Source organism: Muscardinus avellanarius (assembly GCF_963383645.1).
Source record: "Muscardinus avellanarius genome assembly, chromosome: 2".
NCBI classification, from domain to species: Eukaryota; Metazoa; Chordata; class Mammalia; order Rodentia; family Gliridae; genus Muscardinus; species Muscardinus avellanarius.
Window position 1 is genome coordinate 20,881,231 of NC_137787.1, and position 124,892 is coordinate 21,006,122.

The 124,892-nt window shown below is 51.8% G+C and overlaps 5 protein-coding genes across 9 annotated transcripts; 2 read left to right on the plus strand and 3 right to left on the minus strand.

The window, feature by feature from the left end:
* Positions 1 to 3,924: 3,924 nt before the first annotated feature.
* CATIP (ciliogenesis associated TTC17 interacting protein) lies at positions 3,925 to 19,000 on the minus strand (the record flags this gene model as incomplete). The annotated part of the gene is made up of 10 exons (XM_080689324.1): positions 3,925 to 4,170; positions 4,320 to 4,408; positions 4,681 to 4,757; positions 6,925 to 7,049; positions 9,894 to 10,061; positions 10,237 to 10,323; positions 11,686 to 11,741; positions 12,049 to 12,249; positions 12,503 to 12,595; positions 18,919 to 19,000. 10 exons carry the CDS (start codon positions 18,998 to 19,000, stop codon positions 3,925 to 3,927), a joined length of 1,224 nt encoding a protein of 407 aa, XP_080545450.1.
* Positions 19,001 to 25,984: 6,984 nt separating this feature from the next.
* Positions 25,985 to 107,880, minus strand: PNKD (PNKD metallo-beta-lactamase domain containing; the record flags this gene model as incomplete). 2 transcript variants are annotated; one of them, XM_080689674.1, is made up of 10 exons in its annotated part: positions 25,985 to 26,158; positions 26,369 to 26,484; positions 27,629 to 27,715; positions 28,322 to 28,485; positions 28,821 to 28,913; positions 29,542 to 29,600; positions 30,084 to 30,196; positions 30,318 to 30,433; positions 106,887 to 107,055; positions 107,814 to 107,880. In XM_080689674.1, the coding sequence occupies 10 exons, from the start codon at positions 107,878 to 107,880 to the stop codon at positions 25,985 to 25,987; spliced, it is 1,158 nt and encodes a 385-aa protein (XP_080545800.1). The 2 variants fall into 2 exon arrangements, with proteins under 2 accessions (XP_080545800.1, XP_080545801.1); XM_080689675.1 differs by lacking the exons at positions 106,887 to 107,055; positions 107,814 to 107,880 and adding an exon at positions 52,882 to 53,042.
* On the plus strand, positions 96,296 to 103,435 carry TMBIM1 (transmembrane BAX inhibitor motif containing 1; the record flags this gene model as incomplete). Of its 3 annotated transcripts, none has more annotated exons than XM_080688928.1 (11): positions 96,296 to 96,512; positions 97,877 to 97,971; positions 98,633 to 98,697; positions 98,781 to 98,834; positions 99,271 to 99,321; positions 99,976 to 100,015; positions 100,325 to 100,362; positions 100,529 to 100,616; positions 100,912 to 101,007; positions 102,810 to 102,863; positions 103,237 to 103,435. In XM_080688928.1, the coding sequence occupies 11 exons, from the start codon at positions 96,296 to 96,298 to the stop codon at positions 103,381 to 103,383; spliced, it is 945 nt and encodes a 314-aa protein (XP_080545054.1). In that variant the 3' UTR covers positions 103,384 to 103,435. The 3 variants fall into 3 exon arrangements, with proteins under 3 accessions (XP_080545054.1, XP_080545053.1, XP_080545055.1); XM_080688927.1 differs by having other exon boundaries at positions 96,296 to 96,497; positions 97,856 to 97,971; XM_080688929.1 differs by having other exon boundaries at positions 96,296 to 96,497.
* A 447-nt stretch (positions 107,881 to 108,327) lies between the features above and the next one.
* Positions 108,328 to 112,554, plus strand: AAMP (angio associated migratory cell protein; the record flags this gene model as incomplete). Of its 2 annotated transcripts, none has more annotated exons than XM_080689535.1 (11): positions 108,328 to 108,448; positions 108,909 to 109,067; positions 109,801 to 109,920; positions 110,432 to 110,571; positions 110,658 to 110,802; positions 111,074 to 111,157; positions 111,243 to 111,358; positions 111,495 to 111,598; positions 111,740 to 111,830; positions 111,944 to 112,098; positions 112,479 to 112,554. In XM_080689535.1, the coding sequence occupies 11 exons, from the start codon at positions 108,328 to 108,330 to the stop codon at positions 112,552 to 112,554; spliced, it is 1,311 nt and encodes a 436-aa protein (XP_080545661.1). The 2 variants fall into 2 exon arrangements, with proteins under 2 accessions (XP_080545661.1, XP_080545662.1); XM_080689536.1 differs by having other exon boundaries at positions 108,912 to 109,067.
* An 894-nt stretch (positions 112,555 to 113,448) lies between these two features.
* On the minus strand, positions 113,449 to 114,441 carry GPBAR1 (G protein-coupled bile acid receptor 1; the record flags this gene model as incomplete). The annotated part of the gene is made up of 1 exon (XM_080689325.1): positions 113,449 to 114,441. One exon carries the CDS (start codon positions 114,439 to 114,441, stop codon positions 113,449 to 113,451), a length of 993 nt encoding a protein of 330 aa, XP_080545451.1.
* Positions 114,442 to 124,892: the final 10,451 nt, after the last annotated feature.

Sequence of the window (124,892 nt, forward strand, 5' to 3'; positions counted from 1 at the left end):
CCCCTGGAGAAACCGGGCCCAGAACAGAAAAAGATAAAGAAAAATATCAGAGAGGAGGTAAGAAAGCCGTTATGGATGCCAGGACACTGGAGATGCAGACAAAACTTATCTAAATGCACTGGAACTTATGGAAAAATTCGCTGTGAAAGAGGACTGCTATTTCTCTATATTGTTAAGAATCTCAGACATCACCTGTAAGGAGAGAGTTTAGCGGAGACCAAGGAGAAATGCGGTGTTGAAAGAGTTCTCCGCGATGGTGGTGGAGACTTGTATTCAGGAGAAGCAGAAACCGGATCTTACCAACTTTATTTTTTTGGAGAAATTACACCAAATGTCGAATGCTACCATCACGCATGCTTAGGAACACTGGACAACATTCAGAGTGGAAAAAGAGCCTGGGAAGGATTTGAAACGGTGGAGGCAGTGGCAATGCCAGTGGCCAATACTCAGGGGAGGCAGAGATCTGATACATTACACCTGGAACCTTTGAAATAATAACCACAGAGACAGTGATCGGAACCTGCTGAGGGGTTAGGTGGGCGCCGGGGCCAGTGAGGCCGGCATCGGAGCCTGCCATGAGACAAGGCCGGTACTGGGGCCAGTGAGGCCGGCATCGGAGCCTGCCATGAGACAAGGCCGGTACTGGGACCTCCGAGGCCGGGATAAGAGCCTGCCGAGGGGTTAGGCCGGTGCTGGGGCCAGCGTGGCCGGCATCGGAGCCTGCCATGAGGCAAGGCCGGTGCTGGGGCCTCCGAGGCCGGGATAAGAGCCTGCCGAGGGGTTAGGCCGGTGCTGGGGCCAGCGTGGCCGGCATCGGAGCCTGCCATGAGGCAAGGCCGGTGCTGGGGCCTCCGAGGCCGGGATAAGAGCCTGCCGAGGGGTTAGGCCGGTGCTGGGGCCAGCGAGACTGGCATTGGAGCCTGCCGTGAGGCAAGGCCGGTACTGGGGCCTCCTAGGCCGGGATTGGAGCCTGCCTTGAGGCAAGGCCGGTACTGGGGCCTCCGAGGCCGGGATAAGAGCCTGCCGAGGGGTTAGGCCGGTGCTGGGGCCAGCGAGGCTGGCATCGGAGCCTGCCGTAAGGCAAGGTCGGTGCTGGGGCCTCCGAGGCCGGCATCAGCCTGCCTTGAGGCAAGGCCGGTACTGGGGCATCCGAGGCCGGGATAAGAGCCTGCCGAGGGGTTAGGCCGGTGCTGGGGCCAGTGAGGCCGGCATCGGAGCCTGCCGTAAGGCAAGGTCGGTGCTGGGGCCTCCGAGGCCGGCATCAGCCTGCCTTGAGGCAAGGCCGGTACTGGGGCATCCGAGGCCGGGATAAGAGCCTGCCGAGGGGTTAGGCCGGTGCTGGGGCCAGCAAGGCCGGCATCGGAGCCTGCTGTGAGGCATGGCCGGTGCGGGGGCCTCCGAGGCCGGGATAAGAGCCTGCCGAGGGGTTAGGCCGGTGCTGGGGCCAGCGAGGCCAGCATCGGAGCCTGCCGTGAGGCATGACCAGTGCTGGGGCCTCCAAGGCCAGGATCGGAGCCTGCCGAGGGGTTAGGCCGGTGCTGGGGCCAGTGAGGCCGGCATTGGAGCCTGCCATGAGGCGAGGCCAGCATCGGAGCCTGCTGTGAGACATGGCCAGTGCTGGGACCTCCTAACCCGGGAACGGAACCTGCCGAGGGGTTAGGCCGGTGCTGGGGCCAACGAGGCCGGCATTGGAGCCTGCCGTGAGGCTAGGCCGGTGCTGGGGCCTCCGAGGCCGGAATTGGAATCCTGCCAAGGGGTTAGGCCGGTGCAGGGGCCAATGGCCAGCATCGGAGCCTGGCGCGAGGCAAGTTCACTCCTGCGGCCTCCAAGGCCGGGACCAAAGCCAGCTTAGGGGTTAGACCGGTGCAGGGGCCAGCGAGACCAGAACTGGGGCCTCCCATGAGGCAAGGCCGCTGCTTGAGCCAGCGAGGTCTGGATCAGTCCACTGAGTAGCCAGGCCACTACTGGGACCATCAAGAGTGGGATCGGTACTTGCAACGCAGCATGCACAGAGAAATATCGCAGAAAATATAAATCAGATGCTTCTCTTAATCAGCAATAACTAGGAGGAAAAGGGCAACAGGAAGAGGTTGAGCTATAGAAAGGGCCCTATAGTGAAGCAACTCATGTGACCAATCAGAGGGTATGTAATACTGGAGGACGGAGCCTCTTTAAAATGCAGGAGGTACATAAACAAATGTATCAAAGTAAATCACCAAAGAAGCGGGTGTGTGTGTGTGTGTGTGTGTGTGTGTGTGTGGAGGGAGGGGGAGGGAATGGGATGGGGACTGGATGAGGGCTAATTGGATGATGTGTGCTTGTATATCCTCTCAAGTCTTGTACTCCAATGTGATTGATATATGACTACAATGCACCAATTTAAAAATAAATTAATGAAAAAAACAAAAATAAAAACAAAAATAAAAAGGACTAAAAACACAGGGCTGGGAGTGTAGCTTGGAGGTACAGTATTCCTGGGTTCCATCTCCAGTACCGCAAAAAGGACCGGAGTGTAACTTGGAGGTAGAATGCCCCTGGGTTAAATCCCCAGTACCACAAAATATAAAAATAAATATAATAAAAAGAGTTCTGCAAGGCTCAACTCAAGTGGTAGTTCCCCATGAAGTCTTCCTCCCTCAGTCCTGGGTCCTGAACACCCTCCTCCCCCAGCCTTGCTCCTGTGGTCTACACTAGGTCTCTGGAGTCCCTCACTTCAGGGCAGCAGGTCCTAGGGATGCAGGATGGAGCCACATCCCCATCACCGGAGGCTGCGGGACTTGCCTAACATTGACTGCTGAGCCCATAGCCAGTCTTGGGCAGGTACAAGTCCTGGGACAGGAGCCTAAGGAAGGTGGTGACCGCCTTTTCTGGGAGCCAGTGACCCGCCCCAACGGTTTGTGCAGGTTGGAAAGTGGAGAATGCGGGGCACCAGGGCGCGGAGCAAGGCCAGGGGGCACCATGTCTCTCTCCTCCCTGCTCATTATTTTTCTTGAGCCGGGTGTGGTGGCCCGTGTTTGTAATCCCAGTATTTGGGAGGCTGAGACAGGAGGATTACGGTTTGCAGACAGCCTCAGCTACTACTTAGTGAGGCCCTTTGCGACTCAGTGAGACCCTGTTTCGAAATAAATAAAAAATCAGGCTGGGTGTATAGCTTGTAGGTAGAATGCCCCTCGGTTCCATCTCCAGTACTGAAGAGAGGGGGGGGGATCCCTAATGATTCTGAGTGCAAAGGAGCCAAGTCCCTCCATATGGCCCCACTACCTAGGGGCTCTGCTTGTGGTCTTGCAGGTCCAAAGTCCAGGTTGGTTGGGTCAGGTGTGGTGGCATGCATGTAATCCCAGTACTTGGAAGGCTGAGACAGGAGGGTCGCAGGTTCACCTCCAGCCTCAGCTACTTAGTGAGGCCCTGTGTAACTTGGTGAGACTTTGTTTCAAAATAAAGAATAAAGCCTGGTGTGGTGGCTTTATTGTAATCCCAGCATTTGGGAGGCTGAGACAGGAGGATCGTGGTTCCTGGACAGCCTCAGCTACTTAGTGAGGGCCTCTGTAATTCAGTGAGATCCTATTTCAAAATAAAGAATAAAAAATAGGACTCGGAGTGTAGCTCGGAGGTAGAATGCCCATGGGTTCTATTCCTAGTACTGCAACAAACAAAAAACAAAGTCCGGGTTGGACTCCTGCTTCCCACGTGCCAATTCTGAGTTCCTAACCTCTCTTTTCTCACTTGTAAAATAGGAATGAGGGGGAAACTAGCACTGGGGAAGAAAGGCTGAAACTCGCCGGATAAATGCAGTCAACAGTTCCTCTTTGTGACTCGCGGCGGAGGGGGCAGGCGGGGAGCCCCCCCAACCGCGCAGAGTCCCCTTTATTCCCCCAAAGCCGCAGACGGCAGACTGCGCCCGCCCCGCCGCTCCTGCTGGGGGCCCTAGCCCGGCCCCGGGCCGTCGTCCAGCTCCTCGGGGGGCAGCGTGCGGAAGGGGCTCGGCCGGTGGGAGGAGCGCAGGGCCGGGGACGGCGGGCGGGCGGCCGCGAAGGCGCCGAAGTGCTCGGCCGCGAAGGTGACCACGTCCTCCGGCCGGCGCAGCAGCAGGAACAGCAGGAAGTCGGCCAGCAGCGCCTGCGCCTCGGGGTGCTGCCGCAGGTAGCTCGCGTGGCCGAGCCGCAGCTCCTCCTGGCGGGGCGCCGCGCAGCTGGAGCCCGGGCTGACCCCGCGCCCGCCGCACCCCGCCTCCCCAGGACAGCGCCCCGCAGTGCCGGGCCCGGCGTTTCCATCCCAGGGGCGCACCGGGACCCCCCAGGCTGGCGGCCGCCACTCCTCACCTTCCGGCTCAGGAACTTGGAGTGGAGCTGCAAGTCCTCCTCCCACACTAGGGCCTTCTTCTGGAACACAGGCGGAGGCTCTATCTCATCTGGGTGTGGAGGGAGGAAGGCTGCTCTTGCCCACCCCAGACCCCTCCTCGGCTCCACCGAGGGGTCCCAGAACACCGCTGCAGCTCCTGCCAGTTGTTCGCATAAGAGGCTCGCTCACCTCTAACTGCCTCGGGCCGGGGGCTGGAGGGCAGTTTTTACCAAGGGCTTCCAGGTCTCGAGCCCTGCACCCTGTGCCACCCCTCTCTGAAGGCCCCAGGCTTCCCCCGCCTCCCGAGGCTCTCTGCACCGCTTGGGCCTGGGCTGCACTCACCCTCCTTCCTCAGGATGGGCATCTTGGTGATGATGCAGCAGACAGGCGAGCCCACCTGGACTCTCTTAGCCAGGTGCCTGGAGCAACACAGGAGGCGGGCAGTGAGGCCCAGAGCCGCACTGGGACCAGGGGTGCTGGGCAGGAGGTACGGTACCCCCACCCCTTCACCCTCTGTGTGAAGGTTTAGACAAAAGGCTTTCAGGGAAGTAATTAAGGTTAAGTGAGGTCACAGGAGGAGGCTAAACAGATAGGATTGGCATCCTTATAGGAAGAAGAGACGCAGGATAGCTCTGTGCACCTGTACTGAGACCAGCCAAAAGGAAGGCCACCTAAGAGACGCTGGATAGCTCTGTCCACCTGTACTGAGACCAGCCAAAAGGAAGGCCACCTAAGGACACAGCTAGAGGGCAGCCGTCAGCAGGCCAAGGAGCCCCAGAAAGCAGCTCTTCAGCCACCTTGACCCTGGGCTTCCAGCCTCCACAACCACAAGGAAATACATTCTGCTAGCCGGTGCGTGGTGGCGCACGCTTGTAATCCCAGCGTTTGGGAGGCTGAGACAGGAGGATCACACAGGTTCGAAGCCAGCCTCAGCTACTGAGTGAGGCTCTCAGCAGCTTAGTGAGACCCTGTTTCCAAATAAAGTATAAAATAGGCCTGGGGGTATAGCCTGGAGGCCAAACAGCTCCTGGGTTCCACCCCCAGTACCACAAAAGTAAATAAATAAAAATTAAAAAGAAATTAAAAATAAAATAGAAATTAAAAATGCCAGTCAAGCCGGGTGTGGTGGCACACACTTGTTAAAAAAAGAAAAAAAGAAAAAAAGAAATACATCTGCTTTGTAAATTGGCCAGCCTGGAATATTTTGTTATTGCAGCTTGGGCTGCCTAAGATACCACAGTGCCCCCCCCCCCCCCCCGAACTGTCCTGGGGCCTTGGTTTAATCTGACCTCCTCTCTGTCTTTTGAATTCTTGACATGTTCCAGATAATGGCACAGGGCTTGGCAATTATCAGACTCCTGCCTTAAAACAACAACAACAACAACAACAACAACAACAACAACAACAAGACAACAACAACAACAAAAAAAAAACAAATAAGGCCAGGCGTGGAGCATGCCTATAATCCCAGCAGAGGGAGGCTGAAGCAGGAGAATCACATGTTTGAGGACAGCCTTCACAACTTAGCAAGACCCCGTCTCAAAAAGAAAACATTTAAAAAGGGTTGGGAGGGGGCGTGCTCCGTGTTGGAGTTTCTGTGGGTGTGATCACCAGTATCCAAAAAAACCCCAAGTAAATAAAAAAGTACTGAGACTTCGAGATATAAGCACACAAAACCTTCTACCACCAAAACAAAACAAAAACACAGTGTCTCCTCCTATGTATGTGATACTCAAATAGAAAACATACTAAATTAGAGGCCGGGTGTGGTGGCGCATGCTTGTAATCCCAGCATTCCGGAGGCTGAGATCGGAGGATCGCGGTTTGCAGACAGCCTCAGCTACTTAGTGAGGCCCTCCGCAACTTAGTGAGACCCTGTTTCAAAATAAATAATAAAAAGTAGGGCAGGGGGGTGTAGCTTGGAGGTAGAATGCCCCTGGGTTCCATCCCTAGTACCGCAAAAATAAATAAAGAAAGAAAGAAAGAAAGAAAGAAAGAAAGAAAGAAAGAAAGAATAAAGAATAGGGCTGAGGGTGTAGCTTGGAGGTAGAATGCCCTTGGGTTCCATCCCCAGTGCCGCAAAAAAAAAAAAAAAAAAAAAAAAGAAAAAGACTAAATTAGGCAGTGAGGAAAGCCAACAACGCCTCTTTCCCCCAGTGAAGTGTCTGGGTCATTGCCTCTCCTGAAGTTTCAAGAAACAAATCCCCCCTCGCCCTGCATCTTCTCATGGTCTGTGCTGTGCTTTGGTGGTGACAGCTTGCCCTGTGCCTTGGCGCTCGCGCCTTGGTTTTCAGTTCCCCCTAGCACTGCAGCTGCGGGGCTCCGCCCAGGGCCCTGTCGAGCTGCCAGCTGGGGTCCCGCCGACCAGGTACTGGGACTATAGGCATGCGCCCGTGCCCAGCAGCGGGGAAGGTTTCGGGCATCTTGAGCAGTAAGAGAAGGAGCCAGTGAACCACCGAAGAGCGAGTGGCGTGGACAGAGCAGGGCGTGCCTGGATCTAACAGTAACGTAACTGCCTGGGCGTCCACACTGCGCTTGCTCCTGACCCTCTGCCCCTGGTCCCTCACCACCATAACTGTGGCTCACCCATCTGAGAGCAGGTAGAACTGCCAGGACATGGGGACGCCCTGCACAGAGTGGATGGTCTGCTCCACGATGAAGACTTCGGCCTGCTGGCGGCCCATCTGGATGGTCTGGAAGCCCAGGGCTTGCTACGGCGGCCAGAGCAAAGGGAGGGTGGTGAGGGACAGCTCTCCCTCTCAGCCTGGCCTCTTCCTGCTCCTCAGGGCTTCACTCATCGGTGGTGAGCAACCCTGGGCTCTTCAGACCCTCAGCAACCCGAGATTTGAGCTGCACGCCCTCCCGAGCTAAGTTGGGCCCCCACCTTCTGCTGTGTGTGCGTGTGTGTGGGGGTGTTGGGAATTGAACCCAGGGGCATTCCACCTCTCAGCTACTCCCTTAGCCCCTTTTTATTTCTTAATTTCAAGACGGGGTCTTACTAAATTGCTGCAGGTCTTCCTAAATTGAGGCTGGCCTCAAATCTGCAATCCTCTTGTCTCAGCTTCCCAAATACTGGGGTTACAGGCATGCCCTACCATTCCTGGCCGTGTGTGTGTGTGTGTGTGTGTGTGTGTGTGTGTGTGTGTGTGTGTGTGTGTTGGTTACTGGGGATTGATTGAACCTAGGAACACTGTATCTCTAAGCTACACTCCAGTCCTGTTTTTATTTTTTAATGTCAACACAGAGTCTTACTAAGTTGCAGAGGGCCTCACTAAATTGCTGAGGCTGGCTGCGAACCTGTGATTCTTCTGTCTCAGCCTCCTAAGTACTGAGATTACAGGCATGCACCACCACACCTGCCTTCCCTAAGCTTTTTTTTTTTTTTTTTGTAGTAGTATTAGGGATTGAATCCAGGGCCATTCTATCTCCAAGCTACACTCCCAGCAATATTTTCATTTTTATTTTGAAACAGAGTGACGCTAGGTTGATGAGTCTCATTACTTGCCAAGGCTGTCCTGGAACCTGTGATTTTCGGCCTCAGCCTCCCACATTCTGGGATTACAGGTGTGTGACACTACACCTGGCTTCCCCATGCCATCTCTCTCTCCTCTCTCTGTTTGTTTGTTTATTTATTTATTTATTTATTTATTGAGTACTGAGGATGGAACCCAGGGGCATTCTACCTCTGAGTTATACCTCCAGCCCTATTTTTTATTCCTTTTTTTTTTTTTTTTGGTGTGTATGTGTGTGTGTGTGTGTGTGTGGTACTGGGGGTGGAACCCAGGGGCTTTTCTACGTCCGGGCTACACTCCCAGACCTATTTTTTATTTTATTTGGAAACAGGGTCTCACTAAGTTGCTGAGAGCCTCACTCAGTAGCTGAGGCTGGCTTCGAACCTGCGCGATCCTCCTGTCTCAGCCTCCCAAGCGCTGGGATTACAAGCGTGCGCCACCACGCCTGGCTCGTTCTTTATTTTGAAACAGGGTCTCACTGAGTTGCTAAGCGCCCCTCTAAGTAGCTGAGGCTGAAGGTGAACCTGTGATCCTCTGGTCTCAGCCTCCCCATGCCATCTTAATGACCACTTAGAGCTGGCAGATGGGGACCTGTGGAGGGGAGAGGGGCTGCTGGGGCTGGCTGGGGAGGTAGCAAGGCCGTGAGGAGTGAGACTGAGAGGAGCTTGTGAGAGCCGCAGGACCCTGTTCCTGCTGGAAGGCTGTCCTGTTGGAATGAAAATTTAAACTCCATTATGACCGCTGCCATGGGGGGAAAGGAGCTACTCTGAAACGTGTTTCCAAGAAAATAGGGGGACGTGGCACGTATCAGACACGCTGCCTTTAGTTGTGTTTATGATAAGACTAGAATGTAGCCAGGCATGGTGGCACATGCTTGTAATCCTAGTACCTGGGAAGCTGAGACAGAGGATTGCAGGTTCAAGACCTCCGCAATAACTGAGACCCTGTTTCAAAATAAAAGATAAACCAGGTGTGGTGGCACGTGCTTGCGCTTGTAATCCCAGTACTTGGGAGACTGAGACAGGAGGACAGGTTAGTGGATAGCATCAGCAAGTACTGAGACTCTCATCAACTGAGGGAGACCCTGTTTTAAAATAAAAATAAAGCCAGGCGTGGTGGCGCACGCTTGTAATCCCCGCACTTGGGGGGCGGAGACAGGAGGATCGCACAGGTTCCAAGCCAGCCTTGCTGGCTTAAGAGACCCTGTTTCCAAATGAAAAAGTATAAAATGGGTCTGGGAGTGTAGCCCGGAGGTAGAAGGGTTTCCAGGAACCCCAGGACCACCAAAATAAATAAATAATTTAATTAATTAAAACTAAAATAAAATAGGGCTGGGGATGTATAGATCAGAGGTAGGTTGCCCCTGGGTTCAATCCCCAGTATCACCAGCAATGAAAAAAGACGAACATATTATCTATCAAGTTGGTCAAAGAAAGACAAATTGGGCCCCAAATGTCTTACTTGAAATGGTGTTTTTAGAGCACAGCTATAAAGCATATGATGTACGTATGAAATTTTAGCAGAAATAAAAAGAGGGGCTAGGGATGTAGCCCGGCATCACACGCACAAAACGAATAATTCTTCGGGACCGGGAAATAGAATATCTAAGTACTGTTGGAGATTATATATTTTCTGGGCGTGGCAGTGCACACCTGTCATCTCAACACCTGGGAGGCTGAGACAGGAGAAGTGCAACTTCGAAACCAGCCTCTGCAACCTAGTGAGATCCTGTTTCAAAACAAAAAAATAAAATAGGGCTGGGGGTGTAGCTCGGGGGTAGAATGCCCCTGGGTTCCATCCCCAGTACTGCAAAAAAAAAAAAAAAAAAGGGTTGCTCCCTCAATTTCCCCACCTTTGGATCCTTCTCCCTCATTCCACCTTCCCCACTTCTCTCTACAGATCCAGTGCTTTTCCCCGGCCCCTGGAGGTCTCAACCACCCCCAACTTCCTCTTCCACTTTGCAGTCGTCTTCTCTCCCAGCTCAGTGACCACCATGTCCTTCTAGATTGCCCCAGGCCTCCCCTGCTCAGGGAGACCCCTCACGTAGGAGGAATGGCAGAGTTTGCCCTCCGTGTCCAATGCCAGGAAGCGGGCATTTCTGGGCACTGTCTGCCGCCACGCCATGACCCTCAGCAGCACCAGGTTGGCAGCCTCGGAGATGAAGCCAGCGACTGAGTTCCAGGGGAAAAAAGCCACAGCTGTCTTCATTTCCTGTTTGGGACGGATGTGGGTCAGAGGTTTGGAGCCGGGAAGGGGCCGGGAAGGAGGGCGGGCAAGCAGGAGGTGCGTGTGGTCCTTAGGGAGCCTCGGTCTACCCTCCTGGCTCACAGCCTCGTCCGCTCAGGGAGGATGCGGAGGGCAGATGCCACCTGGCCCTCCACCTTACCTGACCCTCCTTTACACTTCTGGTCAAGGCCAGCTGGTCGTCTTGCTTCTGCAGACTCATCTTGCGCTCCATGGGGAGGACACGGAACTAAGGGCCAGAGTACACAGGGCAGAGAGAATCAGGGACTCCTCGGCCCCCAGGGGTCACCTGGCTATTCTCCTTTATGAATGAGAAAACTGGCCAGGCGTGGTGATGCATGCCTGTAATCCCAGTCCTTGGGAGCTTGAGACAGGAGGAGCACAGATTCGAGGACTGAATCAGCAAGTAGTGGGACTCTCTGCAACCTAGCAAGATTCTGTCTCAAAATATAAAATAAAGCCAGGCGTGGTGGCGCGCGCTTGTAATCCCCATGCTTGGGAGGCAGAGACAGGAGGATCACGCAGGTTCAAAGCCAGCCTTGCTGGCTTAAGAGACCCTGTTTCCAAATAAAATTATAAAATAGGTCTGTGAGTGTAACCCGGAGGTAGAAGGGTTCCATCCCCAGTACCACAAAAAAAAAAAAAAAATTATATATATACATGAGCTAGGCATGGTGGCACATCCTTGTAATCCCAGCATTCGGGAGGCTGAGACAGGAGGATCACAGTTTGAAGACAGCCTCAGCTACTTAGTGAAGCCTTTTGCAACTCAGTGAGACCCTGTTTCAAAATAAAGAATAAAGAATAGGGCTGGGGGTGTTGCTCAGAGGTAGAATGACCCTGGGTTCCATCCCCAATACTGAGAAAAAAAAATAGGGCTGAGGTTGCAGCTCAGAGATAGAATATCCCTGGATTCAATCCCTGGTACCACAAAAATAAATAAATTAATTAAAAATAAAATAAATGAGAAAACTGAGGTTGAAAGGAAATATGACTAACCAAAAAGGCCTTTCATACACAGTGAAGCTCAGAGATAGCAGTCATTTTATGGTGTGATATAAAGCTAAGGAGCAATGCACCTGAGGACATGGGTTTCAAAAATAGGACTGGGAGCCGGGCGTGGTGGCGCACGCTTGTAATCCCAGCTTTCGGGAGGCTGAGACCGGAGGATCGCAGTTCGCGGACAGCCTCAGCTACTTAGTGAGGCCCTCTGCAACTTAGTGAGACCCTGTTTCAAATTAAAGAATAAAAATTAGGGCAGGGGGTGAGCTCGGAGGTCAAATGCTCCTGGGTTCCATCCCCAAGCCCCCAAAAAATAAAAAATAAAAAAATAAAAATAAAAAGGAGTGGACCCTTTTTATTGCATGCAGAGACAAGTCTCAGACACGTTCTAGAAGTCAGTGAAGGGTGGGGAGCAGAGGCCCAGGGTCTGGAGGTCCAGTGGTGACAAGTGCTAGGGAATGGCCGGGCTCTGGGAAGGGCCTGCCCCGGCCCCCAGGAGCAGCCGGCCCTCAGCTGGAGGAGCCCGGGGCTGGGTTCAGTTGGTGCCTCGGACAACTTTCCCCACAGCAGCATCTGCCTTGGGAAGTACCTTGATGAAGTCATGGCTGTGTTGTTCTAAGGCCTCCAGTTTCCAGGAGAGGTAGCCTGCGGTACAGGAAGGCAAGTGCTGGTGTCACAGGAGACAGGGGTCCAAGATGAAAGGAAGGGAGGGCGGTGGCCCCGCCAGAGGACTAGGTGTGCCGTGGCCGCCAAAACACTCTGGGCTGGGTGGGCGCCCCTACTGTCCTAGGTCTGTGTCTGCGAATACCCTTCCTCCTCCCCTCCCCCCCCCTGCCTCGGTCTCATCCTGGTCCCAAGGCAAGCGGGTGTGTGTGTGTGTGTGTGTGTGTGTGTGTCCTGAACAGAGACCCTGGCAGGGGGGACACAGTGGCTACAGCAGCAGGTGCTCTACCCAGCAAGGAGTTTCCACAGATGGCTTTGTCCAGGAGGCTGCGGCTGAAGGCATGCACCAGGACACAGTGGGACAAGATGCTCAGCTCATCCCGGTACTGCCCTCTCTGCACCTCGATGGTCATCTCTCCCTGAGGCTCCCCAGTGTCGGAGACCATGTCCAGAGTCTCGGAGAAGAACAGCATTTCCAGCTCCTCCAGCTCTGGGGTGGGGCCAAGGGGCAGATGAGCCCCTGCTCCCCGAGCCTGGCGCCTGCGTCCCCTGCCCTTCTCCATGGCCTGGGTCCCCAGCTGGCCAGCCGCCCTCCCTGGCATCAGCAGGAGCTGATGGCCCCGCTCCCCCAGGCGTTTTCTGAGTCCCCAAGGGCGGAGCTGAGGGATGGGGGCCAGATGGGCCTCCTCTCTTCCCTCCTCCCAAGACTCTGCCCCCCTCCCCCGCCGGCTGTTTGGCCTCACTGAGGGAGCTGAGGAAGTTGAGGGCTTCAGCATTGGCCTCTGGGAGTGGCTGGCGCGCTGGGGCCGGAGCCTGGTTGTCCTTGGCTTTGGGGCCTACAGAGGGAGAGGTTACGGTGGCTGGCCTTGGTGGGACAGAGGAGACCCAGTCCAGGCCCCTGGCCCCAAGAGCTGAATCCACTAAGACCACCCTGGAGGGGGTTTGAGGGAGAAAACCCCCCACCCCTTCCACCTCAGAAGTTCTCTTTCTACCTGTGGAGTAAAGTTTGGAAGACATGCTATCTGTTGCAGGTCAGTCTGCATCAAACTCTCTCCATGGCAACCGGAAGCTAGCTACCTCCTCTTAAAGGGCCATCAGCCCACTTCAGTATACTGGATCTTGGAGGAAAAGTCTTAACACAGCAGGTTCAGATGCTCAGCCAAGCCTGAGCTGCTGTCCAGCAGGGGGAGCATTTGATATTCTTAAGACACAGGGAAGAATGGGTCATTAGAATGACCTTAGAAGTAACAAGAAGACAGCCATAGCAAACTCTTAAAGCATGCTTATTCTTGGGCAGACACTATTCAAAAGAGATTTATCTCAGCCAGGCATGGTGGCGCACGCTTGTAATCCCAGCATTTGGGAGGCTGAAACAGGAGGATTGCAGTTTGTGGAGAGCCTCAGCTACTTAGTGAGGCCCTTTGCAACTCAGTGAGACCTTGTTTCAAAATACAGAATAAAAAATAGGGCTGGAGTGTAGCTTGGAGGTAGAATGACCCTGGGTTCCATCCCCAGTACCTCAAAAAGACAGAGAGAGAGAGAGAGAGAGAGAGAGAGAGAGAGAGAGAGAGAGAGAGAGAGATTGATTTATCTCATTCAGTAGACTAGCCCAGTCTGAAGTTCAGTGGTGTGTGTGTGTGTGTGTGTGTGTGTTACAGGGGATTAGACTCAAGGGTGATCTGCCTATGAGCTACACCCCAGCCCTTTCTACTTTTTATTTTGAAACAGGTCTTGTGAAATTACTGTGCGCCGGCCTCAGACCTGCTATCCTCTTGCCTCATTACTTCCATTTCATTATTTATTTATTTATTTTTATTTTCTGTGTGGTGCTGTGGATTGAACCCAGGGGCATTCTACCTCCAAGCTATGCCCCCAGGCTTTTTTTTTTTTTTTTTTTTTTTGGAAACAGGATCTCACTAAGTTGATGAGAGTCTCACTACTTGCTGAGGCTGTCCTCAAACCCGTGGTCCTCCCCCTGCACCAGGTACTGGGATCACAAGCGTGCGTCACCACGCCTGGCTTCCATGACTTCTACTTTATGGATAAATAAACGGAGGCACAGAGAAGTGACGTGGCTCCCCAAGTGACGTGGCTCCCCAAGTGACGTGGCTCCCCAAGTGACGTGGCTCCCCAAGTTCACACAGCTAATAACTGGCAGAGCCAGGGCCGGGGCTCAGTCCAAGCGGTCAGGCTCCAGGGTCTGTGCGGATCCAGAGAGCAGGGAAGCAGTAGTGAAGAGAGAGTCCACTGGGCTCGAGCCGCACGGGGCACGGACACGGGTTAGTGAGGAGAGTCACGGACTTGAGTGGAGCACGACATGACCACCCAGGCGGTGGCTCCGTGGCGCCTATCTTGTGTTAGAGTCAACCTCGTAGTGTCATGGGAGAAGAGAGAGCTCCGGAGAGGGTCCCGAGGAGTTCCCAGATGGAGGGAGCCGTCGTCTCAGGACCAGCGTGTGAGATGGACACATACACGACGTACGCAGCAGGTGTCAGAAGAGGTACAGAGATGTATTTCAGGCAAGGAATGAACATTCAAGAGAGAACGCCGCCATCGCCAGAAAAAGACGTGCTTTGGGGGTTCCTTTCTCTTTCTCTGGTACTGGTGATCGAACCCAAGAACATTCTACCTCTGGACTACACCCCAAGCCCCCCTTTTCTTGGTACTGGGGATTGAACCCAGTGGCATTCTACCTCTGAGCTATACAACCCCAGCCCTATTTTATTCTTTATTTTGAAACAGGGTCTCACTCAGTTGCAGAGGGCCTCACAAGTTGCTGAGGCTGGCTGCCACCCTGCTGTCCTCCTGTCTCAGACTCCCAAGTACTGGGATTATGAGTGTGGGTCACCATGCCTAGCCACCCCAAGACCTTTTTATTTTGAAACAGGGTCTCACTGAGTTGCGGAAGCTGTCCTTGAACCTGTGATCCTCCTGTCTCAGCCTTCCAAGGGCTGAGATTACAGGCACGTTCTACCACGTCCAGCTCTGGCTTCTCTTTTATTTTCATTATTATTTTTTGGTCCTGGGGATTGAACCCAAAGGCATTCTACCTTCAAGTTATACGTCGAGCCCAATTTTATTTCTTACTTGTAAACAGGGTCTCACTAAGTTGCGGAGGACCTCACTGGCTTCAAACATGCAATCCTCCTGTCTCAGACTCCCAAGAACTGGGATTAGAAGCGTGTGCCACCGTGCCCAGCTACAAGCCAGTTTATGGTGATCTAGCCATCTTCCAGATCCTTAACATGGTCTCCAGTGTCTGATCAACAGGTAGTGCTGGAAAGTCCCCCTAAATTATAGGTTTTTCAAGATATTATATCTGTCTTGCTTCAACTACTAATCAGGAGGGTGAACTGTGCACAAGGTAATTACAGCTTTTGATTAACTTTAAGATTTACAGATTTCTTGGAAAATTGGGGGCGATAGGCCTGGAAGAGAGACTGGCTTTGGGAGTGACAGGCCTGAGGGGTTAGGCTGGTGTCGGGGCCAGCGAGACCAGAATCGGGGCCTTCCATGAGGCAAGGCCACTGCTTGAGCCAGTGAGGTCTGGATCAGTCTACTGGGTAGCCAGGCCACTACTGGGGTCGTCAAGAGTGGGATCGGTACTTGCAACGCGGCATGCACAGAGAAATATCGCAGAAAATATAAAATCAGATGCTTCCTCTAATCAGCAATAAGTAGGAGGAAAGGGGCAACAGGAAGAGGTTGAGCTATAGGAAGGGCCCTATAGTAAAGCAACTAAGGTGACCAATCAGAGGGCATGGAATAGGGGAGGATGGAGCCTCTTTAAAATGCAGGAGGTACATAAACAAATATATCAAAGTTAATCACCAAACAAGCATGGGATAGAGGGAGGGGGAGGGAATGGGATGGGGGCTGGATGAGGGCTAATTGGATGATGTGTGCTTGTATATCCTCTCAAGTCTTGTACTCCAATGTGATTGATATATGACTACAATGCACCAATTAAAAATAAAAAAATAAATAATCTGGCATATTAGAGTGCTTAAAATAAGCCTTGAGATTCTAATTTAAATTGGGCAGTTAAAGCCGGGTGTGGTGGTGCACGCTTGTAATCCCAGTATTTGGGAGGCTGAGACCAGACAGTCTCAGCTAGTTAGTGAGGCCCTCTGCAACTTAGTGAGACCCTGTTTCAAAATAAAGAATAAGATGGGCGTGGTGGCGCACGCTTGTAATCCCTGCGCTTGGAAGGCAGAGACAGTTGGATCGGGCAGGTTCAAAGTCAGCCTCACTGGCTTAAGAGACCCTGTTTCCAAATAAAAATATTAAATAGGTCTGGGAGTGTAGCCCAGAGGTAGAAGAGTTCTATCCCCAGTACCACCAAAAAAATTAAAATTAAAATTAAAATTAAAAAAATATATATAAAGAATAAAAAATAGGCCTGGGAGTATCACTCAGAGGTAGAATGCCCCTGGGTTCCATCCTCAGGATCACAATAAATAAATAAATTAATTAATTAATAAAATAATAAAATAAACTGGGCAGTTGATTAAGTGACTTAGAATTGTACTTTTTTTGTGTGTGTGGTACTAGGGTTGAAACCCAGAGGCTTTCTACTTCTGGGCTATACTTCCAGACCCATTTTATATTTTATTTGGAAACAGGGTCTCACTAAGTTGCTGAGAGCCTAAGTAGCTGAGGCTGGCTTCGAATCTGCGTGATCCTTCTGTCTCCACCTCCCAAGCGCAGGGATTAGAATTGTACTTTTAGATGCCAGGGATGGTGGCGCTCACTTGTAATCCCCGTGCTTGGGAGGCGGAGACAGGAGGATTGCGCAGGTTCGAAGCCAGCCTTGCTGGCTTAAGAGACCCTGTTTCCAAATAAAAATATAAAATAGGTCTGGAAATATAGCCTGGAGGTAGAAGGGTTTCCAGGAATCCCAGTACCAAAAATTAAAAAAAAAAGTCTTATGAGATGGTAAGTAGAACCAAACATTAGAAGATTTTTAGATGAGCCAGGCATGGTGGTGCAAACTTGTAATCCCAGTACCTGGAAGGCTGATCAGGAGGATCACAGGTTCACAGCCAGCCTCAGCAACCCAATGAGGCCTGTGGCACTTAGTGAGACCCTGTTTCAAAATAACAAACAAAATAAAATGAAGTTGGGGGTGTAGTTCAGAGGTAGAAAACCCCTGGGTTCGATCCCTAGTACCAAAAGAAAGAAAGGAAATATTTGGAAGGGATAAATGCAGTATAAATTGCTTAAGACTGTGTTAGCTTTGGGAAAATAATAATTTTTTTTTTTTTTTTTGCAGTGCTAGAGATGGAACCCAGGGCCATTCTACCTCCGAGCTACACCCCCAGCCCTATTTTTTATTCTTTATTTATTTATTTAATTTATTTATTTATTTTTTGGTGGTACTGGGGTTCCTGGAAGCCCTTCTACCTCCGGACTACACTCCCAGACCTATTTTTACATTTTTATTTGGAAACAGGGTCTCCTAAACCAGCGCGCGCGCGACTGGCTTCGAACCTGCATGATCCTCCTGTCTCTGCCTCCCAAGCGCGGGGATTACAAGCGTGCACCACCACGCCCGGCTTATTCTTTATTTTGAAACAGGGTCTCACTGAGTTGCAAAGGGCCTCACTAAGTAGCTGAGGCTGTCCGTGAACCCAGATCCTCCTGTCTCAGCCGCCCAAATGCTGGGATTACAAGCATGCACCACCATGCCTGGCATGAAAAAAGAATCAATGTTTTTTTTTTTTTAAATGTATTTCAGTTTATTTTTTAATGATTTTTATTGGTGCATTGTAGTCATACATCTTAATGGAGTACAAGATGGTGGAGGCATACATGCATTCATCACCCAAGTAGCCGGTACCCAATTCCTGCCCTCTTCCTTCCCCCTCCCTCCTGCTCATGTTTGGGTTAATGATTGATATTTGCTAATGTACATCATGAACATTAGGGAATTTTCCTCTTCCCCCTCCCATCGCCTCAGTTAGGTCGCCTTATTTGCTCATCTAAGTATCTCCTTCTTCATCTAGAGTTCCTCCTATGACCCATTTTCTCCCTAGCTTCCACATATTAGGGAAAGCATCCAATTTCTTTCTTTCTTTCTTTCTTTCTTTCTTTCTTTCTTTCTTTCTTTCTTTCTTTTTTCTTTCTTTCTTTCTTTCTTTCTTTCTTTCTTTCTTTCTTTCTCTCTCTCTTTCTTTCTTTCTTTCTTTCTTTCTTTCTTTCTTTCTTTCTTTCTTTCTTTCTTTCTTTTTTGTGGTACTTAGGGTGGAATCCAGGGCCTTTTCTACCTCCGGGCTATACTCCCAGGCCTATTTTATACTTTATTTGGAAACAGGGTCTCACTAAGTTGCTGACAGCCTCACCAAGTAGCTGAGGCTGGCTTTGAACCTGTGCGATCCTCCTGTCTCTGCCTCCCAAGCGCTGGGATTACAAGCGTGCGCCACCACGCCTGGCTCCCGATTTCTTGTTTTGTTGTTAATCGAAGTCTCCTTAAAAATTTAATCCCCAAGCCAGGTGTAGTGGCACACTCTTGTATTCCTAGTACTTGGGAGGCTAAGACCGGAGCGTTATCAGTTCCAGGACAGCCTCAGCAATTTAGTGAGGCCCTCCACAACTTAGTGAGATCTTGTTTTAAAATAAAGAATAAAATAGGGCTGAGGGTGTAGCCACTGGGTTCAATCCCCAGTACCACACACATATATACAAAAAAGTACTAACTTGGGATATAGACACTCTTTTTGTGTGTGTGGTATTGGGGTTTGCACTCAGGGATGCCCTACCTCTGAGCTATACCCCCAGCCCTGTTTTATTTTTATTTCGAAACAAGGGCTTGCTAGGTTTATGAGAGTCTATTTTCTGAGGCCATCCTCAAATCTGCAATCCTCCTGTCTCAGCCTCCCAGGTACTGAGATTACAAGGATGCACCACCACACTCTGTGGCTTCTTTATTTTTATTTTGAAGCAGGATCTCTCTAAGGTGTCCAGGCTGAGCTGGAATTTGCAATCCTCCTGCCTCAGCCTCCCGAGTCACTGGATTATAGGTGTGGGCCACCATGCCCAGTGTGATCTAGCCACATGAGGTGCCACATCACCTCTTCCTGGGCCCTTCCCCCCACTGCTGATTTGGCTCCTGGTCTGAGTGACACTGGCTTCCCTGCCTTCTAGAGCACTTACCCACGTGCACTGGCTCGTTGGGCCCCTTTAGCCACACGGGCTCCTGCCTGTCTGTTCCCACAGCTTGCCACCTTCTGGGAGCCCATGCTCCCCTCTCTCATCCTGCCTGCATATTCCCTTCTCGGTGCGGACTCTGCTAGACAGTGGTCCGTTATGGGTTTGTTGCCGTTTGTTTTGTGGTACTGGGGATTGAACGTAAGGGCTTATTTTTTGTTTTTGAAACAGAGTCTTGCTTGGTCGTTGAGTCTTTCTACTTGCTGAGGCTGTCCTCGAACCTGCAATCTTGCCCTCTCATCCTGTCAAATACGGGGATTATAGGTGTGCACCACCACACCTGGCTAGTTTGCTGTCTTGAACTCTCTGTAAGAGATCTACTAAGCAACGTGGTGGTGATGCGCTCAGGCCACCGCAAGCGCGTGCGGGAACAGGTGGACGGGGAGCTGTGTGGTGCCGGGTGGGGCAGCTTCTCAGCCTGAGCCCAGACATTCTCGGCTGCTCAGGTCGGCACTTAGTAAGCAACCACCTCCAACCCGAGGGGCCTGCCACAGGCGTTCACTCGTTTAATTCTCTACGTTTCTCAAGTCAGTTCCATTTCCATCTCCACTGGATGAATGAGAAATCAGGCATAGAAAGGTGAAGGAATTTCCCTGAGGTCACCCAGCCCACAAATGGTAAATGTGGACCCCAACCCACATGGGGGGGCTCCAGAGTCCTTGTCCTTGTCCCCTTTCCCCAACGGGGTTTGAACCCAGGGCCTAGCACATGCAAGCGCCCTTCAACTAAGCTACATCCCCAGCACTTTTCTTTCCTTCTCCCTCCCTCCCTTCTTTCCTTTCTTTCTTTCTTCAGTGTCTTACTAAGTTGCCCACCTGGCCTTGCATTTGTGATCCTCCTGCTGAGAGCCTCCTGTCTCTGCCTCCTGACTGATTGAAATTATAGGTGCCCACGACCATGCCTGGCCCCACACCTTGTTCTTAAACAGCTTCTCCTATTTCTCCAACGAAGTAGCCTGACATTTTATTAATGACCGAGGGCTGAGACGCTGCCCTCTTGAACACAACTGTACGTCCCGTTTAGTTCCGACCACTCAAGATTGGGCTAACACTGAATCCAGGACCACACATGGCCAGAGGCAGAACCTACTGCTCTATCTAGGTCAGCACAGCCTCAAGTTCTCTCTCTACCAGGGTCCACGTATGGCCCGAGACTAGGGTTTATGAACCATCAGGATCAGGTTCTCCCCTGCTTTCAAAGGCTCCATCTGTGAACAGGGTTCTTTCTTTCTTTTTTTTTTCTTTTGGTGGTACTGGGGTTCCTGGAAGCCCTTCTACCTCCGGGCTACACTCCCAGACCTATTTTTACATTTTTATTCGGAAACAGGGTCTCCTAAGCCAGCGCGTGCGGCTGGCTTCGAACCCGCGCGATCCTCCTGTCTCTGCCTCCCAAGCGCGGGGATGACAAGCCTGCGCCACCACGCCCGGCTGTGAACAGGGTTCAGGAGGCCCAAGACCACCCCCAACACGCATGCTCACAAGCACATGCGCTTTTCTGTTCAACAATCTCCCTGCTCTCTAGAGTGCCCAAGGCTGCCTACTTAACCACCCCACTCTCTCCTTTTCTGTCCCCAAAAGACAAACAGCCTGTGATGCAGGGATAAAAAAGGGGAAAAAATGAAGCGCTGGCTGATTATTTTAAAAACTAGGTATTAGTCGCATGCCTTTGGGGCCACACGCTCACCTCCATCTCCTCTCTGTAATTAATCACAGTCCCACAAACCTGATGTAGCATTTTTCAAAATGCCTTCACATGCCTCTTCCCACCTGACCCTCCTGAGAGCCGTGGATAGGCGGGGATTGTTGGCGAAGGCTTATGGTTTTGCTGTCGTGCATCATTTCTGGTACCAGGCGCCCCATTCCTTCCTTCCCCCAGCTCATGTGGTTTAGTTGGGACTGATAGAGTCCTGGGCGTGGGCATCAAACCCGACCTGGCCAGTGCGAGAAGCTCGTTCTTGGCTCAGCACTGGGCACCAGCAAGACCAAGGAACATCCCTAGAACTACTGGAGGTCCTGCTGGGCTTGATGGACTAGTGACCTGGAAGGCTGGAACTTTTAGAGAACAATCTTTCCGCTGCAGCGTAAAAGGTTGACAGAGAAGGACCTGCCCGAGCGGAAGGCAGAGCTGAGCAGAGACACCCTTTGAACCCCCGGGTCCACCCATGCTCAACGCCGTTCTCAGGCTCACGGTTGTCTGCTGAGAGTGGGAAGACGGCCCATATCAAGGTCTTCCTTTTGGCTTAAGCTACTTTGTTTACTTTTTCTTTTCTTTTTTCTTTTTTGTGTGGTGATGGGTATTGAACACAGGGGCATTCTACCTCCAAGCTATACCCTCAGCCCAATTTTTTATTATATATTTATTTATGATGGTACTGGGGGTGGAACCCAGAGGCTTTCTACCTCTGGACTACACTCCCAGACCTATTTTCTATTTTATTTGGAAACAGGGTCTCACTAAGTTTCTGAGAGCCTCACTAAGTAGCTGAGGCTGGCTCAAACCTGTGTGATCCTCCCGTCTCAGGCTCCCAAGCGCTGGGATTACAAGCGTGTGCCACCACGCCCGACTTTTTATTTTGAGACAAGGTCTCACTAAGTTGCGAAAGGCCTAAGTAGCTGAGGCTGGCTGTGAACCTGCGATCCTCCTGTCTCAGCCTCCCAAGTACTGGAATTACAAGCGTGCGCCACCACGCCTGGCCGCTTTGTGATGAGTGTTTTTCACTAGTTCCTGAAAGGGTTCTGACTCACTGCTGTCCTCTCCACTGGAAAGTGAAGAAACAGGACAGGAAAGTGACTTGCCCATGGGTGCTGGGGTAAAACTGGGACCCAGGCTACCTGCTGTTGTGTAAGCAAAGCGCGTGGCCTATAGCCAGACGTGGTGGCACAACCCTGTAATCACAGTAGTTGGGAGGCTGAGATAGGAGGATTGCAGCCTCAGCAGCTTAGTGAGGATGTCAGCAACTGGGCGAGACCCTGTTTCTAAATAAAATAGAAAATAGGGCTGGAGGTACAGCTTGGAGGTAGAATGCCCCTGGGTTCATTCTCCTGCACCAAAAAAACCCAAACCCAAACCACGTGTTGTGGGTGTTACCGAGCAGCGCCAGCACCAGGAGACACGTGCACCCATCAGTCTCTCAGGACAGATGGTTTGTGGAGGATCACCCAGGCCCTGAGAAAATTCTTCAGCAGCCCAGAGACCAGCCCCCCAGGGCTCCTTGAACCTGCATGCCTAGAGGAGTCCAGAGCCCGGCCCTGAGGTTCACCTGCCAAGACAGCAGTGGCCCCGACTCTCCACAGCCCACGCAGAGCCACTCCTCTTCAGGGAGGTGGAGACTGTGCCTCCCCGCGGCCTTCCAGCCCAGTGCAGACCTGGTCCAGGACAGCTGGGCTGGGGCCAATGCCAAGGTCTCTTCTGGCTTGGGGTGAGACACCTCAGAGAGAAGCTGAACTGGGGCCGGGGGAGTGGGGGCGCTGTGACCTAGGCTGGCTGCAGGCAAGTGTGGTCTAAACCAGCTCTTTCCTAGTCTCCAAACATATTTGAGAGTTTTGCTACAGCCAAGTGTCACCTTCACTTTGTAGTTTGCATTTCAATAAATACCTTTAAATGGGGTATGGTGGCACCTGTAATCCCAGTATTTGGGAGGCTGAGACAGGAGGCTCACAGGTTCAAGGACAGCCTCAGCAAGTAGTGTGACTTTCATCAACCTAGTGAGATCCTGTTTCAAAATAAAAATAAAATAGAGCTGGGGGTGTAGCTCAGAGGTAGACTTTTCCTGGGTTCAATCCCCAGTACCACAAAATAAATATCTTTAATCATTTTTATGAACTAAAAAACAGTGCCACTTGCCAAAAATAAATACTGACCCAAAGACAAATTCAAATGATGTTGAAGTTTAACCAGAGATGGGTGTTCCCCTAAGATGTGGACTGGAATCTGGCCCTTTCTTTTCCCTTCTGTTCTTTTTTCTTTTCCTTTCCATTTCCCTTCCTTCTTTCTTTTTTGGTACTGGGGATTGTACACAGGGGCATTCTAGGTCTGAGCTATGGCCCCAGCTTTTGTTCATTTTTTGTTTTAACACAGGGTCTAAGTTGTTACAAGTCTACATTGCTAAGGCTGTCCTTGAACCTGTGATCCTCCTGTCTCAGCCTCCCATGTATTGGGATTAGAGCATGGGCCATTAGGCCTAGCTGGCCCGTGCCTAGCGTGTGCCCTTCTCTCTCTCTCTCTCTCTCTCTCTCTCCCTCTCTCTCGGGGATTGAACCCAGGGACATTCTACCTCTGAGCTACACCCTCAGCCCTATTTTATTCTTTATTTATTTTGAAATAGAGTGTCACTAAGTTGCTGAGAGCCTCACTAGGTGAGGCTGGCTGTGAACCTGAGATCGTTCTGTCTCAGCCTCTAAATCCTCTAGGAGATTACAAGCTGGGCCATCACACCTGGCTTGGCTCTTTCTTTTTACAGATGTTAAAGACAGGCTGATGCCAAAGTTGCACCCTTGAAGTGGTATTCGTTGTCACGTGGTGACTTGTATAGCCACCCCCCTTCCTGTGACCAGTGGCATACCTGTGCATCTCAGCACTGGAGAACCCTGAGGTAAGCAAATTGTAAACCCTGAATAGATGCACACGGGTTATGGAAAGAATACATGGAGAGTCTTATTTCTTTTTCTTTTGTGGTACTAGAGATTGAACCCAGGGACATTCTACTTCTGAGCTACACCTCAGCCCTTTTAATTTTTAACTTTTTTTTTAGTACTGGGGATGAAACCCAGGGGTATTCTACCTCCAAGCTACACCCCCAGTCCTCTTTTTTCTTCTTTTTTTGTGTGTGGTACTGGGGTTCCTGGAAACCCTTCTACCTCTGGGCTACACTCCCAGACGACCTGTTTTATATTTTGAAACAGGGTCTCTTAAGCCAGCGAGGCTGGCTTCGAACCTGCGCGATCCTCCTGTCTCCACCTCTCAAGCGCGGGGATTACAAGCGTGCGCCACCACGCCCGGCTTTTTTATTCTTTATTTTGAAACAGGGTCTCACTGAGTTGCAAAGGGCCTCAACTAAGTAGCTGAGGCTGTCAGCAAACCGTGATCCTCCTGTCTCAGCCTCCCAAATGCTGGAATTATAAGTGTGAGTCACCATGCTTGGCTTAAAAAATATTTTGGAAACAAGGTTTCCCTAAGTTGCTGAGGCTGGTCTTGAAACTGTGATCCTCCTGTTTCAGCCTCCCGAGTACTAGGATTACAGGCATGTGCCACAGTGCCCAGATCTAGGCTGCCATTTCTGACCACAGGTCTTAAAAGTGCAGTGACCCCAAGTTATGGGAGCTGGGGCTGAGTCAGGAGAACGGAGAGAAGGTTCTCTGCTGTTTTCATGCATGCAGCTATAAAGACAATCCACTGAGTGATCAGACCTTGTTTAAATCATTCATTCATTCAACATTTATTGAGCGCCTACTGTGTGCCAGGCACCGTGCTAGGCGCAGAAATACAGAGATGCATAAGATACAGTCCATGCCCTTAAGGATTCACAGTCTAGAAGGGGAGACAATGTGTAAACAAGTAAAACAGGTGTGCTGAGTGCCGAGAGAAAGAAGCGTTTACACAGTGCAGAGGTGGCCGGAGGGAGGGGTGCCGTCTTCCTGGGCGGGGGTCGTGAGAGATGACAGGTGTGTGCCAGGCAGGAGGAGCAGGGGAAGGCATTCCGGCCTGAAGAACAGCGTGAGCGAAGGCACAGAGGCATGAAACTGCGCGTCTTGAGGAGCAGAGAACGCTAACTCGTCTGTGGTATTGCTAAAGTGGGCTCCAGGGGCTTTGGCTCGAGGGGGCGGCAGAGGCCAGATGAGGAGGGGAAACAGGGCAGGGGGCATCTGGGAGGGTCACCAGAGGCTGAGAAGGAAGAGAAGGCTCCTGGCTGACACAGAGTATGCCTGTTTGAGGACCAGAAGTTGCTTCACTGTGGCCCCGAAGGGACCTAGACCCGGGAGCAGAGGCCGGGCAGAGCTGGAGGAGGGCTGAGCGGAGGAAGGGTCCAGGCCTGGGCCCTGGACACGCTGCCCACTCGAGCTCTGCTCCCGACATCTGCACTCTGCTGCACAGCCAGGTGGATGTCGGGAGAAAGAGCAGACGGCTACTGACTCAAGAGGAGAGGGGCTGAGGATACAGCGAGAGAGCAGCTTGTAGAGGAAGGCAGGCAGACATTCCTAAGAACAGGGTCAGCACGAGAAACTGCACCGGCCGAGGCAGCCGCTGCTCTCTCTCCCCTGGGGAGGAGGGGCTCCGTGGTCCACGGCAGGGGCAGAGGCCAGCAGGCAGGCCCAGGCCGGATGTGGCGTGCGGCTGCAAGGCTGTGGGTCTGGTGCCTCCTCAGCCTGAGGCAGGGGTCTCCTTGGCAGCCAGGACTCTCCCCCTTCTAGGCTTCAGGGGTCTATGGGGAGCCAGAGGTCAGATCCAGCCTTCCAGGCCACTGGGGTCTTGGGAATGGCCTTGGTGGTCATGGAGGGGGTCAGGGAGGAGGGCAGAGGCTCAGCGATCCAGGGTCCCACAGCCTCTGCTGGTGGCCACTTGCTCAAGCCACTCTGTGGGGCTGAGTCTCCCCAACCCTGTGGGGGAAGTCGGAAGATGGACTGGACCTGGCCTTGGCTCCTGCTACCTTGGGTATCCGGGGGCTGCCATGGGGGTGAGGCTCCCCGAGGGAGGAGCTGACAGTGGCCTCCACATCCTCCCTGCCGACCAGGGTGTGGCAGGATCTCCCAGCTGGCAGGGTCTGGAGATGTCCAAGGAGACAGCTCCTTCCCTCTCACCCTGGAAGACCAGCCCCACTCTGTGCGCCTCCCAGCCTTTGACCACCACTTCCCCTGATCTCATGGCCTTGTCCCTCCCCTCCCCTTGGGCGGTGTGGGGGAATGATGTCCCGTGTGGGCGCCGATGGAGATGGAGGTGGTAGCAATGGGGGGACGGCGAGCTGCAGGCTATGGGCAGCCTCCCCATGGCAGGCAGGCTGGGCTGGGAGTGGGTTGGGGGTGTCACTTGCTCTTGTGCGTGTCCTTTAGTCTGCGGAGCTCCTCCAGGAGCTGGGCCCGGGAGCAGCCATCGTCCCCGGTGGGGCCTGGGCCTGGCCCCAGAGCCTCCTGCAGTGCCAGGCAGTGGGTCCTCAGGAACGGGTTGTAGGAGCGCTCCTCTCCCAGGGTGGATGGGCACTGTGGGACGAGAGGCAGCAGGTTGGGTGGACAGAAGCTGGAAAGGGGCCCATGAGGAAAGCCTGGCCCGGCCCCCACCCCCCTGCGGTCCAGGGGTCCAGGAGCTCTGACTTGGATGGGCAGAACTCGGTGGAGGAGCCCGCAGGATGGGCTCAGCAGAGTGGAGCTTGGCTGAGTGCCCGTGTGTTCCCAGCCCCCCAGGCCCCGCACCGTGCTCCTGCGCTCCATCCTCTGCCTCTGCACCCACTGCATCTTCCTCTCCCGGGCAAGGTTCTCGGGCTCCACCACACCCGCGAAGCCCAGGTTCTCTTCTGCGTACTCGTGACCTAGCCGCAGAGACAGAGCAGAGAGGAGGGTGGAGAGATCAGAAAAAGGCATCCCCAGCCCCAGCCACAAGCCCACAACAACCACAGAGAAGGGCGGGCCTCCAGGAGCCCCAGAGCTGCTCTCCGGCCTTGGGCACGGGCACGAGCCAGCCAGGAGTGAAGACAGAGGCCTTCGGGAAACCACGGAGCTGAGGCCTGGAGGACCTCGCCCCTGCCTGTCGCTGCCCAGCACCGAGCCAGTTTTTAAATTTGGCAAATGGAGAAAATAAGAACTCCACTGGGCACGGATGCCACTGTTGTGGTTCCAGTGTCTGTAACAGTACTGTTAAGTGCGTATAAAATAGCTGCCAAATGAATAAATATAGGCTCTGAGGATTAACTGAGGTATTTGTAATTTTTTTGGGGGGTGGTACCAGGGATTGAAACCAGGAGCATTCTAACTCTGAGCTACATCCCCAGCCCTTAAAAAAAAATTTTTTTTTGAGACAGTGTCTCACTAGTTACCATGTGCTGGCCTTGAACTTGCAATCCTGTCTCAGCCTCCCAAGTATTGGGATAATAGGCGCATGCCACCACCACCAGCTTGTGAACATTTTTATAAAATACAAGCCAGGTTCACAAATGGACTCAGCAAGTAGTGAGACTCTCATCGACCTAGGTAGACTCTGTTTAAAAAAAAAAATAAGGCTGATAGGGTTGGGAGTATAGCTTAGAGGTAGAATATCCTTGGGTTTAACCCCCAGTACCACAAAAACAAACAACTACCAAAAAAAAAAAAAAAACAAAACACACACACACACACAAGACTGTGGATACATGCAGAATGGGTTTACTGACTTTTTTAGATATGCAAAAGTTATTTTCTGTTTTGGGCTCTGGCTATGAACAGTTAGACACCTCTCTGGAATGCTCTGGATCCTGCAGAACTCCCAAGAGGCTGAATGCCCTGGCAGGGACGGTGGCAGGAGGGGCAGGAGCGTTGCAGAACCAGGACTGTGCCTGAGGAAGGGAGGCCAGAAAGCCAGCCCCACCCCAGAGGTGAGACTGCATCACCCTGGGCCAGGACCTGGCTGGATCTGTCTCCAGGGAAGTGAGGGGCGGGGAGAGCCCTGTGCCAGGAGGAGCATGGGGCTGGGGCCCTCACCAGGCCACAGCAGTGTGTCATCCCCCAAACCCAGCACAGTGTCCAGCGAGCTCAGCATGGTCTCTGCAGTGCCCTCAAAGGTCCGACCTGGGTGGGAGTCAGAGACACAATGAGAGTACGGTGTAAGGTACAGACAGAGGAGAGGGGACCAGTTTGGGCAGTTCTGGCTGGCCACCAGCCCTTCAACTGAGCCCCTGCCCACCCCAGGGGTCTTCTTCCTCCTTGCTACTGGGAGCTGGGCCCAGTCAATCACCCACCCCTGACTCTCCACACGCCAAGAGGTGTCTGAAGGAGAGGAGTGCAGGGCTCCGGCTGAGCTCCAGCCGCACCCCAGGGAGGTAGGGGGCTGCTTTCCTCCACGGAGTGCTTCTTAGCATGGCTGCCCTCTGAGACTCTGTGCAGCCTGGGACTTGGGACCCTCACCCACCCACAGGATCTCTCTCTCTCTCTCACTTTCCACAACCTAGTCCCTCCAGTCACTGTATGGAAGAAGCAGGCCCCACCCAGTGGCAACAGGTGCCCCTCAAATCTTTGCTCAGGTATAGACTTTGCAGGAAGTCTTGAGGCTATGCAAAAACAACCCGGTGACCATGGAGCGATATCTGTGCTGAAACCAAGGCATTCCTGTGTGACTCAGGACTGCAGCTTGCCCTGGCTGCTGTCCCACTCTCCCCTCTTTTAGGGGCAACTCACCACAGCCAGAGAGGAAGAGCAGGTCCCCTGAGAAGAGGCAGGAGGGGCCTTTGTAGGGCTCCCCATCCAGCAGGTAGACCAGATGGCCTTGTGTGTGGCCAGGCGTGGCCAGGGCCCGGATCTGGAGCCGTCCCACACTGACCACGTCTTGATGACACAGGGGGCTGGGGCAAAGCAACAGGGGAGGAGGGGCCTAGAGCTTATGCTGTGCTGATCCCTGCTCCCACCTGGGCCCAAGGGCAATCTACAGGAGGGTAGAGAGGCACCAGTGTCCAGCGTCTCAGATCTGAACCTCCCCCTTCTTCTTTTGGGAACCGTGGCTGGTACCACGATTGGGACAGGCAATGCCAATCTTAACATAGGCTTGGATCTACCCTCTAAGAGCCAAGAAGGGTGTTAGCCAAGGTCCAGCTGCTGCTGCCCCGAAACACTCAACTGCAGGCTGGGGTGAGGGAAAGGGCTATGGAAGGGCCATCCTGACCCTGGGTTGGGGACTCACTGGGTGAGGTGGGGAATGCCGTCCTGAGGGCTCCCATACACCCGACAGTCCCGGTGCCGCCGGCTGAGGTCACGGTTCCCTCCACTGTGGTCCCTGCAGGATGGCAGAGATGGGAAGGACACTTTGAGGGGCAACTGGGTCTTCCTCTTATCCACAGCATCTCTGGTCCTTTGTCCAGAACACCACCCCCAACCCCAACAACAACCTCACCCTGGCCAATGACCGGAGCTGACTGATCCTTCTGGACTCTCTCAGCTTCAGTTGCCTCTGACTTCCCTGAGTGAATCCAGTCATACCCTGCCTGGTCCCTGCACCTCCTGTGCCCTGTGCCACCCGCCACCCGAATGCTTGTAATTATTAGATCCTTTTATGCAGGGGTCTCTCCCCTACTTGACGTGGGGTTTCCTTGGTGGAAGAGATCACAGGTTTACCCATGCCTGGCACACGGGGTATCTACTACATGCCCATGAAATGGAGAATCAGTGACCCCTGCCTTCCCCAGGGGCTTCAGAAGCCCAGTAGGTGTGTGTTGGGACACGTGCCCTCCCCTCCATCTCTGCTGTGCCCAGTGAGTTCCTGAGGGGGTTGAGTCCCCGCCCATGCTGACTTCCTGACATCCAGCCCGGGCAGTCCTCTCTGGGCCCAGTCCTAGCATGCCAATCTGCTGGGGTAGGGCGAGCCAGGGAAGATGGTCTCCCCCCAGTTCCCCCCAGTCCCTTACCAGTGTTTGTGGGTGCAGAGAATGGCAACCAAGGTCACGCCCTCCTTTTCGATAGAAGCCTGGGGAGAGAGGAGGCGCTGAGAGGGAGCAGGAGAGAGACAGGCCGTGGGTGCTGGGTGGGGAGGGGAGAGAGAGTGGAGCTGAGAGAGGAGGAGGGGAGGAGCAGGGCACCAACATGGGGCACCCGGAGGTTGGGGATTGGCACAGAGACACGCTGAGAAATAGAGAGGGAAGCCAGAGAGACCCAGGCACTGGCAGAGGTCAGGGAAGAACGAGGGTCAGTGGGAGAGATACAGAGGGTGAGGACAGCCTGAACACCAGGCAAACCCACAGTCCTGGGCCAGCACCCCCTCTTACTCTGCTCCCCAGTCCTGCCTCTCCTTCCAGCCGTTCCCAAGGCCCTCACCCTTCCCCCATGCTGTGTCTGGGGACGTAGAGGGACCAGGGTCAGCAGAGGGACTGGGGTCAGCCCCTCTGTAGCAAGGAAGCGGCCAGTCCCGGAGGGTGACCCCAGGTCTCCCCTGCTCCCTCCTGTCCCTCACCTGCACAGCCCGAGGGTCTGAAGGGTCCACAGCCACAGCCAGCCCGGCCTGGGTGTCGATGATGAGGTAGCTGTAGTTGTCTGAGAGGACGGGGATGGGAAGCACCTTCACTCCTGGGGAACAGAGGCAGACAGTGAGCAGGGGCCCAGCGGTCAGAGGCAGGCGAAGGGGGGCGGGCAGGGAGGGCAGGGGCCCAGCTGGAGAGGCTGCCGGCCAGGGGCAGCCTGGGCTCACCGTTGAAGAGGCGGGGCTGGGTTTTGGAGTGGCCTTTGGGGTAGCGATTCCGAGCCCTGCGCAGCTGCTGTCGGTAGAAGAGGTACCCAAGCCAGGTGCGGGTGTACAGGCTGTACCTGCAAGGTAGAAGGTCTGGGGTGAGCAGCTCCCCGGGATCCTTTGTAAGGCCTGCGGGCCCTGCCTTCCCAGCGCCCCAAGTGAACGCAATTCCACCATCATGTACGGCCTGCGTACTGTTTACCTGGCTCAGCATTCAGGACAGGCAGGAGGAGAAGGCAGACGTACCCAGAGCCTGAGGACTGAGCACCCAGGACAGACCTGGGGGGAGGAGGAGAAGGCAGACATACCCAGAGCCTGAGGACTGAGCACCCAGGACAGACCTGGGGGGAGGAGGAGAAGGCAGACGTACCCAGAGCCTGAGGACTGAGCACCCAGGACAGACCTGGGGCAGGAGGAGAAGGCAGACGTACCCAGAGCCTGAGGACTGAGCACCCAGGACAGACCTGGGGGGAGGAGGAGAAGGCAGACGTACCCAGAGCCTGAGGACTGAGCACCCAGGACAGACCTGGGGGAGGAGGGTTAATCCAGAGCTGAGCGCCTGGGGAGATGTTCACCGCGAGGGCAGATACACTGCAGACAGGGCAGTGGTGGTGGAGGTCCAGCAGACGTGGCCTCCTCCAGGAGCAGCCCTGGGCCCCAGCCCCAGAGTTTCCAGTTCAGTCTGTCTGGGCTGGGGCCGGGGGATTTGCATTTCCTATTACCCTCCAGATGCTGCCGCTACTGCTGGTCCGGCAAACACAACTTAGAGAACTAACCAGGCAGAGGAAACATCAGACAGGCGCAGAGGCAGCACACAGCAGGGCTTATTCGGGGAAGACAGAAAATTCTATTTGGCTGCTTGGTAGTAGAAGGAGCCAGAGGTGACTTGCTCCTTGGATGGGCTGACATACCCCCCCCCCCCGCCCCAGGCTACTCGGTGAAAGGCAGCACAGGGGGCAGGGGGGCCACCATGACACAGAGTCCCCAGGGCTCCTTCTCAGAAGGATCCTGGTTCCACTTAACGGTCTGCTGCTCCCATCTTGAAACCCTCAATGATTTTATCTTTGAACTTGTGTCCTGTGAGTAGTCTGAGACAAAGGATCCTGCAAGTGGGCAGCAGAGACACTCAGGGGCCACGCACGCTCCGCTCCTTTGCCGCCTACACACACGCAGTGTTCAGGCTACCCACAGGCTCAGGGCTTGGGGATCTGCTCTGCGTGGGAATTCAACAAGACCCAGAGTGAACACAAGGTAGGTGTGTGTTTAAGACGGAACAAAGGTGGGGCCAAGCTCTCAGGCAAACTAAAATGTCCTTTAATATGTAATACTTGGGTCTCTCTCTCTCTCTCTCTCTCTCTCTCTCTCTCTCTCTCTCTCTCTCTCTCTCATCATGTGGTTCAGGAGTAAGATTACCCTTTCACCCTACCCCCCTAAACAAATCCTCTATGGTTGGACACTCAGGCTGGCCTTCCTTCCTTCTTTCCTTCCTTCCTTTGTAGTAGAGATTGAACTTAGAGACATTCTACCTCTAAGCCACACTCCCAGCCCACCCTTCCTTTCTTTTCTTTTCTTTTCTTTCTTTCTTTCTTTCTTTCTTTCTTTCTTTCTTTCTTTCTTTCTTTCTTTCTTTCTTCTTTCTTTCTTTTATTGCGGTACTGGGGATGGAACCCTGGGGCATTCTACCTCCGAGCTACACCCCAGTCTATTTTTTATGCTTTATTTTGAAACAGGGTCTCACTGAGTTGCAGAAAACCTCACTAAGTAATAGCTGAGGCTGTCTGTGAACCAGGATCCTCCTGTCCCAGCCTTCCAAATTTTGGGATTACAAGTGTGTACCACCATGCCCACTTTTTATTTTGAAACAAGGTCTCACTAAGTTGCTGAGACTGGCTGAAAGCCTGCGATTCTCCTGTCTCAACTTCCCAAGTACTGGGATTACAAGTGTGCCATCATGCCTGGTCTTTTTCTTTTAAAAAATGAATCAGCACAAAAATTACTTGGAAATGCAAAAGCAGCTGGGCGTGTTGGCACACACTTGTAATCCCAGTACTGGGGAGACTAAGACAGAAAGATCGCAGGTTCGAGGATGGCCTCAGCAAGTAGTAAGACTCACCAACCTTGCAAGACCCTGTTTCAAAATCAAAGTAAAAAATAGGGCTGAGGGTATAGCTCAGAGGTGGAATACTCCTGAGTTCATTCTCTAGTACCACAAAAGAAAAGAGCCAGGTGTGGTAGTGCATGTTTGTAATCCCAGTACTCGGGAGGCTGAGACAGGAGGATCTTGGGTTCATGGCCAGCCTCAGCTACTTGTGAGGCCCTCTGCAACTTAGTGGAGACCATGTTTTATTTTATTATTTATTTTTTTCTTTGGTGGGACTGGGGGTGGAACCCAGAGGCTTTCTACCTCTGGGCTATACTCCCAGACCTATTTTTTAAAATATTTTATTTGGAAACAGGGTCTCGCTAAGTTGCTGAGAGCCTCACTAAGTAGCCGAGGCTGGCTTCGAACCTGTGCAATCCTCCTGTCTCAGCCTCTCAAGTGTGGTGATTACAAGCGTGTGCCACCATGCCTGGCTGAGACTGTGTTTTAAAATAAAGAATACAAGATAGAGCTGGGAGTGTAGCTCGGAGGTAGAATGTCCCTGGGTTTCATCCCTTGTACTGAAAAAAAAAATGCAAATGCAAAATGCAAAACTTGGAAGATACAGATTTTTTTTCTTCTCTGGTCTGGGGATGGAACCCAGGGGCATTTGAACTATGAGTTACAACCCCTGTCTTCCTTCCTTCCTTCCTTCCTTCCTTCCTTCCTTCCTTCCTTCCTTCCTCTCTCTCTCTCTTTCTTTCTTTCTTTCTTTCTTTCTTTCTTTCTTTCTTTCTTTCTTTCTTTCTTTTCCTTCTGCGATACTGGGGTTCCTGGAAACCCTTCTACTTCCGGGCTACACTCCCAGACCTATTTCTTAATATTTTCTTTTTCTTTTTTTTTTTTAATTTTATTTTATTGGTGCACTGTATTCATACATCATAGTGGGATACAAACTTTTGTAGACATACATGCACACATCGCCCAGTCAGCCCCCACCCGATCCCCACCCCATTCTCTCCCCATCCCTCCTTCCCATGCTTGGCTTAGTGGTTGACATCTAGTATTATAGCAATTTATCCAAAATTAAAAATGATAATCTCACATAACAGTTTCATTTGTCTGATACCAAGCGTTTGATGATTTAAAGATAGCATTTCAATATTTCTTTTTGCTTTCTTTCTTACTAGAGCATATTTTTTTCTGTTTTTTTAGGTGAAACTATCATATATTTATATATTTATTTTTCAGAAAAAAATCTATCCTAATATGGAATATGAATTCTAGATACCCAAAACGATCTTGAAAAAGAACAAAGCTAGCAGATATATATTTTCTGATTTCAAACCATATAAAGCTACAATAATTGAAACAGTGTAGTACATTTCTAAAGGCAGATAGACCACTGGAGTTAAATACAAGCCTAGAGCTAAATTCTTCCCTATATTGTCAAGTTATTTTTGACAAGGTTTCCACGAACATTTGGTGGTGGAAATAATAATCTTTTAACTAAATATTGTTGAAAAATAATAATTACATGGAAAAGAATAAAATTGGACCTTTACCTAATCCCATATACAAGTATTAACTCAAAATAGATAAAAGACATAAATATAAATCTTAAGACTATAAACTTTTAGGAGAAAATCTGGGTCATAAAACCTCACAACATTGAAATTGGCAGTGATTTCTTGGATATGATTTCAATGGCACAGGCAACAGAAGAATATACAAACTCCCTAAAAAATAAAAGAAAATATTGTATATCCAAAGACAATGTAAACAGAGTTAAAAGTTACTAATAGAATTGGATAAAATATTTCCAAATGCTATATCTGAAGGTATATTAATATTCCAACTAGAAATCCTAAAAATTAACAACAATAAAGGCAAACAATACAACTTAGAGATAGGTAAAAGACTAACATAAATAATGAATCTCCACAGATAACCAATCTTAGTTGTCTGTTGGATGGAAAGTCTTGTTTCTCTGGTTCTGGTGAGTGTTACCTATTTCTTCTTTGTAGTTAATCTCTTTGAGTATTTTCTCTAGCGCTGGTTTTGAAGACATAAATTCCTTCAGTTTCTGTTTGTCATGGAAGCTTCTTATTTCTCCATCTAATTTGATAGAAAGTTTTGCTGGATAGGAAATTTTTGGCTGGAAGTTGTTTTCTTTCAGAGTTTGGAATATGTTACTCCAAGCCCTTCTGGCTCTCATGACTTGGTTTGGGAAGTCTGGAGTGATTCTAATTGGTTTGCCTCTGAATGTCAGTTGGCCCTTTGTTTTTGTTGCCTTTAAGATTCTCTGCTTGGCTTCCACATTGGTCATTTTGACAATTATATGGCGTGGGGATCCTCTTCTCCGATCCTGTCTAAAGGGAGTTCTATAAGTTTCCTGGATCTGTGTATCAACCTCTTGCTCTATATTTGGAAAATTTTCTGCTATTACTTCCTTGAAGAGATTGTTGATCCCTTTGGTATCACTTTCTTTTCCCTCCTCTATTCCAATTATTCTTAGGTTAGCTCTCTTAAGATGGGCCCATATTTCTTCAATGTCAGATTCCTGCTGTTGGATATTTGTTTCTAGATTAGAAACTATGCATTCATTTTTGGATTGCTCATCTTCTAAGAGCGAGATTCTGTTCCCCATGTGGTCTAATCGGTTGTTTGTGCTTTGAATTGAGGCCTTTACTTCATTAATTGCATCCTTTATCTCTTTTTGGCTCTCTCTGAGTTCTTTTCGAAGCACCTCTATTATTTCTACAGTTATTTTCCTGATTTGATCTTCTAGAAATCTCTGATTTTCTGTTTTATCAGGTTCTGATGTTGTGGGGTTGTGCACATTCCTTACTCCAGTGTTATTCCTCTTTCCCATGATTTCGGAGGTTTGTGCCTTCTCTGGGTTCTTCCCTTGGGTCACTATGGCTTCACTTAAGGTGCTCTGGATCTCGAGTCTGTATTATCTCAGACCCCACTACTCCTTTACTGGGTTGTATCACAGAGTCTCCGACCCAGGGAGTCAATAGAGGTTGCTTTAAACTATGGGGGGTGCCAGGTTGCACGTTCTCCTATGGTGTGATATCTCTGCCACCGCCACTCCCTCACTGGGTCAAGTCCCAGGAGGCCCAATACTGCGATTTCTCCTCTGTGGCCCGCAATTTGACTCACTGTTCTTGAGTACGCAGATGTAGCTGTACTGGACTCGGTGAATTCACTACTGCTGCCGCCGCCAGTGGCAATATGGCGCATCTGCCACGCCCTCGGCCATGAGGCTGGCGTATTTTTTCTTCTCTGGTTTTGATTTCCATTCTGAATCCCTGCAGCGTGTGCTGAGCTCAGCCACTGGGAGCTTTAAATGCTGTCTGCGCTGAAAGATCCCGCCTGGCTGTTCCGCAGCGGCTCACCTGGCTTGCTGTAGCCGTCCGTTGAGTTCGCCGCTGCCGCCGGCAGTACAGCGCTGCTGCCGCGTCCTCGGGCGCGTGTGTCTCCTCTGTGGCCCTGAGCTCTGTTCTCAGTCCGCTTTCTTTCTGGAGCCTGGTGGGTTTTTTTGTTTTTCTGGTGATGGTGTTTTCTGGCTATGAAAGGCGCTCTTTTTGTGGTAATGGAGTTTGGTTGTTAGCGGGACTCTTAAGCCCCGCTTTTCTCGGTCGCCATCTTCCCGGAAGTCCTTAATATTTTCTTTAATTTGGAAACAGGGTCTCTTAAGCCAGCACAGCCGGCTTCGAGCCTGCGCGATCTTCTTGTCTCCACCTCCCAAATGCGGGGATTACAAGCGTGCACCACCACGCCCAGCATTTTATTCTTTATTTTGAAACTGGGTCTCACTGAGTTGTAGAGGGCCTCACTAAGTAGCTGAGGCTGTCCGCGAACCGCGATCCTCCGGTCTCAGCCTCCTGAATGCTGGGATTACAAGCGTGTGCCACCACGCCTGGCTAAGACACAGATTTTTTTAAGTAAATGTAAAATAAAGTCAGGCAAGGTGATGCATTCTTGTAATCCCCGTACTAAGGAGGTAGGAGGATTGCAAATTACAGGCCATTCTGGGCAATACAGTGAGACCCTAACTAAAAAAAATTAAATTAAATAAATGAAAAAGAGACATAAGTTTAAAGACCTATTAAGGTTGCAAAACTGCTCCAATGTGTACCCAAAGTTTATATATATATATATATATATATATATTTTAGTACTAGGGATAGAACCTAGGAGTGTTTTACCTCTAAGCTATACTCCCAGCCCTTTTGTTTTTTATTTTGAAAGTGTCTAAGTTGTTGAGGGTCTCAGTAAGTTACTGAGGCTGGTCTTGAACCTTTGATCTTCCTGTCTCAGACTCCCAAGTACTGGGATAACAGGCATGTGTCACCAGGACCAGCTCCATTTGGTCAAATGAAATAGTCTTAGAGAGGGCAGACTACAGCCCCTGAGGTGGAGGAGAGGCTGATGTCTGACAGACAGACATTTCTACCACCTTGAGGAGAGGGTCGCTTTCTTCCCTGTTCGTTCCCTCAGTCCCTGTTTACTGAGGCTTGGCAGGGCGCTGGCTTAGGACAGGGGGAGACTGAAACAGACCAGGTCGCTGACCGGAGTGGGCAGCTGAGGAGGCGGTGCGTCGCCCCTGAGGGGCTCTCAGCAAACGCCCGTCTGAGCTGGAGACAGCGCTGGGTGTGGGTGCACCACGTGTCAGCTGCAGGTCCCTGGTTTCTGCGGCTGAGCTGGTGAGAGCCCCTAACGTGGGCCCCCAGCGGATCTGCTTAATGGTGGGAGGGCACCAGAGCCCTGGCAGCCCTGCCTGCTTCTCCTGGGCAAGTCCCTTGCCTGGGATGCCCCTCCCTCTGCTGCCCTGGCTCTTCCCAGGTCCAAACCCCCTCCCCAAAAGCTGCCTTTCCCAACCATCACAGCTTCTCACCTCTCAGCCTTGTCGGAACACACAACACTGATGGTCGCGAACACACAGGCGTACAATCTAACACCTGGACACCGGGCAAGTCACTCAAGCACCACGGGAAAAAGAACATTTGCATAGTGTGAGAGTATCTCCTTCACAAGATACTAATTAGTCAGCCATGGAGAAACCTGGCCGGCGGGCTCCACCTAAATAACGATTAAAGTTAATGGCGGAGCTGGGAGTTCAGCTCAGCGCCTTCGACGCTCTGCGATCCATCCCTACCACCACCACCAAAAAAAAAAAAAAGAGTGAATCTAACATTATAGAAACATCATTTATCTCATTTATCTCGTGATGGGATGCACTGAGGGTACAACTTCACTTCTGCCTAAAATGCAGAGCCATAATTTATTCATGAGAAAACCTCAGACAAACCCAAGTAGGGACATTCCATAAGATATCAGGCCATCACCCCACACGTGTCAACACCTCGAAAGACAGACAAAAGCAGTGTCCCGTGTGGGAGGAGACCAGGAGACTCTGCAGGACCCTGGACTGGGTTCTAGACCAGAAAAACGACATTAGGGAGAAAGTTGGCAGAGTCTGAATAAGGCCCGAGAGTGGTTAATAGTCTCGAGTTGATGTGTCGGTTTTGATAACTGGACTACGATTATGAAAGATGTTGACATTCAGGGGAGCTAGCCAAGGAGTCCATACAAGTTCTCTGTGCTCTTTTGGCAAGCCTGAAAAGCTACCAAAATAAAAAGCTGGGTGTGGGAGGTATGCCTGTAATCCCCGCATTTGGGAGGCTGAGACAGGAAGATCCCAGTTCACGGACAGCCTCAGCTACTTAGTGAGGCCCTTTGCAACTCAGTGAGAGAGACCCTGTTTCAAAATAAAGTATAAAAGCCAGGTATGGTGGCACATGATTGTAATCCCAGCATTCAGGAGGCTTAGACAGAAGGATCCAGGTTCAAGGACAGCCTCAGCTATTTAGTGAAGCTTTCTGCAACTCAGTGAGACCCTGTTTCAAAATAAAGAATAAAAAATGGGGCTGGGGGCATAGCTCAGAGGAAGAATGCCCCTGGGTTCCATCCCTAGTACCACACACACACACACACACACACACACACACAAAAGAAGAATAAAAATAGGGCTGGAGTGTAGCTTGGAGATAGAATGCCCCTGGGTTCCATCCCCAGTACCGAAAAAAAAGAAAAAAAAAAAAAAGATAAACATAAACTAAGCTGAGTATGGCGGCTCATGCTTGTAATCCCAGTAATTGGGAGGCTGAGATAGGAGGAGTTCAGCTTCTCAGTCAGCCTCAGCTACTTAGTGAGGCCCTCCACAAATTAGTGAGACCCTATTTCAAAATAAAGAATAAACTGGGCGTGGTGGCGCACGCTTGTAATCCCAGCGCTTGGGAGGCTGAGACAGGAGGATCACACAGGTTCGAAGCCAGCCTCAGCTACTTAGTGAGGCTCTCAGCAACTTAGTGAGACCCTGTTTCCAAATAAAGTATAAAATATGTCTGGGAGTATAACCCGGAGGTAGAAAAGCCCCTGAATTTCACCCCCAGTGCCCCCCCACACACACAAAAGAATAAAACAATAGGGCTGGGGGAGTATCTTAGAGGCAGAATGCCCCTGGGTTCAATTTCCAGTAGCCCGATAAACAAACAAACAAACAAACCAAAATAAGATGGCCCCCTCCTCTGTAACCAACGCACCCATGGCGAGCCCTGTCATTTCTTCCTGCACCAACTTCTGGAGAACACAGCGCTCTCAGAAGGCAGTTCTGGACGCCCGCCACAGCCTGGCTGTGCTCTGTGCCCTGACCAGCCGCGGGTCTCACAGATAAGGCTCCCCATCCACAGCATGGCGATGCCGTACCCTCGGACCGCGTGAAGATGGCGTGACACAGAGCCAGACGACGCGTGGAAGTGCCCCGTCGGGGCCAGGAGGCTGGAAGGGGTTCCGCAACTGTTGTTTCCTTCCCGAATTCAGCGGGGGCTGCACAGCTGCTCCGGCTGGCCGCCGGCGTCTGGGAGGGACGGAGGGGCGGCTCAGTCTCTCCTCCTGGAGGCTCAAATTTGTGCTTCCGCTTTGTTGCCTAACAAGCACTCGCAGCCCGAGCCCTGGCACCAAGAGGCTGTGGAAGAGGCTCTCTTTTTGTTCTCTTTTCTTAGTGGTTCTGAGAAATGAATCCAGGGCCGTTCTACCTTTGAGCTACAGCCCCAGCCCTACTTTATTGTTGATTTTCAAAAGGGTCTCACTAAATTGCTGAGGGCCTTGCTAAGTTGCTGAAGCTGGCCTTGAACCTACAATCCTCCTTTTTCAGCCTCCCAAGTATTTGATTTATGGGGGGTGTGCACTGCCATACCCAGATTTGTTTGCTTTATTCTGCAAATATTTACTGCACTTGTGGGACACTGTGGAGACAGCAGAGAACAGGGTGGATGGCTCTCTGCTTTGGAGAGCTTGTGCCATAGTGAAAGGGAGAACCAACAGACACGAAAGCAGAAACCAGATGCCAGCAAACCACCAGTTAACTCAAGCTGGGGGTGGAAGAGGCCCCCACTGTGGACAGGGTGGTCAGGGAAGCCCTCTTCTCTCCCAGGTAACTCTGGAGCTGGATATAGAGATGGAGCCTGCAGGGCGCACAGTACTGGTACCAAGGCCTGGTATGTCCTGGGGTTGCTGGGGGGGCCTTGGGGCCTCCTGGCAGGGCTGGAGGGGCAGATCGTGCTGGAGCTGGGGTCTGTGAGTTGGGCAGAGGCCTGGCCCTGATGGAGGGGGGTGGGGCACTGCTGGCGGGTCTAAGCAGGAAAGCACATGGCCTGACTTCCCTTGCTGAGTGCTTGCTGGGCTTTTGTGTACAGGATGCATGGCGGGCAGCAGCAGTGGAAGGTGCCTGGAGGCGCCAGTCTTTGGGGTCGGGGAGATGGCGGGGTCTGGACCGGGGTGGTGCTGGAGGAGAAGATGGCTGCTGGCCCCGAGATCTGTGCCAGCTTGGGGTGGTGAGGGGCAGTGTGGCCCTTGCTGGCCCCAGGTCTTGCTCCTTGGGCAGAGCAGGGGACGGCAGGACCGAGCGGGGGCATGAGCGCAGGGCCCGAGGACCTAGATGTGCTGGGACACCCTCCCAGGCCCGTGGGCTTCCTGACAGTGACTGCCTCCCTCCTCCACAGGCCCGCACAGTAACCTGGGCATCGCCCCCACACAGGGTCGCTTCTTTGCTTGCCCCCTTCTTTCTGGGAATCTGCCGTCCTCCCAGTTACACAGCTGGGAGCCCCCATTTGACCCTCTCCCTGGTTCATGCGACCAAAACACGATCCCTCTCAGCTCTGCGTCCTGCCCTGCCTCTTTCTCTCTCTGCCTCCATCCCAGGCTGCAAACCACCAGCAAAAAATTAAAGTTCCCAAAGCATCACATCTGACCCAGCCCTGCTCCTGCTCAAAAGCCTTCAGTGGCTCCCAGTGCTTATTATGAGAATCCAACTCTTGGTCAGGCCCGTGAACTGAGACCAAAGCCAGTTTCTGTCTTCTCCTCTCCTATTTGGTCCAGTGAGAACCCCGTACTCCCAGAGCCAAGGGGTGGAACCCCTGAAATGCCCATCCACAGCGAAATGTATCAATGAGCTTTGCCATAGCCAGGATGTGGGAGGCTATACCGCCAGCAAAACAAATGATCTATGCAACGAGTCTCTCCACACACAGGCTCAAACACAAACCTGGAAGCTAAAAGACATAGTTGAGAAAACAATCTAAATAATCTTTATTTACTAAAAATACCAGCTCTCAGCTAGGTGAATTACAGTTCACACCTATAATTCTAGGACTTGGGAGGCTGAGTCAGGAGGATCACAGGTTTGAGGATAGCCTCAGCAAGTAGCGAGACTCTCATTCATCACTATAGAGAGACCCTGTTTTTTTTTTTTTTTTTTTGCAGGTTTGGGGATGGAACCCAGAGGTATTTGACTTCTGAGCTACATCCGCTGCCCAATTTTTTTTTATTCTTTATTTTGAAACTGGGTCTCACTGAGTTGCGGAGGGCCTCACTAAGTAGCTGAGGCTGCCCACGATCCTCCGGTCTCAGCCTCCTGAGTGCTGGGATTACAAGCGTGCACCACCACACCTGGCTTGAGACCCTGTTTTGTAATAAAAATAAAATAGGATTGGGGTGGTGTAACTCAGAGGAAGAATCCTCTGGGTTTAATCCCCAGTACCAAAACAGAAAAGAAAGAAAGAAAGAAGGAAAGCCATTTTAGCTCCTTTTTCTTTCTTCTTTCTGTGGTCCAGGGGCACTCTATCCGTGAGCTATATGCTTCCAGGCCTATTTTATTTTTTAATTTGAAACAGGGTCTTACTAAGTTGCCAAGTTCCTTATTAAGTTGCCGAGGCTGATCTTGAACCTGAGATCTTCCTGCCTCAGCCTCCCAAGCACTGGGATTATAGGGGTGCACCGCCACACCTGGCCGGCTACCTACTATTTTAAGATAAGTAGAAGCAAAGAATTAGGGCAACTGAGGCTGTCCAAAGTCCAATGGCGTGCTCCTTAAGGCAGGTGGGTGGTGGGCTTGGGTGGGTGGGGTCAGCCTTCTACTCTAACTGTGATGTTTTATTTTTGAAGCTGGGGCGTGGGACACGGGATTGCTATATGATCTAGCCTTTTTTTTTTTTTGGAATGCCTTAACTCATTAAAATTTCAAAACCAAACCTTGTTCCCTGTCTCTGCCCTGGCAGGCTTCCGTGCCTGTCTGCAATGCCCTTCTGCCTGGCCTCCGGGCCTTCTCTACTTACTGAAATCCTAAGCACCTTTCAGGGCTCAGCTCACTTCTCGGGGATGCAGCCCTTGATGATGTCAGCTCTTCCTCTGCTCTATCAGAGCTTGTGCCTCCAACCCCGGGGAGCTGGGGCCCTGTGCCTGTCGGCTTCCATTGCGGGCAGCCTGGTCAGCCCCTGCCCTGCCGCTGCAGACTCCCACCTGCTCCTCCTGTGCCTTCACACGGCTCCTCCCCCGTCTCCTGGAGTGCCCAGCCCTGACACAGATAGCAGGTGGCACGCACGAAAGGCTGGCTAGGGACTAGGAAGGCCAGGAAGGGGACCAGGCATGTAGGTGGTACAGCGATGCTCCCAGACAGTAGATCCCCGGCAAGGCCAGGCAGATCCTGGGAAGCCCAGAGGAGCGCCTTGCCCAATTTCTGCCGCTCCACCCCTGAGCTTCCCTCCCCTCCACACCCACCTGCTTCCCATGTCCCTCCCCTCTCCCTGGCCCCTGCAGACCCGGGCAAGCAGGGTGCTCTGCCAAGCAGGTCACCCAGACCCAAAGGCATGGGTGGGGCTGCGTCACTGGGGCACAGCTTCCCAAGTTCCCCTGCCCTGCGTCTGCAGCTGGGTGGAAGGAGCAGGGGCCTGGGCGTCTGCAGCCGGATCCCCAGTCCTTGCTTGCCCCCCTTGAGTCACAGAACCCATCTGGAGCTTCGTGGCTTCTCGGAGGAACGATTGCGGAGCCTTAGCTTTTTTCCCTTCACTCTGAGTTGAGCATCTCCTGTCCATCACCTCAGGTCATCCTCAAAACAAGTCGAGGTGGCCACGATAACCCCCTTTGAACAGGTGAGGAGACCCAGAGAGGAGGGAAGGGCTTTGCTGGAGACCATACCGCGAGTGGGCAACAGGGCGAGGTCAGAACCCCTGCAGGCAGCCCCAGCTGAGGTCTACTCGGCCACCACAAAACTAGCTAGTAGGGCGAGGCCGGAGAGTCTGAACAATTGGGGGACACCCAGTTCATCTGAGGGCCCTCGCTGTCTACGTGGTGACAGGGACCAGGACACACGGCGCAATGCTATGGCCTCTTGGACCTCCAGAGTCTGGGAAGAACTCGGAACCCTCCCCCTGGACCAACGTTTCCAAACGCAGCATTCTGCAGAGAACCGCAGAGGGGCGGGGACCCCAGGGGTCTCTGGATAAGACCCCCCAAGGACTCTTAGAGGCCCCTTTCAAACCTCAGCTCTGAGATTCCTGATCCTAGCTGGTCTGAGGGTTCCACAGGTACCCTGGGGAGTCAGGCGGAGGGGAGAGTTTAGGCAAAAGAAAGTGAGCCTAGTTGGGAAAATACGTCCTAAAGGAGACCGGTAGAAAGCTGTGTCCTACCGCCAACCGCTGGCCAAAACACCACTGACCCACGTAAAGGCCCTGCTTTTTTTGTTTTGTTTTGCAGTACTGGGGGTTAAACCATGGGCATCTACCCTTGTTCTTTTAGTTTGCAGTGCTGGGGATGGAACCCAGGGGCTCACACGCACTAGGCAGGTGCCTCACCCCTGAGCTACGCCCCAGCCTTTGGCCCCCTGGTTTCTTGAGCCATTACCAGATACACAGCTTCTTTTCTTTTGTAGCTAGATGCAAGAATTTATTCCCCAAGCCTCAGTTTCCCTTTCTGTTAAACCAAGTGTTTCTCCTGTTCTTAAAAGTTCACATGAGCCTCAGCAACTTAGTGAGACCCTGTTTCCAAATAAAATATAAAATAGGTCTGGGAGTATAGCCCAGAGGTAGAAGGCCTCTGGGTTCCACCCCCAGTACCACCAAAAAAAAAAAAAAGTTCACATAATTTACTGGTCCCCCAAGCCAGATGTGGTTTCACCATGCCGCGGGTTTCCCCTGGCTTTACCAATAAGCTGGGGCCTAACTTCTCAGAGGTGGGCTCTAACCACCTGCAACAGAATGATCTGAGGATGCCTCTTAAACAAGAAGATCCTCCGCTGTGGAGGCTGAGGCAGGAGGATCACAAGTTTGAGGCCAGCCTGAGCCACTTAGCAAGACCCTGACTCAAAATAAAATAAAGGGTTGGCAGCCAGCCACGTGTGGTGGCACATGCCTAAAGTCCCAATACTTTGGAGGCCGAGACAGAAGGATCACATGTTCAAGGCCAGTCTTAGCAACTTAGTGAGGCCCTCAGCAACTTAGAAAGACCCTGTTTCAAAATAAATAAAATAGTTAAAATAGGGCTGGGGTTGTAGCTCAGAGGCAGAATACCTCTGGATCTAATCTTCAGTACCACAAGATAGACAGATGAAGGAGAGAGAGAGAGAGAGAGAGAGAGAGAGAGAGAGAGGGCGGGCGGGCTGGGGGTGTAGCTCAGAGGTAGAACTCTCCTGGGTTCAAGTCTCAGTACTTTAAAAAAAAAAAAAAGCTTTGACTTTCTCTTTTCTTTTCCTCTTTTCTTGGACTCTGATTCAGTAGTTCTGGGTCCCGGAACTACCCACCATCACCTCACAAAAAAGAAAATAGTTTCCTAATTGGTCCTCTGGGACCCAGTTGGGAGACAGAAAAACCACCCTGCAGAGTGGGGCTGGGAGTGGGGCGGGGGAGCGGCCTGGCTGGGCTGCAGCTGACCCTCCCTGGTCAGGGCTGTGGGCGAGGCCGGCCCCCAGCGCCGGCTCCCAGAGCCCTGTTCGCTCCTTGCCTCAGAGCCAAGAATGGCTTCGCTGGTATCTGAGGCGGCCTCTAGCCACAGGAGGCTGTGTGGGCAGTGAAGCACCCCCCCACCCCCCCACCCCCAGAAAACACAATGGAGCTCTTCTTCTTCCCCCGGGGAGCCTTTACCATCTGGGCAGTCCTGAGAGAAGCCGAGGGCGTTCAAGTGTCTGTCCCAGCTGGGCCCAGGGCCCAACCTCAGGCCAGAGAGGAAGGCGCAAAGGGCTCTGCGTGCAACAGACTGGCCCGAAGGCTCCTAATGCCAGGTGCTCCTCCCTCACCTCGCTGCTCTCCAAGAGGCCCGACTTTAGGGGCCCCAGATCCAGGAAGCAAAAGGCGAGCCCCGCTGGCGAGGCCTCTGCTCCTGGGCTAGGACAGCTTACCCAGGCTTTGCATCTGACCAGCAACAGGACATCTTCTTTTTTGGGGGGTGGGGTGAAGGGGGATTCTAGGGATTGAACCCAGGGGCGTCCTACCCTCTAGGGTACACGATTGGCCTTCTTTACTTTTATATTTTTAATTTTGAAATAGGCTCCCACTAAGTTGCTGAGACTGGCCTTGAACTTGTGATCCTTCTGTCTTAGCCTCCCAAGTATTGGGATTACAGGCATTTGCCACTACACCTAGCTTACAGGACAATATTATTATTATTATTATTATATTATTATTATTATTATTATTGGTGGTACTGGGGTTCCTGGAAGCCCTTCAATCTCTGGGCTACACTCCCAGACCTATTTTATATTTTTATTTGGAAACAGGGTCTCCTAAGCCAGTGTGCACGGCTGGCTTTGAACCTCCTGTCTCTGCCTCCCAAGCACGGGGATTACAAGCGTGCACCACCATGCCCGGCTTACAGGACAATCTTAATGTCACCAACTTGGAATGGCTGAGGGCAGAAGGACCTGGTGGGCCACGAGGACCTGGGTCTACCAGAGCCTGGGTCTGCGTGGGGCTCCCACAGCACATGGCAGCTCCCGGGTTTGTGCTTCCTCAGAACTGAGCAAAGAACAATGCAAGACAGCTGATCAGGCCCTGGGGGCGTTTCCTGAAGTATGTATGGGAGGGGGGCGCTGCCCCTGTCCAGAGTGTGCGCAGAGTCAAAGCACAGGCCGCTCTCCCAGCCTGTGGGCCCAGGAGAGCTCTTCCCAGACTCCACAGCCCTCTCCAGAGGACAGCCATCCTTCACACAGGGAGGAGAGGCAGCCCCTGGGGGCTTGTGAGCAGGACCAGAGGCCTGTCCTGGCCAGACGGGCTGGCTGGGTTCGCTGTCTCCTGTACCTAGGCCACAGGCCCAGCCCAGGCTCTGGGTTTGGGTCTGTCTTGGTTTCTCCTCTTCTGCATCCAGATCCCAGGTTTCTTGATTCAACCCTGGGCCAGGGCTGTGGGAGTTCAGCCCGGGGACCAGAGCTGAGACTCCGCGGCCCCAGAACAGGCGAGAAGATGCCCTGAGCTCTGAGGGAGATGGTGGCAGGGCCCAGTATGGAGGTGGAGATGGACCGAGGAGGCCAGGCCGGCTTCAGGAGGACATGGCACCTGTGCCAAGCCATTCATTCATCCACTCACTCAAAAACATCTAACAAGGGCCACCGACATGCCAGGCACTGTTATAGGAGCTGGGATGCGGTGGTGAACAAAGTTTATTCCCACCTGTAGCCATGTTCTGGTTGGAGGAGAGAACCAATAAACAAGTATGTTTATTAACAATAAACAAGCCATTCCATAGTATGCCCCGTGGAGAAGAGAGAATGGGGAGTGCAGGGGCGGGACACCATTGGCTTGTGGGCTGGGCGGGGCAGGCCTGTCTGAGGAGGTGAAGGCAGCAAGGGAAGCCATGTCAGAAGGGCCTTCCAGGCCAAGGCAGGGGCAGGGTGCAGAGGGGCTCCCATCCATTCCTGGAGGGACTCTGGCTTCCTAAGCCCCTTTAACAGAAGTGACACATTTCAACTCCCATCTGAGAGAACACAGCCCCTGTAGGCGGTACGGCTCGGGACACCTACTCAGAGCCAGGTTTTGGAAAGCAGCAGCCGCAGAGGGCAGGAGGGCCAGTGGGGAGGGCAGGGAGGCTGAGAGGATGCTGTGGATGCTGGACCACTGCTTCCCAAGGGCCCACAGGCTTACAGAAAAGAAAAGGGCCCTGCTCCCTCCTGCCAGGCTGCATCGCAAGTATGCCACCTCACCACCTGTGCCTGGCTCTCATTCAGGCCATGAACTGGAGGATCCCTAAGCTCAGGACATCAAGCCAGTGGCCTCAAGGTTTCCTCTAGCCGGGCATGGTGTTGCACACCTGTTATCCCAGTACTTAGGAGGCGGAGACAGGAAGATCTCAGGTTCAAGGACAGGTTCAGCAAGTAGTGAGACTCTTATCAACCTAGAGAGACGCTGTTTCCAAAATAAAAATAAAATAGGGCTAGGGGTGTAACTCGGAGGTAGAATACCCCAGGGCCAATGCTCAGTACCCGCCCCCTAGACCAAAGTTTCCTTTTGTATAAGTGGTGGAAGCAAGGTCCATACCTCAGTAGTCCTGCTACTTGGGAGACTGAGATAGGAGAACTGCAGTTTGGAGGATCTCCTTAGCAAGGAGTGAGACCTTGCTTCAGAACCAAAAAATAAAAAAGGACTGGGGTTATAGCTTGGAGGTAGATTACCCCTGGATTCAATCCCCAGCACAATAACAACAACAACAGCAACAACAACAAGAAGGAATCCCTAGGTACAAATATGAAGGGGGCTTGGAAAGCTGGGATTGTCTATCCCCAAAGGCTGGCTGCTACTGACCGTCTTAGGTCTGTAAAACAATCTCAGCCCTGGACAAATCCAGCCTCAGGCCCCACTCACCCTCTCTTCTGGAGACAGAAGCTCTCCTTGGGGCTCTGTTCTACAAATTTCTCTAAACCATCACTGAAGCTAGGTGTGGTCGAGCGCACCTGTAATTCCAGTACTTGGGAGGCTGAGACAGGAAGATCACAGGTTCAAAGTCAACCTCAGCAATTTAGCAAGACCCTCTTAGCAAGACCATTTCAAAATGAAAAAGGGCTGGGCTGTAGCTCAGAGGTGGAATGCCCATGGGTTCAATCCCTAGTACCATCCTCTCCTAAACAACAATCACTGAGAAGGCAGGGGAAAGGGAAACTGAGGCACGAGGCCGGAGAGACATTGGGGAGCTCCCTGGTGCATCCTGCCACCGCAGGGAGCTCGCTGCGTCCCACCCCTGCCAAAGTTTGGGCCCTTTTCCCCCTGTTCCTCTGCACCTTTCCCCTACCCCTGGAGAGCAGACCAGATTCGATCCCAGTCTCTGCCCAGGCCAGTGAGGTGTTCCTAAAAGAATAAAAGGATAGGGACTTCCAGATGGGAGGTGAGTGGAGAGCCAGGAGGCAAGCAAGGACATTCCGGAAGCCTCTGGCCACACCTCGTACCCTCCCTCTGGCCCACCCCAGGCTACAGCACCAGCAATTGCCAACGTTTCCTGAGCACTTTCTCTAATCGAGCCCGGTGCACTTACATTTCCAATTTCGTTCCTTCCTGGTGGGAGTCCTACAGGGAGCATTAGCCTCATTCCCATTTTATAGATGCAAAGCGGGCAGATGGGGTATCTGTCCCAGCTCACAAGGCCACTGTGCAGCGAAGCCAGGGTTCAGAAGCTCACCTGTCCAGTGCCCTTGCATGCTGTGTGCTTAGCTAATGCACACCCTCTCCTGGACCCACAGAGCCCCCAGCACTTGTGTCTGACCTCAGCTAAGCCCGGATCCGCCCTGGGTTGTCCCTGGTTATTCCCATCCCCGAACAATACTGGTTAGGATAGAACCCAGAAGCATTCTACCCTCAAGTTACACCCTCCAGCCCCATTATTATTATTATTATTATTATTATTATTATATCATTTTTTTTTTTTTTACTTTGAATCGGTCTCCCTCAGTTGCTGAGAATCTCACTAAGTTGCTGAATCTGGCCTCAAACCAGAGATCTTCCTGTCTCAGCCTCTCAAGTACTGTACACCACCATGGCTTGGCGGAGCAAAGCTTTCACAAAATCATCAGACACAACTTTTATAAAATTAACTCATTATTAATGATAATATATACAGCACCTCTCTGAGCTCTTGCTTAGGATTTCCATTATCTGCTTTTGGGCTCCAAAGGGAATCCCATTTGCGGTCCTCCCAGCCACACCTTTATGTTGAGAGTGCCCTGTGCTTCCCCCTCCCTCCCCACCTTCTTCCTGCAGGCCTGGAGGCGCCTGCACCAACGCCAACACGCACCCCCACACACACTTCCTGCTAGTATGCCTCCTCCCCCCACCCCAAAGTCCAGCGGCCTCACCCCAGGGGACTGGACCAATTGTTTCTCCACTGCTGGCAGTCTGGAATTCTGATTCCAGGCACACTCTCTGCTCTTATAATTTGGGAAGTTGATTCCAAAGCAACCTTGAAATTCAGACAAAGGAAAGTCTATAATAATACTGAATTCTGAAGCTCTCTGAGAATCCCAACTCCAGAGATGTGGAAACTCTTAAATCCCAACTTCTAGGCATACACACACCCTCACAATTCTGATAGAACTGGACATTCTTTTCCTTTTTTTCTTTCATTTTTTGGTTGGTACTTACTGGACATTGAACCCAGGGTCATTCTACCTCTAAGCCATACCCTCAGCCCTTTTATTATTTTTGTTTTGTTTTGTTTTGAAACAGGGTCTCATTAGGTTGCTGAGAGCCTCACTAAGCTGCTGAGGCTATTTTCAAACCTGCAATCCCCCTGTCTCAGCCTCCCAGGTGCTGGGGTTACAAGCATGGGCCACCAGGCTGAGCTGATCCTGGACATTGTGATCTCAGGAATTCTGATTCCAGTCCCTCATGGATACGCCTATTTTCCACTTCCTCAGACTATTTGTATGACTTCATACTTGCCAATTTTGGAAGCTAAAAGTAGATTTAAAACACCCTCCCCAACAGAACTATAAAATTTCCAGAACTTTTGTGAGGAAAAATGTTTTGGGTTTTGGGTAACAGGGTTTGAACCCAGGATATTGTACATCTGAGCTATACTCCCACCCCCTTTTACTTTTTATGTTGAAGCAGAGTCTCATTTTCTGAGGCCGGTCTTGAATCGAATACTAGGATTATAGGCGTGTGCCACCTTGCCCAACTTTGCTTGTTTGCAGTACTGGTGGTGGAACCCAGGGGCATTCTACCTCTGAGCTATACCCTCAGCTCTACTTTTCATTATTTATTTTGAAACAGGGTCTAATTAAGTTGCAGAGGGCCTCACTAAGTAGCTGAGGCTGTTGGAGAACCCATGATCCTCCAGTCTCAGCCTCCCAAGGACTGAGATAACAAGCATGTGCCACAGCGCCTTGGCTTGCTTTTTATGTTTGTTTGTTTTGTGGTACTGGGGGGTGGAACCCAGGGGCTTTTCTACCTCCAGGCTATACTCCCAGATCTATTTTATACTTTATTTGGAAACAGGGTCTCACTAAGTTGCTGAGAGCCTCACTAAGTAGGTGAGGCTGACTTTGAACCTGTGTGATCCTCTTGTCTCAGCCTCCCAAACGTGGGAATTACAAGCGTGCACCACCATACCCAGCCCAACCATTTTTTTGAAACTCCAAATCTGGGGGGCTCAAGATGTAGCTCAGTGGTAAAGTGCTTGTCTAGTATGCGTTCAATCTCCAGTAACACCATACCACTAAAAAAAAAAAAAAAAAAAAAAAAAGCAGATCCAGGGCATAGATCAGTGGTAGAATACATGGTTAAGGACCTGGGTTCATAATCCCTAGCATTGCTGGGCATGGTGGCACACGCTTGTAATCCCTGCGCTTGGGAGGCAGAGACAGGAGGATCCCACAGGTTCAAAGTCAGCCTTGCTGGCTAAAGAGACCCTGTTTCCAAATTTAAAAAAAGTATAAAAATAGATCTGGGAGTATAGCCCGGAGGTAGAAGGGTTTCCAGGAACCTCAGTACCACCAAAAACAAAAACAAAACAAAACAAAACAAAACAATCCTAGCATCACCACCACCACCAAAACCCAAAATGTGGAAATATTAATACTTAAAATCTGGGTGTATTCATTTCGAGTCACCCCTCCATGTCACTCGGGCATGGGGCTGTATTTCTACTTTCTGTATTTCTATCTTTTAATAAACTTCTTTAAATCTTCAAAAAAAATACTTAAAATCTCATTTTAATGCTATTTGCAAAGCAATGGAAACTTGGTTTGAGTTTTATCTACAATGTCCAATGTTTGGAGTGTTGGAAACATTAATGCCCTAAAGGTCAGCACAAGATTCACCCCACCCCTAATATTCTTTTTTTTCTGTCCACTAGGCCTTTATATCTCTATTTCTTTTTATTTTTCTTTCTTTTTTCTTTTTCTTTCTTTCTTTTTTTTGTGGCACTGATGTAGGATAGAAGGAATAAGTAGGTAGAAAGGAGACAGACAGGAAGGAAAAGTAAAAATATAACTTTGATATAAGAACCTGGAGCTGAAGTGCTTCTGCCTCTAGTCCACAAACCAGTTCTCTTTCCCAGACCTGACTCTACCATACATTCTTGGGAAACCTGTAGATCCTAGAGTTAACAATATTTCCAAGAAAACCTATAATTTAGGATATCCCAGCTTATCCGTCAATCAACTAATGAGGACCCCAATCAACCCAAGATCATCCACCCTGAGGCTGACCAGACCACAGACCATCAGGAAGCGCCTCGGGACTACTGGACTGAGCTCACCCACCCTAAGGCTGCCAGACCACCTGCCCACCATAAACCGCCTAGGGACTACCGAACTGAGCTCATCCTCACACACCTTCTCTAGCCCACCCCTCACGAACGTCCCCTATAAGAAGAGAACGCTGAACTCCCCAAAATGCCTTCCTCATCTTGAGGGGCCCGCATTCTCTCTTGAATGTTTCCTCCCCTTTTCCCCAATAAACCTCTGTCCATGTCTCTGACTGGCGCGCGCTGAAGTTCTTTTCCCTCACGTTAGCCAAGGACCCTGCAGACCCCGAGTTCCTGAGCAGAGAACTCACCCCAACATCTTTGGCACCCCAACAGCACTGGGGGTTGACGTTGACCCAGGGGCATTCTACCTCTGAGCTACCCCCCAATCCTATTTTTTGTTTTGAAACAGGGTCTAAGTTGTGGAGACTTCACTAAGTTGAGGGGCTGGTCTGGAACCTGCAATCCTCCGGTCTCAGCCTCCCAAGTGCTGTGATCCCAAGGACGCACCAGCACACCCCCACACCCCACTACATCTCTGTTTCTTAGATGAAGAGTGAATGGACTCCTAGCCTGAGGCCTTAGGCAGCTTCTGGGGTGCTCTGGGATGGGGGAGGGGTGAACTGCACAATGGCTTCTCTGAAGCTCAGGAAATTCCCAGGCTTAAGCCAGGCTTATGGCCAGGGCTCCCACAATCCCCAACCCCAACATCACGATCCCTACGCTGGGGATGAGGTCCTGTCCCATGATCCTCCTAGAAGTAGGGGAGGGACAGGGACTCTTAGAAACCTGGCTTCTTCCTCCTAGCCTCTCCTGTCTGGGTGGCAGAACAGAACTGGCCACCCCTGGTGTCTGGGCCAGGGGAGGAAGGTACAAAGGGGGGATGGATGGAAGAGTCACTAGTCGGTCTGTGAGCTCCCACCAGCCAGTCCAGCTGGATTTCACAGTCGGGGGCTTTGCCCGGGCCAGGATGGGAGGTAGAAGGAGAGGGACAGATGGACCTACAGGGCTGCTCGGGACAGAAGAGTCTCCCGGGAGCCGGGGAGCCGGGCATGGGAGGGGGAGGGGTTGGCAGGGGGCAAGCTCCGGTGCCAGTCGCTGGTCCGAGGCATCCTCCCTCCTGCACCTGCCGACCTCAGCCCCGACGGCTCCGGCGCGACCCCGCGTGGCCAGCTGCTCCCTGGCTTCCCCGGCCCGCCTCCCCAGCCCTCTTTTTTCCTATCCCGATTCTCCATCTTTCCAACTCCTTCCCTCCCCAGCCCCGCTGAGACCCCTCTGGCTGGCCCGGCCCCCCGAGCCCAGGCCGGCGGGAGTCCGATCCCCCACCCCGCCCGCCCCCCGCGCCTTCCCCGCCCGCGGGCCGGAGCCCGCACTGACCCGATTCGGAAGAGCAGCCGCCGGCTGCGCGTCATGAGCAGGCAGCCCAGGCCCCGCCGCGCCCGGCCGCCGCGGGGGCTCAGGAGCAGCGCGAGGGCGAGCAGCAGCAGCCCGCAGCCGCCGACCCAGAGCCCGGGCGCCGGCCAGCCCAGCCAGGCCATGCCCGGCCTGCGGCCGCCCGGGGCGGGGCCGGTTGCCAGGCGACCGCCGGGCCCTCCCCCGCCGGCTGGGGGGCGTGCGGGGCGGGCTCGCGCCTGCCCGCCGGGTGCCCGCGGGAGGCTGGGCCTGGCAGCTGCGGGCTGCGCCGGTCCCGGCTCACAGTTGCCCAAATCCTGAGCGGGGAGCGCAGCCCGCAGCCGGCCAGCCTCCTCCCCACCCCCGGGGACTCCGGGAGAAGCCCCGCAGTGGTCTTCCTGGCAAGAAACCCTAGACTCGAAACTTCTTTTTTGGGGGCTGGAAAAAACCCTGGGAGTTTGTCTGGGTCAGACGCCTTTCACTAAAATGACTTGTCTCACTCCTCCCGGGTGGCAGGCACTGTGCCAGCCAGGCTGTGGGATTCAAAGGTCACAGACACAAATCTCAGTGCCCTGGAGCCTGCAGTCCACATTCTACTGGGGCAACCAACCAAGTGCGCAAACAACAGAAGTTTATGTGTGTAATTAACTAATGTATCACATGCGCGAGGCTGCAGAGAGCAAACCCGGGCTATGATACGGAGCGCAGAGGACCCGCTTAGAGGGGAGGGCTCCTGAGCACGTGACATTTAACCCAGGTGCTGAAGGCTAAGAAGGGGCCACAGAGGCGCAGGGAGAGCGACTGACCAGGGCTGTGCAGCCACGGGTGCCCAGCGAGGTCCAGGACCAAAGGCCCTCACTCCTGTGCTGCGCTGTGCTTTCCCACCCCTGCCCCAGCCCCTCACTGCTGGCTGCCTGATGGGCCCCTGAAGGGCAGCCAAGGCCGGGGTGGGGTGGGCATGTGGGCAAGTGATGAAGTCTACACACTTGGGCCAGGGGAGCCAGGGCTGGGCTCCTCTGGATCCGGCCTTGTCCTGGCCGGGCTCAGGAAGGGAAGGAAACGCTCGGGGTCTGGCCTGGCTCCCAGAGGGAGGGGGAGGGAAGCAGGTGAGGCCATGGTCTGTTCTCCTCCCACTTCCTGTGCTCTGGTCTGAGAGGAGGAGATAAGTCAACCCCACATCACACATTTTCTCTCTCCCTCAGAGGCACAAGGATTAGACATGTAAAGGCAAAATGCCTACTCTACGGAGTGTGTACCTGTAGTATTATGCACAATGTAATAAGCCTTCCTCCCCAAAAGCCAAGGGATGGCAGGGCGCTGGTGCCTGCCCAGAATCCCAGCTGCTGGGGACGCTGAGGCCGAAGATGGCAAGTTCCAGACCAGCCTGGGCAATTTAGCAAGACCCTGTCTCAAATAAATAAACAAAAAAGGCTCTGGAGATACAGCGCAGTGGTAGAGTGCCTCTGAGGTCAGTCCCCAGTACACAAAAAAGAAAAAAGCCACAAGATGGATGAAATTGTCCCCAAACTCAACTGTAATTCATCTAGCTTTGGGTTCAATCCCAAAAACCCACCGTTGCTGGGAGTGATGGTGCACACACCTGTAGTTCCAGTACTTGGGAGGCTAAGGCAGGAGGTTTGAGGCCGGCCTCAGCAAATTTAATGAGACCTTTAGCAACTTAGTGAGAATTTCCTTCTTTCTTTCTTTCTTTCTTTCTTTCTTTCTTTCTTTCTTTCTTTCTTTCTTTCCTGTATTGGGGATGGAACCCAGGGGCATTCTACTTCTGAGCTTCACCCCCAGCATATTTTTTATTCTTTATTTTGAAACAGGGTCTCACTGAGTTGCAAAGGACCTCACTAAGTAGCTGAGGCTGTCGGCGAACCGAGATCCTCCTGTCTCAGCCTTCCAAGTGCTGGAATTACAAGCATGTGACACCACACCTGGCTGAGACTGTTTCCAAATTTAAAAATAACTAAATAAAATAGGGCTAGGGTGCATCTTGGAGGTAGATTGCCACTGGGTTCAATCCTAGTACCACACATAGAGAGGGAAGAGGAGGAGGAGGAGGAGGAGGAGGAGGAGGAGGAGGAGGAGGAGGAGGAGGAGGAGGAGGAGGAGGAGGAGGAGGAACAGGAGGAGGAAGAGGACGAGGACGAGGACAAGGACGAGGAGGAAAACCAGTGTATGCCTGCCTGCAATCACAGAGAGGAAGAAGAAGGCCAGTGTGTGCATACCCACAGCCATGGAGTCTCTTTTATGTGGTCCGTCTTGGGAGACGATGCCTGGGGCCTGCTCCCTCCCTGTCCCTTGCCTGTAGCTCAGCTTCTCAGTGCCTGGCACAGAAAGGGCAGGCGCTGCAGAGGAAGACTGATAACCGATTCACAGAAGGCTCTTCCAGGACAGGGACGTTGTGTCTCTAAGTCTGTGTCTGTACATGCAAAGGGCAGAATTGTGGAGTATTGTAAGCACAACTGCTACAGGTAAGACTGTTCCAGGCAGGCATTATATTGAGAAATTAAAACACAAGTCATTGGCATCTGAAACAAGAAATGCAGGCTCAGACATGATCCTGTGGAAAACATACAAACAGCTGAATCCCAAAGCTCATGCCATATGCACGCGTTAATAAGATTATACATAATAAATCCAAGATGCATTTTATGAGATGCTGGGAGGCCAGGCAGGGCTGGGGATAAGGTGTGAGGGCGAGTGCTTTAGGAGGCTCATACAAGCTCAGGGATCCGTCCTCTTCTACCCTGGACTGTTCTGGAAGATTTCCCATGTCTGCTCCAAATCTGCTTTATTTGTTTTTATTATTTATTTTTTGCGGGTCTGGGGATGGAACCCAGAGGCATTTGACCTCCGAGCTACACCGCCTGCCCAATTTTTTTTTAATTCTTTATTTTGAAACAGGGTCTCACTGAGTTGCGAAGGGCCTAAGTAGCTGAGGCTGTTTGCTAACTGCGATTCTCCAGTCTCAGCCTCCGGAATGCTGGGATTACAAGCATGCGCCACCACGCCCGGCTCCAAATCTGCTTTAATTGCACCTCATCTCCCATAATAATCTTTTGTCCCACTCAGGCTGATGCTCATTATTCACCCTTTCCTGTAATATATATATATATATATATATATATATATATATATATATATATATACACACACACACACACACACACACACATATATATACATATATACACATATATACATATATACATATATCTTCTTTTTTTTGGGGTGGTACTGGGGGTGGAACCCAGAGGCTTTCTACCTCCAGGCTATACTCTCCCAGACCTTTTTTTATATTTTATTTGGAAACAGGGTCTCACTAAGTTGCTGAGAGCCTCACTAAGTAGCTGAGGCTGGCTTCGAACCCGTGCAATCCTCCTGTCTCAGCCTCCCAAGCGAGGGGATTACAAGCGTGTGCCACCACGCCCGGCATATATATCTCTTTTTTTTTTTTTTTGTGGTGCTAGGGAAGGAACCCAGAGGCATTCTACCTCTGAGCAACATCCCCAGCCCTATTTTTTATTTTGAAACAAGGTCTCACTGAGTTGCAAAGGGCCTCACTAAGTTGCTGAGGCTGGCTGTGAACCTGCGATCCTCCTGCTCAGCCTCCTAAATGCTGGGATTACAAGTGTGCGCCACCACACCCGGCTAAGCAACAGCTTTTTAATAAATACATTTTGCTCAGGGAAATTTAGGTCATTTCTGAATAGGAAATCAAAGTAGTTACACCCATTAATACAATTCACAGTGAGCCAGCAGGCCCGGCTGCACTTTGTATTTTATAATACCTAAGGCTTTCCAGTTTCTGGAACCTATGGTGTTGTTTCACACCCCCGTGCCTTTGCACAGGCTGTGCTTTCTGACTGGGTGCCATTCATTTCTTGTTTCCAAAGATCCAGACCCAGTGTGCTCTCTTCAAGAAAGCTGTGAATCCTCCCACCCCCAGCGTGGGCAGAAGCATGTCCTTGCCTGACTCTAGGTCTTGTACATAATCTGCTAGTCAATGTAATGCCCACGCCATACTTTTTGCTAACATGCCTATCTTAGAGTTTCTACTCCTGAAGACATTACTATCTTCCCTAAGAGTGGAGACTAAGCCCGGTATGGTGCCACCACACATGTAATCTCAGTAATTGGGAGGCCGAGACAGGAGGATCACAGGTTCAAAATCAGCCTCAGCAATTTATTTATTTATTTATTTATTTATTTATTTACTTATTTATTTTTGCGGGTCTGGGGATGGAATCCAGGGGCATTCAACCTCCAAGCTACACACCCTGCCCTATTTTTTATTCTTTATTTTGAAACAGGGTCTCACTGAGTTGCAGAGGGCTTCACTAAGTAGCTGAGGCTGTCCGCGAACCGCAATCCTCTGGTCTCAGCCTCCCGAATGCTGGGATTACAAGCGTGTGCCACCACGCCTGGCAGCCTCAGCAATTTAGTGATGCACTCAGCAATTTAGCAAGACTCTGATTCCAAATTAAAAAATAAAAGGGCTGAGGGTGTAGCTTGGAGGTGGAATGTCCCTAGGTTCCATCCCCAGTACCAAAGAGAGGGGTGGGGAGGGAGGTGGGAGGGGGAGGGAGAGGGAGAGGGAAAGGGAGAGGGAGAGGGAGAGGGAATGCGCAAGAGAGAGAGCACTATAAACTGGGTGTGGTGTGGAGGTACACACCTGTAATCCCAGTACTTGGGAGGCTGAGACAAGAAGATCGCAGATTGAAAAGCAGCCTCAGCAATTTAGCAATACTCAGCAACCTAGCAATACTTCTCTCTCTCTCTCTCTCTCTCTCTCTCTCCTTCCTTTCTCTCTCTCTTTCTTCTTTTTTTCTTTCACTTATTTATTTTTGGGGTACTGGGGATTCAACCCAGGGGCATTCTACTTCTGAGCTACTCCCCCAGCTCAATTTTAATTTTTGGAAACAGGGTCTCCCTAAGTCATGGAAGGCCTCACTAAGTTGCCGAGGCTGTCCTCAAACCTAGGATCCTCTTGTTTCTGCCACCCAGGTACCAGGACTACAAGCATAAGCCACGCCCAGGTACGAGACCTATTTTCAAAATAAAAACTACAAAAGGCTGGGGGTGTAGCTTGTAGGTAGAATGCTCTTGGGTTCAATCCCTTGTACCACAAATAAATACACAAATAAATAAATAATAGAGACTAGAGCTGAGTGTGGGTGCACGCTTGTAATCCCAGCTCTTGGGAGGCTGAGACAGGAGGATTGCACAAGTTTGAAGCCAGCCTCGGCTACTTAGTGAGGCTCTCAGCAACTTAGTAAGACCTTGTTTCCAAATAAAATATAAACTTGGTCTGGGAGTATAGCCCAGAGGTAGAAAACCTCTGGGTTTCATCCCCAGTACCAGTACCACAAAGAAAAAGAAAAAAGAGTAGAGACTAGAATTTAGTTTATTGGCCTTCAACTCTGCAGTGTGGGCATGACACCAGATAAATATTAGATACAATGTTCTTTGAAATGTGAAACTCCTTTTCAGGGCCCACAAAGGCCCTGCTTCACAGAGCCTGTCCTCAGCCTCCTCTGGCCATTCTCCCCTGGTCACTGTGGAGCCGCCACGTGGTGTGGTGGCTCCTGTGCCAGCTCGCCTCACCTCAGCCCTGTGCTCCCGCTCCTTCCCCTTGGAACACCGCACCCGCAGTTATTTTTCTATTTTTCTGTTTTGGTACTGGGGATAGAATCCAGGGTTACTCTACCTCTAAGCTACACTCCCAGCCTCCCTGCCTGTCTATCTATTTATCTATTTACCTGGCTGTCTAATTATTTAGAAACATCTTGCTAGGTTGCTGAGAGTATCACTTAGTTGCTGAGGCTGGTCTCAAACCTGCAATCCTCCTTTGTTTCTGACTCTAGGTACTGAGATTAAAGGCGTGAGAGACACCAGTTTTTTCTTTTTTCTTTTTTTTTTTTTTCTGTAGGGGGGATTGAACCCAGGGGCATTCTATCTCTGAGCTACATCCCTAGCCCTATTTTTATTCTTTATTTTGAAGCAGTGTTTCACTAAGTTGTGGAGGGTCTCACTTAATACCTGAGGCTGGCTGTGAACCTCTTGTCTCAGCCTCCCAAGTACTGGGATTACAAGTGTGTGCCACCATACCCAGTGACCCAGTTCTTTAAACAACAGATAAGAAAGAACGTGTGTGTGTGTGTGTGTGTGTGTGTGTGTGTGTGTGTGTGTGTTAGTGTTACTGGGGACTAAACCCAGGGGCATTCTGCCTCTTAGCTATACTCCCAACCCTATTTTAAATTTTTATTTTTATTTTTATTTTTTGTGGTACTGGGAATGGAACCCAGGGGCATTCTACCTCTGAGCTACACCCCCAGCCCTATTTTTTTTATTCTTTATTTTGAAACAGGGTCTCACTGAGTTGCAAAGGGCATCACTAAGTAGTAGCTGAGGCTGTCCACAAACCACAATCCTCTACTCTCAGCCTCCCAAATGCTGGGATTACAAGTGTGTGCCATCATGCCCAGCTCCTTAGCCCTATTTTAAAAAAAATTATTTATTTGTTTTTGGCAATGCTGGGGCATTCTACCTTTGAGCTACACCCCAGCCCTATTTTATTTTTTATTTTTATTTGAAAATGGAGCCTTGCTAAGTTGCCAAGAGCCTCACTAAGTTGCTGAGACCTGCCTCAAACCTGTGATCCTCCTGTCTCAGCGTCCCGAGTGCTGGGATTCCATGTGTGTGCCACCACGCCCGGCTCAGTTAAGTATTTGATGTCTGAATGGGATCGTGATAGGAGCGAAGCGGGTGAGTGACATATGTTGCTGCTGAGCACTGTGACTTTTGGAGACTGTAGCCCTCTTGCTCTGAGCAGTGGTGAACCGTATGGAAGCCAAACTCCACCAAGAGATCTGATCTTGAACGGAGAGTCAGAATAAGGAACACCCAGAAAACTGTGCTGGCGCCCAGGCCTAGGCTCCCACTCACTCCAGGTCTTTGGCCATGACTTCCTCCCGGAGCAGGGGACCAGGCCAAGGCTAAGGTTTGCCATTCTGTTAGGAGAGACCTGTTAATAACCCGAGGCAGGCAGAGGATGGGAAGTCCTGCAGGCCTGGCCTGGGATGTGGTGGTTTTAGCACTTAATTCACAAAGGGCAAACTCCCTTCCAGGTAGAGTGGGGATGGGGTTTTCCTATCTGCTTTTTGTTCCACCTGCCAGCCCAGACTGTGCCCTCAAAAGGGACAACCTGAGCAGGCACGGTGGCGCCTGCCTGGAATCCAGTACTCGGGAAGCTGAGTCAGGAAGAGTGCAGGTTTGACGCCAGCCCCAACAACTTATGATTATAATTAATAACTTATAATTAATTAACTAAATGAATTAGTTAATTAATTAATTGAGATGGGGATGTATCTTCAAAGTAGAATGCCCCAGATTCAACCCGCAGTACCATCACACACACACACACACACACACACACACACACACGCACACGCACACACGCACACGCACACTGGACAGCCCATGTTCACATCGTGGCTCGCACCAATGCTGGGTGTTGGTTGGCCTACGGGAAACCACTGGTGATGAAGATGATGGAGATGATACAATCATGGCGAAGCTCGGTTGGCTGGAGCTATTTGAATGTTAGAAAAAAGAGACATCTCGTCGGACCAGGGTGGTGAAGTCGGTTCAGGTTAGAGAAGTTAACCCCATGCAGAGATGGGGACTGGGATGTTCTGGCCTCTGCCCAGCCCCTCCTCTCAGCTGTTGTCACCAAACCCACCATACTGTTGCTGTAGACTCCCCCCGAGCCACAGTGCTGTGCACGCTGGAAGCCTGGTTTTTGGAAGCAAATCCTCCTACATCTGCTGCCTTCTCACAGAACTCCCACCCGCCCTGCCTGGACTGAATCTGATCCTGTTCCCTGTCCCCTTCCTCCCTCCACTGCCTTCTGCAGGGGAAACCTCCAGCCTCCTGCCCCATCACGGCTCCTGGTTGGAAAGGGATGCACTATTTCTATTGCAGGTCGAGACCACAGCTCTCCCTGCCCCATGTAAAAACTTCTCTCCCAGCCGGGCGTGGTGGCGCACGCTTGTAATCTCAGCAATTGGAGGCTGAGACAGGACAATCACGGTTCTTGGACAGCCACAGCTACTTAGTGAGGCCCTTTGCAACTTAGTGAGACCCTGTTTCAAAATAAAATAGGGCTGGGGGTATAGCTCGGAGGTAGAATGCCCCTGGGTTCCATCCCCAATAACGCAAAAAACAAAAACAAAAACAAAAAAAACCCTTCTCTCCCCTCTTCCCTTCAGTCCACCCGCTGGCTCGACTGAGGTTAGGCACCTGTTCCTCTCTTCATGCCTGATTCCTGCCAAACACACTTGACTCTGGCGTATCGTAGCTCAGGCAGTTCTCAAGCTTTGGGCAAGCTCAGATCCACTGAGGGACACTGTCTTTCCCCCTGAGATTCAGACTCAGTAGGACTGCATTTGTATAGGGGATTTTTTGTTTGTTTGCTTGCTTGCTTGCTTGTTTTGTTTTTGGCGGTGCTGGGCATGGAAGCCAGGTCCTCGGACATGCTAGGCAAGTGCTGTACCACTGAGCTACACCCTCAGCTCCTTGGAGAGGTGATTCTGAACCCAGCCCTGGCCTCAGTTCCTGACCTCAATTCCAAGATCTTCAGTATAATTCAGCAGCCTCCTCACTGATCACATCCTGCATTCACCTGAACCTCTGTGCCTCTGAAAGTACAAACTCCGATGCCCTTTTCCCTGGTCCCTCACCCCCCTAGACAGGACCCTCCGGCTCCTCAAACCATTTGTTTCCTCCTGGCCCTCCAGCCACTCCTGCATATATTTCTTCCCTCCACTCAGGGACTTGGGTCTAACCCTTGAACCGCTCATCCGCTGGCTGCATCCTCGCCTTCATCCCTCCAGCCTCAGCTTACCAACCACCAGCCCTGCCCGTACCAGCCTGACCACCCTGTTTTTTCTTCAACTCACGGATGGGGGGGCTGGGAAAACACACTGCTGTGCCATGCGGATCAGAGCTGCTGTGGTTCAGGCCTCCCTGGGCTGAGGCTTGGCAGTACCTGACTTTGCTGAGGGCTTCTCTCTCTTTTAATTAATTAATTAATTAATAGCTGGGTGTGGTGGTGCACGCTTGTAATCCCAGCATTTGGAAGGCTGAGACCAGGGGATCGCGGTTCGCGGACAGCCTCAGCTACTTAGTGAGGCCCTCTGCAACTCAATGAGACCCGGTTTCAAAATAAAGAATAAAAAATAGGGCAGGGGGTGTAGCCCAGAGGTTGAATGCCCCTAGGTTCCATCCCCAGACCTGCAAAAAAAAAAAAAAAAAATCCACTAATTAATTAATTGATTAATGCAGTACCGGGGATGAAACCTAGGGGGCATTCTACCTCTGAGCTACACCCCCAGCCTATTTTGTATTCTTTATTTTGAAATAGGGTCTCACTGAGTTGCAAAGGGCCTCGCTAAATAGCTGAGTCTGCCCACAAACCGTGATGCTTCCGCCTATCTCAGCCTCCTGAGTGCTGGGATGACAAGCATGCACCACCTTGCCCGGCTTTGCTGAGGACTTCTCTTACCTCACCATCATTCTTCCAACCTCGGGTCCCAACTTCATTTCCTTTCCTTCCAGAAAACACCCCTCTTAGAGAACACAGTTCTGTGCTTGTGCACCCTGCCCATAATTCCAGCTCCTCAGGAAGCTGAAGCAGAAGATTGCAAATTCAAGGCCAACCTCAGCAACTTGGAGAGACCATGTCTCAAAATAAAATATAAACTGGATATGGTGGTGCACGCTTGTAATCCCAGTTCTTGGGAGGCAGAGACAGGAGGATCGTGGTTTGTGGCCAGCCTCAGCTACTTAGTGAGGCCCTCCACAACTTAGTGAGACCCTGTTTGAAAATAAAGAACAAAAAATAGGGCTGGGGGTATAGCTTGGAGGTAGAATGTCCCTGGGTTCAATCCCCAGTACTGCAGTTAATAAATAAGTAGATAGCCGGGTGTGGTGGCGCATGCTTGTAATCCCCGCGCTTGGGAGGCAGAGACAGGAGGATCGTGCAGGTTTGAAGCCAGCCGCGTGCGCTGGCTTAGGAGATCCTGTTTCCAAATAAAAACGTAAAAATAGGTCTGAGAGTGTAAACCAGAGGTAGAAGGGCTTCCAGAAACCCCAATACCACCCAAATAAATAAATAAATAAATAAATAAAAATAAATAATTAGACAGGCGTGGTGCACACCTCTAATCCCAATACTTGGGAGTCTGAGACAGGAGGATCACAGGTTTGAGGACTGCCTCAGCAAGTAGTGAGACTCTCATCAACCTAATAAGACCTTGTTTCAATATAAAAATTAAAAAAGGTTTTGAAGTATAGCTCAGAGGTAGAATGCCTCCCCCCTGGGTTCAATATCAATACCACAATAAAATAAAATAATAAAATAAAATAAAATAAAATAAAGGGCTATGGGTATAGTATGGAGGGCTCCTGGGTTCCATCCTTAGTATCATTTAAAAAAAAAGGAGAGGGATTTTTTTTTTTTTTTTTTTTTTTTTTTTTTTTTTTTTGCGGGTCTGGGGATGGAGCCCAGGGGCATTTGGCCAAAGGAGAGACTTAGAGAAAGAAGTTTCCGTCTCCCTTGCTCCCTTGACCTCTTTGTAGCCTCTGATCTACCTTTACCTCAGCTCGGCCTCAGTCCCTGGACTGCTGTCTCTGTGGGTGCGGCAGGCTGCGTTTCGCCTCTCAGTTCTCCCTCCGTATCATGCCCGTCACCATGCACTTTGCCATATTCGCATTCCCTGCAGTACTGGTATGGAACCCAGGGTTTCCCACATACTAGGAAGTGCTCTACCACTGAGCTACACTGCCAGCCCTGGGCTTCACCGTGCAAGTAAGCACTAGTTCAAAGGAGGTAAAATATATTTCCCCACACCACTGATGTTGGGTTTGGTCTTGGGATGTGCCTCGGACACTAAAACTTTAGCAGATATGACACAGAGGCCTGAGTGCGCTACTGAGCTTGCACTTGATGTGTGTTCATGCTTGTTGCCATGAAAACACCCTCAGGTAGTTGGTGGTCTAAGGAAGATGCAAGACGCAGGGAGTGGACCTGGATCCTGCTCATAGCTTAAAGCCAGGCAGGCTTGGTGGAGCTCGGGCTAGACCAGCTGAAACAGCCCGCCCATAGATACACCGGTGATTATCCCTGCATGTCTTCCAGTGTGGGGTTGGTTTGTTATGCAGCAGCATTGTAACTATAGCTGACAGACACAATAGGAAACAGATTCGTTAATAATGGTGTTGGAAAGACGCAGTATGTTGAAAACTGACAAGAGGCGCTGTCCCTTAGGGAGTCTGCTGAAATAAATTCCAGGTGAATTGAAGTGCTAAGAATATAAAACTGGGGGAGGGGTAAAAAGAATATAAAATTAAGTTGGAGGAGCCGGGTGTGGTGGTGCACAACTTGAAGATGCAAAGCCATCTTCCGCAATTTAGCAAGGCTCTCAGAAACCTAGGGAGACCCTCTTTCCAAATTAAAAATAACATAGGGCTTGGGTGTAGCTCAGAGGCAGAATGTCCCTGGGACCGATCCTCAGCACCACAACAATACATAAATAAATAAAAAGAAAGTTAAATTAGATGTGCTGGTTCACACCTGTGTACAGCTACTTGGGAGGCTGAGGCAGGATTTTAAGTTCATGCCCAGCCTAGGAAGCATCATAGGATCCTGTCTCAAAAAAAAAAAAAAATAAAGGATTGGGGAGGTAGGTTAGTGGTAGAACACTTACTTAGCACGTTTGAAGCCCATCCCCACTATACCACTAAATAAAGAAAGAAAAACAAAAACCTTTATATGTTAGTGAGATGTGATGGCGCATGCTTATAATCTCAGCATCTGGAAGGTTGAGACAGAAGGATTGTGCTTCATGGATAGCCTCAGCTACTTAAGTGAAGCCATTTGCAAGTCAGTGAGACTCTGTTTCAAAAAATATAGAGTCAGGAGTGGTGGCTCACTCTTGTAATCCTTATGCTTGGGAGGCTGAGACAGGAGGATCGCACAGGTTTAAAGCCAGCCTCAGCTACTTAGTGAGGCTCTCAGCAACTTAGTGAGACCCTGTTTCCAAATAAAATATAAAATAGACACCGGGTATAGTGGCACACATTGTAATCCCAGCATTTGGGAAGCTGAGACTGGAGGATCACAGTTCGCGGACAGCCTCAGCTACTTAGTGAGGCCCTCCACAACTTAGTGAGACCCTGTTTCAAAATAAAGAATAAAAAATAGGGCAGGGGGTGTAGCTCGGAGGTCAAATGCCCCTGGGTTCCATCCCCAGACCTAGACTGGAGGTAGAATGCCCCTGGGTTCCATCCCCAGTACTGCAAAAAAATAAAAATTAAAAAATAGGGCTGGGGTGTAGCTCAGAGTTAGAATGCCTCTGAGTTCCATCCCCAGTACCGGGAAAAAACAAACAAACAACCAAACTTTTATAAGTTAAAACCCAACATGAACAAGGACCCGGGGTGTAACTCAGTCGCAGAGCACCTGCATAGCACGCACAAGGTCATGGTTTGATCCAGAGCACCGCACAAGATAATAATAATAAAGCAGCTCGGAGTGGTGGCACACACCTATAATCCCAGTACGAGGAGGCAGAGACAGGAGGATCACAGGCTTAAGGACCACCTTAGCAAATTGCAAGACTCTCAATTTAGTGAAACTCTGTTGCAAAATAAAAATAAAATAGGTTGGGAGTATGGGTATAGCTCTGAGGTAGAATGTCCCTGGGTTCAATTCCTAGAACCAATAAGTAAGTAAGTAAACAAATAAACAAACAAACAAATAAATAGGGCTAGAGTGTAGTTCAGAAGTAGAATGCCCCTGGGTTCAATCCCCCGTACTGCCTACCGGATGTCGTGGTACAGGCCTGTAATCCCAGTACTTGGGAGGCAGAGACAGGAAGATTGCAGGTTCAGAGCCAGCCTTAGCTACTTAGTGAGGTTCTCAGCAACTTAGTGAGACCTTGATTCAAAATAAAAAAGTAAAAATAGGTCAGGGGGGATATAGCTCGGAGGTAGAAGGCCCCTGGGTTCTATCCCTAGTACGAAAAAGAAAAAACTCAAATTTATCAAATAGTCCATAGAATATAATATATAAAGACAAGAAAATACAGGTTAGGCTGAGGGGTAGCTCAGTAGTCGGGCTCATGCTTAACATTTCCAAAGCCCTGGGTTCAATCATCAGCACCAAAAAAAAAAAAAAAAAAAAAAAAAAAAATTGCATTTCTGTCTGAGGGATCTGCCCAAAAGATATAATATGCAGTGTACATAAAAGTTTTATTTAAGCTGAGCATGGTGGTGCACCTTGTAATCCTAGTCCTTGGGAGGCTGAGATAGTAGGATCACAACTTCATGGCCAGCCTCAGCAATTTAGTGAGACCCTTTGCAACTTAGTGAGACCCTGTTTCCAAATAAAAACAAAATAAAATAGGGATATGGGTACAAATCAGAGGTAGAATGCTCCTAAGTTCTAACCTCCGTAGTGAAAAAAGTTTTATTTTTGTTTATTTTTTTGTGTGGTACTGGGGGTGGAACCCAGGGGCATTCTTCTGAGTTCTACCCTCATCCCTACTTGGAGTGAAGGCCGCAGATGTGTAGCCCGGCACTGGTGACTGGTGGTGGCGAGACACTATAAACAACCTAAAGATCCTCTAGCATGCGCTGGGTTCTGTGGGCTCCATGGCTCTGCAAGGTGTTTAGAATCTGTGCAACGAGCGGCCCTGGATTGGGTCCTGGTTCAGCAAAAGGACGCTGTAGAAACAACTGTCCAAACTGCATAAAGCTTCAAGGCAGGCTGTTAGAACTGTATCAGTGTTAGTGGCCTGGGTTTCATACGAATATGGTGGTTAACTAAGGTATAAACATCCGGGGAAACAGGGTGGCAGGTGTGGGATCTCCTGTATGTTTTACAACTTTTTTGTAAATCTGAAATAACTTCAAAATAAAGTTAAAAAAATTTTTTTTTTGCGGATCTGGGGATGGAACCCAGGGGCATTTGACCTCCGAGCTACACCCCCTGCCCTATTTTTATTCTTTATTTTGAAACTGGGTCTCACTGAGTTGCAGAGGGTCTCACTAAGTAGCTGAGGCTGTCCGCGAACCACGATCCTCCAGGTCTCAGCCTCCCGAATGCTGGGATTACAAGCATGCGCCACCACGCCCGGCTCAAAATAAAGTTTAAAAATAGAACATGCACAAATAAAATTGTGCTCATATATTAAAGTTTGCTTTTCTCCTCCCTCCCCCCCCTCTCTGCAGTACTGGGGATGGAAACTACAGGCGTTCTACCTCTGAAGTACCCCCAGGCCTATTTTTTATTTTGAAACAGGGTCTCACTAAGTTGCAGAGAGTCTCACTAAGTAGCTGAGGCTGGCCATAAACCCAGATCCTCCTGTCTCAGTCTCACAATGCTGGGATTATAAGTGTGTGTCACCATACCCAGCTTGTTTTTCTCTTAACGACATGGAAATGGCAGGTCCATGATAGGCATATTACCATACATTCTCTAGCCTCACACTTTTTTCCGTATTTAACTCTATTCTGGACACTCTTCTCTGAACAGCTGTAGTCTCCAAGTCCTTCCCCAGCCCTGGCAGGTGGATCTTGATGGTCCAAGCCAATTGGTGCAGTCAATGATGGGCTGACTATTGGTTGGACCCAGGGATGTGAAGCAACTCTTGCCATCAAATAATAATAGCAAATATTTATATAGCGTGCACCCAGTGCCAGGTGCTGTTCTAAGTGTTTGGCACAGATGAACCCTCAGCTCTCACAACAACCTATGAATCAAGTAAGGAGAGAGCAAGTCAGTTGCTACATGTCATATAGCTGGCTGAGATGGGGAGGGAAGTAGGCTGGAGGCTTTCCAGAAAGGCTTTCCTTGTTCTTAAGAGATATAAGACCAGGCGTGATGGCATGCGCTTGTAATCCCAGTACTTGGGGGGTTGAGACAGGAAGGTGACAGGCTCATGGCCAGCCTCAGCAACTTAGTGAGACTTTCTGAAACTTAGTGAGACACTCTAAAACTTAGGGCTGGGGGGTGTAGCTCAGAGGCAGAATGCTCCTGGGTTTAACGCCCAGTACCACCAAAAAAAAAAAAAAAAAAAAAGTAGGTGGTGGTATAATAGCCAGGTGTGGTGGCACACACCTGTAATCCCAGTGTTTGGAAGGTTTATTTATTTTATTTTTATTTTATTTTTGGTGGTACTGGGGGTGGAACCTAGAGGCTTTCTACCTCCAGGCTATACTCCCAGCCCTATTTTATATTTTATTTGGAAACAGGGTCTCACTAAGTTGCTGAGAGCCTCACTAAGTAGCTGAGGTTGGCTTCGAACCTGTGCGATCCTCCTGTTTCAGCCTCACAAGCGCAGGGATTACAAGCATGCGCCACCACGCCTGGCTGGAAGGTTTAAATAGAAGAATCACAGGTTCAAAACTGGCCTCAGCAACTTAGTAAGACCCTGTCTCAAACTAAAAAATAAAATAGGAGTCAGGTGTGGTGGCGCATGCTTGTAATCCCAGCATTTGGGAGGCTGAGACAGGAGGTTTGGGGTTCGCAACTAGTCTCAGCTACTTAGTGAGGCCCTTTGCAACTCAGTGAGACCCTGTTTCAAAATAAAGAATAAAAAATAGAGCTTGGGGGTGTAGCTCAGAGGTAGAATGCCCCTGGCTTCCATTGCCAGTACTGCAAAAAATAATAATAATAATAATAAATAAAATAGGGTTGGGAGTGCATCTCAGAGATAGAATGTGCCTGGTTTCAAGCCCTGGTACATTGTGTGTGTGTGTGTGTGTGTGTGTGTGTGTGTGTGTGTGTGTGTATTCTGTTAAAAAATGTGTGTATATATACATATATAATATATATAAAAGTGTATATATATATATGTGTATATATACATATATATATACTTTTGAATATATATATATTGAACCCAGGAGCATTCTGCCTCTGAGCTACACTCCCAGTCCTATTTTATTTTAAAACAGGTTCTCACCAAGTTTTAGAGGGTCTAAGTTTCAGATATATATTTATAATCTGAGGATTGAACCCATGGCATTCTGGCATTCTACATTCTAAGCAAATGTTCTACTGCTCCGGTCATGGGTAGATGATTTCATATCATACCCTGTCCCAAAGAAGAGAGGGCAGTTAAAAGGTTAAAACAGGCAGCTTCTTACAAAATCCAGTCTGTCCCAAACTGTGCAAAGCAGGCTGTCAGCATGGCAACAAGATAAGATAAATTGACATTAAAACCTAAAAGTTACAGACTCCACAGAAAGGTTAAAGAATTAAAGAAACACCGTGCATCCCCTCACATGATGATATCAGAACAAAGAACAGATCAAAAAACAAGACTGGCCTATTAATTAATTTGGTAACAAAAATAAAAATGTTAAAACTCAGAAGGCCACGGGTTTGGAAAAAGCTGAAAGAAACATTATCCTTTCACATAGATGCTGACAAAGCTGGGTATTGGCCTGTTGGCATAGCAACCTGGATAAAGAAGACCAGATAGGTAAACTCTATTTAAGACACAGGACCCAGAAGATATCAGTGTCTCACTTGAACCCTCTACTGCATTCTCCTTCCACGTGGCACTGTTTCTCTTCTATTTCTAATAAATCCGACTTTATCTTTGAATCTGAGTTTTCTGGCTCATTATTTCTATATCGGCTGAGGAAAAGAACCCACCACAGCAGCACTAAAACTGTAACATCCCACTAAGCTACACCCAGCTTAGTTGCAGTTTTCTTTTTCTTTTTTTAGTACTAGGGATTAAACCAAGGGGCAATCTGCCTCTGAGATACACCCCCAGCCATTTTTATTTTTTATTTTGAAATAGGGTCTTAATAAGCTGCTGAGGGGCTCACTGACTTGCTAAGGATTGCCTTCAGCAATTTAGGGAGACTCTTGTTTCAAAATAAACAAATAAACAAAAAGGGAGGAATAGCTTGGAGTTTAATCTCTGGGTTTAATCCTCAATACCATCAATCAATCAATCAATCAATCGATTCATTAAATGCCTAAACTGGCCAAGGTCTTGAAATCCTCCTGCCTCAGTCTCCTGTGTTATGGGATCAGACGTGTGCACCACGCGCCTGTCCTGAGAACCTCCCCTCATGAGATGCAGTCTGAATGCCTGGCCTCTCGTAGGTCACCTCTGCTTGGACGGCCCAGGGGCTCTTTTACTCGCTTTGCGCAAAGCTGACCTCACCGTCCTCATGTCGCTCCAACCTGCTCCTTCTCCGGTCTCTCACCTTGGCAGATGATGCCACCACCCCCATTTGCTCCATAAATGGGACTTATAAAAGTACACATTTTAGAGTTCTTATTCCAAAACCCAGCTCTGCCACTCACTCGCCTGGATAACCCTGGGCAAGTTCCATCACCTCCCTGAGCCCTAGGCTTTTCATCTGTGGGTGAAGATGAGGAGCAGGTGCAGTGATGTAGGCCTGGAACCCTGGCAATCAGCACCCTCTACGCGACACCGGCATGGAGATGCCCAGGAACTGTTGTTGTCTGCAGTGCTGGGGTTGGACCCACAGCCTCACGATGCTAGGAGAGCATTCCACCACGGAGCGGCACCCCCAGCCCCGGCGTTGTTTTTATAGCTGGCTCTCGACCTCCCTCACCTGAGCCACGATAGCCTTCCTTACACCAGCAGGCCTCCAACCCACCCTCCTCTCCGGCTTTCAAGGAGGATTTTCCTTTTTTGTTTTTGTAGTACTAGGAATTAAGCCCAGGGGTATTCTATCACTGAGCTATACCCCAGCCCTATTTATTTTATTTTCTATAATTTTATTATTTTTATTTTTTTGGTGGTACTGGGGTTCCTGGAAGCCCTTCTACCTCCGGGCTACACTCCCAGACCTATTTTTACATTTTTATTTGGAAACAGGGTCTCCTAAGCCAGCACGCGCGGCTGGCTTCGAACCCGCGCGATCCTCCTGTCTCTGCCTCCCAAGCGCGGGGATTACAAGCGTGCGCCACCACGCCCGGCTTTATTTTTTATTTTAAAACAGGTTTTCTCTAGGTTGGTGAGATCCTTGCTAAGTTGCTAAGGTGGGCCTCAAACTTTTGATCCTCCTGTCTCAGCCTCCCAAGTACCGGGATTACAGGTGTGTGCCACCATGCCTATCTTTGAGGAGGACTTTTCTGAATTCTAACCTGAGCCCATGTCTCCTGTTTAAGATGCTACAGTAGCTGTGTCTGACCGCTAGTCCTGAGTCTCAGCCTCTGCCCAGCTGGCCCATGCCTACTCTATCTCCTCCCCTGAACTTGCAATCCTCTTGTCTTAGCTTCCCAAGCATCTGGGTTTACAGGTGTGTTCCACCCTGCTCAGTTTAAGGCAGATTTATTCAGGTGCCAGGTACCTCTGGCTCCAACACACCCAAAGGAATATAATATACTCCCAGGAGTAACTATACCTAATTAAGGCCTGAATTTTCAAACTGGGGAATCCAGCAGGCTGTGGTGGAGGGGAGGAAGGGAGTTTAATCCTCTGGAAGGCTGCTCTGAGCTTTGAGTATAGTTCCTTTAGAGCTAAAAATAAATCCAGCCCACTGTGCCTGTGGCTCAGTGGTAGAAGGCTTGCCTAGCGTGTGACAGGCTCTGGGTTTGATTCCCAGCACCACAAAACAAATACACATTTGCACTGACTGGTCACTCTTCTATCTCCAGACCTAGGGGAAATGCCAAATTATAATCAAACAGAAACGAAGGGTTTGAAAAGCTGCTTTCCCACTTTTGGCTACAGGGGACCTTCCCCCACCCAAGGGGAGCCATTGCATCTCCTTACAAGCCCGTGACCTCCCATAGGCAGAAAGGGGGCTTACATGTCCTGCCCCCAACTTGCTCCAGCACCTAGAGACTTGCTTGACACTTGGAGTGAACCTGATGTTCTGTGGTGGAAAGGGAGAATGGAACAAAAGAAGTAATGACACAGATCGCTAAGCACGGGGCTGTGTGAAGCCCCCCCCCCTTCTTTTTGTGGTGATACTGGGGATTGAGCCCAAGGGCATTTTACCTCTGAGCTACACCCTCATCCTTATTTTTTAATTTTTTTATTTAGAAACAGGGTCTCACTAAGTTGCTGAGAGCCTTACCTTAAGTAGCTGAGGCTGACCACAGGCCTGCGATCCTCCTGACTCAGCCCCCCAAGTGCTGAAATTACCAGTGTATGCCACCATGCCCGGCTCCTGTGCGGCCCTCCGACATGTTACTTAACCGTCCTGACAATTCTATGAGGAAGGTAACGGTGTTTTCCTGGTAGAGATGAGCAAGCCGAGGCCCATACAAGCAACACAACTTACCCCGGCACAGAGTGGACCAGGGGAAGAGCCCAAACTCGGTTCTCTTTTTGGTCCGGAGCCTGTGCTCCCCTTTGATAACTATGCTCCTGGCCTGGGAGGAGGCAGGCCAGCCAAGTGCGCCCCAGGAACACGGCACACTTGGACTGACAACCTGAGGACAGCTGCTCCCAGCCCCAGGGACGCCCTCCAAGAACCCCAGTGGGTGCCTGAAGTGCAGATACTGCCCAACTCTGTAATACTGCATACAGACCTATGATAAAGCTGGATCTATAAATTAGGCACTGCAGGAGGTTAAGAACAATAATAAAATAGAACAGCTGTAACAATATACGCTCGTAAAAGTTATTTAAATGGCTGGGGTGAGCTGGGCATGATGCTTATAATCCCAGCATTCGGGAGGCTGAGACTGGACAATTGTGGTTCACGGCCAGCCTCAGCTACTTAGTGAGGCCCGTTGCAACTCAGTGAGACCCTGATTCAAAATAAAGAATAAAAAAATAGGGCTGGGGGTGTAGCTTAGAGGTAGAATGCCCCTGGGTTCCATCCCTAATATTGGAAAAAAAAAAATGGCTGGGATGTAGCCCAGTGACAGAGAGCGTGTCTAGCATGCCTGAGGCCTTGGGGTCCATCCTCAATACCATAAAATAAATACATACATACATAAATAAATAAAGTTAATTAAAAGTTATGAATTTGGGGCTGGGGGTGTAGAGCTGGGAGGTAGAGCACGTGCGTAGCGTGAGCAAGGCTGGCCACCACAAAAACAACACAAACCTCTTCTGAATTGTTTGTTTCTGGAATTTTCCATTTAATATTTTTGGACCATAGCTGATTGCGGGTCACTGAAGCCGAGGGTAGAAAGGGGCTGCTGTCCTCTGCAGGTCTGTGGGGCTATGGCAAGGTGTGGGCCATATGAGACGGTGTGGCTCCCCAGGGACAGTGACAGTGGTCTCTGTCATCACCCCAGGCCTGAAGGGTATGTAGGGGAGAGCTGTGTGTGTGTGTGTGTGTGTGTGTGTGTGTGTGTGTGTTGCAGAGGATTGAAACCAGAGGCATTCTACCTCTGAGATATACCCCCAGCATTATTTTATTTTCCACTTTGAAACAGGGTCTCATTAAGTTGCTGAAGGCCTCACTAAATGGCTGAGGCTGGACTCAAACCTGTGATCCTCTGGTCTCAGCCTCCCGAGTACTGAGATTATAGGTACGTGCCACCATGCCCAGCTTAATATAGAGAATTTAAAATATCTAAAAACAGGGAGGAAATTAGATAGGCAAGTCTCATGTATCCATTATGTGTGTGTGTATGTGTGTGTGCGTGGTGCTGGAGAGTGAACCCAGAGACATTCTACACCCCCAGACCTATTTTATTTTTACTTTTGAAACAGGGTCTTTCTAGGTTGATGAGAGTCTCAGACTGCCGAGGCTGTCCTTGAATCTGTGATCCTCCTATTTCCTCAGCTCCCAAGTACTGGGATTACAAACCCAAACCCAGCTTAGCTTCAACATTTTATCTGCAGGTAAGAGAGATCAGAGTGCATTTTCTTCTTTCTTTCCTTTTTTTTTTTTTTTTTAAGGTACTGAGCGCTGAACCCAGGGGCAGTCTGCCTCCAAACAATAGCCCCAGCCCTATTTGTTTATTTATCTACTTATTTACTTATTTAGTGCAGGAGATTGAACCCAGAGTCATTCTACCTCCAAGCGACACTTTTTAGTTTTTGTTTGGAAACACTCTCTTGCTCAGTTACTGAGAGCCCAAGTTGTTGAGGTTGACTTCAAACCTGCAATCCTCCTATCTCAGTCCCCAAATACTGGGATTACAAGCGTGTGCCACCACTCCTGGCTCTTTAATTTTATTTTGAAACAGGCTCTCACATGGTTGATGAGAATCTCACTACTTGCCGAGGCTGTCCTCGACCTGTGATCTTCATGTCTCAGCCTCCCAAGTACTAGAATTATAGGATGTACCACCCCTTGGCTTGCTTGCTTACTTGATTTATTTATTTATTTATTTATTTATTTATTTAGTGGTGCTGGGGATTGAACATTCTATCTCTGAGCTACATCCCCAGTCCGATTTTTTATTCTTTATTTTGAAATAGGGTCTCACTAAGTTGAGGAGGGCCTCATTAAGTAGCTTAGACTGGCCACGAACCCGGATCTTCTCAAGTACTGGGATTACATATTTACTTTTTGTGTGTGTGTGTGGTACTGGGGGTGGAACCCAGAGGCTTTCTACCTCCGGGATATACTCCCAGACCTATTTTATTTGGAAACAGGGTCTCAATATGTTGCTGAGAGCCTCACTAAGTAGCTGGGGCTGGCTTTGATCCTCCTGTCTCAGCTTCCCAAGCGCGGGGATTACAAGTGTGCGCTACCACGCCCGGATTATTTACTTATTTTTAAATGCTGGTTATGAACCACTAATTGATTTCAGCCACAGGATGGAAAACACTGAGCCAACTGGTCTTCAGCTGAGTCCGTCCAGGTAGTGCTTGCGGGTCCGTTTCTAGCTAAGCAATGACAGCCAGATTCTGCCACCTTGTGGTCATGTTTGGGAACTGATACGTTTTACTTTTTTTAGGTTGGTGGTGGTGCTGGGGATTGAACCCAGGGATGCTCTACCTTGGAGCTACACCCCTGGCCCTTTTTATTCATTTTGAGATAGGGTCTCACTAAATTTCTCAGGCTGGCTTCAAACTTTCAGTCTTCCTGTCTCGTGCCTCTGCGTTCTGGGCTTACAGGTGTTTGCCTCTGCATCTGGCTTGATTTGCTTTACTCTTACCCCCTTGGGGCAGGGGTGGTGTGCTGGGGATTGAACCAAGGGGCATTCTACCTTTGAGTTACACTCCAAGACCTTTTTATTCCTGGTTTTAAATGGAGCTCGCTAGGTTTCCGAGGTTGGTTTTGAGCCTGTCATCCTCCCATCTCAGCTCCCTAAGTACCGCGATCACAAGTGTGCACCACCGTGCCCGTCTGGGCACGTCTTAGCGTATGGCCATGGACCAGCTGCATCACCCGGAGCTCGTTAGAAATGCAGGATCTCAGGCCCCATCTCACCTGCCTGAGCAGAGTCTACATTTCAACAAGAGCAGCAGGACCTGTTCACACATTAAGTTTGAGAAGCGGTTGCCTGCTAGATATCTAAGTGGAGATGCAGCTGGCGGTTCTCTGATTGCTTCTTTGCCAAATGACATAGGAACACAGTCAAGGCTGAAAGCCAGGCTGCAGAGAAGGTACTGGGGTTTTGAAGAAACTGGCAAAGCTGGAGTAAGTACCGGGATGGATAGGTCAGCATGAATAGACAAGGAAAACCAATCAGGGCTATGGCACTTTTTTTCCCCTTTTCTTTTTTCATACACTGGGAGCTGAACTCAAGGGCACTCTACCCCTTAGCTACACACCCCCAGACTGATTTTATTTTTTTATTTTGAAATAGGGTCTTACTAAGTTGTCGAGGCTGGCCTCGAACCCATGATCATTTGTCTCAGCCTCCCAAGTATTGGGGCATATTTTTCTCCCCGCTTTTGGCTGCGCGGGTGCAGAGCTGAGGTTTGTCTGTTGAGAACCATAAGACAGAGTGGAGGGTGTTCGCAGAGTAGTGATTTCATACTGGATTATACACTAGCCGAGGAGAAAGGTGAGGTTGTGGGGGGTGAGACGGGGTCAGGGCTGAGGGTAGCTCAGGCGTGGAGTGCTCGCCCACGGGGGAGAAACCCTGGCTTCCACTCCCCACACTGCAAAAAGGAAGAAGAAAGGAAAATGAGGCAGTTAAGATTAATGGATGATCGTGATGTGGCCACAGAATTGTCAGAGGTAGAAAGGTGGGAGGCGGTGGTCGGAGCGTGGGCTAGTAGAAACTGCTGCTTACGAAGGGGCGCAGCATGGGGAGAGTTGTGGGACAGCTATGCTCTTGGGCCAGGGATGAGATAAAAGCAAATAGCTGCTGGCTTTTCTTGGGGAGCAGAGTGTTTAAAAAAGCAAGAGAAGTGTGACAAAGGGGAGGGAGCTGGGATGGAGGAAGAGGCTTTGAAGGCTGAGAACTCTTCTTAACAGGCCTGGCTGGCCTGAAAGGCAAGGTCCAGGTGGCAGTAGCAGGTGTGAGAGCCCTCCAAGAAGCCAGGCTTCTGAAAATTCATCCCACCAGGTTCTCTGTATTTTTCCAAACCAGAGATTGTGTACATTACTGAAGCACTGGGTTTCTATCTCCACAACAGTAACAACCAGCAACAATAAAAATGGAGTTTTAACTCTGCCCCAAGCAACAAAACCATGGTATTACCTCCCTTTTTTATAGAAAAAAGAAGCACTACTGCACAAAGCAGTTAAGTAATATCCCCAAGGCTGCACAGCCACTAAAGGGATTTGAAATTATATTTAAACCCAGCTGGCTGGTGGTTTACCTGGAGCACTTGTTTACATCTCCCTGAAGAGGTGTAAACTGGAGAGTGGTATCCCCACAGGGATCTGAGCACTTTCACAAACACCTCAGTGATTCTGATGATCAGGGGAGACAGAAAGGTGGCCCGGCCCAGCCCGGCCCTGGCTGGACCTGAGCGGATGCCGGGCGGTTCCACTGCGCCCAGCCTTCCCCACGTGGGGCCCACGGCCCACTCTAGTTTCAGCTTTACCACTGTGCTTTCTATGCCCCTTGCACAGATGATTTCCCAAGAGGCTTCACAAGTCACAGAGGGTAGAGGAAAGCAGTGTGGTTAGACCCACTTGTAAGTGAAGAGATGGGCCCCGGGCCTCCTGGCCCTGCAGTGAAGAGATGGGCCCTGGCCTCAAAGCCCTGCAGTGAAGAGATAGGCCCCGGGCCTCCTGGCCCTGCAGTAAAGAGATGGGCCCCGGGCCTCCTGGCCCTGCAGTAAAGAGATGGGCCCCGGCCTCATAGCCTTGCAGTGCCAGAGCTACGTACAAAGCCCTTACTCTCAGGACACCCACACTCCACACTCTTTCTGCTTTCTGTTTCTTTAGGAAAGTGATAAGCAATATTTATCAAAGCTAATTTGAAGGGGAAAGAGCCCCAACATTCCCACACGCCCTTCTCCCCCCTCTGCCATCATGCCTGGTAGCCCCCAGCCCACCTGACGGTATTAGAGATCCTTGAATTCTACAGGTGATGGGGCCAGCAGCGCGAGGCCTAGGGATGAGGGGACTCTGTCCCTGCCCCTCACTGGGGAAAAAGTAGCATATTTACTCCAGGCTGGGTTAACTGCCTCAATTCAGTAAATATCAAGTCTTCCAATAAAAGCAAACTTCTTTGAGAATGTAGTGAGAAATTGCCCGTTTCATCAGGCAGCTATGAGAAGTTTGTAGAGCCCCTGGGCTGGAGGGGGCAGAGCATCAGAGATAGTTCTTTGGCACCCCTCCGCTAAGTCTGCCCTACTCACTCCCTCCAGGTTCCATCAGGGCTCACTTTCCAGCTTCCCATCTGCCTATCCTTACCCTCAGCTCCTCCATGCCCAAAATAAACAGGGCCCAGCCCTTTTTCTCCCTGCCCCTTCCTGCTGCCACAGACTAGACTTGACTTGACTTTTGCTCCAGGGATAAGGCTGCCAGAGAAATACCAAACACCTGCAGCGAATCTGCAGTGAATACCAAACACCAGGTGAATCTGAATTTCAGATAAACAATGAATACTTTCTTTTTAAATTTTTAGTGGAAGTATTTCCAAAAGTTGCTTTGATAAAAAGTAACTTCTTTGAGACTGTAGTGATATAAGTAGCCCATTCAAGTTTAGGTAATCAAGCAGCTATGGGAGGAATTTGTGGGACATATGCATATAAAATCATTATTTGTTTGTTGTTGACCTGAAGTTCCAATGTAACTGGGCATCCTGCATCTTTTAAAGATGGTGGCCTTGAATAGGCCATTTCCTGCCTAGTCATTTCTGTTCCAGTCTCTGGTAGTTTGGACTCAGAAAGTACCCTGTGATGTTTATCCAAATGTCTGAGAAAGACATATCCTGAGGCCAGCCTGTTCTCCATCTTGATTTTTTTCCCTTTTCAGTACTGGGGATGGTACCCAAGGGCATTCTACCTTTGAGCTACACCCCCAGCCCTATTTTTTTCACTCTTTATTTTGAAACAGGGTCTCATTGAGTTGCAAAGGGCCTCAGTAAGTAGCTGAGGCTGGCCGTGAACCGTGATCCTCCTGTCTCAGCCTTCCAAATGCTGGGATTACAAGTGTGTGCCACCACGCCCGGCTTCCATCTTGTTATGACAGGTTAGCTTCTTCTCACAACCCATTCCCATAAGATAAAGAAGCTTAAATCCATATATAGGACTCTGGGGTCCAGGAGAAGAGAATGTCTCCCTTGAGCACTCCGTCCCATTCTTCTCTGTGTGTGAGGTGCCTTCCTGCCACCTTAATAAATCCTACTTTAGCAGTGCATTCAGGTTTCTCTGGTTCTTTACTTCTATATTAGGCTGAGAAAAAGGACTCATAGTGAATCCACAACAGTAACGATTTCCCTTTTGTTTTGAGATAGTGTGAGGGTAGCTTAAACTGAAAATGTTCCCTTCCTTTTTTGGGCAGAGCGGGGATTGCACTCAGGGCTTTGTGCATGCTAGGCCAGGGGAGTACTACTGAGCTCTACTCCCAGACCCCAGACAGCAAGTTTTTAGAGCTGCAGCTGGGTACTTCAACTTAGTTATCTCCAGAGCCAGGAAATTGCTGTCTGCCTGGTAGGTAGTTGAGGCTTAATTAACAGTCCGCTAAGGGGCTTCCAGATAAGAGGACATGATTTATTTTTTGTTTTTTGCTGTGCTGGGGATGAAACCTGGGGCTTCATGCATGTTAGGCAAACCTGCCCCTCTCCTCCCAGGAAAGGATATCATTATTAAATGTCTGTTATGCAGGGCATGGTGGCGCATGCTTATAATTCTAGTACTTGGGAGGCCGAAATAGGAGGATTGTGCTGGTTTGAAGCCAGCCACAGCTACTTAGTGAGGCTCTCAGCAACTGAGACTCTCTTTCTAAATAAAATATAAAATAGGTCTGGGAGTATAGCCCAGAGATAGAAAGTCCTTGGGTTCCATCCTCAGCACCACAAAAATAACTAATTAATTAATTAAATGTCTGTTATGACCCAAGTGTGGTGGCATACGCCTGAAATCCCAGTACTTGGGAGGCTGAGACAGGAAGATTGCAGGTTTGAGGACAACCTCAGCAAGTAGTGAGACTCTACTAACCTAGCAAGACCCTGCTTCAAAAATAAAAATAAAATAGGGCTGAGTGTGTAACTGGGAGGTAGAATGCGTCTGAGTTCAGCCCTTAGTACCCCCTTCAAAAAATTATAAACGCCTGCTGTGAGCCAAGAACTTTGCTCCAGGTCAGGTACAGCAGGTGTTATTTTTTATCCCATGGTCAGAAAACAGGCTCAGGTAAAGGAGCAAGGCTCATGTGGGACTTGTCTATGTGTCCTTTCGTGGAAAACGAATCTCCCTGGAGACCATCCTGGCTGGTCTAGAAAGGGGCGTGTGCTTTCTGGAGAAGTGGCCTGCTGTGTTCTGAATGTTGGTGTCCCCTCAGGATGCACAGGTTGGCATGTAAATCTGAATGTAATGATTTCTAGAGGGAGGCCTTTCAGAGGTGATCAGGCCATGGGGAGATGTGCCTTTATTAAAGAGGCTTGGCCCAGCTTCTCAGGAGGCTGAGGCAGGAGGATCACAAGTTCAAGGCCAACCTGTGCAACTTAGTAAGGCTCCTTCTCAAATGCAAACATGAATGGTGTAGCCCAGTGGTAGAACACTTGCCAGGATGTGTGAGGTTCTGGGTTCAATCCCCAGTGCTGAGAAAAGAAGGAAGGAAGGAAGGAAGGAGGGAAGGAAGGAAGGAAGGAAGGAGGCTTATAGGAGCCTGGCTGCCTCTTTCTTCTGCCATGTGAGGATGCTGCCTAAAGGCGCCATCTATGAAGCAGAGGATCACCCACATGCTAGCAATTTGATCTTAGATTTCTCAACCTCCAGAACTATGAGAAACAAATTTATATTGCTTATATATTCCCCAGTGCAAGTTTTCTTTGTGGTTCTTAAAATTGAACCCAGTGCCTTGTGCATGCCAAGCACATGCTCTACTACTGGGCCTCATCTCCATCTCTGACAGTGTTTTTGTCGTGGCAGCAGGAACAGACTGAGAGGGTCCAAGCAGAAAGAGCATGAAGGGGCAGCCCAGGGGCGCCTGGGCTCGGGGGGGCTGTGCAGTTCCCAGGGGCTCCATTCCTCCAGCGAGCAGGAGACCGAAATCGAGCATGTGCGTGCTCTGGTGAGCCAATATGGGGAGGCAAGGTCTACAGCCTGTGGAACTGGAAGTACAGTGTAGGGTTGGGTGGTTGGGGAGCGAGCCCACTATTGTGTCCACCACTTCCTCTATGAAACTCCAGCTTAAAGTATACTGATCTATACAATAAACGTATATGATATGTGTGTGTGACCCTCCTCCTCCTCCTCCTCCTCCTCCTCCTCCTCCTCCTCCTCCTCCTCCTCCTCCTCTTCTTCTTCTTCTTCTTCTTCTTCTTCTTCTTCTTCTTCTTCTTCTTCTTCTTCTTTGCAGTGCTGGGGATGGAACCGAGGCATTCTACCTCTGAGCTACACTCCAGCCCTATTTTTTTTATTCTTTCTTTTGAAACTGAGTTGCAAAGGGCCTTATGAAATAGCTGAGGCTGTCCTTGAACCAGGATCCTCCTGTCTCAGCCTCCCAAATGCTGGGATTACAAGCATGTGCCACCACGCCCAGCTTTTTTTTTTTTTTTTTTTTTTTTGGTAGTACTAGGGGTTGAACTCAAGGGCAGTCTACCTTCAGGCTATTCACCCAGCCCTATTTATTTTTGGAACAAGATCTTGCTAAATTGCTGAGGCTGGTTTCGAATTTATAATTCTCCTGAATCAGCCTCCCAAGTACTGGGATTACAGGTCCCCAGCCCTCTCAAAAGTTTTATTTATTTATTTATTTATTTATTTATTTATTTATTTATTTATTTATTTATTTGTGGGATTGTACTGGGGATTGAACCCAGGAACACTCTACCTCTGAACTACATCCCTAGCATTCTTTTTATTTTGAAACAGGGTATAAGTTGCACAGGGCCTTACTAAATTGCTGAGGCTGGCTGTGAACCTGAGATCCACCCGTCTTTGTCTCCCAAGTACTGGGATTACGGTCTGCACCATCTCCACCTCGAGTTTGTTATTTTAGGCCGGGCGTGGTGGTGCACACTTATAATCCCCATGCTTGGGAGGCAGAGACAGGAGGATCAGGCTGGTTCGAAGCCAGCCTTGCTGGCTTAAGAGACCCTGTTTTCAAATAAAAATATAAAATGGGTCTGGGAGTGTAGTCCGGAGGTAGAAGTGTAGAAGTGTTTCCAGGAACCCCAGTATCACCAAAAAATAAAAATAAAAAAGTTTGTTATTTTAAGCAGGGTTTGCTAAATCACTGTGTATTGGCCTTGAACCTGCAATCTTTCTTTCTCAGCCTCCCAGGTACTGGGATTATAAGTGTGTGGGGTCACTTTAAAAATAAATCTCTATCTTGGCCGGGCGTGGTGGCGCACGCTTGTAATCCCCGCGCTTGGGGGGTAGAGACAGGAGGATCGCCCTGGTTCGAAGCCAGGCGCGTGTGCTGGCTTAAGAGACCCTGTTTCCAAATAAAAAATGTAAAAACAGGTCTGGGAGTGTAGCCCGGAGGTAGAAGGGCTTCCAGGAACCCCAGTACAACCAAAAAAAAAAAAAATTAAAAAAAAATAAATCTCTATCTTAATTGGTATGAAACGTATAATCTGTTAATTTTTTTACTTATTTATTTATTTTTTGGTGGTGCTGGGATTGAATCCATGAGCATTTTACTTCTGAGTTATACTCTCAGCCCTTTCTTTTTCTTTTGTGCTTCTTCCTTTTTTTTTTTTTTGTACTAGGAATCAAACCTAGAGACATTCTACCTCCAAGCTATACCCCACAGCCCTTTTTACTTTTCATTTCACAACAGTCTCCCAGTTGCTGAAGCTGGCGTTGAACCTGCCTTCTTCCCATCTAATCCCTCACTACTGGGATTACAGGTGTGTGCTGCCACGCCGGCTCCCAGCCCTTTTCATCTTCCATTTGAAACTGGGTCTCCCAAGTTACTACTGGCCTGAACCTTCGATCCTGTTGTCCCAGCCTCCCGAGTACTGGGATTACAGGTGTGGCCAGCACACTGGGCTATAATCTGTCAATCTTGCTTACTAGTTAGCACATGGCTTTCATTTATGCTTACTATGCAAACAAGCTTCCAGATAAATCCATAGGTCCCTCCCTAAATCTTGCTCTACAAAAACTCTGGGCTGGCCACCGGGGATAATGCACATAGAACTGCCTGAGGATTAGGTGGCCGGAGGTGCTGGGTAGTTTTAGCTGTCTTCATTTCTTTTTTTTTTTTTTTTTTTTTTTGTGGTACTGGGGATGGAATCCAGGGGCCTTCTACTTCCGGGCTACACTCTCAGACCTATTTTATATTTTTTATTTGGAAACAGGGTCTCTTAAGCCAGCACGGCTGGCTTCGAACCTGTGCGATCCTCCTGTCTCCGCCTCCCGAGCGCGGGGATGACAAGCGTGCCCACCGCGCCCGGCGCTCGCTCTTAATTTCTAGCTGAGCTTTGTCCAATCAATCCCTGTCCATTCAAAAAGGGAAATGTCAACAGGCTGCGAGAGACATTTGGGGTGCCGATCTGTAGCGTTTAGCTGGAGATAAGCGCTTTGAGCACAGGGGCCACCACCCAGCAGCTTCCGGCGAAAAGGAAGGCACGTGGGCTCTGTGACCTCCCCACCCCGGCGCCCTCCCAAGCTCTGGTGACATTTCACCTCTCCACACCTGTTCCCTCAGGTGTGTCCTGCCCCTGCTGCTGCATTTCTCAGCAGTGAGACCCGAGACACGGGTGGGAAGTGCCCAGCCCAGCATTGTGCACTAAAAGTAGGAATGCACACTTCAGTGTAGGGTTTAAGACTAATACCCGCTTTCCAGGTTGAAGTACAGTGGTGTGCCACATGACAAGGTCAAAGAGTGACCTCACAGAGGAGGATGGTCCCATAAAAGCACATCGTCCAGTGATGGCGGTCCCTGAGATTATATGGTCCAGTCAGTGATGAGGTACATTTGATGCGATTACACAACCTAACTGAACGTGTTACCCACCCTTAAGTCATGCACAGTAATTCCAAGCAGAGAGCCCAAGTCCCACCTCTATGTTTGCATATATGAGGTTTTAAATTTCAAAAGTGCATTAAGCTGGGTGTAGTGACACACACTTGTAATCGCAGTACTTGGGAGGTTGAGACAGGAGAATCACACATTTGAGGACAGCTTCAGCAAGTAGGGAGAATCTCAGCAACTGAGTAAGACTCTTTCAAAAAAGGGGGAGCTGGGGCATAGCCCAGAGATAGAATGCTCCTGAGTTCAATTCCTCAGTGCACACACGCAGAAAAAGAAAAAGGAAAAAAGGAAGAAAGGAAAAAATGCAGCCGGGTGCGGTGGGCACGCTTGTCATCCCAGCATTCGGGAGGGTGAGACCCGAGGATCGCGGTTCACAGACAGCCTCAGCTACTTAGTGAGGCCCTCTGCAACTTAGTGAGACCCTGTTTCAAAATAAAGAATAAAGCCGGGCATGGTGGCGCACACTTGTAATCCCAGCATTTGGGAGGCTGAGACCAGAGGATCGCGGTTCGCGGACAGCCTCAGCTACTCAGTGAGGCCCTCTGCAACTCAGTGAGACCCGGCTTCAAAAAAAAAAAAGAATAAAAAATTGGGCAGGGGGTGTAGCTTGAAGGTCAAATGCCTCTGTGTTCCAGCCACAAAAAAAAAGTGCATTTAGTTTAAAAGCATGGACTTGTCAAAGATGTTCATCCTAGACTGGCTTACAACAATATAAAAATGGGAAACCAATGATCTCTAGTAGGAAATTAATTTTTTTCTTTGGAATTGGGGATTGAACCCAGGGTGTTCTACCACTGAGCTACAGCCCCAGCCCTCTCTCCTTTTGTCCTTCCCACCCTTCCTTCCTTCCTTCCTTCCTTCCTTCCTTCCTTCCTGTGGGCAGCACTATTTCATTTCTATTTTGAGACAGGTTCTCACTAAATTGCTGAAGTTGGCCTCAAACCTGTGATCCTCCAGTCTCAGCCTCCCAAGTACTGGGATTACAGATGTGTGCCAGCACACCTAGCTTTTATTTTTCATTTTAAGACAGGGTCTCACTAAGTTGTGGAGGCTGGCCTCACACTTGCAATCCTCCTGCCTGTTTCCTAAAAGCTGGGGATTACAGGTGTGCACCACCATGCCTGGCTAAAATTGTGTTTTTGAAGGTAAGTGAAAAGAAAGATGTTCATGGTCATTTTTCATTTTCTTTTCTTTTCTTTTTTCTTTTTTTTTTTTTTTTAGTGGTGCTGGGAATTAAACCAAGGAACATTCTACCTTTGAGCTAGACCCTGGGTCCTATTTTTTTTTTTTTTTTTTAATTTGGAAACAGTTCTTGGTAGGTTGCTGAACGCTTCAATAAATTGCTGAGGCAGGCTGCGAACCTTTGATCTTCCTGTCTCGGCCTAAGTACTGAGATTACAGGTGTGCGCGATAAAATACATAAAACAAAAAGCAGTGAGCCAGGCATGGAGGCTCAGGCTAATAGTGCCAGCTGCACAGGTGGCCAGGAGGGAAATGTTCTCAGTTCTGAGAACAGCCAGGAGAACCCTGCGGAAACGAAAGAAGACGACTTTGTGGCGCATGCCTGTTATCCCAACCACGGGGAGGCGGAGGCAGGAGAATTGCAAGTTCGAGGCCAGCCTGGGCAATTTAGCGAGACCCTATTAAAAAAGAAAAAGAAGAAGAAAAGAAACGAAAGGAGGGAGGGGAGAAAGACGGGGACGTAGCTCAGCGGCGGGGCGCTTGCCTGAGTTTGATCCCTAATACCGCAAACAAAAGAAACAAACCACAAAAGCAGTAATAAAAACTACTTCACAATATGAGCCATTCTGGAAAAACAAGTAAGATATATAGACAGGCAGAGAAGGCGTCGAAGCCGGCGCTTCTTTCTCCCTGGGAGGTGGGAGGGGTGGAAAGTTTCTCTCTGAACTCGAGGTGCCTCCGGACCGTCCCTCCCCAGGGCGGGCTCGCCTGGGAGCTGCGCCGCCGCCCGGATCTCGGGGCCCCGGCCCAGCGCCCCCTGGCGGCGCCCCGACGCCCCTCCCCGGGGCGGCCCGCGGGCGGGGCGGGAGCCGGAGCCCAGCCCAGCCGCCCGCCGGGCTCCAGCGCCGAGACCCGCGACGCACGCCCGGATCGGCGCAGGCAAGCGGGGCCGGGCGGCCGGGGCTGGGCCGGGGCGGCCGAGGTGGGGCCGGGGCGGCCGAGGCGGGGCCGGGGCCGCGCTGTCCCGGGCCCCAAAGTTTCTCGGGGTGCGAGCAGCCTGGCGGCTCTGGAGCCAGCCGGGGGCCGCGCCGCGGAGCGGATCTTCCTCCGGCGCCTGGAGGTCAGCCTCCCCGTGCGCCTCGGAAGGCGCGGGCGCCTGGTCAGCCCGCGCGGCGTGGGAGCCGCCGAGCCGGCCACGACGGGGCGGCCGTCGCAGGGCGCGCCCACCACGCCCGCCCGAGCGCCCCCGTAGTGCCTCGGGGCTGTCGCGGCCTCCGCGGGTGGGAAGAGCGAGGCAGCCAGCCCAGGCGGCCCCTCCTTGCCCTGGCGCCGCCAGGCCCCGTGTAGACAGGTGAGCGTTTCGTGGTGGGGGCAGGCGAGGTCCCGGTTCAGAGCTGCGGTGGAAGCCGATGGGCAGTGTCCTTGGCCCTTGCCGGGGAAGTAGCCACCCACCACCATAACTGACGCCTGCGCTGCTTTCAGCCACTGCCCCCTGGGCTGGGTTCAGGAATTACCATCCTCCTCCGGGCCTCTTTGGATGAGAGTAAAAACAAAACAGTGAGTGGGGAAAGGGAAAGCAGAAGCAAAATAGCAAGCGGGGAAGAAGCCAGCGGAGGGGGAGGGGCTGCTGGTCTTGTGGCTCCCCAGGTCTCGTCCCCCGGCCTCCATCCTGGGCCTGGGTAAGTAAGTGGCAGAGCCAGATGCCATGGAAGGGCCGTCGGGTGTCCAGTTCTCTGGGGCTCTGAAATATTCATCTCGCTGGTGAGCTTTGGTTTCAGAGCTGGTGCCCACGGCCTGGCCAGTGGTGGCGGCAGAACTAGGTGCTTCCAGGGGCTGCTGTCTGGGGCAAAAGGGGAGCCATACTTGCTCCTTCCCTGCCTGCACTCCCTGTCTCTCCTCCAGTCATGAGGACCCCGAGTCACGGTTTACAGCTTATTACTATTGTTATTACTATTATTAATATTTTGGTACTGGAAGTTGAACTCAGAGGCATTCTATCTCCAAGCTACACCCCTAGCCCGATTCTTAAAATTTACTTGGAAACAGGGTCTCAGTAGGTTGCTGAGAGCCTCACTAAGTTGCCAAGGCTGGCTTTGAACCTGTGATCCTCCTGTCTCAGTCTCCCAAGTACTGGGATTACAAGCGTGCACCACCTCGCGGGCCTTAGTTTACAGCTTAGAATGAAGCGGTGAGGCGACTGCGTCCGGGCCCTGACTTCCTCTGTCTTCTTGTGCCATGACCTCAGGGCCTCTCTAGTAAAAAACGGGCACGTCAGAGGTAATGATGGGTTATACCATAGGCGCTGGGAGAACCTCACGTCGGGAGCTGGGGTAATAGCCACCTCGCCGCAGCCTCCTCCTGGGAATGGCGTTTGTGGGGGCAGAGACAGAAGTTGTCCAGCTCAGAGTACCTCCAACCCCCAAACTTCTTCAGAAAGAGCAGCCCCAGCCCAGAAGCCCCAGAGAAGGGACACACAAGAGCGCCAAGCTGGGAGGACTACAGGGCAAAGGCTCATACAGGTCTCTGGAGAGAAATTATGCTAAGAACATGGCTAACCCTGCGATGGGCCTTCCACAGGATTCTGTGAGGGAACTGTGGAAGGGCTGACCTTCCCAGAATCTTCCAGTCTGTCTCTCTCTCCTTTTTTCTTTGTGGTACTGGGAGTTGAACCCAGGGGCATTCAACCTCCAACCTACACCCCCCAGTCCAATTATTTATTTATTTATTTTAAGATTTAAAGAAGTTTATTAAAAGATAGAAATACAAGAGGATAGGTACAGCTCCATACCAGACTGGCATGGAGGGGTGACTCGAATGAATACACCCTTTATTTATTTTGTTTTGAAATAGGGTCTCACTATGTTGCTGAGAGTCTTACTACTTGCTGAGGCTGTCCTCGAACCTGCAATCCTCCTGTACCAGCCTCCCAAGTACTAGGGTTACAGGTATATGCCACCACACCTGACATGTTCCAGTCTTAAGATTCTGGGTCAAAACCTAGGTCTTGTTTTGAAATAGAAATGATATCCAGAAGCCCACCAGCCATAGCAGCCAGTACCTAAAGGGCATCCAGTATACTGTCAGAGAAGAAGATAATAATAGTCCTCACTTCTTTAATCATCTATCTGTACTTTCCCATTACACAGTGGGATGTCAGGAGACACCAGTTTCCTGGTTGTCTGCTGGCTGGAGATTTTCTCCACACCATGGAGGTAAACCCCTATCATGGAGGCTACTGTAACAGCTGCCTGGATCTGGGGTTGGAGGGAAGGCCCTCCAGAGGATCCTGGTGCTAAGCTGAGAGTGAGGGCACATGCCTGGTCTTCTTTTCCTCCCTCCCTTCCTTCCTTCCTTTCTTATTTTCGATGGCACTAGGGGTTGAACTCAGGGGCATGCTACCTCTGAGCTGTACTCCTAGCCGTGTGTGTGTGTGTGTGTGTGTGTGTGTGTGTGTGTGTGTGTGTGTGTGATGGGAATTGAACTCAGGCATTCTGCCTCCAAGCTGTATCCCCAACTCCTCATTTTACTATTTGGAGCCAGGCTCTCACTAAATTGCTGAGGCTGGCTTTGAACCTGCAATCCTCCTGTTCAACCTCCTAAGTACTGAGATTATAAGTGTGTACCACCATGTATGGCTTATTTTTTATTTTATTTTATATTTTTTGTGGTACTGGGGATTGAACCCAGGGGCATTCTACCTCTGAGCCACACCCCCAGCCCTATTTTTTTATATATATATATATTTTTTTGCGGGTCTGGGGATGGAACCCAGGGGCATTCGACCTCTGAGCTACAGTCCCTGCCCTATTTTTTATTCATTATTTTGAAACCAGGTCTCACTGAGTTGCAGAGGGCCTCACTAAGTAGCTGAGGCTGTTCGCGAACCATGATCCTCCGGTCTCAGCCTCCCGAATGCTGGGATTACAAGCATGCGCCACCACGCCCGGCTCCCAGCCCTATTTTTTATTCTTTATTTTGAAACAGGGTCTCACTGAGTTGCAGAGGGCCTCACTAAGTAGCTAAGGCTGTCTGTGAACTGTGATCCTCCTGTCTCAGCCTCCCAAATGCTGGGATTACAAGCATGTGCCACCACGCCCAGCTGGTTTATTATTTTTAAAACAGGGTCTCACTAAGTTGCAGAGGGCCTCACTAAGTTGATGAGGCTGGCCACGAACCTGCGATTCTCCTGTCTCTCACTCCCAAATACCGGGATTACAAGCGTGAGCCACCACGCTCAGCTATGCCTGGTTGTAAATGTGATTACTCTGAGGGGCAGGCTGGGCAGAAGTCCAGGGGTTTTGAAGTATGAGGAGTCAGGGCATGGGTGGGCTGTCTGTAAAGTACTATGGCCTGGATCCGCATCCCACAGAATATTAGGTGTGCCTGGAACGAAGAGTTTCAGGCTCAAGGGAGTTTGGAGGAGTGCCCAGTTAAACAAAGTCGAATAGGGTTGCTTAGTAAAGGGCTTCGCAGGGGCTTAATGTGCCATTGTGCCCTGTGAATTTCCAAGAAGGAGATAAGGGCTATTTCTGTTTCTGCACTCATACAGTAATGTCTTCCGGGAGATGCCTGGTAGGTGATTGCACATCTGTACTCTCTGGTTCTGGTAAACCAGTCTCTGCCTCTGTCCCATATGCGGGCTGAGTTGGGGTACAGGAAGCCAGGGAGGTCCTGTGCCTGGATCCTCATAGCTAGAGAAGTTAGGCCTCTTGATGCCCACCATGAACTTTCTTTCTTACAGTGCTAAAGGGTTTCTCCGCAGGTAATTGAGCCCCCAGGCTGAGGGTCCAGAGGGCACTGGTTTGATGAATTATGGCCATCGTCATGCCCAGAACATGCCACATGCCTCTGCCCCTGGATGTCCTCCGCACGTAGGTGGTGCCCCAGTGCGGATTCCCTGGCGCACAGCATTCGGCCCTGAAGCCTTCTCTCAGGCTGTTTATTCAGAATCAGAAACTGGTAGTGTTGGAGTGCACTTTGATCTTTCAGTCCAGGATACTCATCTTACAGACGTAAAGGCCGAGTCTGGCAGCAGGGCGTGGTCTCCTCTGACTCACCAGTGGAGTCAGTCCAGGAGAGGCCTGGGAGCCGCCTTCTGACCAAGGGCTCGGGCATGATACTTCTCAGTGGGGAAATGAGTGGGTATCAACGGCACACTTTCCTAGCTCCCTCCTGTCATTTTCATTTTCTTTTGGTACTGAGGATTAAACCTAGGGGCATTCTATCCCTGAGCTACACCCTCAGCCCTTTTTATTTATTTATTTATTTATTTATTTTATTTTATTTATTTATTTATTTTTTTGGTGGTACTGGGGTTCCTGGAAGCCCTTCTACCTCCGGGCTACACTCCCAGACCTATTTTATATTTTTATTTAGAAACAGGGTCTCCTAAGCCAGCGCGCACGGCTGGCTTCGAACCTGCGCGATCCTCCTGTCTCCGCCTCCCAAGCGCGGGGATTACAAGCGTGTGCCACCACGCCCGGCTGCCCTTTTTATTTTTTGAAGTAAGGTCTCGCTAAGTTGCTGAAGGTTTCACTGAGTTGAGGCTGGCCTCCATCCCGTGAGCCTCCTGCCTCAGTCTCTCAAGTACTGGGATTGCAGGTGTGCACCGTCAGTCATGCTCGGCCTCATTTCCAGTCTTTACCACCTTGCCCACAGGTGCGGGCCTGTTTCCCAGGTGCCTCAGGGACTTGTGCTTCAGCTGGTGAACGAAAGGCGCAAGGTGTGAAGTTCATCAGACGTCCACTCTGTCCACTCGGGTTCAGACCTTGGTTCGTGCTTTGGCACCTCGGATCTGTTTTCTCTGGATTCCCATTCCGTCCTGGCAGAGTCGGGCCACAGGGCTCCGCGACACCGTGGTTGCTTACTAGGAGCCGACTGTGCTTACGCTCTAAGTGGTCTGTATCTCCCTGCCACCTGCAGCTCTCCACTGTGGGCTGCTGATTAGCTATCAGGCTTCCTCAGAAGACCGGGCTGTGGAAACACAAAGGGAGGTGGGCTGTGTCCTAGGAGTGGCCGCATCCTGCAGGGCATCCCACTTTTCTTATCTGCACTCTGATGTGGGGGTGGGGGGCCTCTGAGATGACCGCGCACGCTGCCTCCCGAGACAAGGGTCATGGGGAGTTTCTATGCCTGGGTCCTCCCAGGGTCCTCCCTTGGGTCCTCCACCCAGGGCAGCCTCCCTCAGGGAGATCCTAGAGATGGGGGCTGGGTGGGCTGGCTTGGAGCCTGAGACGGGGAGCTCTAGGTTGGCAGTCTCAGCCAACTGCGGGGCTCAGGAAATGGGTGGCCTGTGACTCCTCCTCAGGGGCGTGTGTGCCGGCGTCAGTCCTTGCGTTCACAGACAGTGGGCGGGGCTGGGAAGGGAAGTTCCTAACCCATGACTGAGAGGGCTGGAGCAGGAACTTTCTTGGCTTCGAGGTTTCCTGGTCTGTCAAGTGACAAGATGATTTCTTAAGTCCATTGTAGTCCCCATGCCAGTAGAATTCATTCTCAAGTCAGCTATTTAATTCTTAGCTAACACTGGGGGTGGGGGCAGGCCAGTTGGGGCATGGTGTTGATTCTGGGCTTTCTTGGTCACTTGCCCGAGCACTCCTGGGTATCTTCCACGCCTCTGCCTTGGTTGTGTTGGGAGAACAGTGCTTTCCTGGGAGAGGCACAGGCAAAGGGAAGGAAGGAGCTGGGCGGGCGGGCCAGGCCCACTGTGGTGCCTGCTGGGTGGGGCTTCCTGAGATGCACACTCTGAGCTATTCTTTCCATTCTGCTCTGGGCGTCCATTCCTGGCAAGGAGGCCGGGCTGCCTGCACCAGTCAGCTGCTCCTCTGCCCCTCCCTCCAGCACACACCCCCTCTCACTCTGTAACCCCAGTAGCTGAGCCTCCTCTGCAGATTCCAGAACCTTAACCCCTCACATGCCACGGGAGAGCTGGGGGGGTGGGGCTGACCTCAGCAGGGGGCACAGGGTCACCCCACTGGGATGGCGGAGGGGGGGATATGCTTCCCTAACTGCCTGTGAAAACCAGGGCCACCAGCAAGTCCTGCTGTGTGGGCCCAGAGCCCACACCTTCTGCCACCGCCATGGCCATGACTGGGTCGGGAGGGGCTCTGGTTTCACTCAGAGAGGAGCAAGCTGGGACATAAGTGCCAGGATCTGGCAGAGCCCGCCTTGACCACAGGTGTGGGGTGAAGAACGCTTGATGATTCAAGCTGCCGCAGACGCGACGGGCGAGCCGCGCTTTCATGGCCTCCCATATTTGAGGGACATTCAGCTTCCAGTGGGAACAGTCCAGGTCCTTTTCAGCCTACAGAGACTGTGAGGCCCTCCAGCAGCTTCTAGCAGAACCCAGACCCGGCTTCTGACTTCAGGCCTCATCCCCATCGTGTCTGCGCCTCTGCTGCTCTTCTCCAGCTGCCAAGCCTAGGCATGGCTAGGAAAGGAGGCCCTGGCTGTCCCTCCTCAGCCCTGGCCGAGGCCTTGATGATGGGAGGTGGCCGGCAGACACTGGGGTAGGCACAGAAGCTGCCAGGCTCCTGAGGCCTGACATTGTCCTCCTCGGCATGACACACGGGGCTTCCTCTCCCGCGCCCAGGGCTGCACACCAGGTAGCTGGATTGCGTCTTGGCCCCGTGACCAGCTCTGTGACAAGGACAGGCCACTGCCTCCCACGCTGTGGGTGACTAGCTGGAAGGCGAGGGGCAGGCGTGTCTCTCAGCTCAGGCCTTGGGCTCTCTGTTTCTGGACCAGCCTCTCCCTCGTGCCACTGAGGGGGCAGGAGCTCATTGCGAAGAACTGACCAGTGGGGCAGCCACGGTCACACAAGCCTTCTGCTGTCCCGAGAGGGTCTTGGGCTGGAGGCCGTGGGAGCAGGGGTGAGAGGTTCCAGTAGACACGCTGAGCAGGACTCAGTTTGATCCCTTGCCTGGTGGGTGACTTCATTTTCCTAAGCTTCAGTGTTTTCACTTGTAAATGGAGAATAACAATATTCACCCTGCTGGGCTACTGAAAGGAGTCAATGAATAACTGAAAAACAGCCAATATGTATCTGTGGATCCTGGTCAGGCATCCTTGTAAGTGCTCTGTGTGTGTGCTCGCTCTCTTTTTCTGCTGTACTGGGGACTGAACCCAGGGCCTCCCACATGCTAGGTGAGCGCTCTTCCACTGACCTGCATCCCCAGCCCTTTGTATTTTATTTTGAGACAGGGTCTTGCTAAGTTGCCCGGGTTGGCCTTGAACTTGGAATCCTCCTGAGTTGTTGGAATTATGAGCATGAGCTACCTCACCTGGCTGTGTGCGTTTCTTTTAATCTTTACAGCTGGGGCAGGTGCTGTACTAGGTAAAGACCTTGCAGCATGGTGAGGTGAGGTGCTCAGTGGCCTTCTTTGGTGCAGATGACTGAGGCCCCAGGACCTACTGTGTTCCCATCAGGCAGGTCTCCTGGCAAATTCCTCTGAAACCAGAAGCGTGGCAGGACGATGAGGGAGTGCGGGGCTCCGTGAGTCAGCAGCCTGCTGAGCTGGACCAGATATCCTGGCTGACCCTCCTCTCTGTGAATCACCCTTCACCCGGGTCTGGGCAGAGGGAGGGGCAGCTGTTGCCCAGCAAAGGGCAGGTCTGGTAGCCCTGTTCCCAGGATCACAGTGTGCTGTTAGAGCTGGCAGTGAGCTCAGAGGTCCTCTGGCCTCCTCCGTTCACAGAGGCGCAGCAAATGCTGACATCATGGTTTGGTGGCACAGCTTCTGACCACAGGACTTCCTGCTAGTGCCTCATGGGCCTTTTTAGCCACTCATAAGTACCGCCACTCCGATGGTGGGTGCCAGGTGGACACACGGTGCTGGGGTCATGCGGACAGACACACCCACTCCAAAGGTGACTGCCTGCACACCCTCTCCAAATGGGGCACCATCCGCTTAATGGAGCCAGAAGAGTGCAGGTGGAGGAGGGCGGAGGGAGAAGCCTCCTGCTTCAGGAGAGGGGAGAGGGCTAGTTTCTCTTTTATCCTATTAAAGGGATTCATATATTACAACTACTTAAGGCTCTTTCCTTCCCTTGCATCGCCAAGTACTCTGTGTGTGTGTGTGTGTGTGTGTGTGTGTGTGTGTGTGTGTTACTGGGGATTGAACCCAGGGGCTTTCTACCTCTGAGCTGTATTCCCAGCACTGTTTTTATTATTAATTTGTTTATTTTATGGAACTAAGGATTGAACCCAAGGGCATTCTATCTCCAAGCTATATCCCCAGCCCCCCTTTTTTTTTTAATTGTTTTTGGTGGCCCTAGGGGTAGAACCCAGGGGCTTTTCTACCTCCGGGCTATACTCCCAGACTAACTTTATACTCTGTTTGGAAACAGGGTCTCACTAAGTAGCTGAGACTGGCTTTGAACCTGTGCAATCCTCCTGTCTCAGCCTCCTAAGCGCTGGGATTACAAGTGTGCGCCACCACGCCCCATGGTCGCCCTTTTTATTTTTAAATAGGGTCTCGCTAGGTTGATGAGAGTCTCACTACTTGCTTGCTGAGGCCATCCTCAGACAGGTCCTCCTGTCTCAGCCTCCCAAGTCCTAGGATTACAAGTGTGTGCCAACATGGCCTGTGTTTTTTTAAATTTTGAAACAGTGTCTCACTAAGTTGTTAAGGACCTCACTAAGTTGCTGAGGCTGGTTTTGAACCTGTAATTCTCCTGTCTCAGCCTCCCAAGTACTGGGATTACAGGCATGCACCTCCATGCCTGACTTTAGCCCCAAATCCTCAAACCAGTTCCTAGGGCCATGTCTTCGCCCACAGCACTCTGCCCTGCATGCTGTGACACCAGTTTCTCTAGTGCTCTGACCCACTGCAGGGCTCCGCGCAGCCCTCTGGCCACCCTGGCTTGTCCGTTGTGCCTCACCATCAAGAGGGTATTCTTGAGATGGGTGTGGTGGCGCAGGCTTGTAATCCCAGCATTCGGGAGGCAGAGACAGAGAATCGCGGTTCGTGGACAGCCTCAGCTACTTAGTGAGGCCCTTTGCGACTCAGTGAGACCCTGTTTCAAAAAATAAAAAAGACTAAAAAATAAGAGTGGGGGTATATCTTGGAGTTACAATGCTCCTGGGTTTCATTCCCAGTACTGAAGAAGAAAAAAAAAAAGCGGGTGTTCTTGCTGTTTCTATCCCGTCTACTCTGGAGAGATAGAGAAAACTTTCCTCAGAGACCTGCCCTGCCATTTGATCCCAGCCACTTTCCCTTCTCTGACTTGCCCCTGTTGTCCTAAGAAAGAGGACACAGACAGCCCTTTATCTGATCCCTGGACCGTGCGGGTGCCTTACACAGAGGAGCCAAGGCTCTCCTACTTCCCGCAGGGGCTCTGGGGGTGGCTGCTGACCTGGATCTGGGGTGTCCTCCCTGTGGGGTTCTCAAGGCTGTCCTGGTGACACCCCAGGCAGGGATGGCACTGCCGGGGGACTCAGACTCTGTTGGGGTTCCTACCAGGGACACAGGGAACCCCTCCTTAGCCCTCCCCACCTCTGCCCCCTCCGAGGGGACCACCAGGGTCCAGACACGTTTGTTTGGTAGAGGAGGCACAGAGAGAACAGCATGACATACAGGACTGTACCGGGCTCTACCCTGACAGTGCCGCTAACCTGCTGGTTCTGAGGTTCTGGGAATCTTCACTGGTCTGGGACTTGATTCCACCTGGAATTAAGCACTGGGGCTGTCCCACCCAGAGGGCCCTTCCACCTCCTTTCTGGGGTCCCAGCTGTGGCTCTCGGCCACTGAAGGCAATCCTTTGCTCTTGTGGCCGACACCTTGCTGACCCCTCTCCCTGCCTGTGCTGCCCTGGGGGAGACAGCGGAATCACGGAGGCTCCAGGGACCCTGGGGCCGGATACGTGTCTTTCCTTCCAAGGGGCTCTGGGGCCCTGGCAGTATAGTAGAGGAGTCCCACGCAGGCGGCCATATGGCAGCCTGCCATGCCATGGCTGATATTTGAGGGAGCCAGAAAGTCCTGACTCGTGCCTGGTCTTCTATGGGGCTCCCCCGGCCCTCACTGGCTCAGGCCTCCCAGGCTCGGCTGACTTGGCCTGCACCAGCGTGTGCTTCCCCTGGGGCCTGGCAGCTCTGGCACCAGGGCCCTTGTTTTCCTCCTCCTCCCCTTCTCCACTTAGAGCCTGGGCTCCAGCCCAGCTCCGGTCCTGGGGCCTGGCTCGGCCAGCTGCATGGGGGCTGGGCCGCCTCCTCCAAGAGAGAGGGTCCCAGCTGGCACTGTGACTCACCAGGAGGCTCTGCCAGGGCCAGCTTCTTCTGTCGAGCCACTGACACTGGAAGGTTTTCTTAAAAAAGAACAGGGAGTTCCTAGGCTGCCCTGTTTCTCATCTGCTGCACCGCTGATGCTTGGCAGTGAGTCTGGACACCTAACTGACCCCCTCTTCCTGCTTTTCTGTGGCCAGGAAGCCGCACAAGGAGAGGACCATGGATGAAAAGCTGCCTGAGGGCAGGAGGGCCGGGGCTGGCAGGTGGAGAGTGGCTGTGGGCAGTGAGTGCCACTCGTGACACGAGGGAAACCAGGAGGGTCTCGCCCAGAGAGCGAGGCAGCCTGGTGGAGGCAGGGTGGAGTGAGGCGGACGGGAAGTTCACAGTTGCTCTGCTTGTCTCCTGTTGCAGGTCCCAGCAGCTGGGGTTTCCCTCAGCCCTTGAGTGGCCATGTCCAATCCCACTGCTCCACCTCCGTATGAGGACCGCAACCCCCTGTACCCAGGCTCGCCACCTGCCGGGGGCTATGGACAGCCGTCGGTCCTGCCAGGCGGGTACCCTGCCTACCCTGCCTACCCACAGCCCGGCTATGGCCATCCTGCTGGCTACCCTCAGCCTATGCCCCCCATCCACCCGATGCCCATGAACTACGGTGAGTCTGGAAACGGTGGCGCAGGGTGGGCCGGGGAAGCTCCTTGGCGCGGAGAAGGCCACGTCTTCTTGCTCCTTTTCCTAGCCTCTTTTCTTTTTTGTTGGAAAGAGGTGCTGGGGATTGAACCCAGGTGCATTCTATCTCTGAGTTACACCCTCAGCCCTTTTATTTTTATTATTTCGAAACAGGGTCTCACTAAGTGGCCAAGTTTGGTCTTGTACCTGTGACCTTCCTAGCTCAGCCTCCCAAGCTGGCATTACAGGTGTGCGCCACCACGCCGGGCTTGCTTTTCCCTTCAGCCCCTTTAGCTTCTTCCCTCTTGGCTGAGATCTCACCTTCCACTTTCTGTTTCCTTACCGCCCTTCTTTTCCCTCAGCTCCTGGACACCCCACCACTGTGCGCCCTGATTCAGCCAAGGGAGGAGGTAGCTGGGTGAAGCAATGGCATCCAGGCAGCTCCCTGAGGAGCTGTTTGTGTTCTCCAACAAAGCTGTGGCCATCCACTCAGGCTTCCTTAGGAGCTGCCTCTGGAATCCAAAGCACTTGATTTTTTTTTTTTTTTTTTAATTTCCTTGGGCTGACAAGTCCTCATTCTTTAGGTACAGTCTGATTTTTTTTTTGCAGACATCCAAATGTCATTGGGAACCAACTTTGTAAGCATCTGGGTAGGTCAGAAACAGGTGAGGCTAGAATGCAGCGAGCCCTTTCCCTTGGGGGAATTGTTAAATTTTGTATTTTGTGGAGCTGGGGATAGAACACAGGGCTCTTACAAGGTAAGTATGTGCTGTGCCTCAGCTACGCCCAGTCCCTCCTGGGTGGAATTTGACAGCGTTTCCCAAAGGCGTTCATAGCATATTTGGAGGCCTGCAGCAGCTCCAGAGTCCTAGGCAAGTGTAGGGCTGGCTCCTGCCGGGACATGACCGCCCAGGGACAAGACCCCGGTGCAGCTCTCGATGCAGCGGTGGTGTAGTCGTGCATGCCCTCCACAGGTCTGTCCTCTCTGCCTCGTGCCGCAGACCATGGCCCTGACCGTTTCCCCTGCATACACACATGTGCACCGAGCAGTTCTACCTCCTCTCCTCTGGCCCTCATCCCCGAGGCTGCCGCTCTGCCACCTAGCCCTGTTCCTGCCTGGCGTCTTCCCTAGCTGGCCTGCGATGGCATGGGCTGGGCACGCAGAGCCCTCCGGAGACGCATGTGGATGGAATGGGCTCACCTAAGCCTCCCGATGCCATGCCTGCCCGGGTCACTTGGGGCATCCAGAGGACCCTGGCAGGGGAAAGGAGGTTTTGTGTTATAACACTTTGAGACCGTGCTGGGAGGCTTTGGGATGGAAGCCATGTTCTAGGTCTCAGTCAGTCCCGTGTGATCTGTCCCTAGGCCCTGGCTATGATGGAGAGGAGAGAGCAGTGAGCGACAGCTTTGGGCCGGGAGAGTGGGATGACCGAAAAGTCCGACACACCTTCATCCGAAAGGTGAGACGGCTGGGAGGCGGGGACACCTGGGGCCCTTCTGCGGGAACGGGAGGGCCAGGCCATAGCAGCCCCGGGCAGGGGCACACGGTCCCCACGCAAACATCCGGCTGGCTGCCTGCCCTCCCCACGGTCCTACACTCTCCTCAAGGCGGTCTTCAGCTTCTCACCCCAGTGCCCCTTCCTTTTGTGCCTCTCTTCTGGACTTTGGGAAGGTGAGTCTGGGAAAATCTCCTACCCGGGCAGAGCTCAAGTGTCCTGCCTCAAGACTAAGCCACTGGGAGCCAGGAAGGATCATAATCAGTCCTGACCTGCACGCCCCCCATCACATCTGCACAGGACCCTGCTCAGGGCAGACAGACGCGCAACCTGTGCTGTAACCGTGGAGCAGGGGCACCAGCAGGGCAGGGCCGCAGTACACTGAGCAGCTGGGGGGACAGAGGAAGAAGTGCAGCATCACTGAGTCAGGCTGCACTGGTGCCTGGCTGGTGCTGCAGCAGGGAGGGCTCTTTGAGGGCTAAAGGAACAGCAGAGCCTTCACAGTGACAAGGAGGCCCCTCCTACCACTGGAAGGGCGGTGGGCGGGGTCCTGCGCTCCCTCGGGCTTCTTGGTGTGGGGGCTGAGTGTCTAGATGGTGTCCAACACTCTGGGCCTATGTTCCAGGTTTACACCATTATCTCCGTCCAGCTGCTCATCACGGTGGCCATCATTGCTGTCTTCACCTTTGTGTGAGTTCTCGGCCCCGCTGAGCTGCCGGGAGGGGCTGGGCAGGGCGGCAGACAAGCCAGCTGACTCTCCTTCCCCTCCACAGGGAGCCAGTCAGCGCGTTTGTGAGGAGAAACGTGGCTGTGTACTACGTGTCCTAGTGAGTGTGTGTGCTCTCTCGGGGATACACAGAAGAGAGGGGCTGGCGGTTTCAGTTTCCAGTTGACCAGCTTTGCCCAGGGTGGGATCAGAATGCTTTCTGAAGGGGGCCTTCCCAGTCTCCCGTGCTGGGAGTGTGGCTGTGTGCGCTCCGATGAGGACAGGACTGCCTAACACGTGGCCGGGAGGGGACCTCGGTGGGCCTTGGGCAGCCTGCACCCTGCGTGGCACACAGATTCTCCCAGTGATCTCTGTGGCCTCCCTAAACCTCCTTCCTGGCCCAGACCCCTGTGTTACAGAGCTTCTCAGTGCCGGCTAGGACACTCCTGTTCCTCCATCCTCCTGAGCAGCTCGCCTCACTTTGCGAGCCCCAGGCTGGGGGGAGGGCTGGGAGCAGCTCTGGGTCTGCAGACTCCACCCCTTCGCTTCCTCCCCAGTGCCGTCTTCATCATCACCTACCTGATGCTCGCCTGCTGCCAGGGACCCCGGTGAGTTCCAATGCCTAGACACGGAGGAGGGCAGCAGTATGTGTGTGTGTTTGGGGGAGAGGTGGCAACAATGACAGGAACCAAGTATTGGGGGAAGAGAAGAGATTCCTTATGACAGTTGAGCGAAACTTACAAGAAATGCTGGTGGTGGTGGTGGTGGTGGTGGTGGTGGTGGTGGTGGTGGTGGTGATGGTGATGGTGGTGGTGGTGGTGGTGATGTCGTCGTCGGTGGCTACTGTTCAGGTGTGTACAAAGTACTGCATGTGGGGTCTATTTAGCTAGCACTTACACAGCAACCCTGCAAGATACGTAGCATTTGATCCATTTAACAAACAGTAAAGAAAAAAGAGTAAGGAGAAAACAATGGGGGGGGGGACAAAAAACCAAATAGGAAGAACTCAAGGCTCAGAGAGGATGCACAACGTTCCCACAGTCCCGGAAGGGGTCAGCATAAGAGCTGCAAATAAGCCCAGGTCTTTCTGGCCCCATGTTGCCGCTGTGTAAACACCTGAGCAGGTACCAGAAGCCATGCCAGCCTCCCCTCCCAGGGCAGTCCAGGTCCTGCAGGCTCAGGAGCCAGGCATTTCCTCTGCTAAAGGAGCCACCGAGGCCTGAGTCCCAAGTCACGTAACCAGGGCTTCTCTTTCCTCTCAGACGCCGGTTCCCATGGAACATCATCCTGCTGACCCTCTTTGTAAGTCGAGGGGGGGCTGTCCAGGGCTGGGCTGGAGACACCACAGGGGAAGGATGTCTCTGGGTGTCTCCTCCCTTTGTCCTGACTATCTGCTTTTGTTCTCCTGCCTCTTTGCAGTTCAGTCACATCTACCCTCAGCTCTGGCAGTCCACCATGGTCATGTCCAAGGGCCCTTTCTTTTCTGTGGGGGTGGCATTGGGGATTGAACCTAGGGCCTTTGCATATACCAGGCAAACAACCTATCCCCAAGCTGCACACCCCAGTCCCTGCTGTTATGAAACGTTTCTCTTATTTCTCTCCTTTCCTCAGACTTTTGCCATGGGCTTTATGACGGGCACCATTTCCAGGTACAGTCAGAGACAATCCGCTACACTCTTGGGCAGCGTGTGTCATGGGGGAGCAGGGCGGTCATCTGCAGGGATGGACTCGGGTGGGATCCTTCTGGAAGTGGTGAGTTTGAAGCCATTTATATGTGGCTTATGCCTCTGGCCTCTTTTTGCCCCCCCTCCCCAGTATGTATCAAACCAAAGCTGTCATCATTGCAATGATCATCACTGCTGTGGTGTCCATTTCTGTCACCATCTTCTGCATTCAGACCAAGGTGAGGGCATGGAGGTCCTTCCCTGGCCACCCACCCCTCCTGCTTATAAGTCCTGGCCCTTTGAGTCTGGCCTTGAGTAAGCCTGGGAGGGCCCAGGCCCCTATAGACCACGAAGTTCTCTAGGAGACTGAATCCCCTCGCCCCATCTGCTGCTTCCTTGCCTCCTTAGCGCATCCTGGGCACTCCCGTGCCTCCAGGAAGCAGCCCTGGGACGCCCTGGCAGGGCAGGGCCAGCTGGCCAGGCTGCTAGTTGTTGCAGTTGCCTGACAGGTGCTTCATTCTCTCTTCTGGGCAGGTGGACTTCACTTCGTGTACAGGCCTCTTCTGTGTCCTGGGAATTGTGCTGATGGTGACTGGGATTGTCACTAGCATCGTGCTGGCCTTCAAATATGTGAGCATTGCATGAGGGCCGGGGTCACTGAAACCAGGACTCATTACAGACTTCCCGTAGAGGGTGTAGCAGGGCCTCTGGGCAGGCTTGGATCCCCGGAACCCCTCTACTGGCAGCAGAGATGTCTACATGGTAGTGCCATCCTTTGGGGTTAGGGTGCAGTCAGTCTCGGGAAACAAATGGCCCTGGAAGGCATGGCACCTGGAACCCTGACCTACGAGTTCCTGGGAAGCGGTGGATCAGCTCTGACAGCTGAGACCAAGTTCTGGGGGTCAGAGTGGGAGGGAACCCGAGGACTGAAATGGACCTGGGTAGAAAGGCTTTGGGATCACTGGAGCTGATTCCTTCTTTGATTGCAGTGAGTGGAAGGAGGGCACAGGGTCCCTAGGCGGGGGGAGGGTGAGAACCGAGCTGCAGCCAGCTCACCACGGGCTGGCCCTGCCCTGCTGAGGACAGGCACCTGGAGGAGTGGCAAGCAGGGCTGCCCTGTGGGTGCCCCCAATTCTGATGCACATCAGGGTGATGGGGGCTTCCTCTGTAGCCCTTCTGTTTTTCTTTTTTCTTTTTTGGAAGTACTGGGGATTGAACCCAGGAACCTTCTACCACTGAGCTATATCCCTATCTCTGTTTATTTTTATATTTTGAGATAGGGTCTCATTAAATTGCCCAGGCTGGCCTGGAACTTGTGATCTTCCTGATTCAGCCTCTTAGGTAGCAGGGATTATAGGCACATGTCCTCAGGTCTGGCTCCTTGTGGCCCTTCTTTTAGTTTGTCTGTCCCTGGATGGGCTGTGTGTCTGCTGAGTGATGCCGCTGACAGGGGAAAGATGCTGGGACTCTTCAGCTAGCACGTGTGGGTCTGCCCCTCAGTGCTACCACTTCCTGCTATCTCTTCCCCACCTCAACTAGCTTGGGAGATTGGTTTGGCTAAAAGATGCTATTTTTTTTTTTTTTTTTGCGGGTTTGGGGATGGAACCCACGGGCATTTGACCTCCGAGCTGCACCCTCTGCCCTATTTTTTATTCTTTATGTTTGAAACAGGGTCTCACTAAGTTGCAGAGGGCCTCACTAAGTAGCTGAGGCTGTCCGTGAATCGCGATCCTCCAGTCTCAGCCTCCTGAATGCTGGGATTACGAGCATGCGCCACCACACCTGGCTGGTTTCTTATTTTTTGGCAGTACTGGATTGAATCCAGGTGTGCTCTCACTGAGCTATATCCCAGCCCTTTAAATTTTTTTGAGACAGCGTCTTGCTAGTTTTCTGAGGCTGGCCTTGAACTTTTAATACTCCTGCCTTAGCCTCCTGAGTGGCTGGGATTGTAGGTATGTGCTGCCATATCCAGTAGATTGGTTTTTATGGTCAATTTAGGATGGCCTTTGCTTTTTCTGCCAAATATATCATCATTCTGTGTGTGTGTGCACGTCTGTGTGTGTCTGTCTCACTGGGACTTGAACCTTGGGACATCTACCTCTGTGCTACATCCTCATCCCTACTTTATTATTTTAGTTTGAAACAGAGTCTCAATAAATTGCTGAGGGCCTCACTGAGTTGCTGAGGCTGGCCATGAGCTTGTGATCCTCCTGTCTCGGCCTTCCAAATATAAGGATTAGAAGCACGCGCCAGAATACCCACTGTGCCCTCGCTCTTAATTTCTTCCAGGAATTAGAAGGGCACAGAGAGCTGCCTTCCTGGATCTCCCACGGTGAAGCTCAAATCCCAGGGGTTAGCTGGGTCCCCAGGCCTGCTCGCTCGGCTCAGCTTTGTGCAGATTTCTAACCCCATCCCCTTCCATTCCTTCCCAGATATACTGGCTTCACATGGTCTATGCTGCGCTGGGGGCCATTTGTTTCACCCTGGTAAGTCAGTCCTTGCCCCGCTTTAGAAAGGCGAGCTTAGGGGATGGAGGGGGCTGCGGGGACTGACTGCGTTTAGGTGGCTTGGAATGGGACCATGGACAGTGTTTCCGCTGTCTGCTGTTGATACATTCCGTGATTTTCTGGGCATGCCCACGTCTCTTATTCACGTTGCCTGAGGTTAGAGCTGATGGGGGGGGTCTGTCTCCGTCTCTAAATAGTGAACTGCTGGAGGGTAGAGAGCATGTGTTATGCAGCTCGTTAACGAGTCCCTGAGTACACTGTGTGGCCACAGGCTCCGCAGTCAGCTCTGCTGACCAGAAATGAGCTCTGGACACTGCGCTCCTGGTGCTCACTTCTGGCTTCCGCCCCGCAGTTCCTAGCTTACGACACACAGCTGGTCCTGGGGAACCGGAAGCACACCATCAGCCCGGAGGACTACATCACAGGCGCCCTGCAGATCTACACAGACATCATCTATATCTTCACCTTTGTGCTGCAGCTGCTGGGGGATCGCAACTGAGGAACACCCCCGTTCCACCCACCCGGGCTCTCCCTTCCCCAGAGGGCCCGGCCCTGTGACTGTGGTCTGGGCTTCAGACCCTTTTTCTCCTCCTCAAGTAATATGCCCGCCCGGTTTCCTTTTTGTCCCGGGGAAGGGTTGCCTCTGGCTGTGGAGGCGTGAGAACCTGGTGAGGTAGGGGAGGCCGAGAACTCTCAGCTACCAGGCTGGGGATGTGTCTTCTCCCCTCTACTCACACTGTGACACTAAACTCTTAGCAGCTGGGGTGGGTGGGGGCCTGTTCCATAGCTGGAAGGGAGCACGAAGGTGGAAGGGGCTTCAAGGTGAGAAGGTTCTTCTCCTACTCTGCCATCGGCTTCTACTTCTCCTCTAAACCCAGTAAGGCCAGAGGACACTCCAGCCTCCTGGACGCATAGGCCACTACCCTGTACTCCCTAGGCCTGGCACCATTTAGCTCAGGAAGGGAGAGGCCTGTGCCAGGGGCCTCCCCATCTTGTTGCAGTGACATGTATACATCATTTACAGGTTAGGGCTGGGAGGGAGGACCAGTGAGCAGAGTAAAGTAAGGGGCGAACACAGAGCAGCATCTCTCCCGAGCTCCCTCCAGGCTCGGATGGCGGCAGAGGGGGCGGGCCACTTGGAGCCTTCTCGTCTCCATTCTCCAAAGCTTCCTGGGTGTCCCTGGGTGCTTCTGAGGTGCCTGGTCAGAGGGACCTTTTGCTTTCTCTGCTCAGAGCAGAAAGTGAGGGGCAAAGGCCAGAAACGGGGTGATTTTAGAATCATGAGTGTGGCACACAAGTGTTCAGTGTCAGGAGATGGGGGGGGCAGGAAAATGCCTTGAACTGGTCTGAGAAATACTGGTGCCCGCTTTGGTGCCCAATAAGACTTCTGAGTCTTTTCCTTCTGCTAACATAGGGAGGGCTCCAAGTGGAAGGTGACTTCCTCTCTCTGTTCTGAACACGTGCTAGGTGGGGGGTTTCAACTAAGCCCCATCTTTCCAGCCAGCTACTGCTTTCATTTTTTTTTAATATACTTTCATTGGTGCATTCAAGTCTTAGATCATAGTGTAAATCACGTTGACAGTGACATATATGCACACAGCACACTGCTTTCCTTGTAACACAAGTGCCTCAGGCTGGAAAAGGGGAAGGGACGGGGTCAGTCAGTCAGGTGGGGATGGAAACCACATCAGCCCAAGGATATAATTAGGAATTTTCTATTGAGCATTTGATCCTAAGTATATCACACGAAAGGACATAGCCAGAAATATAATAAAAGTTTTATGTTTAGAAGTTAAACTCCCGTGTGGCTCTGTTTTTCTTCACTGGAAGGTGCTGGCTCTGAGAATATCTGGCTCAGCCCAAAGCATCCACTTTCTACCTCTGTATCTGGCGTGGTCTCCATGGGCCTTTCCTGAGGTAACCAAATATGCTTTACTGCTGCGGTTCCTAGTGAGGGCGCCAGAGGCTGGTGAAGGCTCAAAAGCTGACTCGGGGAAAGGGGAGCTCAAACCTGCAATACTGGATCCTGAGGGAACTCTTTGTGTCAGGGGTCCTTTATAAAAACCTCATGGGAGCTAGTAACTCTCCTCCTACAGAGCTGCAGATGGGGAAGAGGATGGACCACAGGTTCAGGACCTCTGTCTTAGAAATCACTAGTCCAATCTCTTATAAACGAGGAAACTGAGACCCAGAGAGGTTGAATCATTTGGACTCTGCCAAGAGTACTGCTTCACTGCCACCACGCCCTGCACGCCACCTTTGATTCTCTTCATTATTTGCTTCAAAGCTGCGCGGGCCCCCACCCTCCTGGGCCTCAGCTCTGAGGGCTTGGTCCCCAGGCCCCAAGTCTAGGCTTGTAGCACTAAGTCTCCGGCTGCCCCACCATTCGGTGGGAACGCAGCTCTTCTGTGAGAGGGAGCACACATGAGTAAGCACCCCGCCCTTGGCCCCTCCCCTCCCCAGGGACTCACAAACCCAGACCTGCTTCCTTCTGCTGCTCACTCAATAACTTTATTTGCCTTTGGCTGGTTGCTCCGTGTGGGAGGGGCAGAGGGGCTGGCAGTCCACCTGGCTTCCCGCGCCCTCTGCTGGAGCAGAGAGGCAAGGACCAGAATCTGCAAACTGGAGAACTTTACAGTCAAAACAGTCTTGGGGGGCGGGGGAGGGGGGGATTGATGCAGTGCTACTCAGGCCTGCACCCCAGCCCCAACTTCAGGGGACCCGGCATGTTGGGAGGAGGCCCTGAACCTCTGGCTCTCATACTCGCCCGTGTTGGACGCCCGCATGTTCTGCCGAGCCTTCATCTGCTTCAAACGGTCCTTGTCCACTTCCCGCTTGGTGAGGATGAAGAAGAGGATACCACAGGGGAAGCCGATGGCCCTAGGGGTGGGGAGATGTGCACGGGGTTTGGGCAGGGGCCGACCCTGGGCCAGAGGAGCTGGGGAAGCACTCCAGCTTTCTCAGTTGCCTAAAGGCTATGACAGCACCTGCGTCAACTTAGTCTCCGTGCTGGCTGCTTGGAGGGACCCACGCAAATTAGATCCTGCTTAAGGCCGCGCAAAAGCTCTCCCTCTCTTGGCTAAGTCCAAACTAGGCATGGCACAAAAGGCCCAGTGTGCTTGGGTCTCTGCCTACCTCTTCACTCTGTTCCCTCATAGCCTGCTATATTCACAAGTATGAACCCTGGGCTTCCAGCCCCAGTGCTGTGCATGATTCTCTAATGCAGACCAGCCTCTTCCTCTCTGAGTCTCTGCAAAGATCTCCTCTGCTGTACTGTTCCGCATCCCCTCCCAGACTCCTCCCTCTCACTCCCTCCCCCACCCCTCTTTTGGTGCTAGGGATTGAACCTAGGGCTTTGCTCACGCTAAATATGTGTTCTACCACTGAGCTACACCTCAGGCCCCCTCCTTTAATCTCGGTAACTGCTACTGGGGGTGCCTTGGTGTGGGGAAAAGCGCATGGTCACAAGATCTGGTGAGAATTCCAGCTATGAGCCTCAGTTCCCTCCTCTGTAAAATGGTATTAATATTCTCTCAGACAAACTAAAACATTATTACATGGTACAGTACTGCATACCTCAAGTGCTGAAAAACGTTATAGCCTTCTCGCTTTTCTTTAACACTGATCAATAATATATAACTAAGGTAAAAATCAGAGCCAAAAAAACAGTATACAGAACAACTTGTAAATACTACATAAGTAATTTACCCTCACATACTCTCAATTAATTAATTACTGGGAGCTGGATCTCATGCCAAGCTCCCAGAAGAGAGGATGATGCCAGGGACCCAAAATCAAAGCAGATCAGCTTAGTTTACTCAACAGAAAACCCACAGTCTCCACAATTCCACATACTTTCCCACCTCCCTGTGATTCATTCCATTTGTCAAACCCAGCAATTCTGTTCTCAAAACCTTGGATTTCTTTACCACTTGACACACAGAGAAGTTCCTGGATCCTGCCCTCCCCTGGATGCACTCCCATTGGGCGGTTAAAACTCACCAGGCTAGTCCCACAGCTTTCATGGGGTTCTTGCCCCTCTTTCTGGGAATGTACTCCAGTTCTGGGGACAGAGGCTCGGGCTCCTCCTTGCACTCTGGGGAGCTGTGGCTCTGCAGTGCTCTGGTCCTGTTCTGGGAAGCCTTGTTAGCTGTGGCTCCTGAGAGGATTCCTGTAGATGAAGTAAGGAAGGTCAATATGGGTGTTGAGAAAAAAGCCAGTGGGAGGTGGGTAAGGGCTGGGTAGAGGTGGCTGAGACTCGAGGGGGGTGGGTACTGCAGTTTGGAGTAACAAGTGCTAGGGGGAATCCTAAAGGAGATGAGAAAATCGCCATCGAGGTGGCACCTCTGGAAGACACTTCTACGTCACTGCGGGCTCATCAGGCTGGTGCCAAGCCAGCGAGCTTCCCCGTTCTTCATTTCGGACGACAGGATGGGAGGACTGCAGAGGGACTCACACTAGACGTATGAAGGAAATCCGGGCAAAGGTTTTAAACTGCAGACTGTTAGCACTGGAAGAAGATAGCCTACTCCATCCCCTTACTTTATAGAAGAAGAAGCTGAAGCCCTGAGAGATGAACTGCTTCGCCCAAGGTCAAACTGCTAGTTACCCAGGGCTAGAACCCAAACCTTCAGAAGCCCAGGGCTCTTTCCTCTGCACTGCGGTGAGTGTGAAACTCCTGGAGCGCGGGAGTCTTAAGGCTTCCTCTGGGCTTCCTCTCGCAGCAAGACCCCTGAGGTGTCACGTAACTCGAAGGCAGGGGGATGGACGGGGTGACCTCTAGAGAGCATCTTTTCACCCCCCGACTCTAACATCCTGCAGAGAGGTGTGGACAGGAATTGGTAGCCTTGACCTCCTGCTATTGCCGGGCGGGATGTGAAAGAAAGGTATTTCCTGCAGTCCTGCCCTCCCCGGGGTCCCTCTCCTTACCCCGGAGGACGCGGGCATTCCTCGCCCCCCGGCCCTTCAGCGCCGTAGCAGCTACCACCGCCGCCATGTTCAAATCCCACCCCCACTTCGCCGCGCTCCCCGCCGGGAATTGTAGTTTGCGTCAGGGGCCTCCCCCGCTCCTTCCGTCCCGCCTACAGACCAGAAACTACAACTCCCGGAAGCACTCGCGGCGGACCCCGGAGAACTACTCTTCCCAGGAGACCCCGGAGGCGCGCACGCTCGCTTGTTTCTCTCTTGTTGGGGGCGGAGTCAGATCGGGCCGAGTTGGGGCTCTCCCCGCCACGCCCCGGCCCCCTCTCCAGTTCTGCCCTGTGATTGGCGAGTCAGTCAGCCAACCCCCGTCGTTATTGGATGGAAGGCTGTCACTCTTCCTGCCGGGAGTCGCCTACGCCTACTTCCTCCCGGGAGGAGGGGCTCGAGTTCCGCGTCGTCGCGCAGAGCTGACTCTGGGAGGCGTTTGGGCCCAGAGAAGTGGATCGGCCGCTTGCGCCGCATGGAGTCCGAATCGGAAAGCGGGGCTGCCGCTGACACCCCCCCGCTGGAGACCCTAAGCTTTCATGGTGATGAAGAGATTATCGAGGTGGTAGAACTGGATCCCGGCCCGCCGGACCCGGGTGAGAACTGCTGTTGCTCAGGCCATGGGACAGGAGGCGCTCACCCCTCGCCTCTGACCCTTCCTTCTCCCCCCCCTTACCCCTTCACCCCACCGGTCTTTCCTATAGACATCTCTCTCTGTGCCCCCCTCCCCCGCCCCCATACTTAGTTCTCAGGCCTGGAGGGGTGGGGGTTCCCTGACGCCTCCCCTGGCCCTTCCCCTCACACACCCCCTTCCCATCATGCCCTCGGCCCTCCCTTCCCACTCGGTGGCCGATCAACCCCAGGTCTTCAGACCTTGCCTCCCATCCATCTCCCCACATGCCCCTCCTTCTGCCCTTCTTGCCCCCCGCTACACCCCATCCCTCCGGCTCCACCTTATCCTCTGGCCACATGACCCATCCCAGCCTCGGCCTCCTCACGCCTCACCCCATCCCTCTTGTGCCTCCCAGTCTCCGTCTTTTAACACTCTCTCCAAAGCAGATGATCTGGCCCAGGAGATGGAAGATGTGGACTTTGAGGAAGAGGAAGAAGAGGAAGAGGGCAACGAGGAGGGCTGGGTTCTGGAACCTCACGAAGGGGTGGTCAGCAGCATGGAGGGCCCTGACGATAGTGAGGCCACCTTTGCACTGCACTCAGGTAGGCCTCCGAGGAGATCCTCTTTAAATCAATCCAGGTGAGCACCTGAGCATTGCACGTGATGCCCACAGAGCATTATGAGAGGCAGAGAAGGGAAAGCGGCTGGCCTTGACCTGTAGGAGCTCACAGGTAGGGAGCATTGTGGCCAAAAGATCCTGCAGTCAGTTGAGACATCTGGGTTCAAATCCTACCTGTGCTGCTTATCAACTTATGAGCTTCATTAACCTGCCTGCGTCTTAGTTTTCTTTTAAAAAGTTACCTTGGATGGATGGAAGTTAATCAAAGTAACTTGAGTGGAAATTAGAGGTAATTTCCATCAAAAATGTACCTGTTGAACATATTTTATATAATGTCCTCAACTAATAGCTCTTGGTAAGAAGCCAGTGACATGGTGCTGCCTCGTCTACTCATACTCAGGGTGGTGGCATCCTGTGGTGAGAACTGTACGCCCTTCCCGTGGCCCACCCCTTGTCCGTGGCTTCGGTGTGGGGTGGGGAAGGGAACAGAACACTACGGGATCTGCTCTGGAGAAGGACGTGGAGCTCAGCAGGCGTGGGGAAGGATTTCTCTTAACAACCTGCTGCTTGCAAATTAGAACTCGAATGCACCTTCTTTTCCAGGAGGGAAGACATGTTGCTTTGGGTGAAAGGGGACAGGCTTCCTGGAGGTTCTGAAGGACAGAACTCTTGGTGGGAACCCTGTCCCCTCACCTGTGGAATATCTCTTGGGACAGCATCTGTGTTTTGTGTGAGCCTGGACCCCAAGACTAACACCTTGGCAGTGACAGGGGGTGAGGATGACAAAGCCTTTGTGTGGCGGCTCAGCGACGGGGAATTGCTCTTTGAGTGTGCAGGTAAGGGGCTGCTGCGGGGCCTGGGGAAGGTTGTGTTCCTTTGGACGTCTTCGGGGTGGCCGCTTACTGACCTCTGTTTTGTGCCAGCTCTGGACCGGGCCCTGGGTACACGAAGGAGAGTAGTACTGCAGCCTGTGACAGGCACAGAAGCAGGAAGTGCTAATAGACTGACAGAGTCTAGGAAGGGCCTGGGAGGAAGTGACAGTGGTGTAGGGTTCAGTGGACAGAGAGAAGGACACGGGAATTTCAGGCAGAGGTGCAGAAGGGACAGAAAGATAAGGCTTCGGACATCTGGACTTGGCTTGTAAGTCCAGTAGGGGCCAGCAGCATCTCTCCAGGGTGACCTGGGGGTGTTGGTTCCTGGAGCTGCAGTGAGTTTGGTCACCTGTTTTGTTGGGCTCACCGACCTTTTTTCCTAGTTGGTCTTTCTAGGGGCCAGATGCCTGGCTCATGTCCCTAGAACTTAGGTGCCCTATCGTTTGCTTCTTTTTCTGCCCACTTTTCTTTGCAGGCCATAAAGACTCTGTGACTTGTGCTGGTTTCAGCCACGACTCCACCCTAGTGGCCACAGGAGACATGAGTGGTCTCTTGAAAGTGTGGCAGGTGGACACAAAGGAGGAGGTCTGGTCCTTTGAAGCAGGAGACCTGGAGGTGAGCTCCTTAGAGCGGGACTCACTGTGTGGGGACTGGGTAGGGCGAGAGCTTCAGGCCTCTGCTCATCCTTCCTCTCTACCCAGTGGATGGAGTGGCACCCTCGGGCACCCGTCCTACTGGCAGGCACAGCTGATGGCAACACCTGGATGTGGAAGGTCCCGAATGGTGACTGTAAGACCTTCCAGGGCCCCAACTGCCCAGCCACCTGTGGCCGTGTCCTCCCTGATGGTGAGAGCAGCTCCCTTGCGTGTCCCTGGGTACAGAGGTGGGTCTGGGGTTACACACTGCCCTGAGCTCCCTCCTGACCTTAGCCGGCAAACTCGGGCCCATTTCTTTGGCCTAAAGCCTGCAGCACCTCCTTTCTGCCCTGAACTGGGTCTCCCCTGTGACCCCCCCAGAGGAGTGCTTGTCCTCACCCTCTCTCCTCCTCCCTGTCCCTTTGCCCGGTCCTTTGGGTGTGTCCCTCGTCCTCTCTTCATTGGTGCCTCTGACCCTGTAGGGAAGAGAGCTGTGGTAGGCTATGAAGATGGCACCATCAGGATTTGGGATCTGAAGCAGGGAAATCCTATCCATGTGCTCAAAGGTATCAGAGGTGGGGGAAGTGTCGCCTGGGCCTTTGTGGAAGGGGGCGGGACTCAGAGCGTGACTTGTCCCCTGCTTCATCCCAGGGACTGAGGGTCACCAGGGCCCTCTCACCTGTGTTGCCACCAACCAGGATGGCAGCCTGATTCTAACTGGCTCTGTGGACTGCCAGGCCAAGCTGGTCAGTGCCACCACCGGCAAGGTGAGTGGCCCTGGAGCCTGGCTGGTTCCTGCTGCTCTCCCTCCCGGGTCCTCTGCCCTCCCTTTCCTGTTCCCTCACTCTGCCTCTGTCAGGGCCCAGGGCCAGGCTCCCCCTGATCCTCTCTTCTCACTGATAGGTGGTAGGTGTTTTCAGACCTGAGACTGTGGCCTCCCAGCCCAACCTGGGAGAAGGGGAGGAGAGTGAGTCCAACTCGGTGGAGTCCCTGGGCTTCTGCAGTGTGTGAGTGTGAGCCAGAGCCTCCGCCAGGAGATCAGAGGGGTGGGGCCAAGTGGCTTGTGGGAGGGGCCTGGACAGGGACCGGGGAGGAGGGGCATGTGAGTCCAGGGCCTCATGAACCTTCCTGGTCTCTCCGCTGCTCAGGATGCCGCTGGCAGCTGTTGGTTACCTGGATGGAACGTTGGCCATCTATGACCTGTCTACACAGACACTGAGGCACCAGTGTCAACACCAGGTAGGAGCTGGCTTCCGGGTGGGCTGCGGTCATGGCCCCGGGCTATCCCAGGCTTCTGGGAGCCTCTGCCCCAGACCTGACCTCTGCCCTGCCTCTGTCACACGCCGGGGCAGTCGGGCATCGTGCAGCTGCTGTGGGAGGCAGGCACCGCTGTGGTTTACACCTGCAGCCTGGATGGCATCGTGCGCCTCTGGGATGCACGGACCGGCCGCCTGCTCACTGACTACCGGGGCCACACAGCCGAGATTCTGGACTTTGCCCTCAGCAAGTAAGTCAAGTGGTGAGGACTGGGGTGTCTGTGTTTGGAAAAGGGGGCTAGCATGGGGTCTCGGGTGTGGGAGGGGACTGCTAAGGGAGGCTGGGTGCAGCCTGTGAGGCGGGGATATCGGGAAGCCTGAGGGTTCACAGCCCCAGGTTGCCAGTTACCCTCTGGGGTGTCGTATCTCAGTAGTGAGAGGCTGCCGGCTCTCCATCCCACTCGGCTCTGTTGCTCCCATGCCTGGGCATTGCCTTCTGATCCCTTTCGCGTGGACGAGTCTGCACAGTGCTAGGCTTTGGGGTCGGTCGTGTGCTGGAGGAGCCTGCACAGGGCCCCGTGGGCTTGGGGCTGGTTCCTCAAGTCCTCCATCCTGTGCTTTCTGTTCACAGAGATGCCTCCCTGGTGGTGACCACGTCAGGAGACCACAAAGCGAAAGTATTTTGTGTCCAGAGGCCTGACCGCTAATGGCTGCAGCCTCTGGTGGTGTCTGGTGTCGAGGGGGATGAAGGGAGACCCCCCCACACCAGCAGAGAGGCGGTACCGAGGGAAGAGGGGAGGGGCTTAGCTGCTTCCCAGCCTCTCCAACAGACCTGCCCCTCCGTCCCTTCCTTCTCCTTAGACTCCGCCCTCGGGTTCCCCTCCTGTCCCCTGCCCGCACCAGAGGCCCTGCCAGGGAGGGACAGGCCTCTTTCTCTTTCACTTTCATTGCTGGTGTGAGCCACGGGGTGCACATTTGTATGTGGGGAGTAGGTCTTTGAAGTTCCCGTTCTTTCCCTTCCCAAGTCTCTGGGGGTGGAAAGGAGGAAGAGATATTAGTTACAGATTTTAAAAATGTAAATAAAATATACTTCCCAGAGGCAGTGTCTGTAGATTTTGTGACGGGCCGAGGCTCCTTTCAAACTGCTGGTGGTCACGATAGGGCGGCCCACCCTCCTCAAGTGGTGGTTCGTTCTGGTGATGATTGTGTGTGTGTGTAGTACTGGGGTGGAACCCAGGGGCCTTCTGCCTCCGGGCCGTACCCCCAGACGTGTTTTGTTTCTTTATCTGGAAATCGTGTCTTGCTAAGTTGATGGTTTCTTGCTTGTCTAGATGGAGTCTCCCTGGGTACACACCTGTCTTAGGTTCTTTCTGTGGCTGTTCACCAGCCACCCTCTGAGGTATGGTGTCTTGTTGTGGAACAAAGTCACCATAAATTGCCAGGGGAACTTTATTCCATCAGGGTGGGGTCAAATAGGCGTGGGGTCTCTGTCCAGAGAAGTGGGGACAGAAACAGGGCTTGCACATTAATCCAGAGATTGCAGACCCACGGACTGTGGCTGAGATGGATGGATACTTCTAGGGGTCTGCGGGGGCCCTTGCCTAGGTCAAGTCCAGGTTGACGCTGCTGTGGCTGCTGGTGTGGTAGGCAGTGCTGGGGCCTGGGCTGTCCCTGGAGGCTCTTCCCCGAAGCACCTGCAGCCACCTGTGGGCCGCTGCCCTCCAGGGTGCCGTGTAGCGTTGGTCACCCAGGCCCATGGCCACAGGCACAGCCGCTGCACTGGTGCTGCCCAGTGAGAGGAGGGACAGCAGAGTTCCAGGCCCCAGGGGTGGCCGCTGCTCGTAGGCTAGGACCGACAGGAGCAGGGTGACCACGTAGGGCCCCCAGCACAGCCCAAAGAGCAGCGTGGCTCCGGCTTGTGCCCTGGCCTGCCTCCAGGTCAGGGCCCGGGCCAGCGCGGAGGGTGTGTCGCGATGCACCGCCTGCTCCAGGCGGCGGATGTCCTGCAGCTGGCGGTGGGCGGCGGCCAGCACGCGGGCAGAGAGAAGGGCGGCGGCACCTACCGCAGGCAGCAGGAGCCCGTAGACCTCGAGGTAGAGGTAGGGGGCCGGGAAAACAGCCCGGGAGCTGCAGTTGGAGCCAGGGCTCCAGTGGTTCCAGCCCAGAGCGGGCAGGCTGGCGAAGAGCAGGGGGCCAGTCCAGGTGAGGAGCAGGGCCAGCCGAGCGCTCCCCCGGGGCCGGAGCGGCCGCAGCACTGCCACGTAGCGCTCCCCGTGCACCAGCAGCAGGTTAGCCAGCAGGGAGAGGAAGGAGAAGTTGGGAGACAAGTAGAGGAAGAGACAGGACCAGTAACCCCGGTGGCTCTGGCTCCACAGTCCGGGCAGCATGGGCAGCGTCAGCCCTGTGAGCAGCCCGGCCAGTAGCAGGCTCAGGAAGAAGCAGCCCGCGGGCGGGCTGCGCAGGCGGTGGTCACGGGCGATGCCCAGTACCAGGAGCAGGTTGGCTGCGACAATGAGGCCTGCCAGGGTCAGGGAGAGCCCCAGCACCCCCACAGGGATGGTGCTGGGCACATCCCCCGTGCCGTTGGGTGTCATCTTGGGCCTTGAGACCGGGAAGGCCTGGGGTGGCCGCTGGCATGCCTGGATGGAGGAGGGGCAGCCAGGTTAGGATGGGCCTGCAGGTCACTGTCCTCCGGGTAGGGACTGCACATTAATCCAGAGATTGCAGACCCACGGACTGTGGTCTTATGGCCTGTGTGTTGATACATATATTTTTTCAATTAGTTGCCAATTTAGCTATATATAAAAATTCATACTTTTGGTTTCTTTTGGAAAATCAGATCTGGCAACACCTATGTCCTGCGCAGCGGCTGGGCAGCAGCCGTCCTTCAGGGCAGCTCCAGCCACTTGCCATCGGCTGGCCTCTGGGCAGCTGTTTATATGCCAGTGTTTAGACTGAAAGGCGGACCCACCAGGAGTGTTTTGTCCACCCCTCCCCCTCCCAGCGAGGCCTCTCACTGAGCCAGTAGGGGGCGGGTCTCTGCAGGCCAGGTGTGGGCACAAGTGGGGTGCTCTGTCCTCACCCCACCCCCTCCCCCAGAGCCGGTCACAGTTCAGTGAGCAGCCTCCGGGTAGGACTTCCAGCCCATAAACTTGACTCATCCGTCCGCTCCACACTAGCAACAGGCCCTTCCTGGCGGGAACTGGAGGAAAGGTGTGTGGGGTGCGTGGTGTGAGTGTGGGGATGCCGGCAGCAAGAGGACCCAGGTCTCCGTACGCTGTGGCCAGCCCAGAGGACAGGGAGGCTGGCGGAAGACCTGGGCTCTGGCTCCCATCTGCCCGCTCCTGCCCTGCCCTGCCCTTTGCGCCTGTTTCCAGCCCCGTGGCACATGCTGGGGCCACGGGGCTGGGTCCTGGGTCCTGCGGGAGTTCTTACCTCTGTCAACAGGGAAACGGCCACCGTTGCTAGGATCAAAGTCAATAAGGCTAGGATTCTTCCCTCTCCTCTACCCGGGTCAGACTGGTCCCACGGCCACCCTGAGCTGAGGGAGACGCTCGCCGGCCTTTTCAGCCCTCCCCAGGGCCCTGACACTGCACCCGTGCCCTTCCCCGCCCTCAGCTCCCGTTTCCTTTCCTCAGACTCCCCAGTGCCCTCCACCCAGGACTTCTTTCCCTTTCCAGTGATTCCCCACCCCTGTTTCCGTTCCCTTTTCTGTGCCATTCAACTTTATTAAACCCCATGAGACTTGGCCTGTTATCCCCAACCTGGCCTGAGCTGGAGCGACCAGCCCCATCCTTGAGTGAATCCCCACCCCACCTGCACCAGAGTAGCCAGAACAGCCAGGCCAGGAGGGTCGGCCCCAGGGTGTGATGTCCCAGTGGGGTGCAGGCTGTGCCACCCGGCACCCTGCCCTGGGTGGCTTTGGCTCTAGGCCTGAGGTCTTCACGGAAGGCTGGGAGGGGCAGAGAGGGGAGTAGCTACTCACATGGCTGCTGTGGACAGGTGTTGCTCACCAGCCTGGACTTTGCTGAGTGTCAGGGAGTCATGGTAGCCAGCCTTGCAGGGCTTTGGGTCTTGCCTGGTATCCTGGCTGGCCGGTGCATGGTGCCTTCACTCCGGGGCAGTGGAATCGGATTGCCTGCCCAAGCTCTGCCCGGTCGGTCTGGAGCTCTGGAGGGATGGAGGAGCGGAGGCTGCGGGTTCAGCCCTGGCCCCGCCTCTGGGGGTGGGACCTGACATCCTGAGCTGCCAAGCTGCGGCCACTGAGAGACCTCCCTCCTGGTTCCCAGTGACCTCCTCCCTGGCCACTGGCCGCACTGTGCCACCCAGGCAGTGGTCTCCCCAGCTGGGAATCCTCCCTCCTGCCACTGCCCAGCTAATCTGGGAAACTCATTCCAGTTAATGAATAATGAGTGACTCCACCCCTCCCCACCTCCTGCCTCAGCTAATACATCTCGGTACTGAGCCTTCAGCCCTACAGCGGCCAGCCAGCCAATCACCGACGGCCAGCACCCACACTCCTGCTGGGACACCAAAGGGTAGTGTGTGCGTAGGATATGGTAGCAGTGGTTGGGTGTTTGGGGCTGGAGACTCCTTAGACCTCATCCCATCACCTGTTGGGCCTTTCAACTTGTAAGGCCAGTCCTACTTTTCTCAAATGCACTTTTCTCCACACTTTTTTCCATTACTTTCTGAGTCAAGTTCTGGGCAATACCTATACAAATTACTCTGAGGGGGTGACCTTAGGCAAGCTACTGCTGGACCTGTTTTCCCTTCTGTTAAATGGGAAGAAGAAAGACTATCTCTTGGTGTTGTGGACACTCTCAGGGGGTAACAAGCAACTGCATATGCCCGAGTGCTTGATACTTGATGGGGGGTGATCTCAGTGACTACGAGGCATGAGTCTGCCAGGCACAGTGGCACACATCAGAATCCCAGCAACTCAGGAGGCAGAGGCAGGAGGATTACGAGTTCAAGCCTGCCTGGGGAAATTTAGCAAGTCTGTCTCAAAAAATAAAAAGGACTGGGGATTTAGCTCAGTAGCAGAGCTAAAATTCTCTTGCTTTAGTTTCCTCATCTGCAAACTAGGACTCAGAACTCTACTCACCCCTTGTGCGATTAAATAAGATCACATGAAACAGATCAGCCCTTAGTACATACACACTCAGTGAAATGCTCGGTACTGTTACCACTGTGAGGCCTCCTCTGCACAAGTCCCCTTTAAGCAAGAACTCCATTGAGAAAGGCAGAGAGGGAGCTGGAGGAAAGCAAGGGAGAGATGCTTTTGCAACACAAGAAAACAGAGGAACCCAGGTATCGGGAGAGAGAAGGGCACGTTCATGAGGGGGAAGCCAAGAGGTGCTGTGCCCGGTTTCGCCTACTATCAGTGTGACTTCGGGGTGAGGGGACTGGATACCAGCCACACTTCTATGGCTGCGGTAACTCACGAGGACAACCTAAGCGCACAGGCAGACAGCAAGAGGACGTCTGCGCTCTGGAGAGACGTGGGCCCAAAGGCCGCTCCACCATCCCGCGTAGCAGAGTGGGAGTGAGCAGCCAGCCTCAAACCCGTCCTCCAGGAGCCAGCGCGCCGCCCTCAGCCCACGCGACGTGGCCTGGCTGGGCAGAAGTCAGAGGCTCTGAGAGAGTTCAGCCTGGGGTCTGGACACAAGTTGTGCGGGGCCTCTCGGATATGAATATCAGAGTGCCAGGAATAAACAGTCGGCCTTCTGTTCCCAGCGCTGGCCTCCTCCCCGCGGGACCTAGGACGTCTGCTTCTTCTCCCCGGCTCTGTCTAAACACTGTGGGTGGCGTGATGTATGAAGAGGGACAGTGTGGGCAGGCGAGCGGGAGCCTGGGTTCTGTCCCCCATTCGGCCCTGCCTTTTCCTCGCCGATCGTCTGGTTCCTCTCAGCTCCTTTGTCGAGCCTGAGACTGACGCATCCTTGGGCTTCTCCCCTTGGCCCACAGAAGGCTCTGGTGCAAGTTTCCAGACACCCCCTCTGGCTGGCTGCGCCCCAACCTGCTCTCCTTCCCTGACATGCAGCATGTGTCAGGGTGACCAGTCAGAGCTGGCCAGAGGCCTCTGGGCCTCCCTCATCCACTGCCATTCTCTTAAGAGATGTGAACTTCTCGGCTGACCCACAATACCTGGGACAGGGAGGGTGTGGTACGTGAAGGCCTCTGGACCCCGGGGGCCTCCCCAGGCCTCTGCTCAACTCTTCACTCCTCCAGGGCAAGAACAGATGTGCCCTTTAGAAAGTCCTAAGTCAGCTGTTTGGGTAAAGAAACCCTGTTCTCAGCTGGGCGTGGTGGCGCACGCTTGAAATCCCAGCATTTGGGAGGCTGAGACTGGAGGATCCAGGTTTGCGGCCAGCCTCAAGTACTTACTGAGGCCCTCTGCAACTCAGTGAGACCCTATTTCAAAATAAAGAATAAAAAATAGGGCTGGGGGTGTAGCTCTGAGGTAGAATGCCCTTGGGTTTCATCCCCAGTAATGCAAAAAAAAAAAAAAAAGAAATAAAGAAACCCTGTTCTCTCAGCAGGTCTCAATGTCCCAGGTAGGCTGAAGTGTGGCTCAGTTGGTCCAGCACTAGCCTAGCCTGTAGGAGGCAGCCCTGGGTTTGATACCCAGCATCCCCCTAATCCCTCAAAAAGGTGGTCAGATTCTTAGGTCTGGTACAGAGTGAGCCATGGAAAGTGTAGCGCTTGCAGCAACCTCCCACAAGGGGGCAGCACCGTAGCGAACTTGAATTCATCACCACAGAGCCAACCCAGGCTCAGGGTCTGGATCAAGGGCACGCTGGATGGGCCCTGGATTAACGGCAACTGCCCTGCTTCAGTTTCTGCAAGAAGCCTGATGCCACAGCGAGGGCTCTTTCCTTTCTTGGTTTCAACTGCCCTTCCATTTCCTGTTGTAATCTCATTTCCTTTCCTGCTAAACTCAAGCCTACTTCATCCAGATTCCTACCCTCCTTGCCTGCTCCATTCCCCGTGCCCTCTGCAATAAGGGCTATCCAAGCAGAGGAAAGCTCAGAAAAAAATCTCGGGGAGGCCCGGGGACCCCCAAACAAAATGGGACTTGTCTATATTCTCCAGTAGCCCTTTCACTTCTGATCCCCTTGAGTGTATAAAAGGAAACTAAGATTTATTAAGTGGCATTTTAAGTCTCAATAATAGGGCTTTGGGGCAAGGGTGTGATTCAGTGGTAAAACAAAGCACTTGCCAAGTATTCATGGGGTCCTGATTTTTTTTGGGGGGGTCTGGGGATGGAACCTAGGGCATTCGACCTCCGAGCTACCCCCCCACCCGCCGCCCTAATTTTTATTCTTTTATTTTGAAACCGGGTCTGAGTTGCAGAGCGCTTTACTAAGTAGCTGAGGCTGTCCACGAGCCACGATCCTCCGGTCTCAGCCTCCTGAATGCTGGGATTACAAGGGTGCGCCACCACGCCTGGCTCCCCCCCACCCCCGGTACTGGGGATTGAACCTAGGGGCATTCTACCTCTGAGTTATATCCCCAGCCCTATTTTTTATTCTTTATTTTGAAATAGGGTCTCACTGAGTTGCAGAGGGCCTAAGATGCTGGCCCCGAACCTCAAATCTCCTGTCTCAGCCTCCCAAATGCTGGGATTACAAGCGTGCGCCACCACGCCCAGTCTGATGCCTGTTTTAATCATAGACATTAGAGATTCCAACTGGGCGTGGTGGCGCACGGCGTTTGGGAGGCTGAGACAGGAGGGTCGCACGGGTTCGAAGCCAGCCTCAGCTACTTAGTGAGGCTCTCAGCAACTTAGTGAGACCCTGTTTCCAAACAAAATATAAGAAAGGTCTGGGAGTATAGCCCGGAGGTAGAAAGCCTCTGGGTTCCACCCCCAGTACCACACACACACACAAAGAGATTCCTATGATGTGACCATTTATCTGTGGTTTTTCCTTTTAAGAAGTTTGTGGGAAGTGGGGTGGGTGGCACCTGCTTATAATTTCAGCATTTGGGAGGCTGAGAGGAGGATCAGGGTTCAAAGACAGCCTCAGCTACTTAGTGAGGCCTTTCTCAACTCAGTGAGGCCCTGTTTCAAAATAAATAAAGAATAAAAAAAATAGGGCTGGGGAATGTAGCTCGGCGGTAGAATGCCCCTGGGTTCCATCCCCAGTACTGCCAAGAAAAAAAAAAAAAAAAAAAAAAAATTGTGGGGTATGGTGGTGCATGCTTGTAATCCTAGTACTTGGGAGGCTGAGACAGAAAGATTGCAGGTTCAAGGACAGCCTCAGCAATTATTGAGACTCTCATCAACCTAGTGAGATGCTGTTTCCAAATAAATAAAATTGGTCTAGGGGTACAGCTTGGAGGTAGAATGCCTCTGGGTTCAATTCTCAGTACCACACAAAAAAGTGTGTGGGCTAGGTGGTGTCATATCCAACTAAAGATAACGCGGTTACTGCTTGGATTAGGATATATGCAGTCACAGGGCTCTGAAGTGGTGGCACTTGGATTCAGATCAAAGGCTCTTCAAAGCTGTTTCATACCTGTGCAGCTCAAGCCCAAAGCCACCTCCACCTCCCAGGGGTAGGCCATGGATCGAGTGAGACAGCTGGCAGTAGTGGAGACCAGGTCACATTTTTCCAGCCCACAATCTCAGTGTGCTCGGCCCCCATCGTGAGACATCCCTCCTCCCACAGACCATCAGCCATCACTGGAGTCATAACGGGCCTCTGCCCACAGACAAGTGAAGATTTTGAGACTAGATTCATGCTGTTTTTTTGGAAGCCAGGTGTGGTTGCACACTCGAAATTCCAGTAGTTGGGAGTCTGAGACAGAAGGATCACAGGTTCAAGGTCAGCCTCAGCAATTTAGCAAGATTCTCAGCAACCTAGCAAGATCCCGTTTCCAAACAAATTAAGAAAAGAGACCAGGTGTGGCTTGGAGGTAGAATGCCCAGGGGCTGATCCCCAGTAGACACACAGAGTGAAACCAGAGAGTAAAAAATGAAAGCAGGACTGGGGGTACAGCTCAGAGGCAGAACATCTCTGGGTTCAATCCAGACACACACACACACACGCCTTGTGCCCTAGAAACAGATGAGAAAGGGATGAATATGGAGAGGGGTTTAAAGCCTGGCGTGCTGGCACGCACTTGTAAACCCAGTACTTGGGAGGCTGAGACAGGAGGATCCAGGTTCACGGAAAACCTCAGCTACTTGGTGAGGCCATTTGCAACTCAGTGAGACCCTGTTTCAAAATAATGAATAAAAAATCGGGCTGGGAGCTGGGCGTGGTGGCGCGCACTTGTAATCCCATAATTTGGGAGGCTGAGACCGGAGGATCCCGGTATGTGGACAGTCTCAGCTACTTAGTGAGGCCCTCTGCAACTCAGTGAGACCCTGTTTCAAAATGAAGAATAAAAAAATTGGGCAGGGGTGTAGTTTGGAGGTCGAATGCCTCTGGGTTCTATCCCCGGGCCCGCTGCCCGCCCCCCAAAAAAAATCGGGCTGGGGGGTACAGCTCTGAGGTAGAAAAAAAGGCATTACCAGATAGGGGTTTATACCAGCATGGATTTTTGCTGATAAAGCATCTTGACTTTTTTTCTTCAGAACCCAGTTTTGCCACCTATAGTACTTTTGAGAGAGAATTCTGTTTCCCAATATTGGTAAGAGAGCATCGTGAATTCCAACTTACCAAGCAGTGATGCTTTGAAAACATCAGAATAAAAAAAAACTTACTGATACAGGTCACCATGTCTCAATATATTCATTTATATTTAGCCTAGTTTTCCACCTGCCATAAGCAAGTGACCAGGGGGCCCGGAGCTCTCAAGAAGCCCATGTAATTATTTTGTGGTCCTGGGGATTGAGCCCAGGGCGGTTCTACCTCACAGCTACACCACCATCCCATTTAATTTTTTGTTTTGAAACAGGTTCCTGCTAGGTTGCTGAGGGTTTTGCTAAGTTGCTGAGGCTGGTCTTGAACCTGTGATTCTCCTGTCTCAGCCTCCCAAGTACTAGGATTATAGGTATGTACCATCAGGCCTGGCTCCTAGGAACCCATTTAAACGAAGTGAAAAGAAATCCGAGGACTGGACAATCTGAAACACAGGGTTTGTACTATCCCGGTGCTGGTATAACTGAAACACGTCTCCAAGTCAGTAACAAACAGGCGTGAGGCGCTGACTGAGCCAGTCTACACTATTCCACTTTGTTTTTCTGGCCGGAGACCAGACCTCAGGCCTCATGCACAACAAGCAAGCACTCTACCACTGAGCTGCTCACACTATGCCATTTGTAAAAATACTGGTGTTGAGCTGGGCGTGGTGGGGCACGCTTGTAATCCCAGTACTTGGATCGCGCAGGTTCAAAGCCAGCCTCAACAGCTTAGTGAGGCTCTCAGCAACTTTGTGAGACTTGTTTTTTTTGGGTACTGGGGATGGAACCTGGGGCATTCTATCTCCGAGCTGCAACCCCAGCCATACATTTTATTCTTTATTTTGAAATTGGGTCTCACTGAGTTGCAAAGGGCCTCACTAAGTAGCTGAGGCTGGCTGCAAACCCGGATCCTCTGGTCTCAGCCTCCCAAATGCTGGGATTACAAGTGTGTGCCACCACGCCTGGCGAGACCTTGTTTTTAAATGAAATATAAAACAGGACTGAGGGTGTAGCCCACAGGTCGAAGGTCCCTAGGTTCCATTCCCAGTACCCACCCACCCCCCAAAAAATGTTGGTGTCAAGCTGGGCATGGTTGCCATGCTAATCTAAGTACTTAGAAGGTTGAGAGAGGAGGATTGAAGGCTCATGACCAGCCTCAGCAATTTAGTGAGACCCTGTTCAAAAAGAACTGAGGGTATATAGCTCATAGGTAGAATGCCTCTGGGTTCAATCTCCAGCGCGCGCGCACACACACACACACACACACACACACACACACACACACACACACACACTACACACACTACACACACCCCTAGTGTCACCCAAAGCTACACATATAAGGAAAATGCATAGAAATACACAATATAGAGCTGGGCATGGTGCACACACCTGTAATCCCAGTACTTGGGAGGCTGAGACGGGAGGATTAGAGGTTCACAGCCAGACTCAGCTACTTAGTGAGGCCCTCTGCAACTTTTAGTGAGACCCTGTTACAAAAATATAAATAAATCTGGAAGTGTCACTCAGAATACCCCTGGGTTCAATCGCCAGTACAAAAAACAAAAACAAAAACAAAATAAAAACAAAACAAAAAATGCCCTACAAGCCCGATGTGGTGGCGTATGCTTGTAATCCAGTACTTGGCAGGCTGAGACGGGAGGATCGCAGTCTGCAGCCAGCCTCAGTCACTTAGCGAGGCCCTCTGCAACTTAGATTCAAAATAAAGAACAAAAAATAGTGCTGGAGGTATAGCTCAAGGGTAGAATGCTCCTGAGTTCCAGTACTGCTAAAAAAAAAAAAAAAAAAAAAAAAAAAAAACCCAAAAACCCAAAATACCACATAGACCAAACAAGTATATGTGCAGCTGGTAAAATGTAAAGGTGGATGGACTTCACTAATGTCACTCTCCTGGGTTGTGGCACGATACTATAATCATTCGTGGAAACCAGAAGGGTACATAAAAATTATGACAGGCTTGTAATCTCAGTACTTGGGAGGCTGAGATAGGAGGATCGTAGGTTCAAGACCAGCCTCAGCTACTTAGTGAGGCCTTCTGCAACTTAGCGAGACCGTTTCAAATTAAAGAATAAAATACAGGGCTGGGTGTGTAGCTCAGAGATAGAATGCCCTTGGATTCAATCCCCAGTATACCCCCCCCCAAAATAAGCGCATGAATCTACAAATTTTGTGCGTGTGTGAGGGATACTGGGGATTGAGCTGAAGGGCATTCTGCCTCTAAGCTACACCTCCAGCCCTATTTTTTCTTTTTAGACAGGGTCTCGCTAGGTTGATGAGAATCTACTTGCTGAGGCTGTCCTTGAACCTACGATCCTCCTGTCTTAGTTTCCCAAGTATTAGAATTACAGGTGTGTATCACCATGCCCAGCCTACAAGTATTACAAAATCGAGTTTAGGAAATAAAAATGTTGGTTTTCATAGTTAGATGATTTCACAGTTCATTTATGGGTCTCAAACCAGTTTGAAATATACTACTACTAAAATTATAGAAAAATTAAAAGGGAAAGCAGGAAGGCAGAACCCATTAAAACCTTTTTGACTGCCCCTAAAACTCTACAGGTAATTCCTAACTAAGGACATTTTCGGAACCCATTTCATTTCAGGGACCGTGTCCTGCTGGAGACAGCAAGCTCTGCGGGGCTCCCTGCCACGTGGTAGGCGGCCATTTCCCACAGGGAGCGCCGTGGCAGGCCCATCTTCTGGGATGTTGTATGAGAAAGAGGATGTGGCCACTTAGTTTGTGTTAGATCATAGCTGATACCCGCCCAGTGCCCTGCAGAACCACACGCACGTGAAGCGCATTCTGGGAAATGCCACACATTATTCATGACAAAAGAGTATGCCTGGAGATACTGTGCTTGGCACTGGCAGGGAGCTTTTCAGTCACTCAGGACCAGTCAGGCAGCTTCAGTGACCACGCTTTATAGGATGTTCGAGTTTTTACTTTATCGGCACTGGGAATTGAACCCAGGAGCAACCCCCAGCCTTTTTTCTTTCTTTCTTTGTTTTGAAACAGGGTCTCACTAGTTTGTAAGAGTCCTGCTAGTTGCTAAGGCTGTCACTGAACCTGTGATCCTTCTGTCTCAGCCTCCTGAGTACTGGGATTACAACCATGCGCCACCATACCCAGCTAGGATGTTAAAGTTTCCAGCTCACTAGTTCCCCTCTTGTGGGGAAGCTAAGGACACGGATGGCACGGGCTCTTGAACCTGAGGCTTTCCGCCCAGGCCTGCAGATTCCAGGGCAGTAGTGTCCACCCTTCTTCTTCTCTCCTCCTCTCCTTTGTACTCAGAGTCCAGAAACCCAGAGAATTCTCATTTAAGATAGAAAGATTTTCTTTATTAATGACCCCAACCGTATTTCTTTAGATATAGGAGTTTTGAACTC